The 144,179-nt window shown below is 43.0% G+C and overlaps 1 protein-coding gene across 1 annotated transcript; it reads right to left on the reverse strand.

The window, feature by feature from the left end:
* Positions 1-38,546: 38,546 nt before the first annotated feature.
* Positions 38,547-111,500, reverse strand: LOC148481224 (erythropoietin-like). The gene is made up of 5 exons (XM_088453800.1): positions 111,456-111,500; positions 50,023-50,141; positions 43,504-43,578; positions 41,870-42,034; positions 38,547-38,831 (listed from the first exon to the last, which is right to left on the reverse strand). Exons 1-5 carry the CDS (start codon positions 111,466-111,468, stop codon positions 38,688-38,690), a joined length of 516 nt encoding a protein of 171 aa, XP_088309926.1. The 5' UTR covers positions 111,469-111,500; the 3' UTR covers positions 38,547-38,687.
* Between the last annotated feature and the right edge of the window lie 32,679 nt (positions 111,501-144,179).

The raw sequence follows: 144,179 nt of genomic DNA on the forward strand, positions 1-144,179 counted from the left end.
GAATTATGACACACAATACACTATGTATGACATATATAATGGGTTACTATGATCGCTGGTCCTGTATATGCTGGAATTATGACACACAATACACTATGTATGACACATCTAATGGGTTACTGTGATCACTGGTCCGGTATATGCTGGAATTATGACACACAATACACTATGTATGACACATATAATGGGTTACTGTGATCACTGGTCCTGTATATGCTGGAATTATGACACACAATACACTATGTATGACACATATAATGGGTTACTGTGATCGCTGGTCCTGTATATGCTGGAATTATGACACACAATACACTATGTATGACACATATAATGGGTTATTGTGATCGCTGGTCCTGTATATGCTGGAATTATGACAGACAATACACTATGCATGACGCATATAATGGGTTACTGTGATCGCTGGTCCTGTATATGCTGGAATTATGACACACAATACACTATATATGACACATATAATGGGTTACTGTGATCGCTGGTCCTGTATATGCTGGAATTATGACACACAATACACTATGTATGACATATATAATATATTACTGTGATCGCTGGTCCTGTATATACTGGAATTATTACACACAATACACTTTGTATGACACATATATTGGGTTACTGTGATCTCTGGTCCTGTATATGCTGGAATTATGACACACAATACACTTTGTATGATACATATGATGGGTTACTGTGATTTCTGGTCCTGTATATGCTGGAATTATGACACATAATACACTATGTATGACACATATAATGGGTTACTGTGATCACTGGTCCTGTATATGCTGGGATTATGACACACAATACACTATGTATGACACATATAATGGGTTACTGTGATCACTGATCCTGTATATGCTGGAATTATGACACACAATACACTATGTATGACACATATAATTGGTTACTGTGATCACTGTTCCTGTATATGCTGGAATTATTACACACAATACACTTTGTATGACACATATAATGGGTTACTGTGATCACTGGTTCTGTATATGATGGAATTATGACACACAATACACTATGTATGACACATATAATGGGTTACTGTGATCACTGATCCTGTATATACTGGAATTATGACACACAATACACTATGTATGACACATATAATGGGTTACTGTGATCACTGGTCCTGTATATGCTGGAATTATGACACAATACACTATGTATGACACATATAATGGGTTACTGTGATCGCTGGTCCTGTATATGCTGGAATTATGACACACAATACACTATGTATGACACATATAATGGGTTACTGTGATCACTGGTCCTGTATATGCTGGAATTATGACACAATACACTATGTATGACACATATAATGGGTTACTGTGATCGCTGGTCCTGTATATGCTGGAATTATGACACACAGTACACTATGTATGACACATATAATGGGTTACTGTGATCACTGGTCCTGTATATGCTGGAATTATGACACACAATACACTATTTATGACACATATAATGGGTTACTGTGATCACTGGTCCTGTATATGCTGGAATTATGACACACAATACACTATGTTTGACACATATAATGGGTTACTGTGATCACTGGTCCTGTATATGCTGGAATTATGACACACAATACACTATGTATGACATATATACTGGGTTACTGAGATCACTGGTCCTGTATATGCTGGAATTATGACACACAATACACTATGTATGACATATATAATGGGTTACTGTGATCGCTGGTCCTGTATATGCTGGAATTATGACACACAATACACTATATATGACACATATAATGGGTTACTGTGATCACTGGTCCTGTATGTGCTGGAATTATGACACAATACACTATGTATGACACATATAATGGGTTACTGTGATCGCTGGTCCTGTATATGCTGGAATTATGACACACAATACACTATGTATGACAAATCTAATGGGTTACTGTGATCACTGGTCCGGTATATGCTGGAATTATGACACACAATACACTATGTATGACACATATAATGGGTTACTGTGATCACTGGTCCTGTATATACTGGAATTGTGACACACAATACACTATGTATGTCACATATAATGTGTTACTGTGATCGCTGGTCCTGTATATGCAGGAATTATGACACAATACACTATGTATGACACATATAATGGGTTACTGTGATCGCTGGTCCAGTATATGCTGGAATTATTACACACAATACACTATTTATGACACATTTAATGGATACTGTGATCGTTGGTCCTGTATATGCTGGAATTATGACACAATACACTATGTATGACACATATAATGGGTTACTGTGATCGCTGGTCCTGTATATGCTGGAATTATGACACAATACTCTATGTATGACACATCTAATGGGTTACTGAGATCTCTGGTCCTGTATATGCTGGAATTACGACACATAATACACTATGTATGACACATATAATGGGTTACTGTGATCGTTGGTCCTGTATATGCTGGAATTATGACACAATACACTATGTATGACACATATAATGGGTTACTGTGATCAATGGTCCTGTATATGCTGGAATTATGACACAATACACTATGTATGACACATATAATGGGTTACTGTGATCTCTGGTCCTGTATATGCTGGAATTATGACACACAATACACTATGTATGACACATATAATGGGTTACTGTGATCGCTGGTCCTGTATATGCTGGAATTATTACACACAATACACTATGTATGACACATATAATGTGTTACTGTGATCGCTGGTCCTGTATATGCAGGAATTATGACACAATACACTATGTATGACACATATAATGGGTTACTGTGATCGCTGTTCCAGTATATGCTGGAATTATTACACACAATACACTATTTATGACACATTTAATGGATACTGTGATCGTTGGTCCTGTATATGCTGGAATTATGACACAATACACTATGTATGACACATATAATGGGTTACTGTGATCACTGGTCCTGTATATGCTGGAATTATGACACAATACACTATGTATGACACATATAATGGGTTACTGTGATCGCTGGTGCTGTATATGATGGAATTACGACACATAATACACTATGTATGACACATATAATGGGTTACTGTGATCGTTGGTCCTGTATATGCTGGATTTATGGCACACAATACACTATGTATGACATATCTAATGGGTTACTGTGATCGCTGGTCCTGTATATGCTGGAATTACGACACATAATACACTATGTATGACACATATGATAGTTTACTGTGATCACTGGTCCTGTATATGCTGGAATTATGACAGACAATACACTATGTATGACACATATAATGGGTTACTGTGATCGCTGGTCCTGTATATGCTGGAATTACGACACATAATACACTATGTATGACACATATGATGGGTTACTGTGATCACTGGTCCTGTATATTCTGGAATTATGACTCACAATACACTATGTATGACACATATAATGGGTTACTGTGTTCGCTGGTCCTGTATATGCTGGATATATGACACAATACACTATGTATGACACATATGATGGGTTACTGTGATCACTGGTCATGTATATGCTGGAATTATGACACACAATACACTATGTATGACACATATAATGGGTTACTGTGTTCGCTGGTCCTGTATATGCTGGATATGTGACACAATACACTATGTATGACACATATAATGGGTTACTGTGATCGCTGGTACTGTATATGCTGGAATTATGACACACAATACACTATGTATGACACATATAATGGGTAACTGTGATCACTGGTCCTGTATATGCTGGAATTATGACACACAATACACTATGTATGACACATATAATGGGTTACTGTGATCATTGGTCCTGTATATGCTGGAATTATGACACACAATACACTATGTATGACATATATAATGTATTACTGTGATCACTGGTCCTGTATATGCTGGAATTATGACACAATACACTATGTATGACACATATAATGGGTTACTGTGATCGCTGGTCCTGTTTATGCTGGAATAATCACACACAATACACTATGTATGACACATATAATGGTTACTGTGATCGCTGGTACTGTATATGCTGGAATTATGACACATAATACACTATGTATGACACATATAATGGGTAACTGTGATCACTGGTCCAGTATATGCTGGAATTATGACACACAATGCACTATGTATGACACATATAATGGGTTACTGTGATCACTGGTCCTGTATATGCTGGAATTATGACACACAATACACTATGTATGACACTTATAATGGGTTACTGTGATCATTGATCCTGTATATACTGGAATTATGACACACAATACACTATGTATGACACATATAATGGGTTACTGTGATCGCTGGTCCTGTATATGCTGGAATTATGACAGACAATATACGATGTATGACACATATAATGAGTTACTGTGATCTCTGGTCCTGTATATGCTGGAATTATGACACACAACACACTATGTATGACACATATAATGGGTTACTGTGATCACTGGTCCTGTATATTCTGGAATTATGACACACAATACACTATGTATGACACATATAATGGGTTACTGTGATCGCTGGTCCTGTATATGCTGGAATTATGACACACAATACACTATGTATGACACATATAATGGGTTACTGTGATCACTGGTCCTGTATATGCTGGAATTATGACACACAATACACTATGTATGACACATATAATGGGTTACTGTGATCACTGGTCCTGTATATGCTGGAATTATGACACACAATACACTATGTTTGACACATATAATGGGTTACTGTGATCACTGGTCCTGTATATGCTGGAATTATGACACACAATACACTATGTATGACATATATAATGGGTTACTATGATCGCTGGTCCTGTATATGCTGGAATTATGACAAACAATACACTATGTATGACACATCTAATGGGTTACTGTGATCACTGGTCCGGTATATGCTGGAATTATGACACACAATACACTATGTATGACACATATAATGGGTTACTGTGATCACTGGTCCTGTATATGCTGGAATTGTGACACACAATACACTATGTATGACACATATAATGTGTTACTGTGATCGCTGGTCCTGTATATGCTGGAATTATGACACAATACACTATGTATGACACATATAATGGGTTACTGTGATCGCTAGTCCAGTATATGCTGGAATTATTACACACAATACACTATTTATGACACATATAATGGATACTGTGATCGCTGGTCCTGTATATGCTGGAATTATTACACACAATACACTATGTATGACACATATTATGGGTTACTGTGATCACTGGTCCTGTATATGCTGGAATTATGACACAATACACTATGTATGACACATCTAATGGGTTACTGTGATCGCTGGTGCTGTATATGCTGGAATTACGACACATAATACTCTATGTATGACACATATAATGGGTTACTGTGATCACTGGTCCTGTATATGCTGGAATTATGACACACAATACACTATGTATGACACATATAATGGGTTACTGTGATCGTTGGTCCTGTATATGCTGGAATTATGACACAATACACTATGTATGACACATATAATGGGTTACTGTGATCACTGTTCCTGTATATGCTGGAATTATGACAGACAATACACTATGTATGACACATATAATGGGTTACTGTGATCGCTGGTCCTGTATATGCTGGAATTACGACACATAATACACTATGTATGACACATATGATGGGTTACTGTGATCACTGGTCCTGTATATGCTGGAATTATGACACACAATACACAATGTATGACACATATAATGGGTTACTGTGTTCGCTGGTCCTGTATATGCTGGATATATGACACAATACACTATGTATGACACAAATGATGGGTTACTGTGATCACTGGTCCTGTATATGCTGGAATTATGACACACAATACACTATGTATGACACATATAATGGGTTACTGTGTTCGCTGGTCCTGTATATGCTGGATATATGACACAATACACTATGTATGACACATATAATGGGTTACTGTGATCGCTGGTACTGTATATGCTGGAATTATGACACACAATACACTATGTATGACACATTTAATGGGTAGCTGTGATCACTGGTCCTGTATATGATGGAATTATGACACACAATACACTATGTATGACACATATAATGGGTAACTGTGATCACTGGTCCTGTATATACTGGAATTATGACACAATACACTATGTATGACACATATAATGGGTAACTGTGATCACTGGTCTTGTATATGCTGGAATTATGACACAATACACTATGTATTACACATATAATGGGTTACTGTGATCGCTGGTCCTGTATATGCTGGAATTATCACACACAATACACTATGTATGACACATATAATGGTTACTGTGATCGCTGGTACTGTATATGCTGGAATTATGACACATAATACACTATGTATGACACATATAATGGGTTACTGTGATCACTGGTCCTGTATATGCTGGAATTATGACACACAATACACTATGTATGACACATATAATGGGTTACTGTTATCACTGGTCCAGTATATGCTGGAATTATGACACACAATACACTATGTATGACACATATAATGGGTTACTGTGATCACTGGTCCTGTATATGCTGGAATTATGACACACAATACACTATGTATGACACATATAATGGGTTACTGTGATCGCAGGTCCTGTATATGCTGGAATTATGACACACAATACACTATGTATGACATATATAATGTATTACTGTGATCGCTGGTCCTGTATATACTGGAATTATGACACACAATACACTATGTATGACATATAATGGGTTACTGTGATCACTGGTCCTGTATATGCTGGAATTATGACACACAATACACTATGTATGACACATATAATGGGTTACTGTGATCACTAGTCCTGTATATGCTGGAATTATGACACACAATACACTATGCATGACGCATATAATAGGTTACTGTGATCGCTGGTCCTGTATATGCTGGAATTATGACACACAATACACTATGTATGACACATATAATGGGTTACTGTGATCACTGGTCCTGTATATGCTGGAATTATGACACACAATACACTATGTATGACACATATGATGGGTAACTGTGATCGCTGGTCCTGTATATGCTGGAATTATGACACACAATACACTTTGTATGACACATATGATGGGTTACTGTGATCTCTGGTCCTGTATATGCTGGAATTATTACACACAATACACTTTGTATGACACATATAATGGGTTACTGTGATCGCTGGTCCTGTATATGCTGGAATTATGACACATAATACACTATGTATGACACATATAATGGGTTACTGTGATCACTGGTCCTGTATATGCTGGAATTATGACACACAATACACTATATATGACACATATAATGGGTTACTGTGATCGCTGGTCCTGTATATGCTGGAATTATGACACACAATACACTATGTATGACACATATAATGGGTTACTGTGATCACTGCTCCTGTATATGCTGGAATTATGACATACAATACACTATGTATGACACATACAATGGTTACTGTGATCACTGGTCCTGTATATACTGGAATTATGACACACAATGCACTATGTATGACACATATAATGGGTTACTGTGATCACTGGTCCTGTATATGCTGGAATTATGACACACAATACACTATGTATGACACATATAATGGTTACTGTGATCACTGGTCCTGTATATGCTGGAATTATGACACAATACACTATGTATGACGCATATAATGGGTTACTGTGATCGCTGGTCCTGTATATGCTGGAATTATGACACACAATACACTATGTATGACATAAATAATGTATTACTGTGATCGCTGGTCCTGTATATAGTGGAATTATGACACACAATACACTATGTATGACAAATAATGGGTTACTGTGATCACTGGTCCTGTATATGCTGGAATTATGACACACAATACACTATATATGACACATATAATGGGTTACTGTGATCACTGGTCCTGTATGTGCTGGAATTATGACACAATACACTATGTATGACACATATAATGGGTTACTGTGATCGCTGGCCCTGTATAAGGTGGAATTATGACACACAATACACTATGTATGACACATATAATGGGTTACTGTGATCGCTGGTCCTGTATATGCTGGAATTATGACACACAATACACTATGTATGACACATCTAATGGGTTACTGTGATCACTGGTCCGGTATATGCTGGAATTATGACACACAATACACTATGTATGACACATATAATGGGTTACTGTGATCACTGGTCCTGTATATGCTGGAATTGTGACACACAATACACTATGTATGACACATATAATGGGTTACTGTGATCACTGGTCCTGTATATGCTGGAATCATTACACACAATACACTATGTATGACACATATAATGGGTTACTGTGATCACTGGTCCTGTATATGCTGGAATTATGACACAATACACTATGTATGACACATCTAATGGGTTACTGTGATCGCTGGTCCTGTATATGCTGGAATTACGACACATAATACACTATGTATGACACATATAATGGGTTACTGTGATCTTTGGTCCTGTATATGCTGGAATTATGACACAATACACTATGTATGACACATATAATGGGTTACTGTGATCGCAGGTCCTGTATATGCTGGAATTATTACACACAATACACTATTTATGACACATATAATGGGTTACTGTGATCACTGGTCCTGTATATGCTGGAATTATGACACAATACACTATGTATGACACATCTAATGGGTTACTGTGATCGCTGGTCCTGTATATGCTGGAATTACGACACATAATACACTATGTATGACACATATAATGGGTTACTGTGATCTTTGGTCCTGTATATGCTGGAATTATGACACAATACACTATGTATGACACATATGATGGGTTACTGTGATCACTGGTCCTGTATATGCTGGAATTATGACACACAATACACTATGTATGACACATTTAATGGGTTACTGTGATCGCTGGTCCTGTATATGCTGGAATTACGACACATAATACACTATGTATGACACATATAATGGGTTACTGTGATCACTGGTCTTGTATATGCTGGAATTATTACACACAATACACTATGTATGACACATATAATTGGTTACTGTGTTCGCTGGTCCTGTTTATGCTGGATATATGACACAATACACTATGTATGACACATATAATGGGTTACTGTGATCGCTGGTCCTGTATATGCTGGAATTATGACACACAATACACTATGCATGACACATATAATGGGTAACTGTGATCACTGGTCCTGTATATGCTGGAATTATGACACACACAATACACTATGTATGACACATATAATGGTTACTGTGATCGCTGGTCCTGTATATGCTGGAATTATGACACACAATACACTATGTATGACATATAATGGGTTACTGTGATCACTGGTCCTGTATATGCTGGAATTATGACACACAAAACACTATGTATGACACATATGATGGGTAACTGTGATCGCTGGTCCTGTATATGCTGGAATTATGACACACAATACACTATGTATGACACATATAATGGGTTACTGTGATCACTGGTCCTGTATATGCTGGAATCATTACACACAATACACTATGTATGACACATTTAATGGTTACTGTGATCACTGGTCCTGTATATGCTGGAATTATGACACAATACACTATGTATGACACATATAATGGGTTACTGTGATCATTGGTCCTGTATATGCTGGAATTATGACACACAATACACTATGTATGACACATATAATGGTTAACTGTGATCACTGGTCTTGTATATGCTGGAATTATGACACAATACACTATGTATGACACATATAATGGGTTGCTGTGATCGCTGGTCCTGTATATGCTGGAATTATCACACACAACACACTATGTATGACACATATAATGGTTACTGTGATCGCTGGTACTGTATATGCTGGAATTATGACACATAATACACTATGTATGACACATATAATGGGTTACTGTGATCACTGGTCCTGTATATGCTGGAATTATGACACACAATACACTATGTATGACACATATAATGGGTTACTGTTATCACTGGTCCAGTATATGCTGGAATTATGACACACAATACACTATGTATGACACATATAATGGGTTACTGTGATCACTGGTCCTGTATATGCTGGAATTATGACACACAATACCCTATGTATGACACATATAATGGGTTACTGTGATCGCTGGTCCTGTATATGCTGGAATTATGACACACAATACACTATGTATGACATATATAATGTATTACTGTGATCGCTGGTCCTGTATATACTGGAATTATGACACACAATACACTATGTATGACATATAATGGTTTACTGTGATCACTGGTCCTGTATATGCTGGAATTATGACACACAATACACTATGTATGACACATATAATGGGTTACTGTGATCACTAGTCCTGTATATGCTGGAATTATGACACACAATACACTATGCATGACGCATATAATAGGTTACTGTGATCGCTGGTCCTGTATATGCTGGAATTATGACACACAATACACTATGTATGACACATATAATGGTTACTGTGATCGCTGGTCCTGTATATGCTGGAATTATGACACACAATACACTATGTATGACACATATAATGGGTTACTGTGTTCGCTGGTCCTGTATATGCTGGATATGTGACACAATACACTATGTATGACACATATAATGGGTTACTGTGATCGCTGGTACTGTATATGCTGGAATTATGACACACAATACACTATGTATGACACATATAATGGGTAACTGTGATCACTGGTCCTGTATATGCTGGAATTATGACACACAATACACTATGTATGACACATATAATGGGTAACTGTGTTCACTGGTCCTGTATATGCTGGAATTATGACACAATACACTATGTATGACACATATAATGGGTTACTGTGATCATTGGTCCTGTATATGCTGGAATTATGACACACAATACACTATGTATGACACATATAATGGGTAACTGTGATCACTGGTCCTGTATATGCTGGAATTATGACACACAATACACTATGTATGACATATATAATGTATTACTGTGATCACTGGTCCTGTATATGCTGGAATTATGACACAATACACTATGTATGACACATATAATGGGTTACTGTGATCGCTGGTCCTGTTTATGCTGGAATTATCACACACAATACACTATGTATGACACATATAATGGTTACTGTGATCGCTGGTACTGTATATGCTGGAATTATGACACATAATACACTATGTATGACACATATAATGGGTAACTGTGATCACTGGTCCAGTATATGCTGGAATTATGACACACAATGCACTATGTATGACACATATAATGGGTTACTGTGATCACTGGTCCTGTATATGCTGGAATTATGACACACAATACACTATGTATGACACTTATAATGGGTTACTGTGATCATTGATCCTGTATATACTGGAATTATGACACACAATACACTATGTATGACACATATAATGGGTTACTGTTATCGCTGGTCCTGTATATGCTGGAATTATGACAGACAATATACGATGTATGACACATATAATGAGTTACTGTGATCTCTGGTCCTGTATATGCTGGAATTATGACACACAATACACTATGTATGACACATATAATGGGTTACTGTGATCGCTGGTCCTGTATATGCTGGAATTATGACAGACAATATACGATGTATGACACATATAATGAGTTACTGTGATCTCTGGTCCTGTATATGCTGGAATTATGACACACAATACACTATGTATGACACATATAATGGGTTACTGTGATCACTGGTCCTGTATATGCTGGAATTATGACACACAATACACTATGTATGACACATATAATGGGTTACTGTGATCGCTGGTCCTGTATATGCTGGAATTATGACACACAATACACTATGTATGACACATATAATGGGTTACTGTGATCACTGGTCCTGTATATGCTGGAATTATGACACACAATACACTATGTATGACACATATAATGGGTTACTGTGATCACTGGTCCTGTATATGCTGGAATTGTGACACACAATACACTATGTATGACACATATAATGTGTTACTGTGATCGCTGGTCCTGTATATGCTGGAATTATGACACAATACACTATGTATGACACATATAATGGGTTACTGTGATCGCTGGTCAAGTATATGCTGGAATTATTACACACAATACACTATTTATGACACATATAATGGATACGGTGATCGCTGGTCCTGTATATGCTGGAATTATTACACACAATACACTATGTATGACACATATTATGGGTTACTGTGATCACTGGTCCTGTATATGCTGGAATTATGACACAATACACTATGTATGACACATCTAATGGGTTACTGTGATCGCTGGTGCTGTATATGCTGGAATTACGACACATAATACTCTATGTATGACACATATAATGGGTTACTGTGATCACTGGTCCTGTATATGCTGGAATTATGACACACAATACACTATGTATGACACATATAATGGGTTACTGTGATCGTTGGTCCTGTATATGCTGGAATTATGACACAATACACTATGTATGACACATATGATGGGTTACTGTGATCACTGGTCCTGTATATGCTGGAATTATGACACACAATACACTATGTATGACATATCTAATGGGTTACTGTGATCGCTGGTCCTGTATATGCTGGATATATGACACAATACACTATGTATGACACATATGATGGGTTACTGTGATCACTGGTCCTGTATATGCTGGAATTATGACACACAATACACTATGTATGACACATATAATGGGTTACTGTGTTCGCTGGTCCTGTATATGCTGGATATATGACACAATACACTATGTATGACACATTTAATGGGTAGCTGTGATCACTGGTCCTGTATATGATGGAATTATGACACACAATACACTATGTATGACACATATAATGGGTAACTGTGATCACTGGTCCTGTATATGCTGGAATTATGACACAATACACTATGTATGACACATATAATGGGTTACTGTGATCAGTGGTCCTGTATATGCTGGAATTATGACACACAATACACTATGTATGACACATATAATGGGTAACTGTGATCACTGGTCTTGTATATGCTGGAATTATGACACAATACACTATGTATTACACATATAATGGGTTACTGTGATCGCTGGTCCTGTATATGCTGGAATTATCACACACAATACACTATGTATGACACATATAATGGTTACTGTGATCGCTGGTACTGTATATGCTGGAATTATGACACATAATACACTATGTATGACACATATAATGGGTTACTGTGATCACTGGTCCTGTATATGCTGGAATTATGACACACAATACACTATGTATGACACATATAATGGGTTACTGTTATCACTGGTCCAGTATATGCTGGAATTATGACACACAATACACTATGTATGACACATATAATGGGTTACTGTGATCACTGGTCCTGTATATGCTGGAATTATGACACACAATACACTATGTATGACACATATAATGGGTTACTGTGATCGCTGGTCCTGTAAATGCTGGAATTATGACACACAATACACTATGTATGACATATATAATGTATTACTGTGATCGCTGGTCCTGTATATACTGGAATTATGACACACAATACACTATGTATGACACATATAATGGGTTACTGTTATCACTGGTCCAGTATATGCTGGAATTATGACACACAATACACTATGTATGACACATATAATGGGTTACTGTGATCACTGGTCCTGTATATGCTGGAATTATGACACACAATACACTATGTATGACACATATAATGGGTTACTTTGATCACTAGTCCTGTATATGCTGGAATTATGACACACAATACACTATGCATGACGCATATAATAGGTTACTGTGATCGCTGGTCCTGTATATGCTGGAATTATGACACACAATACACTATGTATGACATATATAATGTATTACTGTGATCGCTGGTCCTGTATATACTGGAATTATGACACACAATACACTATGTATGACACATATAATGGGTTACTGTGATCTCTGGTCCTGTATATGCTGGAATTATTACACACAATACACTTTGTATGACACATATAATGGGTTACTGTGATCGCTGGTCCTGTATATGCTGGAATTATGACACATAATACACTATGTATGACACATATAATGGGTTACTGTGATCACTGGTCCTGTATATGCTGGAATTATGACACACAATACACTATATATGACACATATAATGGGTAACTGTGATCGCTGGTCCTGTATATGCTGGAATTATGACACACAATACACTATGTATGACACATATAATGGGTTACTGTGATCACTGGTCCTGTATATGCTGGAATCATTACACACAATACACTATGTATGACACATATAATGGTTACTGTGATCACTGGTCCTGTATATGCTGGAATTATGACACAATACACTATGTATGACACATATAATGGGTTACTGTGATCATTGGTCCTGTATATGCTGGAATTATGACACACAATACACTATGTATGACACATATAATGGTTAACTGTGATCACTGGTCTTGTATATGCTGGAATTATGACACAATACACTATGTATGACACATATAATGGGTTACTGTGATCGCTGGTCCTGTATATGCTGGAATTATCACACACAATACACTATGTATGACACATATAATGGTTACTGTGATCGCTGGTACTGTATATGCTGGAATTATGACACATAATACACTATGTATGACACATATAATGGGTTACTGTGATCACTGGTCCTGTATATGCTGGAATTATGACACACAATACACTATGTATGACACATATAATGGGTTACTGTTATCACTGGTCCAGTATATGCTGGAATTATGACACACAATACACTATGTATGACACATATAATGGGTTACTGTGATCACTGGTCCTGTATATGCTGGAATTATGACACACAATACCCTATGTATGACACATATAATGGGTTACTGTGATCGCTGGTCCTGTATATGCTGGAATTATGACACACAATACACTATGTATGACATATATAATGTATTACTGTGATCGCTGGTCCTGTATATACTGGAATTATGACACACAATACACTATGTATGACATATAATGGTTTACTGTGATCACTGGTCCTGTATATGCTGGAATTATGACACACAATACACTATGTATGACACATATAATGGGTTACTGTGATCACTAGTCCTGTATATGCTGGAATTATGTCACACAATACACTATGCATGAAGCATATAATAGGTTACTGTGATCGCTGGTCCTGTATATGCTGGAATTATGACACACAATACACTATGTATGACACATATAATGGTTACTGTGATCGCTGGTCCTGTATCTGCTGGAATTATGACACACAATACACTATGTATGACACATATAATGGGTTACTGTGATCACTGGTCCTGTATATGCTGGAATTATGACACACAATACACTATGTATGACACATATGATGGGTAACTGTGATCGCTGGTCCTGTATATGCTGGAATTATGACACACAATACACTTTGTATGACACATATGATGGGTTACTGTGATCTCTGGTCCTGTATATGCTGGAATTAATACACACAATACACTTTGTATGACACATATAATGGGTTACTGTGATCGCTGGTCCTGTATATGCTGGAATTATGACACATAATACACTATGTATGACACATATAATGGGTTACTGTGATCACTGGTCCTGTATATGCTGGAATTATGACACACAATACACTATATATGACACATTTAATGGGTTACTGTGATCGCTGGTCCTGTATATGCTGGTATTATCACACACAATACACTATGTATGACACACATAATGGGTTACTGTGATCACTGGCCCTGTATATGCTGGAATTATGACACACAATACACTATGTATGACACATATAATGGGTTACTGTGATCACTGGTCCTGTATATGCTGGAATTATGACACACAATACACTATGTATGACACATATAATGGGTTACTGTGATCACCGCTCCTGTATATGCTGGAATTATGACATACAATACACTATGTATGACACATACAATGGTTACTGTGATCACTGGTCCTGTATATACTGGAATTATGACACACAATGCACTATGTATGACACATATAATGGGTTACTGTGATCACTGGTCCTGTATATGCTGGAATTATGACACACAATACACTATGTATGACACATATAATGGTTACTGTGATCACTGGTCCTGTATATGCTGGAATTATGACACAATACACTATGTATGACGCATATAATGGGTTACTGTGATCGCTGGTCCTGTATATGCTGGAATTATGACACACAATACACTATGTATGACATAAATAATGTATTACTGTGATCGCTGGTCCTGTATATAGTGGAATTATGACAAACAATACACTATTTATGACAAATAATGGGTTACTGTGATCACTGGTCCTGTATATGCTGGAATTATGACACACAATACACTATATATGACACATATAATGGGTTACTGTGATCACTGGTCCTGTATGTGCTGGAATTATGACACAATACACTATGTATGACACATATAATGGGTTACTGTGATCGCTGGTCCTGTATATGCTGGAATTATGACACACAATACACTATGTATGACACATCTAATGGGTTACTGTGATCACTGGTCCGGTATATGCTGGAATTATGACACACAATACACTATGTATGACACATATAATGGGTTACTGTGATCACTGGTCCTGTATATGCTGGAATTGTGACACACAATACACTATGTATGACACATATAATGGGTTACTGTGATCACTGGTCCTGTATATGCTGGAATCATTACACACAATACACTATGTATGACACATATAATGGGTTACTGTGATCGCTGGTCCTGTATATGCTGGAATTACGACACATAATACACTATGTATGACACATATAATGGGTTACTGTGATCTTTGGTCCTGTATATGCTGGAATTATGACACAATACACTATGTATGACACATATAATGGGTTACTGTGATCGCTGGTCCTGTATATGCTGGAATTACGACACATAATACACTATGTATGACACATATAATGGGTTACTGTGATCTTTGGTCCTGTATATGCTGGAATTATGACACAATACACTATGTATGACACATATAATGGGTTACTGTGATCGCAGGTCCTGTATATGCTGGAATTATTACACACAATACACTATTTATGACACATATAATGGGTTACTGTGATCGCTGGTCCTGTATATGCTGGAATTACGACACATAATACACTATGTATGACACATATAATGGGTTACTGTGATCTTTGGTCCTGTATATGCTGGAATTATGACACAATACACTATGTATGACACATATGATGGGTTACTGTGATCACTGGTCCTGTATATGCTGGAATTATGACACACAATACACTATGTATGACACATCTAATGGGTTACTGTGATCGCTGGTCCTGTATATGCTGGAATTACGACACATAATACACTATGTATGACACATATAATGGGTTACTGTGATCACTGGTCTTGTATATGCTGGAATTATTACACACAATACACTATGTATGACACATATAATTGGTTACTGTGTTCGCTGGTCCTGTTTATGCTGGATATATGACACAATACACTATGTATGACACATATAATGGGTTACTGTGATCGCTGGTACTGTATATGCTGGAATTATGACACACACAATACACTATGTATGACACATATAATGGTTACTGTGATCGCTGGTCCTGTATATGCTGGAATTATGACACACAATACACTATGTATGACATATAATGGGTTACTGTGATCACTGGTCCTGTATATGCTGGAATTATGACACACAAAACACTATGTATGACACATATGATGGGTAACTGTGATCGCTGGTCCTGTATATGCTGGAATTATGACACACAATACACTATGTATGACACATATAATGGGTTACTGTGATCACTGGTCCTGTATATGCTGGAATCATTACACACAATACACTATGTATGACACATATAATGGTTACTGTGATCACTGGTCCTGCATATGCTGGAATTATGACACACAATACACTATGTATGACACATATAATGGGTTACTGTAATCGCTGGTCCTGTATATGCTGGAATTATTACACACAATATACTATGTATGACACATATGATGGGTAACTGTGATCACTGGTCCTGTATATGCTGGAATTATGACACACACAATACACTATGTATGACACATATAATGGTTACTGTGATCGTTGGTCCTGTATATGCTGGAATTATTACACACAATATACTATGTATGACACATATGATGGGTTACTGTGATCACTGGTCCTGTATATGCTGGAATTATGACACACAATACACTATGTATGACACATATAATGGTTACTGTGATCGTTGGTCCTGTATATGCTGGAATTATGACACACAATACACTATGTATGACACATATAATGGGTTACTGTGATCACTGGTCCTGTATATGCTGGAATTATTACACACAATACACTATGTAGGACACAAATAATGGTTACTGTGATCACTGGTCCTGTATATGCTGGAATTATGACACACAATACACTACGTATGACACATATAATGGGTTACTGTGATCACTGGTCCTGTATATGCTGGATATATGACACACAATACACTATGTATGACACATATAATGGGTTACTGTGATCGCTGGTCCTGTATATGCTGGAATTATGACACACAATACACTATGTATGACATATATAATGTATTACTGTGATCGCTGGTCCTGTATACACTGGAATTATGACACACAATACACTATGTATGACATATAATGGGTTACTGTGATCACTGGTCCTGTATATGCTGGAATTATGACACATAATACACTATGTATGACACATATGATGGGTAACTGTGATCACTGGTCCTGTATATGCTGGAATTATGACACACACAATACACTATGTATGACACATATAATGGTTACTGTGATCGTTGGTCCTGTATATGCTGGAATTATTACACACAATATACTATGTATGACACATATGATGGGTTACTGTGATCACTGGTCCTGTATATGCTGGAATTATGACACACAATACACTATGTATGACACATATAATGGTTACTGTGATCGTTGGTCCTGTATATGCTGGAATTATGACACACAATACACTATGTATGACACATATAATGGGTTACTGTGATCACTGGTCCTGTATATGCTGGAATTATGACACACAATACACTATGTATGACACATATGATGGGTTACTGTGATCACTGGTCCTGTATATGCTGGAATTATGACACACAATACACTATGTATGACATATATAATGTATTACTGTGATCGCTGGTCCTGTATACACTGGAATTATGACACACAATACACTATGTATGACATATAATGGGTTACTGTGATCACTGGTCCTGTATATGCTGTAATTATGACACACAATACACTATGTATGACACATATAATGGGTTACTGTGATCACTGTTCCTGTATATGCTGGAATTATGACACACAATACACTATGCATGACGCATATAATGGGTTACTGTGATAGCTGGTCCTGTATATGCTGGAATTGTGACACACAATACACTATATATAACACATATAATGGGTTACTGTGATCACTGGTCCTGTATGTGCTGGAATTATGACACAATACACTATGTATGACACATATAATGGGTTACTGTGATCGCTGGTCCTGTATATGCTGGAATTATGACACACAATACACTATGTATGACACATCTAATGGGTTACTGTGATCACTGGTCCTGTATATGCTGGAATTATGACACAATACACTATGTATGACACATCTAATGGGTTACTGTGATCGCTGGTCCTGTATATGCTGGAATTACGACACATAATACACTATGTATGACACATATAATGGGTTACTGTGATCACTGGTCTTGTATATGCTGGAATTATTACACACAATACACTATGTATGACACATATAATTGGTTACTGTGATCGCTGGTCCTGTATATGCTGGAATTACGACACATAATACACTATGTATGACACATATGATGGGTTACTGTGATCACTGGTCCTGTATATGCTGGAATTATGACACACAATACACTATGTATGACACATATAATGGGTTACTGTGTTCGCTGGTCAGGTATATGCTGGATATATGACACAATACACTATGTATCACACATATAATGGGTAACTGTGATCACTGGTCCTGTATATGCTGGAATTATGACACACAATACACTATGTATGACACATATAATGGGTAACTGTGATCACTGGTCCTGTATATGCTGGAATTATGACACACACAATACACTATGTATGACATATATAATGGTTACTGTGATCGCTGGTCCTGTATATGCTGGAATTATGACACACAATACACTATGTATGACATATAATGGGTTACTGTGATCACTAGTCCTGTATAAGCTGGAATTATGACACACAAAACACTATGTATGACACATATGATGGGTAACTGTGATCGCTGGTCCTGTATATGCTGGAATTATGACACACAATACACTATGTATGACACATATAATGGGTTACTGTGATCACTGGTCCTGTATATGCTGGAATCATTACACACAATACACTATGTATGACACATATAATGGTTACTGTGATCACTGGTCCTGTATATGCTGGAATTATGACACACAATACACTATGTATGACACATATAATGGGTTACTGTAATCGCTGGTCCTGTATATGCTGGAATTATTACACACAATACACTATGTATGACACATATAATGGGTTACTGTGATCACTGGTCCTGTATATGCTGGAATTATGACACACAATACACTATGTATGACACATATAATGGTTACTGTGATCACTGGTCCTGTATATGCTGGAATTATGACACAATACACTATGTATGTCACATATAATGGGTTACTGTTATCGCTGGTCCTATATATGCTGGAATTATTACACACAATACACTATGTAGGACACAAATAATGGGTTACTGTGATCACTGGTACTGTATATGCTGGAATTATGACACACAATACACTATGTATGACATATATAATGTATTACTGTGATCGCTGGTCCTGTATATACTGGAATTATGACACACAATACACTATGTATGACATAAAAAAGGTTACTGTGATCACTGGTCCTGTATATGCTGTAATTATGACACACAATACACTATGTATGACACATATAATGGGTTACTGTGATCACTGGTCCTGTATATGCTGTAATTATGACACACAATACACTATGTATGACGCATATAATGGGTTACTGTGATCGCTGGTCCTGTATATGCTGGAATTGTGACACACAATACACTATGTATGACATATATAATGTATTACTGTGATCGCTGGTCCTGTATATGCTGGAATTATGACACTCAATACACTATGTAGGACACATATAATGTATTACTGTGATCGCTGGTCCTGTATATACTGGAATTATGACACTCAATACACTATGTATGACACATATAATGGGTTACTGTGATCACTGGTCCTGTATATGCTGGAATTATGACACACAATACACTATGTATGACACATATAATGGGTTACTGTGATCGCTGGTCCTGTATATAGTGGAATTATGACACACAATACACTATGTATGACACATATGATGGGTAACTGTGATCGCTGGTCCTGTATATGCTGGAATTATGACACACAATACACTATGTATGACACATATAATGGGTTACTGTGATCACTGGTCCTGTATATGCTGGAATCATTACACATGACACAATACACTATGTGTGACACATATAATGGGTTACTGTGATCGCTGGTCCTGTATATGCTGGAATTATGACACACAATACACTATGTATGACATATATAATGGGTTACTGTGATCACTGGTCCTGTATATGCTGCAATTATGACACACAATACACTATGCATGACGCATATAATGGGTTACTGTGATCACTGGTCCTGTATATGCTGGAATTATGACACACAATACACTATGTATGACACATATAATGGGTTACTGTGATCTCTGGTCCTGTATATGCTGGAATTATGACACACAATACACTATGCATGACGCATATAATGGCTTACTGTGATCGCTGGTCCTGTATATGCTGGAATTATGACACACAATACACTATTTATGACATATATAATGTATTACTGTGATCGCTGGTCCTGTATATACTGGAATTATGACACACAATACACTATGTATGACACATATAATGGTTACTGTGATCACTGGTCCTGTATATACTGGAATTATGACACACAATACACTATGTATGACACATATAATGGGTTACTGTGATCGCTGGTCCTGTATATGCTGGAATTACGACACATAATACACTATGTATGACACATATAATGGGTTACTGTGATCACTGGTCTTGTATATGCTGGAATTATTACACACAATACACTATGTATGACACATATAATTGGTTACTGTGTTCGCTGGTCCTGTTTATGCTGGATATATGACACAATACACTATGTATGACACATATAATGGGTTACTGTGATCGCTGGTACTGTATATGCTGGAATTATGACACACACAATACACTATGTATGACACATATAATGGTTACTGTGATCGCTGGTCCTGTATATGCTGGAATTATGACACACAATACACTATGTATGACATATAATGGGTTACTGTGATCACTGGTCCTGTATATGCTGGAATTATGACACACAAAACACTATGTATGACACATATGATGGGTAACTGTGATCGCTGGTCCTGTATATGCTGGAATTATGACACACAATACACTATGTATGACACATATAATGGGTTACTGTGATCACTGGTCCTGTATATGCTGGAATCATTACACACAATACACTATGTATGACACATATAATGGTTACTGTGATCACTGGTCCTGTATATGCTGGAATTATGACACACAATACACTATGTATGACACATATAATGGGTTACTGTAATCGCTGGTCCTGTATATGCTGGAATTATTACACACAATATACTATGTATGACACATATGATGGGTAACTGTGATCACTGGTCCTGTATATGCTGGAATTATGACACACACAATACACTATGTATGACACATATAATGGTTACTGTGATCGTTGGTCCTGTATATGCTGGAATTATTACACACAATATACTATGTATGACACATATGATGGGTTACTGTGATCACTGGTCCTGTATATGCTGGAATTATGACACACAATACACTATGTATGACACATATAATGGTTACTGTGATCGTTGGTCCTGTATATGCTGGAATTATGACACACAATACACTATGTATGACACATATAATGGGTTACTGTGATCACTGGTCCTGTATATGCTGGAATTATTACACACAATACACTATGTAGGACACAAATAATGGTTACTGTGATCACTGGTCCTGTATATGCTGGAATTATGACACACAATACACTACGTATGACACATATAATGGGTTACTGTGATCACTGGTCCTGTATATGCTGGATATATGACACACAATACACTATGTATGACACATATAATGGGTTACTGTGATCGCTGGTCCTGTATATGCTGGAATTATGACACACAATACACTATGTATGACATATATAATGTATTACTGTGATCGCTGGTCCTGTATACACTGGAATTATGACACACAATACACTATGTATGACATATAATGGGTTACTGTGATCACTGGTCCTGTATATGCTGGAATTATGACACACAATACACTATGTATGACACATATAATGGGTTACTGTAATCGCTGGTCCTGTATATGCTGGAATTATTACACACAATATACTATGTATGACACATATGATGGGTAACTGTGATCACTGGTCCTGTATATGCTGGAATTATGACACACACAATACACTATGTATGACACATATAATGGTTACTGTGATCGTTGGTCCTGTATATGCTGGAATTATTACACACAATATACTATGTATGACACATATGATGGGTTACTGTGATCACTGGTCCTGTATATGCTGGAATTATGACACACAATACACTATGTATGACACATATAATGGTTACTGTGATCGTTGGTCCTGTATATGCTGGAATTATGACACACAATACACTATGTATGACACATATAATGGGTTACTGTGATCACTGGTCCTGTATATGCTGGAATTATTACACACAATACACTATGTAGGACACAAATAATGGTTACTGTGATCACTGGTCCTGTATATGCTGGAATTATGACACACAATACACTACGTATGACACATATAATGGGTTACTGTGATCACTGGTCCTGTATATGCTGGAATTATTACACACAATACACTATGTATGACACATATAATGGGTTACTGTGATCGCTGGTCCTGTATATGCTGGAATTATGACACACAATACACTATGTATGACATATATAATGTATTACTGTGATCGCTGGTCCTGTATACACTGGAATTATGACACACAATACACTATGTATGACATATAATGGGTTACTGTGATCACTGGTCCTGTATATGCTGTAATTATGACACACAATACACTATGTATGACACATATAATGGGTTACTGTGATCACTGTTCCTGTATATGCTGGAATTATGAAACACAATACACTATGCATGACGCATATAATGGGTTACTGTGATAGCTGGTCCTGTATATGCTGGAATTGTGACACACAATACACTATATATAACACATATAATGGGTTACTGTGATCACTGGTCCTGTATGTGCTGGAATTATGACACAATACACTATGTATGACACATATAATGGGTTACTGTGATCGCTGGTCCTGTATATGCTGGAATTATGACACACAATACACTATGTATGACACATCTAATGGGTTACTGTGATCACTGGTCCGGTATATGCTGGAATTATGACACACAATACACTATGTATGACACATATAATGGGTTACTGTGATCACTGGTCCTGTATATGCTGGAATTATGACACACAGTACACTATGTATGACACATATAATGGGTTACTGTGATCACTGGTCCTGTATATGCTGGAATCATTACACACAATACACTATGTATGACACATATAATGGGTTACTGTGATCACTGGTCCTGTATATGCTGGAATTATGACACAATACACTATGTATGACACATCTAATGGGTTACTGTGATCGCTGGTCCTGTATATGCTGGAATTACGACACATAATACACTATGTATGACACATATAATGGGTTACTGTGATCTTTGGTCCTGTATATGCTGGAATTATGACACAATACACTATGTATGACACATATAATGGGTTACTGTGATCGCAGGTCCTGTATACGCTGGAATTATTACACACAATACACTATATATGACACATATAATGGGTTACTGTGATCACTGGTCCTGTATATGCTGGAATTATGACACAATACACTATGTATGACACATCTAATGGGTTACTGTGATCGCTGGTCCTGTATATGCTGGAATTACGACACATAATACACTATGTATGACACATATAATGGGTTACTGTGATCACTGGTCTTGTATATGCTGGAATTATTACACACAATACACTATGTATGACACATATAATTGGTTACTGTGATCGCTGGTCCTGTATATGCTGGAATTACGACACATAATACACTATGTATGACACATATGATGGGTTACTGTGATCACTGGTCCTGTATATGCTGGAATTATGACACACAATACACTATGTATGACACATATAATGGGTTACTGTGTTCGCTGGTCAGGTATATGCTGGATATATGACACAATACACTATGTATCACACATATAATGGGTAACTGTGATCACTGGTCCTGTATATGCTGGAATTATGACACACAATACACTATGTATGACACATATAATGGGTAACTGTGATCACTGGTCCTGTATATGCTGGAATTATGACACACACAATACACTATGTATGACATATATAATGGTTACTGTGATCGCTGGTCCTGTATATGCTGGAATTATGACACACAATACACTATGTATGACATATAATGGGTTACTGTGATCACTAGTCCTGTATAAGCTGGAATTATGACACACAAAACACTATGTATGACACATATGATGGGTAACTGTGATCGCTGGTCCTGTATATGCTGGAATTATGACACACAATACACTATGTATGACACATATAATGGGTTACTGTGATCACTGGTCCTGTATATGCTGGAATCATTACACACAATACACTATGTATGACACATATAATGGTTACTGTGATCACTGGTCCTGTATATGCTGGAATTATGACACACAATACACTATGTATGACACATATAATGGGTTACTGTAATCGCTGGTCCTGTATATGCTGGAATTATTACACACAATACACTATGTATGACACATATAATGGTTACTGTGATCGTTGGTCCTGTATATGCTGGAATTATGACACACAATACACTATGTATGACACATATAATGGGTTACTGTGATCACTGGTCCTGTATATGCTGGAATTATGACACACAATACACTATGTATGACACATATAATGGTTACTGTGATCACTGGTCCTGTATATGCTGGAATTATGACACAATACACTATGTATGTCACATATAATGGGTTACTGTTATCGCTGGTCCTATATATGCTGGAATTATTACACACAATACACTATGTAGGACACAAATAATGGGTTACTGTGATCACTGGTACTGTATATGCTGGAATTATGACACACAATACACTATGTATGACATATATAATGTATTACTGTGATCGCTGGTCCTGTATATACTGGAATTATGACACACAATACACTATGTATGACATATAAAGGGTTACTGTGATCACTGGTCCTGTATATGCTGTAATTATGACACACAATACACTATGTATGACACATATAATGGGTTACTGTGATCACTGGTCCTGTATATGCTGTAATTATGACACACAATACACTATGTATGACGCATATAATGGGTTACTGTGATCGCTGGTCCTGTATATGCTGGAATTGTGACACACAATACACTATGTATGACATATATAATGTATTACTGTGATCGCTGGTCCTGTATATGCTAGAATTATGACACACAATACACTATGTATGACATATATAATGTATTACTGTGATCGCTGGTCCTGTATATACTGGAATTATGACACTCAATACACTATGTATGACACATATAATGGGTTACTGTGATCACTGGTCCTGTATATGCTGGAATTATGACACACAATACACTATGTATGACACATATAATGGGTTACTGTGATCACTGGTCCTGTATATGCTGGAATTATGACACACAATACACTATGTATGACACATATGATGGGTAACTGTGATCGCTGGTCCTGTATATGCTGGAATTATGACACACAATACACTATGTATGACACATATAATGGGTTACTGTGATCACTGGTCCTGTATATGCTGGAATCATTACACATGACACAATACACTATGTGTGACACATATAATGGGTTACTGTGATCGCTGGTCCTGTATATGCTGGAATTATGACACACAATACACTATGTATGACATATATAATGGGTTACTGTGATCACTGGTCCTGTATATGCTGCAATTATGACACACAATACACTATGCATGACGCATATAATGGGTTACTGTGATCACTGGTCCTGTATATGCTGGAATTATGACACACAATACACTATGTATGACACATATAATGGGTTACTGTGATCTCTGGTCCTGTATATGCTGGAATTATGACACACAATACACTATGCATGACGCATATAATGGCTTACTGTGATCGCTGGTCCTGTATATGCTGGAATTATGACACACAATACACTATTTATGACATATATAATGTATTACTGTGATCGCTGGTCCTGTATATACTGGAATTATGACACACAATACACTATGTATGACACATATAATGGTTACTGTGATCACTGGTCCTGTATATACTGGAATTATGACACACAATACACTATGTATGACACATATAATGGGTTACTGTGATCACTGGTCCTGTATATGCTGGATTTATGACACACAATACACTATGTATGACACATATAATGGGTTACTGTGATCACTGGTCCTGTATATGCTGGAATTATGACACACAATACACTATGTATGATACATATGATGGGTTACTGTGATCACTGGTCCTGTATATGCTGGAATTATGACACACAATACACTATGTATGACACATATAATGGGTTACTGTGATCGCTGGTCCTGTATATGCTGGAATTATGACACACAATACACTATGTATGACACATATAATGGGTTACTGTGATCGCTGGTCCTGTATATGCTGGAATTTTGACACACAATACACTATGTATGACATATATAATGGGTTACTGTGATCACTGGTCCTGTATATGCTGGAATTATGACACACAATACACTATGTATGACACATATAATGGGTTACTGTGATCGCTGGTCCTGTATATGCTGGAATTATGACACACAATACACTATGTATGACACATATAATGGGTTACTGTGATCACTGGTCCTGTATATGCTGGAATCATTACACACAATACACTATGTATGACACATATAATGGGTTACTGTGATCGCTTGTCCTGTATATGCTGGAATTATGACACACAATACACTATGTATGACACATATAATGGGTTACTGTGATCGCTTGTCCTGTATATGCTGGAATTATTACACACAATACACTATGTATGACATATATAATGTATTACTGTGATCGCTGGTCCTGTATATACTGGAATTATGACACACAATACACTATGTATGACATATAATGGGTTACTGTGATCACTGGTCCTGTATATGCTGGAATTATTACACACAATACACTATGTATGACATATATAATGTATTACTGTGTTCGCTGGTCCTGTATATACTAGAATTATGACACACAATACACTATGTATGACACATATAATGGTTACTGTGATCGTTGGTCCTGTATATGCTGGAATTATGACACAATACACTATGTATGACACATATAATGGGTTACTGTGATCGCTGGTCCTGTATATGCTGGAATTATTACACACAATACACTATGTATGACACATATAATGGGTTACTGTGATCACTGGTGCTGTATATGCTGGAATTATGACACAATACACTATGTATGACACATATAATGGGTTACTGTGATCACTGGTCCTGTATATGCTGGAATTATGACACACAATACACTATGTATGACACATATAATGTATTACTGTGATCGCTGGTCCTGAATATACTGGAATTATGACACACAATACACTATGTATGACACATATAATGGTTACTGTGATCACTGGTCCTGTATATACTGGAATTATGACACACAATACACTATGTATGACACATATAATGTATTACTGTGATCACTGGTCCTGTATATACTGGAATTATGACACACAATACACTATGTATGACACATATAATGGGTTACTGTGATCACTGGTCCTGTATATGCTGGAATTATGACACACAATACACTATGTATGACACATATAATGGGTTACTGTGATCGCTGGTCCTGTATATGCTGGAATTATGACACACAATACACTTTGTATGACACATATGAAGGGTTACTGTGATCTCTGGTCCTGTATATGCTGGAATTATTACACACAATACACTTTGTATGACACATATAATGGGTTACTGTGATCGCTGGTCCTGTATATGCTGGAATTATGACACATAATACACTATGTATGACACATATAATGGGTTACTGTGATCACTGGTCCTGTATATGCTGGAATTATGACACACAATACACTATGTATGACACATATAATGGGTTACTGTGATCGCTGGTCCTGTATATGCTGGAATTATGACACACAATACACTATGTATGACACATACAATGGTTACTGTGATCACTGGTCCTGTATATACTGGAATTATGACACACAATGCACTATGTATGACACATATAATGGGTTACTGTGATCACTGGTCCCGTATATGCTGGAATTATGACACACAATACACTATGTATGACACATATAATGGTTACTGTGATCACTGGTCCTGTATATGCTGGAATTATGACACAATACACTATGTATGACGCATATAATGGGTTACTGTGATCGCTGGTCCTGTATATGCTGGAATTATGACACACAATACACTATGTATGACATAAATAATGTATTACTGTGATCGCTGGTCCTGTATATAGTGGAATTATGACACACAATACACTATATATGACACATATAATGGGTTACTGTGATCACTGGTCCTGTATATGCTGGAATTATGACACAATACACTATGTATGACACATATAATGGGTTACTGTGATCACTGGTCCTGTATGTGCTGGAATTATGACACAATACACTATGTATGACACATATAATGGGTTACTGTGATCACTGGTCCGGTATATGCTGGAATTATGACACACAATACACTATGTATGACACATATAATGGGTTACTGTGATCACTGGTCCTGTATATGCTGGAATTGTGACACACAATACACTATGTATGACACATATAATGGGTTACTGTGATCACTGATCCTGTATATGCTGGAATCATTACACACAATACACTATGTATGACACATATAATGGGTTACTGTGATCACTGGTCCTGTATATGCTGGAATTATGACACAATACACTATGTATGACACATCTAATGGGTTACTGTGATCGCTGGTCCTGTATATGCTGGAATTACGACACATAATACACTATGTATGACACATATAATGGGTTACTGTGATCTTTGGTCCTGTATATGCTGGAATTATGACACAATACACTATGTATGACACATATAATGGGTTACTGTGATCACTGGTCCTGTATATGTTGGAATTATTACACACAATACACTATTTATGACACATATAATGGGTTACTGTGATCACTGGTCCTGTATATGCTGGAATTATGACACAATACACTATGTATGACACATCTAATGGGTTACTGTGATCGCTGGTCCTGTATATGCTGGAATTACGACACATAATACACTATGTATGACACATATAATGGGTTACTGTGATCTTTGGTCCTGTATATGCTGGAATTATGACACAATACACTATGTATGACACATATAATTGGTTACTGTGATCGCTGGTCCTGTATATGCTGGAATTACGACACATAATACACTATGTATGACACATATGATGGGTTACTGTGATCACTGGTCCTGTATATGCTGGAATTATGACACACAATACACTATGTATGACACATATAATGGGTTACTGTGTTCGCTGGTCCTGTATATGCTGGATATATGACACAATACACTATGTATGACACATATGATGGGTTACTGTGATCACTGGTCCTGTATATGCTGGAATTATGACACACAATACACTATGTATGACACATATAATGGGTTACTGTGTTCGCTGGTCCTGTTTATGCTGGATATATGACACAATACACTATGTATGACACATATAATGGGTTACTGTGATCGCTGGTACTGTATATGCTGGAATTATGACACACAATACACTATGTATGACACATTTAATGGGTAACTGTGATCACTGGTCCTGTATATGCTGGAATTATGACACACAATACACTATGTATGACACATATAATGGGTAACTGTGATCACTGGTCCTGTATATGCTGGAATTATGACACACACAATACACTATGTATGACACATATAATGGTTACTGTGATCGCTGGTCCTGTATATGCTGGAATTATGACACACAATACATTATGTATGACATATAATGGGTTACTGTGATCACTGGTCCTGTATATGCTGGAATTATGACACACAAAACACTATGTATGACACATATGATGGGTAACTGTGATCGCTGGTCCTGTATATGCTGGAATTATGACACACAATACACTATGTATGACACATATAATGGGTTACTGTGATCACTGGTCCTGTATATGCTGGAATCATTACACACAATACACTATGTATGACACATATAATGGTTACTGTGATCACTGGTCCTGTATATGCTGGAATTATGACACAATACACTATGTATGACACATATAATGGGTTACTGTGATCGCTGGTCCTGTATATGCTGTAATTATGACACACAATACACTATGTATGACACATATAATGGGTTACTGTGATCGCTGGTCCTGTATATGCTGGAATTATGACACACAATACACTATGTATGTCATATATAATGGGTTACTGTGATCGCTGGTCCTGTATATGCTGGAATTATGACACACAATACACTATGTAGGACACAAATAATGGTTACTGTGATCACTGGTCCTGTATATGCTGGAATTATGACACACAATACACTATGTATGACACATATAATGGGTTACTGTGATCGCTGGTCCTGTATATGCTGGAATTATGACACACAATACACTATGTATGACATATATAATGTATTACTGTGATCGCTGGTCCTGTATATACTGGAATTATGACACACAATACACTATGTATGACACATATAATGGGTTACTGTGATCACTGTTCCTGTATATGCTGGAATTATGACACACAATACACTATGCATGACGCATATAATGGGTTACTGTGATCGCTGGTCCTGTATATGCTGGAATTGTGACACACAATACACTATGTATGACATATATAATGTATTACTGTGATCGCTGGTCCTGTATATGCTAGAATTATGACACACAATACACTATGTATGACATATATAATGTATTACTGTGATCGCTGGTCCTGTAAATACTGGAATTATGACACTCAATACACTATGTATGACACATATAATGGGTTACTGTGATCACTGGTCCTGTATATGCTGCAATTATGACACACAATACACTATGCATGACGCATATAATGGGTTACTGTGATCACTGGTCCTGTATATGCTGGAATTATGACACACAATACACTATGTACGACACATATAATGGGTTACTGTGATCACTGGTCCTGTACATGCTGGAATTATGACACACAATACACTATGTATGACACATATAATGGGTTACTGTGATCTCTGGTCCTGTATATGCTGGAATTATGACACACAATACACTATGTATGACACATATAATGGGTTACTGTGATCACTGGTCCTGTATATGCTGGAATTATGACACACAATACACTATGTATGACACATATAATGGGTTACTGTGATCTCTGGTCCTGTATATGCTGGAATTATGACACACAATACACTATGCATGACGCATATAATGGGTTACTGTGATCGCTGGTCCTGTATATGCTGGAATTATGACACACAATACACTATGTATGACATATATAATGTATTACTGTGATCGCTGGTCCTGTATATACTGGAATTATGACACACAATACACTATGTATGACACATATAATGGGTTACTGTGATCGCTGGTCCTGTATATGCTGGAATTATGACACACAATACACTATGTATGACACATATAATGGTTACTGTGATCACTGGTCCTGTATATACTGGAATTATGACACACAATACACTATGTATGACACATATGATGGGTAACTGTGATCGCTGGTCCTGTATATGCTGGAATTATGACACACAATACACTATGTATGACACATATAATGGGTTACTGTGATCACTGGTCCTGTGTATGCTGGAATCATTACACACAATACACTATGTATGACACATATAATGGGTTACTGTGATCGCTTGTCCTGTATATGCTGGAATTATTACACACAATACACTATGTATGACATATATAATGTATTACTGTGATCGCTGGTCCTGTATATACTGGAATTATGACACACAATACACTATGTATGACATATAATGGGTTACTGTGATCACTGGTCCTGTATATGCTGGAATTATTACACACAATACACTATGTATGACATATATAATGTATTACTGTGATCGCTGGACCTGTATATGCTGGAATTATGACACACAATACACTATGTATGACACATATAATGGTTACTGTGATCGTTGGTCCTGTATATGCTGGAATTATGACACAATACACTATGTATGACACATATAATGGTTACTGTGATCGCTGGACCTGTATATGCTGGAATTATGACACACAATACACTATGTATGACACATATAATGGTTACTGTGATCGCTGGTCCTGTATATACTGGAATTATGACACACAATACACTATGTATGACATATATAATGGGTTACTGTGATCACTGGTCCTGTATATGCTGGAATTATGACACACAATACACTATGTATGACATATATAATGGGTTACTGTGATCACTGGTCCTGTATATGCTGGAATTATGACACACAATACACTATGTATGACATATATAATGTATTACTGTGATCGCTGGTCCTGTATATGCTGGAATTATGACACACAATACACTATGTATGACACATATAATGGGTTACTGTGATCACTGGTCCTGTATATGCTGGAATTATGACACACAATACACTATGTATGACACATATAATGGGTTACTGTGATCACTGGTCCTGTATATGCTGGAATCATTTCACACAATACACTATGTATGACACATATAATGGGTTACTGTGATCGCTGGTCCTGTATATGCTGGAATTATGACACACAATACACTATGTATGACATATATAATGGGTTACTGTGATCACTGGTCCTGTATATGCTGGAATTATGACACACAATACACTATGTATGACATATATAATGTATTACTGTGATCGCTGGTCCTGTATATACTGGAATTATGACACACAATACACTATGTATGACATATAATGGGTTACTGTGATCACTGGTCCTGTATATGCTGGAATTATGACACACAATACACTATGTATGACACATATAATGGGTTACTGTGATCACTGTTCCTGTATATGCTGGAATTATGACACAATACACTATGTATGACACATCTAATGGGTTACTGTGATCGCTGGTCCTGTATATGCTGGAATTATGACACACAATACACTATGTATGACACATATAATGGGTTACTGTGATCACTGGTCCTGTATATGCTGGAATTATGACACACAATACACTATGTATGACACATATAATGGGTTACTGTAATCGCTGGTCCTGTATATGCTGGAATTATTACACACAATACACTATGTATGACACATATAATGGTTACTTTGATCATTGGTCCTGTATATGCTGGAATTATGACACAATACACTATGTATGACACATATAATGGGTTACTGTGATCGCTGGTCCTGTATATGCTGGAATTATTACACACAATACACTATGTATGACACATATAATGGTTACTGTGATCACTGGTCCTGTATATGCTGGAATTATGACACACAATACACTATGTATGACATATATAATGGGTTACTGTGATCACTGGTCCTGTATATGCTGGAATTATGACACACAATACACTATGTATGACATATATAATGTATTACTGTGATCGCTGGTCCTGTATATACTGGAATTATGACACACAATACACTATGTATGACATATAATGGGTTACTGTGATCACTGGTCCTGTATATGCTGGAATTATGACACACAATACACTATGTATGACATATATAATGTATTACTGTGATCGCTGGTCCTGTATATACTGGAATTATGACACACAATACACTATGTATGACATATAATGGGTTACTGTGATCACTGGTCCTGTATATGCTGGAATTATGACACACAATACACTATGCATGACGCATATAATGGGTTACTGTGATCGCTGGTCCTGTATATGCTGGAATTATGACACACAATACACTATGTATGACACATATAATGGGTTACTGTGATCATTGGTCCTGTATATACTGGAATTATGACACACAATACACTATGTATGACACATATAATGGGTTACTGTGATCACTGGTCCTGTATATGCTGGAATTATGACACACAATACACTATGTATGACACATATGATGGGTAACTGTGATCGCTGGTCCTGTATATGCTGGAATTATGACACACAATACACTATGTATGACACATATAATGGGTTACTGTGATCACTGGTCCTGTATATGCTGGAATTATGACACACAATACACTATGTATGACACATATAATGGGTTACTGTGATCACTGGTCCTGTATATGCTGGAATCATTACACACAATACACTATGTATGACACATATAATGGGTTACTGTGATCGCTTGTCCTGTATATGCTGGAATTATGACACACAATACACTATGTATGACACATATAATGGGTTACTGTGATCGCTGGTCCTGTATATGCTGGAATTATTACACACAATACACTATGTATGACACATATAATGGGTTACTGTGATCGGTTTTCCTGTATATGCTGGAATTATGACACACAATACACTATGTATGACACATATAATGGGTTACTGTGATCGTTGGTCCTGTATATGCTGGAATTATGACACAATACACTATGTATGACACATATAATGGGTTACTGTGATCGCTGGTCCTGTATATGCTGGAATTATTACACACAATACACTATGTATGACACATAATACACTATGTATGACACATATAATGGGTTACTGTGATCGCTGGTCCTGTATATGCTGGATATATGACACAATACACTATGTATGACACATATAATGAGTTAATGTGATCGCTGGTCCTGTATATGCTGGAATTATGACACACAATACACTATGTATGACATATATAATGTATTACTGTGATCGCTGGTCCTGTATATGCTGGAATTATGACACACAATACACTATGTATGACACATATAATGGCTTACTGTGATCGCTGGTCCTGTATATGCTGGAATTATGACACACAATACACTATGTATGACATATATAATGGGTTACTGTGATCACTGGTCCTGTATATGCTGGAATTATGACACACAATACACTATGTATGACATATATAATGTATTACTGTGATCACTGGTCCTGTATATGCTGGAATTATGACACACAATACACTATGTATGATACATATAATGGGTTACTGTGATCGCTGGTCCTGTATATGCTGGAATTATGACACACAATACACTATGTATGACATATATAATGTATTACTGTGATCGCTGGTCCTGTATATGCTGGAATTATGACACACAATACACTATGTATGACATATATAATGTATTACTGTGATCGCTGGTCCTGTATATGCTGGAATTATGACACACAATACACTATGTATGATACATATAATGGGTTACTGTGATCGCTGGTCCTGTATATGCTGGAATTATGACACACAATACACTATGTATGACATATATAATGTATTACTGTGATCGCTGGTCCTGTATATGCTGGAATTATGACACACAATACACTATGTATGACGCATATAATGGGTTACTGTGATCGCTGGTCCTGTATATGCTGGAATTATGACACACAATACACTATGTATGATACATATAATGGGTTACTGTGATCGCTGGTCCTGTATATGCTGGAATTATGACACACAATACACTATGTATGACATATATATTGTATTACTGTGATCGCTGGTCCTGTATATGCTGGAATTATGACACACAATACACTATGTATGACGCATATAATGGGTTACTGTGATCGCTGGTCCTGTATATGCTGGAATTATGACACACAATACACTATGTATGATACATATAATGGGTTACTGTGATCGCTGGTCCTGTATATGCTGGAATTATGACACACAATACACTATGTATGACACATATAATGGGTTACTGTGATCGCTGGTCCTGTATATGCTGGATATATGACACAATACAATATGTATTACACTTATTAAAGCTGGATAAGTGCTAATTCTGCCTTCTTCATGGACTGGCCACACTCACTCTAAAATGAAGCATTTGGAAACCCTCCTCTGGAAATCCTGAGTTTGCCACTGATAACGGCCGTATGTTCCCCTATACATCAGCCCTATGCTGCCTAGTCATATCCTGTAATAGTTACATAGGGGAACATACGGCTGTTATGTAGAATGTATCAGCCCCATAGTGCCTTGTCATATCCTGTAATAGTTACTATCCATCACTAATTGCTCCCCTGACTGGTGTCAGGCCTGGTCAGGTGTAGGGGGAGGGGAAGGACCATATAAAGATAGGGATAATTGCACTGTGTATTGTGGATATATCTTGCGGTCCTGTAGCCAGTTTGTCTGCCGGCTGGTCCAGGGCTCAGATCGCTGCCTCTGATAGGATTGTTTCTGTCTGTTTACTGGGAAGTGGTGTAATATCGATAGGAGACATCTCATCAGCAGGAAGACAGTGACTGGCCGACCGGCTGGGAATTCTCTCCCAAGACGTCATATTGTCCTTTCCCCGGCTTTTCCTTTCATGCTAAACTGACACCGTTGTAAACAAGACAAATGACCAAGCACATAGCAGCAGCTCCATCCCGGCAGGTTGTCTCTGCGCTTATTCCAGCCCGTGCGCTGTACAGGTGCGAAACGCCATATCCTGCCCACGCTATCCCCCCCCCCCCCAGGATCCAAAAACACTGCCAAACACCAGAAAATATATTTATTTGACCTAAAAAGATAAATACATAGAAATCTTTACATTTTTTTAACTTAATATCAAATATAAACTATCTTGATAGCGTTTTGACCTCTTTTTTTTTTGACCATTAATGAGACACAAGCATGGAAAAGAGCAGAATTGTCCATGGGATGAGACAGGTGCAGCTAAATCTCAGTCTCTGCTGCGTGGAGTGGCGTAACGGTAACATTGACTGGGCCGCGGTCGCATCATCTGCGCTGGGCCCTCTTACATCCGGACATCAGAATAGTTCTGTATTTCCCTTGTAAAAAGTTCCTGTAAACAGTGTAGAGTTGTTGGGAAGTGTGCACAGCGAGCGTCCGGGCTTCTGTCTGTGATATGTGTGCTCCATCCTAGAGGAGGAGGGGAAGGAAGAGACGTTACACACAGTGCGGCGGTATATATAGAATCCCATGCGGAAACACGACCCTTCAAACACAGATCATATTGTAGTTGTGCACTATAAATAGGATGTACGGGGGTGAAGCTGTGTCCTCTATAATGTTCCTCTGCTACACATGGGAAGGAGGCTTCATGCATTGGGTCTCAGAGTCGGAACATACAGTATAACATTCACATATGCAGTATAACATATACATTGCGTGTATTCGGCCTCATTGAATATTATGTTTTATGTCGGCACCCACAGTCGCCCATTTGCTACCTATGGTTCTCCTGTAGCCAGTAAAGGTCCCAGTATATCCTCCTGTCATACATGTTTATCATGTTATTCCCCAAAGCTTATTACGCTTCCCTTCCCCACTGATGCCCGGTCCCTGGAACTGCGCATGTTACCTGCAAGATTATTACTGAGTGTCTCTGACTTCTACAAGGGTTTACAGGTGCCCCCATTGCCCCCCGCTGGGGAATACAGGTGCCTCTGTTGCTTCCATAAGGATATACAGATACCCCCGTTGCCCCTACAAAGGTATACATGTGCCCACAAGGAAATACATTGAAACTACAGGTTCCAGTCAATAGATCTACATTACAAGGTCGACAGTGTCTAAGTAGACACCAACTGGTAGACAGACAACAGGTTGACAGGTACAAAAAGTCGACACACAAAAGGTCAACATGGATCAAGATCGACAGGTACATAATGACAACACGGTCAAAAGGTCGACATTAGAATGGTCGACACAAAAATGGGCAAAACATTTTAAAGGTTATATTTTTAGGGTTAGGCACTTACCCTGATGGTTAGGTTTAGGCACCAGGTGGGATGGTTAGGGTTAGGCACTTACCGGAGAGTTAGGGTTAGGCACTAGGAGGGACAATTAGGGTTAGGCCCTTACCGGAGGGTTAGGGTTAGGCACCAGGAGGGACAGTTAGGGACTTACTGGAGGGATAGGGTTAGGCACTAGGTGGGCTGATTAGGGTAAGGCGCCAGAAGGAATGGTTAGGCACCAGGAGGGATGGTTAGGGTTAGGCACCTACCGGAGGGTTAGGGTTAGGCACCAGGAGGGACGGGTAGGGTTAGGCACCAGGAGGGTTAGGCACTTACTGGAGGTTAAGGGTTAGGCAGTTACCGGATGGTTAGGGTCATGTACTAGGAGGGATGGTTAGTGTTAGGCACTTAACCCGATGGATAGGGTTAGGTACCAGTAGGGCTTAGGCACCAAGGGGATGGTTAGGGTGAAGATTTGGGTTAGAAAAAAAATCACGTAAACCATTTTTGTGTCAACAATTCCAACGTTGACCTTTTGACCATGTCAACTTTTTGTACCTTTTGATCTTCATCCATATCGACATTTTGTGTGTCGACCTTTTGTACCTGTCAACCTATTGCCTGCCTGTCTATCTAATTACTGTAGATCTTTAAATCCTCACCCGAACCTACAAGGGTATACGGGTGGCCCCATCACCCCCACAATGTATCATCCATGATGGATAGTCAGTTGAAAGACCTGGCAGAGGTGGAGGCTCAGATTGGTTTCTATCTTACTATCCTATTCATTACTAAAGACACGCCACTGGGAAGAGCCAACCTCTCCAGTAGTACTTGCTCCATTTTTGCTGCTCTACCTTCTGTATAGAAAGCCAGTGCCACGTGTTTCTGTACCACATGCAGAGAGGGTTTATAGATAAAGTAATGATCTAATGAACCAATATATCTATTTTTCTAAAAGCACCTATAGAACCAGCAATCCTAATGAAAACACAAATAAAATATTTCTTTGTATATCGGTACCAGTGCTTAGGGCAGTGTTCGCCAACGTTAATTGAGGTGTGAGCTACTTTAGTAAAATGAAACCTCCTGAGCTACTAAAATTGTAGAAAAAAAATCTGGGTAATAACCGAACAATTGACGGTAATTTAATGAGAAGGAAAAAAAAATGTTTCATAGAAAATAACAATGCATTTAATCATTACGGTGATATTGTTGTAGTCTGTAAATAAAACATAAGCACAGGCTCATTTCACTGTTAATTACTGGCTCCAAAGAGGTACGTGCAGTAGAGGAGCAAACGATATAGGCAGGGCTGCTGTGTGATGTTCTGTCAGGGCTGGACGGGAGTCACCTGCTCCGTCGTAGCGTAGACGCCATGGGTGGAACCACAGGGAAGCAGGTCAGGTGATTCATGTAGAGGCTGCGGAAATCACCTGACGTGCTTCCCTTTGGCTCCTACCATGACGTCGATGCCACGGGGAGCACACGTCAGAGGTCACTTCCTCCTAGTTGACGCGACAGTACTGCAGCTGGGCGAGCTACCAAAATTAAGACTGCTAGCTACCAACAGGTTGGAGACCACTGGCTTAGGGTATTCGATTTCCCCTTCCCCTTGCCTTAAGTTGGGTACACACCTGATAGATATACCTGCAGACTGTGCACAACATATGTTCTGTATACAGTCTGCACGGTCCATCGTGGCTGACGTCACCACTGGGTGGACATTTACATGCGCCCATCCAGTTGAGCTGTCAATCACCGCCGTCCCATGCAGCAAGTGTACGGTTGGTCGGCTGACCGTCCGTACACACAGCACGATGCCCCTTTACATTTGCAAATATATTGGGCATCGGCTGTGCAGCACTTCCGACACGATATGTCTGTGAGCGACGTACTTCACGGACCTATCGCTGGTACACAATGGCCGACGCACAGACGATATATCGGCCGTTCAATTGAATGGGCGATATGTCGGCCAGTGTGTACCCAGCATATCAGTACCCACACCCACTTTCCCCGCCAGCAGCTAGAAATGCTCATTCCGCTACCACATGTATCAAGTGTTGCCCACATCCCTTAGATTGCAAGCTCATTGGGGCAGGACCATCTTGCTTCGTGTCACTTATTTGTACCATGTTCTCCCCGGTGTACAGCACGGACAACGGATAATAAAATATTTCTGCACATCATTGTATGCGCCAGCGAGCGCCAACTCACCCTTGTTTTGAACCTCTCCAGGAAGTTTTTCAGTGTCCGCATGGTGCTGGAGAACTTGTCTGACGCCCATTCCAGTCTGCACTGTGAGAGTAACTTCGCTACCTTGGGCCCAGATGCGAGGAGCAGGGCGAGTCCTTGCTGAACCTCATCTTCCTGCTGAGACGTCTGCGGGGGAATGAGACGTGGTTCCTTTTAGTTCAGTCCCATTATTTGTATGTAACTTTATGTGCAGTATAGAGATTCCCTTTGTAGCAGTGCTGAGAGTCCGGCAGATTAGATGAGCAATGTGAGATGTCAGTACAAAGAGATTATAAAAGAACAGAGTTCTGCCCCTTAGGTGCAATATTAAACATTATTTTTATCCTTATTATTTATTAACCATAGAAATGAGACAACAATTTGCAGAGAATAGATGATTATCACTCAGCGGAGCCTACAGATGTCTGGGTAGAGAGCGAGGCATTGTTACGTAACTCCTTGTTTTTACTAAGATTCCTATAGAAAGCTGCTGGTGCCTGTCTGCTGGTCTTTGATGTGGTGACGTCCAATGCCTTCCTGTCCCCATGTCACTGTCATCAGGGGAAGTGACGCCATCGTGGTAATTAGCCCCATCCGATCGCCACCTCCAGCTGCTTTTCTTACGTAAAGGTCTCTATTCATGCCAAACAGCCTTACCCGCTATCCTGGCCCTTATTATGGGGAGGGCACTTACAGCCGGTTTTTCCCCTCACTGTGTCTTTAACCTGAAGAGTCCTCGATCTTATCATTTCTATGTCACAAAAGGATCACTATTATGCAAAAGCTATCGCCGCTAAAGATTATCCAGTAACAGAGTATATACAGTATGTGTATACAGATGCCTTATACCCAGCATTTATACATCATACTGCTAGATGGCGGCAATTGGCCAATGGTTTGGTGCACATGACACTGATGTTATCTGTAGGTCATGGTCTTCTCTGTAACCACATCTGAACAAAATGGAGCATCTATGGACTAGTTTGGGGCGACCCCACTATCTCCTAGGTGCCAGTGGAGGGATTTCCTCCTGGAAGTTCTGTATCCCTCCTGCACAGTTTTAGACCATACAGCCTGCGCTGACTCCATGGGGCACCTCAGGGGCATGCGGTCAGGATGCCGATGGTCTAATTCCGGCAAGGGTCTAATGACAGGCACTGAAATCCAGACGCCTGTCATTTTACCTATGCCGGGAGCCTGGCGCCCAGCATCCCAATTGAAGGTAAGCCGGGCGCGGACAGCCACGGAGGGGAGGGTCAGGTTAGCGGCTCCCTGGGGGGACTTAGGGTTAGGCAGCCTCCTGGGAGGGTTAGGGTTAGGCTAGGGGGAGGGGGGGTTAGGGTTAGGTACCCCCGGGTGGGAGGTTAGGGTTAGGTTGCGGGGAAGGGGGGATTAGGTATGGGCACTTAGAGGGGGGTTAGGGTTAGGCACCGCTAAGGGAGGGTTAGGGGGGGGAGAAAGGTTAGCGATACTTACCTTAATTAACGATTGGGATTCCAACTGTATGTGCCTCCGACCACAATATGTCTTACGGTCATGTCCCCATTGCACAATCATCTCTAGTTAAGCGTTCTAAAATGGTTACAGAGCGTTGGTTATATAACGGCGTCTCATACCTGTAGCTTGCGCCATTCCGCGTTCATACTCGGCTCCGGTACAGTTACGTCTTCGTCGAAGTCACACGGAACGTTCTATATAGGAGAATAAGGATGAGCCTATAACAATGAATTGAAAGCGGCGTAATATGATATCTATTCTGTATATCTACTGAATGTACCTATCTCTATAGGTGCATACACACGTAACGATTATTTGAACGATTTAACTATAACGACGTCGTTATCGTTCAATCGTTCAAATAATCATTACTTGTGAAAAAATCATTCAGTTTCTGAGTTATAACGATGAACAATTATCGTTCATGCGCGTTCACGTTTGTAGTTCATTCTGCCTGACCAACTGAACGATTTTCATTAAGGGAAGTTACAAAGATCGTTTGTAGTTCAAAAAATCGTTCATTACACTTTAAAAAAACCTGACAGATAATAAAATCGTTCATAAAATTGTTGGTAACAAAATCGTTGTGTGTGTATGCATCTTATAGGATCACTCTTATAATGAATGGGTGTTAGTACTTGTGCTGTGGGGGTTATTGCAGAAATAAACAGCTTGGGCTGGGTCTATAGGATTAGTCCTATAATGAATGGGTATTAGTACTTGTGCTGTGGGGGTTATTGCAGAAATAATCAGCTTGGATTGGGTCTATGGGATCACTCTTATAATGAATGGGTATTAGTATGGGGGTTACTGCAGAAATAATCAACTTGAACTGGGTCTATAGGATTAGTCCTATAATGAATGGGTATTAATACTTGTGCTGTGGGGGTTATTGCAGAAATAAACAGCTTGGGCTGGGTCTATAGGATTAGTCCTATAATGAATGGGTATTAGTACTTGTGCTGTGGGGGTTATTGCAGAAATAATCAGCTTGGATTGGGTCTATGGGATCACTCTTATAATGAATGGGTATTAGTACTTGTGCTGTGGGGGTTATTGCAGAAATAAACAGCTTGGGCTGGGTCTATAGGATTAGTCCTATAATGAATGGGTATTAATACTTGTGCTGTGGGGGTTATTGCAGAAATAAACAGCTTGGGCTGGGTCTATAGGATTAGTCCTATAATGAATGGGTATTAGTACTTGTGCTGTGGGGGTTATTGCAGAAATAATCAGCTTGGATTGGGTCTATGGGATCACTCTTATAATGAATGGGTATTAGTACTTGTGCTATGGGGGTTACTGCAGAAATAATCAACTTGAACTGGGTCTATAGGATCACTCTTATAATGAATGGGTATTAGTACTTGTGCTGTGGGGGTTATTGCAGAAATAAACAGCTTTGACTGGATCTATAGGATCAGTCTTATAATGAATGGGTATTAGTACTTGTGCTGCAGAGGGTATTGCAGAAATAAACAGCTTGGACTGGGTCTATAAGATTCCCTCTTATAATGAATGGGTATTAGTACTTGTGCTGTGGGGTTACTACAGTAATAAACAGCTTGGACTATGTCTATAAGATTCCCTCTTATAATGAATGGGTATTAGTACTTGTGCTGTGGGGGTTATTGCAGAAATAAACAGCTTGGACTGGATCTATAGGATCACTCTTATAATGAATGGGTATTAGTACTTGTGCTGTGGGAGATACTGCAGAAATAAACAGCTTGGACTGGATCTATAGGATCAGTCTTATAATGAATGGGTATTAGTACTTGTGCTGTGGGGGTTATTGCAGAAATAAACAGCTTGGACTGGGTCTATAAGATTCCCTCTTATAATGAATGGGTATTAGTACTTGTGCTGTGGGGTTACTACAGTAATAAACTGCTTGGACTATGTCTATAAGCTTCCCTCTTATAATGAATGGGTATTAGTACTTGTGCTGTGGGGTTACTGCAGTAATAAACAGCTTGGACTGGTTATTGGTCTCAGGATGCGTTACTGTTGGCATGACACAGGATGAAGACTTTTGGAGGATGGCCTGGTGTCAAGTAGGGCAGCACAGAAGCCACTTCTCTCCAGGAAAAACTTCACGGACAGACTGATATTCTGCAAAAGGTACAGGGATTGGACTGCTGAGGACTGGGGTAAAGCTATTTTCTCTGATGAATCCCCTTTCAGATTGTTTGGGGCATCTGGAAGGTATACAATCGGGAAGCCGGCTGCTGGAATCCCGGCAGCCGGCTGCCCGACTGCTTTATCCCTCCGTGGGAAAAATGGCCGGCGTCTATATCTAGACTCCACTCATTACCCCGATGCCAGGAGACAGGCGCCCGGCATCCCGATCGAGCGGATGCCAGGCGCCGCGAGCGAACAGACGCGGGGGGGGAGAGGGTTAGGTTTAGGGTTACCCCGCCTGGGAGGGTTAGGGTTAGGCTAGGGGGAGGGAGGGAGGGAGGGTTAGGCACCCCCGGGGGACTTAGGTTTAGGCAGCGGGGAAGGGGGAGGTTAGGGTTAGGCACTTAGAGGGGGGATTAGGTTAGGCACAGGGCGGAGGTTAGGGTTAGGCACCCCTAAGGAGTGTTAGGGTTAGGGGGGTTGGGTTAGATTAGGTCATACTTACCTCACCACAATCGGGATTTCCAGCGCTGTCGGGCTTCTGCTACCGGGCTCTGCTGTTTAGTCGGGCTGCCGCTGCCGGGACTCGAACTCCCGGCCATGCGGCAGCCGGCATATCATACCGATTCCGTCTGGAAAACCGCTTGTCCGGAGAAGGAAAGACGAACGCTGCCATCCGTCCTGTGTCACGCCAACAGTAAAGCATCCTGAGACCATTCATGTGTTGGGTTACTTCTCAGCCAAGGGAGTGGGATCACTCATAATTTTGCCAAAGAACACAGCCATGAATAAAGAATGGTACCAAAACCTCCTCCAAGAGCAACTTCTCCCAACCATCCAAGAACAGTTTGGTGATGAACAATGACTTTTCCAGCATGATGGAGCACCTTGCCATAAGGCAAAAGTGATAACTAAGTGGCTCGGGGAACAAAACAATGAAATTTAGGGTCCATGGCCAGGAAACACCCCTGACCTTAATCCCATTGAGACCTTGTGGTCAGTCCTGAAGAGGCAGGTGCACAAACAAAACCCCACAAATTCTGGCAAACTCCAAGCATTGATTAGGCAAGAATGGGCGGCCATCAGTCAGTATGTGGCCCAGAAGGTGAGTGACCACATACCAGGGCAAATTGCAGAGGTCTTGAAAAAGAAGGGTCAACACTGCAAATATTCACTCTCTGGATAAACTTAATGTAATTGTCAATAAAAGCCTCTGACACTTATGTAATCCTGTAATATTACCTCAGTATACCATAGTAACATCTGACACTTATGTAATGCTGTAATGTTACCTCAGTATACCATGGTAACATCTGACACTTATGTAATGCTGTATTGTTACCTCAGTATACCATAGTAACATCTGACACTTATGTAATGCTGTAATGTTACCTCAGTATACCATAGTAACATCTGACACTTATGTAATGCTGTAATGTTACCTCAGTATACCATAGTAACATCTGACACTTATGTAATGCTGTAATTTTACCTCAGTATACCATAGTAACATCTGACACTTATGTCATGCTGTAATATTACCTCAGTATACCATAGTAACATCTGACACTTATGTAATGCTGTAATGTTACATCAGTATACCATAGTAACATCTGACACATATGTAATGCTGTAAAGTTACCTCAGTATACCATAGTAACATCTGACACTTATGTAATGCTGTAATGTTACCTCAGCATACCATAGTAACAACTGACACTTATGTAATGCTGTAATGTTACCTTAGTATACCATAGTAACATCTGACACATATGTAATGTTACCTCAGTATACCATAGTAACATCTGACACTTATGTCATGCTGTAATGTTACCTCAGTATACCATAGTAACATCTGACACTTATGTCATGCTGTAACGTTGCCTCAGTATACCATAGTAACATCTGACACTTATGTAATGCTGTAATGTTACCTCAGTATACCATAGTAACATCTGACACTTATGTAATGCTGTAATATTACCTCAGTATACCATAGTAACATCTGACACTTATGTAATGCTGTAATGTTACCTCAGTATACCATAGTAACATCTGACACTTATGTCATGCTGTAATGTTACCTCAGTATACCATAGTAACATCTGACACTTATGTCATGCTGTAATGTTACCTCAGTATACCATAGTAACATCTGACACTTATGTCATGCTGTAATGTTACCTCAGTATACCATAGTAACATCTGACACTTATGTCATGCTGTAATGTTACCTCAGTATACCATAGTAACATCTGACACTTATGTCATGCTGTAATGTTACCTCAGTATACCATAGTAACATCTGACACTTATGTCATGCTGTAATGTTACCTCAGTATACCATAGTAACATCTGACACTTATGTCATGCTGTAATGTTACCTCAGTATACCATAGTAACATCTGACACTTATGTCATGCTGTAATGTTACCTCAGTATACCATAGTAACATCTGACACTTATGTCATGCTGTAATGTTACCTCAGTATACCATAGTAACATCTGACACTTATGTAATGCTGTAATGTTACCTCAGTATACCATAGTAACATCTGACACTTATGTCATGCTGTAATGTTACCTCAGTATACCATAGCAACATCGAGTGATCTGCAGATGATGGTCATTCATACACACTGAACGACCATCATCTGCATGCTGCAGCAGGTCGGGCTGAACTGGGGGTGGGTAGGGGGCATGGCCTAATCGCGGAAGGCATGACCACGCCCAATTCGGGGGGGAAACTATATGCGACGCGGCGCTGGGGAGTGGGGCGCTGTGTACCCCTCAGCCCGGCACACAGCCAAAGGGGGGCGTGATCAGCGTGATCGCTCCCCCCTTTGTATAGGAGACTGCTCGGGCTCTGCTTTAGCAGCCTCGGACAGTCTCCCAGTGCAGCCCAGTACACAGCAGCATGTGCTGGGCTGCTGTGGATGGGGAGCTGTGCCCGACCCGGGTAAGTAGTTCCCGTTCGCGGCTCCCCCCCTCTCTGCACCCCTGTGTACAGGCGATTGGCTGATCGCCCGGACACACTTGCCGATGGACAGATATATCTGCAGTCACACGGCGAATGCGTCCCATTGGTCACCGCAGGGAAACACAGGACGAATTTGCATGCAAGAGCTGTGGATTTTCGTGGGCGTTCCCAGGAGGTAACGGGGGAGTGGTTAGCCAGATGCGGGTGTGTCGCAGGCGTGTCGCTGACACCGGCTGCATCTAAAGGCACAGTAGTGCTACCACAGGATGGCACCGAGGCGGATTAGCGCTGCTGCAAGTGGGCGTCTCAGTATGATCGGAATTGGCTGACACGCAGTTAGCTTTCATGCTGCGTAGGAAGACACAGTGGGTAATTTATACACACGTTTAAATGGTCACACACGCCTGTGTTTTACTTACCCACCCCACCCCCCCCAAACGCTGACCACAGTACATGTCACTCACTCTGCAAGTGGCTCCTCTGAATGAAAGCAATCGTATTGCCGAGATCGCACATGCGCAATAGCAAACAATCGCCCGTTCTGTGAAAATATCGCCTTGGCACCTGTCTCTAAATGATACCCTGCGTATTCTGTAACATCAGGTCGTGTTTTCTGCTATGGAAAACGCACCCATGATATCTCCGCCTGCTCTGTAGTTACAGGGAAATCCTATGCCCCATTATCTGTAAGTGCGGCCTGGCCTCCCGCAGAGGAGATGCTTCCCTAAGATGTCCTCCACACAGCAGATTAAAATTCCGTCGTATTCGATCTATGACATCTGATATCACTGTGGGTGCAATGAGCCAAAGAGCTTTCACTAATGGGGTTGCGCTAGATTGTAATACTGGAGCAACTATGGCCGACTTCTGTGCAATACTGCATCAGCCACATTGAGTCGCACGCAGCAGCGTCTGTTAGCGGTCGCCCATCTCCGAATGTAAATGGACTGAGACGCCCACTTTTAGCGCCCATGCATGTTGCATAACCGATCGGTGCGTCTATATACACCACCATCAGTCGCACCACTTGCACAAGCCCTATCGCAGCCCTTTTTTGCGCAATTGTAATAAATCCCTCATCTACGCGAACATCAGCGTTGTGTGCGGGTTGTGTGCGGATTGTGTGCGGATTGTGTGTGCCGGTTGTGTACGGATTGTGTGCCGGTTGTGTGCGGGTCTGAATGAAGCCCAGCGGGTGGGCACCTATTGTTATAAAATGTATACTTTATAATCCTCCCTGTACCTGAGCACAGACTGTATCTGACAGTGAGAATAATGCTGACGGCTTGTTTTGGCCGTGTCTGAGGGCGGCCTGGCGTCCCGGGTGTGTGCGCTATACACAGCCTCCTGCAATGCAAACATTTCCAGCACAAGGACTTTGAAGATGTGACCTACATACAATATTTATACAACCTCTGACATAGCCCTACGTTATAGCAGCTGGCGTTCCTCCATATAGTGCCCTGTAACGCCCTGTAACGCCTCTCTATAGTTACTCCTATACAGTATGAACATCACTATTTCCAGCACTCACCATCAGTTTATCCTGTTCGATGGTAACTCGGATTAGAGGGTCCACAAAACTGCAGGTTGTCGGGGCAGAAGTAAGAAGCTTCACATTAACAAGCAACATTTGTAGCAGGATAAGTAAACCTGTAACATATAACACAGAGAAACAACGTTACTTCTAATCATGTGTGACATGTCATCATACATGTAAAGGACTGTCCATAAATGTCAGCGATAATCATAGGCGTGCGCAGGCACCTTCAGCACGTCCCCCTCCGCCGGGTCATGGACAACCCCGCTAATTTAATGCATTCTTTTATACTCTGAAGACGATGCATTAAATTAGCATCGAAACGTTGGCATCAAACCTGCATCTGACATTTTTGTATATACCTTAGTTACGTCGCATATTGTTACTTAATATATATACACACACATTGGTCTCCTTTTGCACTGAATAGTGTATTAACATTATAGATGGTCTATAATAGTGCACCCCTAACAGTGCATGTTTCCCGATCTCCTAGTTGGTGTACAAGTGTAGTCATTACTGGTGGTGGTTATTATTTCATTTGTGAGTCTGAGATCTTTAAAACATGCAGCTGTAGTAAAATATTATTATATACTGTAATTGTGGTCATTGGCCCTGATTCAGAGCCGGACGCTCTGACCAGAGCGCTCGCTCTGAATCAGGGCCCACCTCCATAAATATGGAGCGTCCTCCTGGACGCTCGTATAGCTGTGGGTCACCACCCACAGCCTATACGAGCGTGCAGGATGATGGTCGCGATGGTCTTGACCATCGCGACCATCGCCACTGCGAGCAGAAGCCTGCGGTTGAGTTTCTCAACCGCAAGGCCAGGAGTGATTTTCCTATACGAGCGTGCAGGATGATGGTCGCGATGGTCAAGACCATCGCGACCATCGCCACTGCGAGCAGAAGCCTGCGGTTGAGTTTCTCAACCGCAAGGCCAGGAGTGATTTTGGCTCTATCAGAGCCAAAATCACTCCCACTGACATCACTAGTGATGTCAGTGGGGCTGGCTTCTGATGGTAGGCGTTCCCTTGGGAACGCCTCCGTCTGGCAGGCACGCCCCCGGCACGCCCACCAAAGGGGGCATGCTGTCAATCAACATCGACAGCACGCCCCCTTTGATCAGACACAACGAGCGAAGGAAAGTCCTTTGCTCGTCGTGTCTCGCGCATGCGCACGACGGAGCTCCCTCCGTCGTGCGCATGCGCAGTGCACACCATCGACCCACTTGCGAGCGGACAGCCGCTCGCGAGTGGGTCTGAATCAGGCCCATTGTGTGGGCTGGGGAGGGGGGTTTACAGGCAACCGGAAACCCCCCTATGTTAGCCTATGGCTACTAGACAAGTGGATGTGAATGAGTACAGGGATTAAAGTTGAGTGTGCGTGTGAGTGTGAGTGTGAATGTATGTTAATAAAATGATACTTTCAAGGTGTGTGTTCTGTGTTTATTTTAATATTTGCTTTGCAGGTGATCTAGAGGTACCAGTGGGCCCTTAATGACTCGCATGCTGGTACCTGTGGTTCTTCAACTATCAGCATGTGAGGGAGGATGGCTGGGACCTCTAGTTCCCCCAGTAAAACACAATATAAATCCTATTTTGTTTTTACACAATTAATTACTGCCAATGGGTGCCGGGGATAGCTTCGGGCTATCAGTGTAGGCCTGAGGTGCCCTGGAGATAGGGAACCCCTTTATTTGGGGTCCCCACCTCCCCAGGGATTTCCTGGTGAAAGGGTGCCCCGGCTGTGGCATTACACCCCCGCTAGAAAGAGTCTGGTGCTGGTTATGGAAAATACAGCGGACCCCTGCTCATTTTGTACCCGGTATTTCCAGAACCAGGACTGGTTCACTAAGCCCAGTGCTGGTTGATGAAAATACAGGGGAACCGTATGGTGTTTTTTTTTTTTTCCATGGTGTTTTCACAACCAGGACAGGTTCTACAGAGCCTGGTACTGGTTCTTAAAATACAGGGTAACCCTACGCATTTTTTCCCCTGTATTTTAAGAACCAGGACAGGCTCTACAGAGCCCAGGGCTGGTTATGCTTGTGGGACGCAGGGGGGAGGCCACATGTTGTTGTTTTTTTTATTTAACCATTTATTTGCTTTTACAAAGACAAAAGCCTTAACGGATCATACTGGTTTCTGCCTAACAGGCACCTGCTCAGGCTAGGCTCGCTAGGCTGAAACAGGTCTATTATTTCCCGTGTTTTGCCGCACACATCTTGTGCGTCTTTACAACTCCGACCCTTTTACATAGGGCGAGTTATACGATCACAATGGCAAAATATCTGTACGCATGTATTGCCATTGCGAGTTGTGGAAATGCCAGAAACATGTACTCACATTCCATTACATTGTCCGAGTTCTAGAAATGTGAGAGTTTACTACTAAACTTAGAAATTTTTAGAACTTGGACCCTATTACATTGCGTCCTTGGTATTTGGTTGGTTCTATTAGCTCCAAATGTATTCTGCAGTAGGACAATGACACCAAACATACAGCCAATGTCATTATGAACTATCTTCAGCGTAAAGAAGAACAAGGAGTCCTGGAAGTGATGATATGGCCCCACAGAGCCCTGATCTCACCATCACCGAGTCTGTCTGGGATTACATGAAGAGACAGAAGGATGTGAGCCAGCTACATCCACAGATCTGGGGTTAGTTCTCCAAGATGTTTGGAACAACCTCCCTGCCAAGTTCCTCAAGAAACTGTGTGCAAGTGTACCTAGAAAAATTGATGCTGTTTTGAAGGCAAAGGGTGGTCACACCAAACATTGATTGGTTTTAGATTTCTCTTCTGTTCATTCACTTTACATTTTGTTAATTGATAATAATAAACTATTAACACTTCTGTATATGAAAGCATTCTTATACACACAGTCAGATTTTCCTTCAGATTTGTACAATAACGATTTTAAAAATCGTTCATATCTAAAAGAAAACCTGACATATATCCCTGCAACGATGAACGACGCGCGTTCCCGTTTGTCAGATAACGATATCTGACATCTGATGTGTTTGCAGTCAGATTTGGTCGATTTTCATTCATTTTAGTACTGTCTGAAATCGTTCATAGGCCCTCATTCAGAGCCGTACGCTCTGAGCAGAGCGCACGCTCTGAATGAGGGCCGCCCTCCATAAACATGGAGCGTCCTCCTGGACGCTCGTATAGCTGTGGGTCACCACCCACAGCCTATACGAGCGTGCAGTTTGATGACCGCGATGGTCATGACCATCGCAACCATCGAAACTGCGAGCCGGAGCCTGCGGTTGAGGTTTTCAACCGCAAGCCCCGGAGTGATTTTGGCTCTATCAGAGCCAAAATCACTCCCACTGATATCACTAGTGATGTCAGTGGGCCGGCTTCTGACGGGAGGCGTTCCCATGGGAACGCCCCCGTCAGGGAGGCACGCCCCCGGCACGCCCACCAAAGGGGGCGTGCTGTCAATCAACATCGACAGCACGCCCCCTTTGATCAGACACAACGAGCGAAGGACTTTCCTTCGCTCGTCGCGTCTGGCGCATGCGCACGACGGAGCTCCCTCCGTCGTGCACATGCTCAGTGCAGACCATCGACCCACTTGCGAGCGGACAGCCGCTTGCGAGTGGATCTGAATCAGGGCCATAGTTCATAGTTCATGAAATCGTTGGTAAAATCGTTCAAATCATTCGTCGTCTATCGTTTGTAGTTCATCGTTCGGCTGACAGATCTGACCGTGTGTATGCACCATTACTTTGCGACATTGTTGTTTACATGCCTGCCTAAAACCTTTGCGCAGTCCTGTACATCTCCTGCATAACGCCGCTGTAAGAATGTCACGTACGTGATGCCGTGTGTCTGTGATCATTGCCATGACCGCTCCAGCATTTGGCCATGGTTTGTTTAACCCTTAATATCAGTAACCTGCAGTTGAATCACGTTTCTGCCTAGAAATCTGAGAGTTCAGAGTTTCCTGGATGGAAATAAGACAACAAAACCTTATGACCTCTGCATCTCCATAGAGGCGCAAACCTGTGCCAAATGGTAGAGAGGGCCGGGGGCGTAAGTACAGGAGACAATGTAAGACACACTGAACTCCTCCATCGCTCCAAGTCCTGCTTTATACTGTATGCCCCAGAGCAGGAATAAGCAGGGACTGCGCAGACCCATCGCAGAATGAATGATGGGAAGTGCCGTTGGTGGGTCGTGACGGGGAGGTGGTCGGGCAAACGCGGGCGTGCCAGTGCGTTCGGACGCCGTTGCAGGGGCGTGCATAAATTATTCACTGCAATGCCCTCCACAGTCCGAGTACACATAGCGTGCGTGGTTGTTAGCAATTTCTGAGTAAGATCAGTGTAAGGTAAGTGCACGTGTGCGTGAGGCTGCGATGGTACTCGATTGTACCGATGGTTTTGCAGTCTTGCTAAACATTAAGGATGTGTGTAAGGTAAAGTGGGTGTCCTTGTGTTATGCTGTGAGGCATTGTGATCGCAATGGATTAGTATACTATCGCATTTGAACTGTGTACATAATCGCTATTGGATATGCAGTTGCGTACGGTAATTAATTAGCCCCACTATCCTACCTGTGTATATAACACTATATTACATTATTATATTGTGTACACATGGGGTAATGTGACTATTACTAACACTGTCCAGACACTCTCCTCTCTGTGTATATAACACTTCATTACATTATTATATTGTGTACACATGGGGTAATGTGACTACTACTAACACTGTCCAGACACTGGGCCTCATTCAGACACACTCGCAAGCGGCTGTGCGCTCGCAAGTGGGTCGATGGTGTGCACTGCGCATGCGCACGACGGAGGGAGCTCCGTCGTGCGCATGCGCAAGACGCGACGAGCGAAGGACTTTCCTTCGCTTGTTGTGTCTGATCAAAGGGGGCGTGCTGTCGATGTTGATTGACAGCACGCCCCGTTTGGTGGGCGTGCCGGGGGCGTGCCTCCCAGACGGAGGCGTTCCCAAGGGAACGCCTACCGTCTGAAGCCGGCCCCACTGACTAGTGATGTCAGTGGGAGTGATTTTGGCTCGTTCGCTCCGAGCGATGTTTGCCCAACTGCGCATGCGTACGGATCGTTATACGCATGCGCGAACCAGTCAGTGCGGTCGAAATTCATGTGCTCGCAAAATAGCGAATGCCCGATAATTTGAGTGACAGAAAGAGGCGCATGTGGGTGGTAACAGGGGAAGGTGCTTGAAAACGGGGAGTGGAGATCCGAACGCAGGCGTGCTTAAAGGTCAAAACGGGCATTTTATGGGTGTGCATAATTAAAGCAGCAGCGTCATTGACCACGTCACTGGGTTATTTTAGTCAGAACTGCTCGCAAAATTGTGGTAGGAAAAACCAACCCCAAGAATAGCGAGCAGTTCATACCCTGGTCAATGTACTCGATTAATCTAATAAATAGCCGACATGACGTAGGATGCGAGCGGCCAGGGGGTGTATTTTTTAAAAAAACGACCGCAAGTTTGGTTCGCTCATTCAGACCTAGAGGCGTGAACAGACCGCAAAGAGCGAACGGTTGATTTGAATAGCCACCCCTATTTTCTGGACGAGCGAGCTCTAATTGCGTCCCAGCTCTGAATCAGGCCCACTATCCTCTCTGTGTATATAACACTTCATTACATTATTATATTGTGTACACATGGGGTAATGTGACTACTACTAACACTGTCCAGACACTATCCTCTCCGTGTATATAACACATCATTATATTATTATATTGTGTACACATGGGGTAATGTGACTACTACTAACACTGTCCAGACACTATCCTCTCTGTGTATATAACATTTCATTACATTATTATATTGTGTACACATGGGGTAATGTGACTACTACTAACACTGTCCAGACACTATCCTCTCTGTGTATATAACACTTCATTACATTATTATATTGTGTACACATGGGGTAATGTGACTACTACTAACACTGTCCAGACACTATCCTCTCTGTGTATATAACACATCATTACATTATTATATTGTGTACACATGGGGTAATGTGACTATTACTAACACTGTCCAGACACTATCGTCTCTGTGTATATAACACTTCATTACATTATTATATTGTGTACACTTGGGGTAATGTGACTACTACTAACACTGTCCAGACACTATCCTCTCTGTGTATATAACACCATTACATTATTATATTGTGTACACATGGAGTAATGTGCCTACTACTAACACTGTCCAGACACAATCCACTCTGTGAATATAACACATCATTACATTATTATATTGTGTACACATGGGGTAATGTGACTACTACTAACACTGTCCAGACACTATCCTCTCTGTGTATATAATACTTCATTACATTATTATATTGTATACACATGGGGTAATGTGACTACTACTAACACTGTCCAGACACTATCCTCTCCGTGTATATAACACATCATTATATTATTATATTGTGTACACATGGGGTAATGTGACTACTACTAACACTGTCCAGACACTATCCTCTCTGTGTATATAACATTTCATTATATTATTATATTGTGTACACAAGGGGTAATGTGACTACTACTAACACTGTCCAGACACTATCCTCTCTGTGTATATAACATTTCATTACATTATTATATTGTGTACACATGGGGTAATGTGACTACTACTAACACTGTCCAGACACTATCCTCTCTGTGTATATAACACTTCATTACATTATTATATTGTGTACACATGGGGTAATGTGACTACTACTAACACTGTCCAGACACTATCCTCTCTGTGTATATAACACATCATTACATTATTATATTGTGTACACATGGGGTAATGTGACTATTACTAACACTGTCCAGACACTATCCTCTCTGTGTATATAACACATCATTACATTATTATATTGTGTACACTTTGGGTAATGTGACTACTACTAACACCTTCCAGACACTATCCTATCTGTGTATATAACACTTCTTTACATTATTATATTGTGTACACATGGGGTAATGTGACTATTACTAACACTGTCCAGACACTATCCTCTCTGTGTATATAACACATCATTACATTATTATATTGTGTACACATGGGGTAATGTGACTATTACTAACACTGTCCAGACACTATCGTCTCTGTGTATATAACACTTCATTACATTATTATATTGTGTACACTTGGGGTAATGTGACTACTACTAACACTGTCCAGACACTATCCTCTCTGTGTATATAACACCATTACATTATTATATTGTGTACACATGGAGTAATGTGCCTACTACTAACACTGTCCAGACACAATCCACTCTGTGAATATAACACATCATTACATTATTATATTGTGTACACATGGGGTAATGTGACTACTACTAACACTGTCCAGACACTATCCTCTCTGTGTATATAACACTTCATTACATTATTATATTGTGTACACTTGGGGTAATGTGACTACTACTAACACTGTCCAGACACTATCCTCTCTGTGTATATAACACCATAACATTATTATATTGTGTACACATGTAGTAATGTGCCTACTACTAACACTGTCCAGACACAATCCACTCTGTGAATATAACACATCATTACATTATTATATTGTGTACACATGGGGTAATGTGACTACTACTAACACTGTCCAGACACTATCCTCTCTGTGTATATAATACTTCATTACATTATTATATTGTATACACATGGGGTAATGTGACTACTACTAACACTGTCCAGACACTATCCTCTCCGTGTATATAACACATCATTATATTATTATATTGTGTACACATGGGGTAATGTGACTACTACTAACACTGTCCAGACACTATCCTCTCTGTGTATATAACATTTCATTACATTATTATATTGTGTACACATGGGGTAATGTGACTACTACTAACACTGTCCAGACACTATCCTCTCCGTGTATATAACACATCATTACATTATTATATTGTGTACACATGGGGTAATGTGACTACTACTAACACTGTCCAGACACTATCCTCTCCGTGTATATAACACATCATTATATTATTATATTGTGTACACATGGGGTAATGTGACTACTACTAACACTGTCCAGACACTATCCTCTCTGTGTATATAACATTTCATTACATTATTATATTGTGTACACATGGGGTAATGTGACTACTACTAACACTGTCCAGACACTATCCTCTCTGTGTATATAACACTTCATTACATTATTATATTGTGTACACATGGGGTAATGTGACTACTACTAACACTGTCCAGACACTATCCTCTCTGTGTATATAACACATCATTATATTATTATATTGTGTACACATGGGGTAATGTGACTACTACTAACACTGTCCAGACACTATCCTCTCTGTGTATATAACATTTCATTACATTATTATATTGTGTACACATGGGGTAATGTGACTACTACTAACACTGTCCAGACACTATCCTCTCCGTGTATATAACACATCATTACATTATTATATTGTGTACACATGGGGTAATGTGACTACTACTAACACTGTCCAGACACTATCCTCTCCGTGTATATAACACATCATTATATTATTATATTGTGTACACATGGGGTAATGTGACTACTACTAACACTGTCCAGACACTATCCTCTCTGTGTATATAACATTTCATTACATTATTATATTGTATACACATGGGGTAATGTGACTACTACTAACACTGTCCAGACACTATCCTCTCTGTGTATATAACACTTCATTACATTATTATATTGTGTACACATGGGGTAATGTGACTACTACTAACACTGTCCAGACACTATCCTCTCTGTGTATATAACACTTCATTACATTATTATATTGTGTACACATGGGGTAATGTGACTACTACTAACACCTTCCAGACACTATCCTCTCTGTGTATATAACACTTCTTTACATTATTATATTGTGTACACATGGGGTAATGTGACATTACTGCTAACACTGTAGAGTCACATATCTATGCTATTGCGGAGTGCAGATGTAGTAATATACATTATACACACATGTATGCCTGCCCTACATCTGGTATAAATGCTACTGTGTTACTGCTGGGCAAAACTTGAGATGAATCTGACTGAACATTTGCATGTAAATGGGTTTTTCTTCCATGTGCCTTTTTCTTTCAATATTCAGAGAGTGAATGTGAATATGTCCAACCGTCTGAGCCCCACTAAGCATACATGCAGCACGTGCAAACAAAGTATTACCAACCAATCAGAAAATAGCCTTTATCTGTCTTCAGCAAGTTACAAATGAAAGCAAGTATAGGATTGGCTGCTGTGGTTTTACTGCAGATCTGAACCTTTGAGTACCGTTAGTGCATAACCCTCAATGTGTTGTGTTCTAATGAATCCACTTTGAGCAGGAAGGTGGGAATCTCTGTGTATGAAGGACACCCATTTGTCCCATTTAGTATTGATGTGTATAATATTTTGAATCATATTGTATAGTCATCAGTTGGACGGAGGCCAGATGGCGTCAGCCCAAGGGCACTTAATAAACGCAGTTCATAAATAGCCAGACTGCTATTTATAATCTTCAAGGACTTTACATCCTCTGGCGCGGTGCCTCCGGACTGGCGTAGACCTGATGTGCTGCCACTGTTTGAGCAGAGAACACAATCTATGTACGTTTGGCAGGAACGCAATATAAGGAATGACAGAAGTGACACATGAAGCATAATGGATAAATCTGCCACAAACCTCACAATGAGGATCTTAACACAAAGGTTTTGTTCAACTCTATACAGATCCACTAACTTAGGAGGGTTCTATACAATTGTGTAACCAGAAAAGTTTTGTCCGACTGTGGAAACGCAATTTGTGTGTTACTGCGTGAATGCTGCCAATTCCGTATAACCTGCGGGGACTTTATACATAAACACTGCATTCTATTTGGTGATACAGAACGTGCACATGTCAATGTTTGCTTCATTTAGTTACAGAACGAGGTTCTGATTTCCCAATGTCCGTACAGCCTCCTGTCTCCCTGATAAAGGGCCTGATTCAGAGCCGTTCGCTATTTGTGGTCGTTCGTTCAAAAACAAGGGGTGGCTATTCAAATGATCCGTTCGCAAATTGCAGTCTGTTCACACCTCTAAGTCTGAACGAGCGAGCAAAACATACGCTCGTTTATTTGATAAAAACGCCCCCTGGCCGCACGCACCATACGTCATGTCCGCTATTTATTAGATTAATCGAGTACATCGTACAGCGTATGAACTGCTCGCTATTCTTGTGGTTGGTGTTTTCAACCGCTATTTTGCGAGCAGTTCTGAGTTAAAAAAAACCAAGTGACGTGGTCAATGACGCTGCTGTATTAATTATGCACTCCCTTAAAACGCCCGTTTTGACCTTTAAGCACGCCTGCGTTCGGATCTCCACTCCCCGTTTTCAAGCACCTTCCCCTGTTACCACCCACATACGCCTCAATCTGTCACTCAAAATAGCAGGCCCTCGCTATATTGCGTACCAACGATTTTCGGCCGCACTGACTGGTTCGCGCATGCGTACTAAAAACCGTATGCATGCGCACATGTGCGAACATCACTCGGAACGAGCGTACTGCCGCTAGCGAGTGGCTCTGAATGAGGGCCAAAGTCTGTGCTGTTTCCACACATAAAGGGGATTTAGGGGCCTATTTATCAAGCCGGTTTTCCATAAAATTCTGCAGAAACTGCAGTTTCTGCATAATATTATGTACCTGGGCTATGTAGCAACAGCCTAATGCAGGAGATTTCACAGACATCTCCTGCAAATGACTAAATGTGGGATGTACTAAGCATCACATCCGCGATGAGGTACATCCCCCTATCTTCGGGTTTAAACTGCTGTTCATTACCGCGATATCTACCAAGATTATCGCAAAGGACAGCTCTCCCGATAACACCCAGAAGTCCCTCTGGCATCCTTTTGCTCATGCGCAGAAGGGCCCAGGCCGCAAGGGGTGATCAGATCCCTCCCAGCCTGGAGCATCCCGATTAGAAGCCCATAGGCTTCTATTGGGTTACGCCACCTGAAGGTTGCGTTACCCATCGGGACGAAGGTTCTGTGGGTTTTACAGCAGTTTTCCCGTTAGTACATCCCGGCCTAACTACTATGGGATTGCATCACTTTTCAGAGTTTGGTCCCTTCGGTATATGCCATCCTCAGATGGCAGAACCGCCATCTTCCTCTCCCATAGCCGCCATCCCGCTCCCAAATCGGACACTGTATGCAGTGCAGGCAGCCGGTACCAGTGGAAATATTACAAGCACTGTAGTAAGGGCCGGCAGGTAAGCACCGTGGTGAGGGCCGGCAGCTAAGCACCGTGGTGAGGGCCGGCAGCTAAGCACCGTGGTGAGGGCCGGCAGCTAAGCACCTTGGTGAGGGCCGGCAGCTAAGCTCCGTGGTGAGGGTAGGCAGCTAAGCACCGTGGTGAGGGCCGGCAGCTAAGCACCGTGGTGAGGGCCGGCAGCTAAGCACCATGGTGAGGGCAGGCAGCTAAGCACCATGGTGAGGGCCGACAGCTAAGCACCGTGGTGAGGGCCGGCAGCCAAGCACCGTGGTGAGGGCAGGCAACTAAGCACCGTGGTGACGGCAGGCAGCTAAGCACCGTGGTGAGGGTAGGCAGCTAAGCACCGTGGTGAGGGCAGGCAGCTAAGCATCGTGGTGAGGGCTGGCAGCTAAGCACCGTGGTGAGGGCAGGCAGCTAAGCACTGTGGTGATGGCCGGCAGCTAAGCACCGTGGTAAGGGCAGGCAGCTAAACACCATGGTCCATGGTGAGAGCAGGCAGCTGATATAAGGAAGAAAAAGAAGTACCTCGGAGCTAAATGGGTTAAATTTCACACCCTGAAACAACTGATAGGGATAGTCAGTCCCAATAACAAAGAAATAATCTGAATGAAAAAGCAGCCAGTGGGGGTCATCAGGGGGTGAATACAAATGTTATATGACCAAGGTTCGTATTCTAAAATAAGGATTTATTCAATCAAAAATTAAAATCAGCATTTGTCCCTTGAAAGCAATCCGATCATTAGGATAAACAATGAAACCAATTTGTGTTTATTTGCCAGTGTCCTGAATGAATATCTGCAGACCCTCTAGCTGGTACAATAAAATTGTCCAATGTCTGTTGAAAAAAGAGATTGATCACTTGCCACCAAATTTAAAGTGGAAAATAACAGTAGATGTCCTCCCTGAATGGCGGAAGGTGTGCGCAGTATCAGCCAGAATAGCCTTTGATATAGTGAGCAGTCTATGTCACGGTGTCACGATGAAAAGCTCTCACCTGTATGAAGGGAGCTTGGATCTCCGCGTGACGGCTCTTTCAGCGGCAGTTTAGTATCTTTTGCTGTAGTGGCGACTGCGACTTTATGCATAAAGTCGCAGGTGAGAGCTTTTCATTGTCCCGGCCGCAGTGACTGGTTCGCGCATGGGTACTTTGACACATACGCACGCGCAGATGTGCGATAATCGCCCCTAGCGAGCGTTCGCAGCTTAGCGACCGGGTCTGAATCAGGCCCAAAGTGTATTAAATTCAGGAGCCAATGTCTATTACACACACTTGCCGAGCGCCTACCAGAACGCTGGCATCAATCATTTTAGGTCGGGTTCAGGCTCCTGCCACATATGGAATGTCCCAGGAGACATAGGGCCTGATTCAGACCCACTCGCGAGCGGCTGTCCGCTCGCAAGTGGGTCGATGTTATGGACTGAGCATGCGCACGACGGAGGGAGCTCCGTCGTGCGCATGCACCAGACGCGACGAGCGAAGGAAAGTCCTTCGCTCGTTGTGTCCGATCAAAGGGGGCGTGCTGTCAATGTTGATTAACAGCACGCCCCCTTTGGTGGGCGTGCCGGGGACGTGCCTCCCTGACGGGGGCGTTCCCACGGGAACGCCTCCCGTCAGAAGCCGGCCCACTGACATCACTAGTGATGTCAGTGGGAGTGATTTTGGCTCTGATAGAGCCAAAATCACTCCGGAGCTTGCGGTTGAAAACCTCAACCGCAGGCTCCGGCTCGCAATTTCGATGGTCGCGATGGTCTCGACCATCGCGGCCATCACAAAGCACGCTCGCATAGCCTGTGGGTGGTGACCCACAGCTATACGAGCGTCCAGGAGGACGCTCCATGAAAATGGAGCCCGGCCCTCATTCAGAGCGTGCGGCTCTGAATGAGGGCCATAGTAACATAGTAATTATCACTCCCTAGGTGCATAATCACACATTTACCTACATTACAGTGTGCCATGTTTATTATATCTCCAGCCGGTTATTATCATGCTGTGTGATAATAACCTACACACTGTAGCTTAGTGTTATCAGCAGATATGGACGCCGTAGTTTCTCGGCCATCTAGGACATTTATCATGTCTCTGCTCTCTATGCATATACGTTATGTTCCCCTAGGCTCAGTGTTACTATTATCCTTTATAAGGTGACACAAGGGATCCGCATTGCCGATAAAAAGTACAGGACAAGCATAACAGGACAAGCTATAGACCTGATGGCCAATTACTACACAATAATATACAGAAGTATAAAACCAGCGCTGGCTGAACCTGTGTCTGAGTCCATGGACGCAGCAGACACCAGTGCCGCAGCAGTGCTTTGTGTCACCATGTTGGCTCCGCCCCTGAACATGCGAGATCATGACATCGCCTAGAGGGCGCGGAGCTGCCAGCACCAGGAAGCAGAACGACAGCTCAGCAGTAGGGATGGCCATCGTTGGTGTCACCACTGATGGCAAAATAGCAAGTAGCCATCGATGGCTACAAACTATTCAATGGATGACCATCGATGGTTTCACCAACGGATGGTCATCCCTGTTTTGTGACTGACAGCCCTGTGGACCAATCAGAACCTGGTGGCGGGGCTATGCTCCGAGTCCCAGGACCTTGTAAAAACAAAAAACATTCGGTTATGCTTAAACATCGATGGAGGGAAACCATCTGGTTCTCCCCATCGATGGTAAAAGCATTCAACATTTGCCATAAACCATCGATGATTATAAATTATCGATGGCCAATGACCATCACTACTCAGCAGCAGCACCATAGACTGCAGGGTGACCATCTATGTGTCAACAAAAATTAAGTATAATAACGTTTCCACATTAATATACTTAATATCAGTGGCCTCTTTGGGAATCATCGTAACTGGAGATTTTGGGCCTTATTCAGCCTGGATCGCATGGCTACGTTTGCACGCAGCCGATTGATGTTTGTTCTCTGCGCATGCATATGGATCGCAGCACGCTTGCACGAACCGGCCACATTGCGATTGGCAAGCGTTCGCAGTGTGCACGCAGTCCAACAGCATAATGATTGACATGAAGTGACCGTTTAGGGGTGCAGAGGAGAGGGTGGCCGGCGAAACGCAGGCATGTCTGTGCATTTGAACGCCGTTACAGGGGTGTACATAATTAAGCCCCTCCGGTAGCATACACTGGCAGAGGTCTAGATGGCGACAGGAAGTTTAGCAGTTTGTGCGGTAGGGTCATGTCACCCACAACTGTGCGAATGGTTCCGATGTTACTCGATGTTACCGATGTTTTCACTGACTTGCGGATGCATGTCATGCGAAGTGGGCGGCTTTATACAGTGATGGGCATCTTGGTATAGTGCTGCATTCATTAGCAGATTTTTTGCAGCTAGCGGGTACGTGCGATCCAGGCTGAATCAGGCCCTTAATTCCAATAAAAACTGTATTTCCTGTGCACAGAAGGAGAGAGGCAGCGGGATTTTCTCAGGCATGTCTGGTGCTGGAGCAGAAAGTACATACACCAAGGTTCTGGGGTTTTGTGGTTGCTGATAGCAGTGGCCCTGGATGTTACTGTGCAGAGGCAGGGGAAGCGTTGTGTGTACAGTATATGGCAGCAATCAGCTGCTATCTGGGAGAGGGTGACGGGGTCAGGAACAGGAAATGGAATGAACACAAGCTTAGAACAATTACTCAGCAATAAGGAAAGTCCTACACGTGCCGTCCGTCACCGTGTGATCTCACTGCATTCTCATCTGCAGCACTAGGGGGCGCCATCTGGGCCTGTATCCAGCACGTAGAATGGCCAGGTATGGAGCTGATAGAGAAGGAGGATGAGCAATGGTCTCAGGGACAGAGAGAGAGAGATGTCTGAGCGAGGCGAGTGAGTATTCATGTGGGTGACACTTAGGGGCATATCCAATTAGCCGCGGGAAAAATTGACAGGCAAAAGTCCCGCGACGTAGGGTTTAGCTATTCAATTAAATAGCTATTTCCCCGCGTCATTAGACCGGGACTCCCGCGGGAGAACACACTGATTCCGCGAGAACTGCGAAATCAGTGTGTAATACCCTCTCGCACGAGGCCGAATAGGGCGGCCTCACGCTGATTTTACCTCGCACCTACATGAGGTGCGAGGTAAAGTCAAACAGCAGGGACTCGCGCGCGGGGTCTCAGGGACACCCACGCGTGGAATCCCCGCGAGGCCTCAGAAATGTGTTAAAAATATAGCGGCGGTTTCTTGGAGGTGATAGGGAGGTGGCTTAGTTCATGCATGCAGATGGTTCGTCGTAAGGGTGTGTTATGGGAGTGTTGCAGCCACGTCAGGGAAAGTGATTGTGTTCTCAGACGCTGGATCACTCAAATAGAAGGCCATACACGGACGGAGAAACAGCGCCCGCCATAGAGCTGCAGCAAGTATCGTGATGCAACTGATGGCGACGCACTATAAATAACATTTAACCCCATATGTAACTCTTGTGAAAGGGCTGCTGTAGGAACAGACGCGATTCCAGTGATTTCGACCAGAAACCTGGTTTTGCCGTTTTACATCTACGGGATAAATTGGTAGAATCGTGTAACTCTCAAAATGATGTAAAGGTGGCAACACGGCACCAAATACAGCGACTACTAAACAGAGGGATGTGATGCCAGCAACAGATCATATTATTCATTACCAATACAGGACAAAAGCTCAAATTACTTTATAAATCACAATATGGTATTGCTAGTAGAGGAGAGGGACAGTAACAGAGAATGAGAGGAGGGGGCAGTGACAGTGGGACAGTAGAGGATAGGGAAAGTAACAGAGAATGAGAGGAGGGGGCAGTGACAGAGGGGGAAGGAGAGTGGGGGGCAGTGACAGGGGGACAGTAGAGGAGAGGGACAGTGATAGAGAATGAGAGGAGGGGGCAGTGACAGAGGGGGAAGGAGAGTGGGGGGCAGTGACAGGGGGACAGTAGAGGAGAGGGACAGTAACAGAGAATGAGAGGAGGGGGCAGTGACAGGGGGAAGGAGAGAGGGGGGCAGTGACTGTAGGACAGTAAAGGAGAGGGACAGAGACAGAGAATGAGAGGAGGGGGCAGTGACAGGGGGAAGGAGAGTAATGGCAGTGACTGTAGGACATTAGAGGAGAAGGACAATAACAGAGAATGAGAGGAGGGGGCAATGATAGGGGAGAAGGAGAGTGGGGGCAATGACTGTAGGACAGTAGAGAAGAGGGACAGTGACAGAGAATGAGAGGAGGGGGCAGTGACAGGGGGAAGGAGAGTGAGAGCAGTGACTGTACAAGAGTAGAGGAGAGGGACAGTGACAGAGAATGAGAAGAGGGGGCAGTGACAGAGAATGAGAGGAGGGGGCAGTGACAGGGGGAAGGAGAGTAATGGCAGTGACTGTAGGACATTAGAGGAGAAGGACAATAACAGAGAATGAGAGGAGGGGGCAATGATAGGGGAGAAGGAGAGTGGGGGCAATGACTGTAGGACAGTAGAGAAGAGGGACAGTGACAGAGAATGAGAGGAGGGGGCAGTGACAGGGGGAAGGAGAGTAAGAGCAGTGACTGTACAAGAGTAGAGGAGAGGGACAGTGACAGAGAATGAGAAGAGGGGGCAGTGACAGAGAATGAGAGGAGGGGGCAGTGATAGAGGGGGAAGGAGAGTGGGGGGCAGTGACTGTAGAACAGAAGAGGAGAGGGACAGTGACAGAGAATGAGAGGAGGGGGCAGTGACAGGGGGAAGGAGAGCGGGGGGCAGTGACTGTAGGACAGTAGAGGAGAGGGACAGTAAAAGATAATGAGAGGAGGGGCAGTGACAGAGGGGGAGGAGAGTGGGGGGCAGTGACTGTAGGACAGTAGAGGAGAGGGACAGTGACAGAATGAGAGGAGAGGGACAGTGACAGAGAATGAGAGGAGGGGGCAGTGACAGAGGGGGATGGAGAGTAAGGGCAGTGACTGTAGGACAGTAGAGGAGAGGGACAGTGACAGAGAATGAGAGGAGGGGGCAGTGACAGGGGGGAAGGAGAGTGGGGGCAGTGACTGTAGGACAGTAGAGGAGAGGGACAGTAACAGAGAATGAGAGGAGGGGGCAGTGACAGAGGAGGAAGGAGAGTGGGGGCAGTGACTGTAGGACAGTAGAGGAGAGGGACAGTAACAGAGAATGAGAGGAGGGGTCAGTGACAGAGGTGGAAGGAGAGTGGGGGGCAGTGACTGTAGGACAGTAGAGGAGAGGGACAGTGACAGAGAATGAGAGGAGGGGGCAGTGATGGGTGACACTTAGGGGCATATCCAATTAGCCGCGGGAAAAATTGACAGGCAAAAGTCCCGCGACGTAGGGTTCAGCTATTCAATTAAATAGCTATTTCCCCGCGTCATTAGACCGGGACTCCCGCGGGAGAACACACTGATTCCGCGAGAACTGCGAAATCAGTGTGTAATACCCTCTCGCGCGAGGCCGAATAGGGCGGCCTCACGCTGATTTTACCTCGCACCTACATGAGGTGCGAGGTAAAGTCAAACAGCAGGGACTCGCGCGCGGGGTCTCAGGGACACCCACGCGTGGAATCCCCGCGAGGCCTCAGAAATGTGTTAAAAATATAGCGGCGGTTTCTTGGAGGTGATAGGGAGGTGGCTTAGTTCATGCATGCAGATGGTTCGTCGTAAGGGTGTGTTATGGGAGTGTTGCAGCCACGTCAGGGAAAGTGATTGTGTTCTCAGACGCTGGATCACTCAAATAGAAGGCCATACACGGACGGAGAAACAGCGCCCGCCATAGAGCTGCAGCAAGTATCGTGATGCAACTGATGGCGACACACTATAAATAACATTTAACCCCATATGTAACTCTTGTGAAAGGGCTGCTGTAGGAACAGACGCGATTCCAGTGATTTCGACCAGAAACCTGGTTTTGCCGTTTTACATCTACGGGATAAATTGGTAGAATCATGTAACTCTCAAAATGATGTAAAGGTGGCAACACGGCACCAAATACAGCGACTACTAAACAGAGGGATGTGATGCCAGCAACAGATCATATTATTCATTACCAATACAGGAACAATACAGGACAAAAGCTCAAATTACTTTATAAATCACAATATGGTATTGCTAGTAGAGGAGAGGGACAGTAACAGAGAATGAGAGGAGGGGGCAGTGACAGTGGGACAGTAGAGGATAGGGAAAGTAACAGAGAATGAGAGGAGGGGGCAGTGACAGAGGGGGAAGGAGAGTGGGGGGCAGTGACAGGGGGACAGTAGAGGAGAGGGACAGTGATAGAGAATGAGAGGAGGGGGCAGTGACAGAGGGGGAAGGAGAGTGGGGGGCAGTGACAGGGGGACAGTAGAGGAGAAGGACAATAACAGAGAATGAGAGGAGGGGGCAATGATAGGGGAGAAGGAGAGTGGGGGCAATGACTGTAGGACAGTAGAGAAGAGGGACAGTGACAGAGAATGAGAGGAGGGGGCAGTGACAGGGGGAAGGAGAGTAAGAGCAGTGACTGTAGAACAGAAGAGGAGAGGGACAGTGACAGAGAATGAGAGGAGGGGGCAGTGACAGGGGGAAGGAGAGCGGGGGGCAGTGACAGAGAATGAGAGGAGGGGGCAGTGATAGAGGGGGAAGGAGAGTGGGGGGCAGTGACTGTAGAACAGAAGAGGAGAGGGACAGTGACAGAGAATGAGAGGAGGGGGCAGTGACAGGGGGAAGGAGAGCGGGGGGCAGTGACTGTAGGACAGTAGAGGAGAGGGACAGTAAAAGATAATGAGAGGAGGGGCAGTGACAGAGGGGGAGGAGAGTGGGGGGCAGTGACTGTAGGACAGTAGAGGAGAGGGACAGTGACAGAATGAGAGGAGAGGGACAGTGACAGAGAATGAGAGGAGGGGGCAGTGACAGAGGGGGATGGAGAGTAAGGGCAGTGACTGTAGGACAGTAGAGGAGAGGGACAGTGACAGAGAATGAGAGGAGGGGGCAGTGACAGGGGGGAAGGAGAGTGGGGGCAGTGACTGTAGGACAGTAGAGGAGAGGGACAGTAACAGAGAATGAGAGGAGGGGGCAGTGACAGAGGAGGAAGGAGAGTGGGGGCAGTGACTGTAGGACAGTAGAGGAGAGGGACAGTAACAGAGAATGAGAGGAGGGGTCAGTGACAGAGGTGGAAGGAGAGTGGGGGGCAGTGACTGTAGGACAGTAGAGGAGAGGGACAGTGACAGAGAATGAGAGGAGGGGGCATTGACAGGGGGAAGGAGAGTGGGGGGCAGTGACTGTAGGACAGTAGAGGAGAGGGACAGTGACAGAGAATGAGAGGAGGGGGCAGTGACAGAGGGGGAAGGAGAGTGGGATCAGTGACTGTAGGACAGTAGAGGAGAGGGACAGTGACAGTGAATGAGAGGAGGGGGCAGTGACAGAGGGGGAAGGAGAGTGGGGGGCAGTGACTGTAGGAGAGTAGAGGAGAGGGCCAGTAACAGAGAATGAGAAGAGGGGGCAGTGACAGTGGGACAGTAGAGGATAGGGAAAGTAACAGAGAATGAGAGGAGGGGGCAGTGACAGAGGGGGAAGGAGAGTGGAGGGCAGTGACAGGGGGACAGTAGAGGAGAGGGACAGTGACAGAGAATGAGAGGAGGGGGCAGTGACAGGGGGAAGGAGAGTGGGGGGCAGTGACAGGGGGACAGTAGAGGAGAGGGACAGAGAATGAGAATGAGAGGAGGGGGCAGTGACAGAGGGGGAAGGAGAGTGGGGGGCAGTGACTGTAGGACATTAGAGGAGAAGGACAATAACAGAGAATGAGAGGAAAGGGCAATGATAGGGGAGAAGGAGAGTGGGGGCAATGACTGTAGGACAGTGGAGAAGAGGGACAGTGACAGAGAATGAGAGGAGGGGGCAGTGACAGAAGGGGAAGGAGAGAGGGGGCAGTGACTGTACAAGAGTAGAGGAGAGGGACAGTGACAGAGAATGAGAAGAGGGGACATTGACAGAGAATGAGAGGAGGGGGCAGTGACAGAGGGGGAAGGAGAGTGGGATCAGTTACTGTAGGACAGTACAGGAGAGGGACGGTGACAGTGAATGAGAGGAGGGGGCAGTGACAGAGGGGGATGGAGAGTGGGGGCAGTGACTGTAGGAGAGTAGAGGGGAGGGACAGTGACAGAGAATGAGATGAGGGGCAGTGACAGAGAATGAGAGGAGGGGGCAGTGAAAGAGGGGGAAGGAGAGTGGGGGGCAATGACTGTAGGACAGTATAGGAGAGGGACAGTAAAAGAGAATGAGAGGAGGGGCAGTGACAGAGGGGGAAGGAGAGTGGGGGCAGTGACTGTAGGACAGTAGAGGAGAGGGACAGTGACAGAATGAGAGGAGAGGGACAGTGACAGAGAAAGAGAGGAGGGGGCAGTGACAGAGGGGGAAGGAGAGTGGGGGGCAGTGACTGTAGGACAGTAGAGGAGAGGGACAGTGACAGAGAATGAGAGGAGGGGGCAGTGACAGAGGGGGAAGGAGAGTGGGGGCAGTGACTGTAGGACAGTAGAGGAGAGGGACAGTGACAGAGAATGAGAGGAGGGGGCAGTGACAGGAGGATGGAGAGTGGGGGCAGTGACTGTAGGACAGTAGAGAAGAGGGACTGTGTCAGAGAATGAGAGGAGGGGCAAGTGACAGGGGATGGAGAGTGGGGGGCAGTGACTGTAGGACAGTAGAGGAGAGGGACAGTGACAGAGAATGAGAGGAGGGGGCAGTGACCGGGGGGGAAGGAGAGTGGGGGGCAGTGATTGTAGGACAGTAGAGGAGAGGGACAGTGACAAAATGAGAGGAGGGGGCAGTGACAGAGGTGGAAGGAGAGTGGGGGGCAGTGACTGTAGGACAGTAGAGGAGAGGGACAGCGACAGAGAATGAGAGGAGGGGGCAGTGACAGAGGGTGATGGAGAGTAAGGGCAGTGACTGTAGGACAGTAGAGGAGAGGGACAGTGACAGAGAATGAGAGGAGGGGGCAGTGACAGGGGGGAATGAGATTGGGGCAGTGACTGTAAGGACAGTAGAGGAGAGGGACAGTAACAGAGAATGAGAGGAGGGGGCAGTGACAGAGGTGGAAGGAGAGTGGGGGCAGTGACTGTAGGACAGTAGAGGAGAGGGACAGTAACAGAGAATGAGAGGAGGGGGCAGTGACAGAGGTGGAAGGAGAGTGGGGGGCAGTGACTGTAGGACAGTAGAGGAGAGGGACAGTGACAGAGAATGAGAGGAGGGGGCAGTGACAGGGGGAAGGAGAGTGGGGGGCAGTGACTGTAGGACAGTAGAGGAGAGGGACAGTGACAGAGAATGAGAGGAGGGGGCAGTGACAGAGGGGGAAGGAGAATGGGGGGCAGTGACTGTAGGACAGTAGAGGAGAGGGACAGTGACAGAGAATGAGAGGAGGGGGCAGTGACAGGAGGATGGAGAGTGGGGGCAGTGACTGTAGGACAGTAGAGGAGAGGGACTGTGACAGAGAATAAGAGGAGGGGGCAGTGACCGGGGGGGAAGGAGAGTGGGGGGCAGTGATTGTAGGACAGTAGAGGAGAGGGACAGTGACAAAATGAGAGGAGGGGGCAGTGACAGAGGTGGAAGGAGAGTGGGGGGCAGTGACTGTAGGACAGTAGAGGAGAGGGACAGCGACAGAGAATGAGAGGAGGGGGCAGTGACAGAGGGTGATGGAGAGTAATGGCAGTGACTGTAGGACAGTAGAGGAGAGGGACAGTGACAGAGAATGAGAGGAGGGGGCAGTGACAGGGGGTAATGAGATTGGGGCAGTGACTGTAAGGACAGTAGAGGAGAGGGACAGTAACAGAGAATGAGAGGAAAGGGCAATGATAGGGGAGAAGGAGAGTGGGGGCAATGACTGTAGGACAGTGGAGAAGAGGGACAGTAACAGAGAATGAGAGGAGGGGGCAGTGACAGAAGGGGAAGGAGAGAGGGGGCAGTGACTGTACAAGAGTAGAGGAGAGGGAGAGTGACAGAGAATGAGAAGAGGGGACATTGACAGAGAATGAGAGGAGGGGGCAGTGACAGAGGTGGAAGGAGAGTGGGGGCAGTGACTGTAGGACAGTAGAGGAGAGGGACAGTAACAGAGAATGAGAGGAGGGGGCAGTGACAGAGGTGGAAGGAGAGTGGGGGGCAGTGACTGTAGGACAGTAGAGGAGAGGGACAGTGACAGAGAATGAGAGGAGGGGGCAGTGACAGGGGGAAGGAGAGTGGGGGGCAGTGACTGTAGGACAGTAGAGGAGAGGGACAGTGACAGAGAATGAGAGGAGGGGGCAGTGACAGAGGGGGAAGGAGAGTGGGGGGCAATGACTGTAGGACAGTAGAGGAGAGGGACAGTGACAGAGAATGAGAGGAGGGGGCAGTGACAGGAGGATGGAGAGTGGGGGCAGTGACTGTAGGACAGTAGAGGAGAGGGACTGTGACAGAGAATAAGAGGAGGGAGCAGTGACAGGGGATGGAGAGTGGGGGGCAGTGACTGTAGGACAGTAGAGGACAGGGACAGTGACAGAGAATGAGAGGAGGGGGCAGTGACAGGGGGGGAAGGAGAGTGGGGGGCAGTGATTGTAGGACAGTAGAGGAGAGGGACAGTGACAGAATGAGAGGAGAGGGACAGTGACAGAGAATGAGAGGAGGGGGCACAGACAGAGGGGGATGGAGAGTAAGGGCAGTGACTGTAGGACAGTAGAGGAGAGGGACAGTGACAGAGAATGAGAGGAGGGGGCAGTGACAGGGGGGAATGAGATTGTGGGCAGTGACTGTAGTACAGTAGAGGAGAGGGACAGTAACAGAGAATGAGAGGAGGGGGCAGTGACAGAGGTGGAAGCAGAGTGGGGGCAGTGACAGTAGGACAGTAGAGGAGAGGGACAGTGACAGAGAATGAGAGGAGGGGGCAGTGACAGAGGTGGAAGGAGAGTGGGGGGCAGTGACTGTAGGACAGTAGAGGAGAGGGACAGTGACAGAGAATGAGAGGAGGGGGCAGTGACAGGGGGAAGGAGAGTGGGGGGCAGTGACTGTAGGACAGTAGAGGAGAGGGACAGTGACAGAGAATGAGAGGAGGGGGCAGTGACAGAGGGGGAAGGAGAGTGGGGGGCAGTGACTGTAGGACAGTAGAGGAGAGGGACAGTGACAGAGAATGAGAGGAGGGGGCAGTGACAGAGGGGGAAGGAGAGTGGGGGGCAGTGACTGTAGGACAGTAGAGGAGAGGGACAGTGACAGAGAATGAGAGGAGGGGGCAGTGACAGGAGGATGGAGAGTGGGGGCAGTGACTGTAGGACAGTAGAGGAGAGGGACAGTGACAGAGAATGAGAGGAGGGGGCAGTGACAGGGTGAAGGAGAGTTAGGGCAGTGACTGTAGGACAGTAGAGGAGAGGGACAGTGACAGAGAATGAGAGGAGGGGGCAGTGACAGGGGGAAAGAGAGAGGGGGGCAGTGACTGTAGGACAGTAGAGGAGAGGGACAGTGACAGAATGAGAGGAGAGGGACAGTGACAGAGAATGAGAGGAGGGGGCAGTGACAGAGGGGGATGGAGAGTAAGGGCAGTGACTGTAGGACAGTAGAGGAGAGGGACAGTGACAGAGAATGAGAGGAGGGGGCAGTGACAGGGGGGAAGGAGAGTGGGGGCAGTGACTGTAGGACAGTAGAGGAGAGGGACAGTAACAGAGAATGAGAGGAGGGGGCAGTGACAGAGGTGGAAGGAGAGTGGGGGCAGTGACTGTAGGACAGTAGAGGAGAGGGACAGTAACAGAGAATGAGAGGAGGGGGCAGTGACAGAGGTGGAAGGAGAGTGGGGGGCAGTGACTGTAGGACAGTAGAGGAGAGGGACAGTGACAGAGAATGAGAGGAGGGGGCAGTGACAGGGGGAAGGAGAGTAAGGGCAGTGACTGTAGGACAGTAGAGGAGAGGGATAGTAACAGAGAATGAGAGGAGGGGGCAGTGACAGAGGGGGAAGGAGAGTGGGGGCAATGACTGTAGGACAGTACAGGAGAGGGATATTGACAGAGAATGAGAGGAGGGTGCAGTGACAGGGGGGTAAGGAGATTGGGGGGCAGTGATTGTAGGACAGTAGAGGAGAGGGACAATGACAGAGAATGAGAGGAGGGGGAAGTGACAGAGGGGGAAGGAGATTGGGGTGCAGTGACTGTAGGACAGTAGAGGAGAGGGACAGAGACAGAGAATGAGAGGTGGGGGCAGTGACGGGGGGGAAGAAGAGTGGGGGTCAGTGACTGTAGGACAGTAGAGGAGAGGGACAGTGACAGAGAATGAGAGGAGGAGGCAGTGACAGGGAATGGAGAGTGGGGGGCAATGACTGTAGGACAGTAGAGGAGAGGGACAGTGACAGAGAATGAGAGGAGGGGGCAGTGACATGGGGGGAAGGACAGTGGGGGGCAGAGATTGTAGGACAGTAGAGGAGAGGAGCAGTGACAGAGAATGAGAGGAGAAGGAGAGTGGCAGAGAATGAGAGGAGGGGGCAGTGACTGGGGGGAAGGCGAGAGGGGGGCAGTGAATGTAGGAGAGTAGAGGAGAGGGACAGTGACAGAGAATGAGAGGATGGGGCAGTTACAGAGGCGGTAGGAGAGTGGGGGCAGTGACTGTAGGACAGTACAGGAGAGGGATAGTGACAGAGAATGAGAGGAGGGGGCAGTGACAGGGGGGGAAGGAGATTGGGGGCAGTGACTGTAGGACAGTAGAGGAGAGGGACAGTGACAGAGAATGAGAGGAGGGGCAGTGACAGAGGGGGTAGGAGAGAGGGGGGCAGTGACTGTAGGACAGTAGAGGAGAGGGACAGTGACAGAGAATGAGAGGAGGGGGCAGTGACAGGGTGGAAGGAGAGAGGGGGCAGCGACTGTAGAAAAGTAGATGAGAGGGACAGTGACAAAGAATGAGAGGAGGGGGCAGTGACAGGGGGGAAGGAGAGTGGGGGTCAGAGACTGTAGGACAGTAGAGGAGAGGGACAGTTAGAGAGAATGAGAGGAGGGGGCAGTGACAGAGAATGAGAGGAGGGGCAGTGACTGGGGGGAAGGAGAGTGGGGGGCAGTGATTGTAGGACAGTAGAGGAGAGGTACAGTCACAGAGAATGAGAGGAGAGGGACAGTGACAGAGAATGAGAGGAGAGGGGCAGTGACAGAGGGGGAAGGAGAGTGGGGGTCAGTGTCTGTAGGACAGTAGAGGAGAGGGACAGTGACAGAGAATGAGAGGAGGGGGCAGTGACAGGGGGGGAAGGAGAGTGGGGGGCTGTGATTGTAGGACAGTAGAGGAGAGGGACAGTGACAGAGAATGAGAGGAGGGGGCAGTGACTGGGGGGAAGGAGAGAGGGGGGCAGTGACTGTAGGAGAGTAGAGGATAGGGACAGTGACAGAGAATGAGAGGAGGGGGCAGTGACAGGGGGGGAAGGAGAGTGGGGGGCAGTGATTGTAGAACAGTAGAGGAGAGGGACAGTGACAGAGAATGAGAGGAGGGGGCAGTGACAGAGGGGGTAGGAGAGAGGGGGGCAGTGACTGTAGGACAGTAGAGGAGAGGGACAGTGACAGGGAATGAGAGGAGGGGGCAGTGACAGGGGAAGGAGAGTGGGGGGCAGTGACTGAAGGACAGTAGAGGAGAGGGACAGTGACAGAGAATGAGAGGAGGGGGCAGTGACAGAGGGGGTAGGAGAGTGGGGGCAGTGACTGTAGGACAGTAATGGAGAGAGACAGTAACAGAGAATGAGAGGAGGGGGCAGTGACAGGGGGAGGGAGAGTGGGGGCAATGACTGTAGGACAGTAATGGAGAGGGACAGTGACAGAGAATGAGAGGAGGGGGCAGTGACAGGGGATGGAGAGTGGGGGGCAGTGACTGTAGGACAGTAGAGGAGAGGGACAGTGACAGAGAATGAGGGGAGGGGGCAGTGACAGAGGGGGTAGGAGAGTGGGGGCAGTGACTGTAGGACAGTAGAGGAGAGGGACAGTGACAGAGAATGAGAGGAGGGGGCAGTGACAGTGGGGGATGGAGAGTGGGGGGCAGTGACTGTAGGACAGTAGAGGAGAGGGACAGTGACAGAGAATGAGAGGAGGGGGTATTGACAGGGGGGAAGGAGATTGGGGGCAGTGACTGTAGGACAGTAGAGGAGAGGGACAGAGACAGAGAATGAGAGGAGGGGGCAGTGACAGAGGGGGTAGGAGAGTGGGGGCAGTGACTGTAGGAGAGTAGTGGAGAGGGACAGTGACAGAGAATGAGAGGTGGGGGCAGTGACAGGGGAAGGAGAGTGGGGGGCAGTGACTGTAGGACAGTAGAGGAGAGGGACAGTGACAGAGAATGAGGGGAGGGGGCAGTGACAGAGGTGGAAGGAGAGTGGGGGCAGCGACTGTAGGACAGTAGAGGAGAGAGACAGTAACAGAGACTGAGAGGAGGGGGCAGTGACAGAGAATGAGAGGAAGGGGCAGTGACTTTAGGACAGTAGAGGAGAGGGACAGTGACAGAGAATGAGAGGAGGGGGCAGTGACAGAGGGGGAAGGAGAGTGGGGTCAATGACTGTAGGAGAGTAGAGGAGAGGGACATTGACAGAGAATGAGAGGAGGGGGCAGTGACAGGGGGGGATGGAGAGTGGGGGGCAGTGACTGTAGGACAGTAGAGGAGAGGGACAGTGACAGAGAATGAGAGGAGGGGGCAGTGACAGAGGGGGTAGGAGAGTGGGGGCAGTGACTGTAGGAGTGTAGAGGAGAGGGACAGTGACAGAGAATGAGAGGAGGGGGCAGTGACAGAGGGGGTAGGAGAGTGGGGGCAGCGACTGTAGGACAGTAGAGGAGAGAGACAATAACAGAGACTGAGAGGAGGGGGCAGTGACAGAGAATGAGAGGAGGGGGCAGTGACAGGGGAAGGAGAGTGGGGTCAATGACTGTAGGAGGGTAGAGGAGAGGGACAGTGACAGAGAATGTGAGGAGGGGCAGTGACAGAGGGGGTAGAAGAGTGGGGGCAGTGACTGTAGGACAGTAGAGGAGAGGGACAGTATCAGAGAATGAGAGGTGGGGGCAGTGACAGGGGATGGAGAGTGGGGGGCAGTGATTGTAGGACAGTAGAGGAGAGGGACAGTAACAGAAAGTGAGAGGTGGGGGCAGTGACAGGGGATGGAGAGTGGGGGGCAGTGACTGTAGGACAGTAGAGGAGAGGGACAGTAACAGAGAATGAGAGGTGGAGGCAGTGACAGGGGATGGAGAGTGGGGGGCAGTGACTGTAGTACAGTAGAGGAGAGGGACAGTAACAGAGAATGAGAGGTGGGGGCAGTGACAGGGGATGGAGAGTGGGGGGCAGTGACTGTAGGACAGTAGAGGAGAGGAACAGTGACAGAGAATGAGAGGAGGGGGTAGTGACAGGGGGGAATGAGCATGGGGGTAGTGACTGTAGAAGAGTAGATGAGAGGAATAGTGACAGAGAATGAGAGGAGGGGGCAGAGACAGGGGGAAGGAGAGTGGGGGGCAGTGACTGCAGTACAGTAGAGGAGAGAGACAGTGACAGAGAATGAGAGGAGAGGGACAGTGACAGAGAATGAGAGGAAGGGGCAGTGACAGGGGGTAGTAGAGTGGGGGGCAGTGACTGTAGTACAGTAGAGGAGAGAGACAGAATCAGAGAATGAGAGGAGGGACAGTGACTGGGGGGAAGGAGAGTGGGGGTCAGTGACTGTAGGACAGTAGAGGAGAGGGACAGTGACAGAGAATGAGAGGAGGGGGCAGTGACAGGGGGGAAGGAGAGTGGGGGCAGTGACTGTAGGACAGTAGAGGAGAGGGACAATAACAGAGAATGAGAGGAGGGGGCAGTGACAGAGGTGGAAGGAGAGTGGGGGCAGTGACTGTAGGACAGTAGAGGAGAGGGACAGTAACAGAGAATGAGAGGAGGGGGCAGTGACAGAGGTGGAAGGAGAGTGGGGGGCAGTGACTGTAGGACAGTAGAGGAGAGGGACAGTGACAGAGAATGAGAGGAGGGGGCAGTGACAGGGGGAAGGAGAGTAAGGGCACTGACTGTAGGACAGTAGAGGAGAGGGATAGTAACAGAGAATGAGAGGAGGGGGCAGTGACAGAGGGGGAAGGAGAGTGGGGGCAATGACTGTAGGACAGTACAGGAGAGGGATATTGACAGAGAATGAGAGGAGGGTGCAGTGACAGGGGGGTAAGGAGATTGGGGGGCAGTGATTGTAGGACAGTAGAGGAGAGGGACAGTGACAGAGAATGAGAGGAGGGGGAAGTGACAGAGGGGGAAGGAGATTGGGGTGCAGTGACTGTAGGACAGTAGAGGAGAGGGACAGAGACAGAGAATGAGAGGTGGGGGCAGTGATGGGGGGGAAGAAGAGTGGGGGTCAGTGACTGTAGGACAGTAGAGGAGAGGGACAGTGACAGAGAATGAGGGGGAGGAGGCAGTGACAGGGAATGGAGAGTGAGGGGCAGTGACTGTAGGACAGTAGAGGAGAGGGACAGTGACAGAGAATGAGAGGAGGGGGCAGTGACATGGGGGGAAGGACAGTGGGGGGCAGTGATTGTAGGACAGTAGAGGAGAGGAGCAGTGACAGAGAATGAGAGGAGAGGGACAGTGGCAGAGAATGAGAGGAGGGGGCAGTGACTGGGGGGAAGGCGAGAGGGGGGCAGTGAATGTAGGAGAGTAGATGAGAGGGACAGTGACAAAGAATGAGAGGAGGGGGCAGTGACAGGGGGGAAGGAGAGTGGGGGTCAGAGACTGTAGGACAGTAGAGGAGAGGGACAGTTAGAGAGAATGAGAGGAGGGGGCAGTGACAGAGAATGAGAGGAGGGGCAGTGACTGGGGGGAAGGAGAGTGGGGGGCAGTGATTGTAGGACAGTAGAGGAGAGGTACAGTCACAGAGAATGAGAGGAGAGGGACAGTGACAGAGAATGAGAGGAGAGGGGCAGTGACAGAGGGGGAAGGAGAGTGGGGGTCAGTGACTGTAGGACAGTAGAGGAGAGGGACAGTGACAGAGAATGAGAGGAGGGGGCAGTGACAGTGGGGGAAGGAGAGTGGGGGGCTGTGATTGTAGGACAGTAGAGGAGAGGGACAGTGACAGAGAATGAGAGGAGGGGGCAGTGACTGGGGGGAAGGAGAGAGGGGGGCAGTGACTGTAGGAGAGTAGAGGATAGGGACAGTGACAGAGAATGAGAGGAGGGGGCAGTGACAGGGGGGGAAGGAGAGTGGGGGGCAGTGATTGTAGGACAGTAGGGGAGAGGGACAGTGACAGAGAATGAGAGGAGGGGGCAGTGACAGAGGGGGTAGGAGAGAGGGGGGCAGTGACTGTAGGACAGTAGAGGAGAGGGACAGTGACAGAGAATGAGAGGAGGGGGCAGTGACAGGGGAAGGAGAGTGGGGGGCAGTGACTGAAGGACAGTAGAGGAGAGGGACAGTGACAGAGAATGAGAGGAGGGGGCAGTGACAGAGGGGGTAGGAGAGTGGGGGAGTGACTGTAGGACAGTAATGGAGAGAGACAGTAACAGAGAATGAGAGGAGGGGGCAGTGACAGGGGGAGGGAGAGTGGGGGCAATGACTGTAGGACAGTAATGGAGAGAGACAATAACAGAGAATGAGAGGAGCGGGCAGTGACAGGGGGGAGGGAGAGTGGGGGAAATGACTGTAGTACAGTAGAGGAGAGGGACAGTGACAGAGAATGAGAGGAGGGGGCAGTGACAGGGGATGGAGAGTGGGGGGCAGTGACTGTAGGACAGTAGAGGAGAGGGACAGTGACAGAGAATGAGGGGAGGGGGCAGTGACAGAGGGGGTAGGAGAGTGGGGGCAGTGACTGTAGGACAGTAGAGGAGAGGGACAGTGACAGAGAATGAGAGGAGGGGGCAGTGACAGTGGGGGATGGAGAGTGGGGGGCAGTGACTGTAGGACAGTAGAGGAGAGGGACAGTGACAGAGAATGAGAGGAGGGGGTATTGACAGGGGGGAAGGAGATTGGGGGCAGTGACTGTAGGACAGTAGAGGAGAGGGACAGAGACAGAGAATGAGAGGAGGGGGCAGTGACAGAGGGGGTAGGAGAGTGGGGGCAGTGACTGTAGGAGAGTAGAGGAGAGGGACAGTGACAGAGAATGAGAGGTGGGGGCAGTGACAGGGGAAGGAGAGTGGGGGGCAGTGACTGTAGGACAGTAGAGGAGAGGGACAGTGACAGAGAATGAGGGGAGGGGGCAGTGACAGAGGGGGTAGGAGAGTGGGGGCAGCGACTGTAGGACAGTAGAGGAGAGAGACAGTAATAGAGACTGAGAGGAGGGGGCAGTGACAGAGAATGAGAGGAAGGGGCAGTGACTTTAGGACAGTAGAGGAGAGGGACAGTGACAGAGAATGAGAGGAGGGGGCAGTGACAGAGGGGGAAGGAGAGTGGGGTCAATGACTGTAGGAGAGTAGAGGAGAGGGACATTGACAGAGAATGAGAGGAGGGGGCAGTGACAGGGGGGGATGGAGAGTGGGGGGCAGTGACTGTAGGACAGTAGAGGAGAGGGACAGTGACAGAGAATGAGAGGAGGGGCAGTGACAGAGGGGGTAGGAGAGTGGGGGCTGTGACTGTAGGAGTGTAGAGGAGAGGGACAGTGACAGAGAATGAGAGGAGGGGGCAGTGACAGAGGGGGTAGGAGAGTGGGGGCAGCGACTGTAGGACAGTAGAGGAGAGAGACAATAACAGAGACTGAGAGGAGGGGGCAGTGACAGAGAATGAGAGGAGGGGGCAGTGACAGGGGAAGGAGAGTGGGGTCAATGACTGTAGGAGGGTAGAGGAGAGGGACAGTGACAGAGAATGTGAGGAGGGGCAGTGACAGAGGGGGTAGGAGAGTGGGGGCAGTGACTGTAGGACAGTAGAGGAGAGGGACAGTATCAGAGAATGAGAGGTGGGGGCAGTGACAGGGGATGGAGAGTGGGGGCAGTGATTGTAGGACAGTAGAGGAGAGGGACAGTAACAGAGAGTGAGAGGTGGGGGCAGTGACAGGGGATGGAGAGTGGGGGGCAGTGACTGTAGGACAGTAGAGGAGAGTGACAGTAACAGAGAATGAGAGGTGGAGGCAGTGACAGGGGATGGAGAGTGGGGGGCAGTGACTGTAGTACAGTAGAGGAGAGGGACAGTAACAGAGAATGAGAGGAGGGGGTAGTGACAGGGGGGAATGAGCATGGGGGTAGTGACTGTAGAAGAGTAGATGAGAGGAACAGTGACAGAGAATGAGAGGAGGGGGCAGAGACAGGGGGAAGGAGAGTGGGGGGCAGTGACTGCAGTACAGTAGAGGAGAGAGACAGTGACAGAGAATGAGAGGAGAGGGACAGTGACAGAGAATGAGAGGAAGGGGCAGTGACAGGGGGTAGTAGAGTGGGGGGCAGTGACTGTAGTACAGTAGAGGAGAGAGACAGAATCAGAGAATGAGAGGAGGGACATGTACTGGGGGGAAGGAGAGTGGGGGTCAGTGACTGTAGGACAGTAGAGGAGAGGGACAGTGACAGAGAATGAGAGGAGGGGGCAGTGACAGGGGGAAGGAGAGAGGGGGGCAGTGACTGTAGGAGAGTAGAGGAGAGGGACAGTGACAGAGAATGAGAGGAGGGGGCAGTGACAGAGGGGGATGGAGAGTAAGGGCAGTGACTGTAGGACAGTAATGGAGAGAGACAGTGACAGAGAATGAGAGGAGGGGGCAGTGACAGGGAGAAGGAGAGTAACGGCAGTGACTGTAGGACAGTAGAGGAGAGGGACAGTGACAGGGAATGAGAGGAGGGGCCATGGACAGGGGGAAGGAGAGTGGGGGGCAGTGACTGTAGGACAGTAGAGGAGAGGGACAGTGACAGAGAATGAGAGGAGGGGGCAGTGACAGAGGGGGAAGGAGAGTGTGGGCAATGACTGTAGGACAGTAGAGGAGAGGGACAGTAAAAGAGAATGAGAGGAGGGGGCAGTGACAGAGGGGGAAGGAGAGTGGGGGCAGCGACTGTAGAAGTGTAGAGGAAAGGCACAGTGACAGAGGGGGAGGGAGAGTAGGGGACAGTGTCAGAGGGGGATGGAGAGTGGGGGCAGTGACAGAGGGGGATGGAGAGTAGGGGGCAGTGACAGAGGGGGATGGAGAGTAGGGGGCAGTGACAGAGGGGGATGGAGAGTAGGGGACAGTCCCAGTGGGGGATGGAGAGTAGGGGGCAGTGACAGAGGGGGATGGAGCGTGGAGGGCAGTGACAGAGGGGGATGGAGAGTAGGGAGCAGTGACAGAGGGTGAGGGAGAGTAGGGGGCAGTGACAGAGGGGGATGGAGAGTAGGGGGCAGTGACAGAGGGGAAGGGAGAGTAAGGGACAGTGACAGAGGGGGATGGAGAGTGGGGGGCAGTGACAGAGGGGGATGGAGAGTGGGGGGCAGTGACAGAGGGGGATGGAGAGTAGGGAGCAGTGACAGAGGGGGATGGAGAGTAGGGGGCAGTGACAGAGGGGGATGGAGAGTAGGGGGCAGTGACAGAGGGGAATGGAGAGTAGGGGGCAGTGACAGAGGGGGAGGGAGAGTAGGGGACAATGACAGAGGGGGATGGAGAGTGGAGGGCAGTGACAGAGGGGGATGGAGAGTAGGGGGCAGTGACAGAGGGGGAGGGAGAGTAGGGGACAGTGACAGAGGGGGATGGAGAGTGGGGGGCAGTGACAGAGGGGGATGGAGAGTAGGGGGCAGTGACAGAGGGGGATGGAGAGTAGGGGGCAGTGACAGAGGGTGATAGAGAGTTGGGGGCAGTGACAGAGGGGGATGGAAAATAGGGGGCAGTGACAGAGTGGGATGGAGAGAAGAGGGCAGTGACAGAGGGGGATGGAGAGTAGGGGGCAGTGACAGAGGGGGATGGAGAGTGGGGGCAGTGACAGAGGGGGATGAAGCGTGGAGGGCAGTGACAGAGGGGGATGGAGAGTAAGGGGCAGTGACAGAGGGGGAGGGAGAGTAGGGGGCAGTGACAGAGGGGGTTGGAGAGTAGGGGGCAGTGACAGAGGGGGAGGGAGAGTAGGGGACAGTGACAGAGGGGGATGGAGAGTGGGGGCAGTGACAGAGGGGGATGGGGAGTACGGGGCAGTGACAGAGGGGGAGGGAGAGTAGGGGACAGTGACAGAGGGGGATGGAGAGTGGGGGGCAGTGACAGAGGGGCATGGAGAGTAGGGGGCAGTGACAGAGGGGGAGGGAGAGTAGGGGGCAGTGACAGAGGGGGATGGAGAGTGGTTGGCAGTGACAGAGGCGGATGGAGAGTAGGGGGCAGTGACAGAGTGGGATGGAGAGAAGAGGGCAGAGACAGAGGGGGATGGAGTGTGGGGGGCAGTGACAGAGGGGGAAGGAGAGTAGGGGGCAGTGACAGAGGGGGAAGGAGAGTAGGGGACAGTGACAGAGGGGGATGGAGAGTGGGGGGCAGTGACAGAGGGGGGAGGAGATTAGGGGGCAGTGACAGAGGGGGATGGAGAGTAGGGGGCAGTGACAGAGGGGGATGGAGAGTAGGGGACAGTCCCAGAGGGGGATGGAGAGTAGGGGGCAGTGACAGAGGGGGATGGAGCGTGGAGGGCAGTGCCAGAGGGGGATGTAGAGTAGGGGGCAGTGACAGAGGGGGATGGAGAGTAGGGGGCAGTGACAGAGGGGGATGGAGAGTAGGGGGCAGTGACAGAGGGGGATGGAGAGTATAGGGCAGTGACAGAGGGGGATGGAGAGTGGAGGGCAGTGACAGAGGGGGATGGAGAGTAGGGGGCAGTGATAGAGGGGGATGGAAAGTAGGGGGCAGTGATAGATGGGGATGGAGAGTAGGGGGCAGTGACAGAGGGGGATGGAGAGTAGGGGGCAGTGACAGAGAGGGATGAAGAGTGGGGGGCAGTGACAGAGGGGGTTGGAGAGTAGGGGGCAGTGACAGATGGGGATGGAGAGTGGGGGGCAGTGACAGAGGGGGATGGAGAGCAGGGGACAGTGACAGAGGGGGATGGAGAGTAGGGGGCAGTGACAGAGGGGGATGGAGAGTAGGGGGCAGTGACAGAAGGGGATGGAGAGTGGGGGGCAGTGACAGAGGTGGATGGAGAGCAGGGGGCAATGACAGAGGGGGATGGAGAGTAGGGGGCAGTGACAGAAGGGGATGGAGAGTGGGGGGCAGTGACAGAGGGGGATGGAGAGTAGGGGGCAGTGACAGAGGGGGATGGAGTGTAGGTGGCAGTGACAGAGGGGAATGGAGAGTAGGGGGCAGTGACAGAGGGGAATGGAGAGTAGGGGGCAGTGACAGAGGGGGATGGAGAGTGGGGGCAGTGACAGAGGGGGATGGAGAGTAGGGGGCAGTGACAGAAGGAGATGGAGAGTAGGGGGCAGTGACAGAGGGGGATGGAGAGTGGGGGGCAGTGATCTGTTATTTGCATCTTAGCAGTGATTGGCTAGTTAGAAATAGGAGCTGCCTTGCAGGATGTGGTTGGTGTAGTGCACTATACTGGACATAAGCCCGCGGATGTAATACCGTCGCTGGAAGGCAGAATAGTGAAGATTCCAACAGTGTAAGTATTTTAACTATCCCTACCCCCCCCCAACCCCAACCTTACCCCAGGGGTGCCTAAACCTAACCCCCCCCTCCCCACACCCTATACCTAACCCTCTCCCCCCCCAACCGTAACCTTACCCCAGGGGTGCCTAAACCTGACCCCCCACTCCCCGCCCCCTATACCTACCCCTCCCATGGGGGCTGCCTAACCCTAACCCCCCTTCCCCTAGCCTAAACCTAACCCTCCTCCCCGTGGCTGTCGCTCCCAATGCTCGGCTTACCCTCTTTCGGTATGCCGGGCATCAGTAGTTCAGCGGGTGGATAGTGATAGGCGTCGGGATTTTGACACCTCTCTTATTCGCATGCCAGGATTTCACAGTCTGGAAGCCGGCGGTCGGCATTTCAACCGCCGGCTTCCTAACAGCATACCATGGTGCATACAGGTCACTAATTACAGGGGGGGCCACACTGCTCAACCTGCACCCTTCTAAATTACACTCACCTCCTCAGAATGCTGGTCGGCGTTGCAGCAGAGATTTGTGAATGCGCATAGAGAAGTGACCGGGAACATGGCATGGACACCATGTTACCAGAGACCTGTGCATGTGTAGTAGACTCTGGCACATTGCCACAGAGAGGAAAGGGCACACAGGGGGTTTGCTTACAAGCCCCCTACTCTCTTAAACTGCCCCTGCACCATCACATACAGGATCTGAAGTAGTGGCTGCTATTGGCTATTACAAAACTTTTTCTTCCTTTGATAGTTGAAGATTGATGACAAAAGAGTGGATTTCAGGACATTGTGCTGTATATAATGTTCCTCCAAGCTTCTATCTCTTCATATATACAGTACATGTCTTTCTTACCGTGTAATCTCTCCTAGGAGTCAATTTTCTATTAATTGGTGGCTTTCATGGGCTTTTGTAACAACCGTCAATGTCCATCTGTTTTAGAGCGAGGTCTATTTTCCTGACCAGAATGCCACAAAAAGCTGCTGCACCTATCTGACCGATCAGAAGGAGAGGTAACACAATCCGCTTATATAGAGGGCAATCATTATGTATCAAATAAGGAGGCAGATAAAACTGATAACTCTCTTATGGGGGGAGCATAGACAAAACTAAGGAGTGGTCCGGGGTGGCATTAACTCACTCCTGACCGGGAGGACCTTCTTGATCCCCATATCCATCTCCCCCCTGCATTGGCAAAAATCGGATCATGCTGGTGCACAAGTGCGTGGTGACATTATGACGCTGGACGAGCGCGCTCACATTCTTCTGAGGAGCGGACTGCAGTGCGGAGGCTGGGGTGAGCTGGGCCAGGGAGACAGAGTGCAATCTGACCCCCCCTGGGCCAGTACAATGGTAATTATCAATGGCCATGTGCCACTTGCTCCCCGGCAGTTCTGTGCTGTAACCTGATTGCTGTAGGTGCTCACAAAAAATGGCTGCCCGCACAGAAGGCTACTGAAAGATGGCAGCCGTTGACCAGTGTGGAATCGGGGTTTCTTTTGCCAGGAACCCAAGGGGCTGGAGTGCGGAAAAAGGGGGTGGGGCTTACCAGAGGGTAGAGGTAGGGATGACCATTGTTGGTGTTACCATCGATGGTTACCATCGAAGGCAAAATAGCAAGTAGCCATCGATGGCTACAAGCTAATCAATGGATAACCATCAATGGTTTCATCAACCAATGGGCATCCCTGTCTTGTGATTGACTGGCCCGTGGGCCAATCAGTACCTGGGGTGGGGCTTCACGAGTGCCGGGATGATGCTAAGCTCTTGTTTTGTGACTGACTGCACTGTGGGCCAATCAGAACCTGGGGGCGGGACTATGATCCGAGTCCCAGCACCTTGTAATAAAAGAAAAAAACATTCGGTAATGCTTAGACATCTATGGAGGGAACCATCTGGTTCTCCACCATTGATGGAAAGAGCATTCAACATTGACCATAAACCATCGATGATTATGAATCATCGATGTTGATAGCCATTCCTAGAAAGAGGATGAGTAGGGAAGTGGATATATCCCCTTCAGTATCTGTACTCTGACATCATCAATTATTGTCCAACATCATTCCTTACTATCCACAAGGACATAGAGGAGGAATATAAACCTGTGGTGAGCATATCTAGCCCGCAAGGTGACACATTTCTTTCTTTGATGGCCTGTGTGGACATAGAACCACACTTCCGCCCTCACTCCATGTCACTTCCAGGTACAGATACTGAAGGGGATCTATACCTTTCCAGGTGAGTAGGTGAGTTAGGAGCTATACTGTGTGGCATAATGTGAATAAGGGGCATTACTGTTCATAATGTGGTTGAGGCACTACTGTGTGACAAAGTGAATAAGGGGCATTACTGTGTGGCATAAAGTGAATAAGGGACATTACTGTGTGGCATAATGTGAAAAGGGGCATTACTGTGTGACAAAGTGAATAAGGGGAACTAATGTGTGGCATAATAATAATAAAGGGCCCCACTGTGTGGCATAATGTGAATAAGAGGCATTACTATGTGGCATAATGTGAATAAGTGGCCCTACTGTGTGGCATAATGTGAATAAGAGGCATTACTATGTGGCATAATGAGAATAAGGGGCATTACTGTATGGCATAATGTGAATAAGGGGCATTACTGTGGCATAATGTGAATAAGCACCATTACTGTGTGGCATAATGTGAATAAGGGGCATTATTGTGTGGCATAATGTAAATAAGGGGCATTACTATGTGGCATAATGTGAATCAGGGGCATTACTGTGTGGCATAATGTGAATAAGGGGCCCTACTGTGTGGCATAATGTTAATAAGGGGCATTACTGTGTGGCATAATATGAATTGTGGGCACTACTGCAGTGTTTTTCAACCGATGTGTGCCACGGGCAGTTAAGTGTTCTGTGGCACAGTCAGAGGTGGTGGCCAGAGCCGCTGGTCTGAATACAGTACTCCGGACCGGCCATGATGACACGCCCCTATTTCAAGTGACCTCGTGACATGTGGTCACACGGCCATGCATACACTGTCTCTGGAATAATTTTTACATTTGTTACAGTGAAGGTAGCATAAGTTCTGGTAAGGGGTTGAAACTGGGACCACCCATTATCAAATGTCTAGTTTCGCCTATGGAGGGGAGTGTAATATTTTATAAATATATTAAGGGGTAAATTATTTGTTTAATTTTATTATTAAGAGAGCAAATATAGATGGAGATGTATGAAGAGGGGGTAAGCGCCGATTGCGCTATAAGCAGCGCTATTTGACACTTGCATTGAACTTCGGCTTGTATGAAAGCAGATAACATACAGAAAACTCAATTTTTTCTACGTTATCTGCAAACATCTAAAGATATCGCCATCGCCATTATATGGAGACAGAAAATTATTCAGGTGTTACTAAAAAAAAAAACGATAACGGCACTCTAGTGCTTTATCGTTTTTTTCATATATCGGCAGGATTGCAGTGAGGCCAGTCAGGTGGTAAGCACTAGGCTGATGCATTGTGGGTCTTACATGGATTGCCGGAGGGAGCCAGCAGGAAGAGCTATAGCGCCACAATATTTGCTATAGTACATCTCCCCCATAAGTTACTAATTATATTAAAGGGTCAATATTAATGAATTGCTAATGGGTGTTTAAAAGTGTTTTTATGATGGGGCAACATTTAGGGGTCTATTTACTAAGCAGTGTTAGGAGACAGAGTGAAAAGTGATAAGGTACCAGCCAATCAGCTCCCAACTGTCATCTCACAGGCTGTGTTTGAAAAATGACAGTTGTGAGCTGATTGGCTTTGAACCGGCGGCTCTATTTCAGTCCCATTCCGTATAGTGATTCCTTTCTTCTGATTGGTCAGACGGAGGCTCTTTCAGCAATCTCACCTGTCACAGCCACCCAATTTTTTTCGGCAGGTTTGTGGCAGATTTTAAACCTGCCACTTAGCAAATATACCCCAGGGCTGTAACTAGGAGTGTGGGAGCGCAGCTGCAGCTCAGAGCACAGGGCACTGTGGGCAGCACCATTGCTACCCCATGGCCCTTGTTTCTGGCTAGCACTCTGCATCCCTTGGACGCTCAAGACAGGCTCCCTGCACGCGGAACAGCTGATTGGAGCCCCCTCAGGATGCACAGGTCAGTGCTGCACTTACCGGTGCTGGTGGCAGGGCCGGCACAGGGTGCAGTTGAGCCCTGTTACAGCACTGATATACTCCCAGGGTCAGGAGCAGAACAGACGCCCTCAGCTGGGACCAGGAAATCTGCAGACCCTGGCCCATACTTGCCGACGTTTATCAGCTGCTCAAAGGGGCGACTTTAGAGAGGAGGGGGCACGTGTGCATTCCTCGTCCGGGGCCCCCTCCTCTCTTCCCGGTGGCCGGCAGCTGACTGACGCGGCTGGCCGGCCACCGGAGCATTAGCAGACTCGGGCACTAGAGTGTGCCCGGAGTCTACTGCGCAAAACACCCGAAAAAAGTCAGCAGCAGCCGTTTTTCTGGCTTTTTATACAGCGCTGACACCCGGCGTAGCACCTCTGAGAGGTAAGTTTTAAATAATATAGGTGCAAGGTGTGCGGTGCACTGCACACCCTGCACCCATTGTAGATATGCCTCTGGCTGCTCCCTGAGAGATGCCTGGAGGCCACTTTGGGGGTTTCTATGAGGTGTACGCTAACCACCAGGTGTCCGTAAAACTCCTAATCAGGCCCATTATTACTATCCGGAATGACAATAAGACACACAGACCAGCCATAAGCACAAACAGACACCGGGCGCTTAGTTATGTGTCCGGTCAGCAGATAACAACAATGCAAGTATCCATGTATCACACATAGAGAATTGTAACACAAACTGTGTGGATAAGAAACTGCTACAGATAAATCTGCACCATGTAACCACAGTAAGACAATCGCACGCTGCTAAGTCATTAGGTAACAGGTCTCAGAGCAGATCCGACTTTTTCAATTATCACATCGGTTTCTTTAGGGACCATATACAGATGGTGGAAATACGGACCCAAAAGGTTCCTCCAGGAGGACAGTAATGTCCCAATTAGGCAGAAGGAGCTGAACGGGGCAGAGGGATCCGTAAGAGCAGCGGTAGCAAACGCCATCTGAAGATAGCGACTGTTACCGCAATCAAGATCCGAAAAAATTATATTTTCGGAGATTGATGAATTCTGTCTCCATACTAGTGTATGGGGACAGAGTTCCATTCCGGGAGAGGAAGATAAGTAGGAGATATCTGTGATACTAGTGTATGGGGACAGAGTTCCATTCCGGGAGAGGAAGATAAGTAGGAGATATCTGTGATACTAGTGTATGGGGACAGCAGGCCATTCTGGGAGAGGAAGGTAAGCAGGAGATATCTGTGATACTAGTGTATGGGGACAGCGGGCCATTCCGGGAGAGGAAGGTAAGCAGGAGATATCTGTGATACTAGTGTATGGGGACAGCGGGCCATTCTGGGAGAGGAAGGTAAGCAGGAGATATCTGTGATACTAGTGTATGGGGACAGCGGACCATTCCGGGAGAGGAAGGTAAGCAGGAGATATCTGTGATACTAGTGTATGGGGACAGCGGGCCATTCCGGGAGAGGAAGATAAGCAGGAGATATCTGTGATACTAGTGTATGAGGACAGCGAGCCATTACGGGAGAGAAAAGTAAGCAGGAGATATATGTGATACTAGTGTATGGGGACAGAGGGCCATTCCGGGAGAGGAAGGTAAGCAGGAGATATCTGTGATACTAGTGTATGGGGACAGAGGGCCATTCCAGGAGAGGAAGGGTAAGCAGGAGATATCTGTGATACTAGTGTATGAGGACAGCGGCCATTCCGGGAGAGGAAGGGTAAGCAGGAGATATCTGTGATACTAGTGTATGAGGACAGCGGGACATTCCGGGAGAGGAAGGTAAGCAGGAGATATCTGTGATACTAGTGTATGAGGACAGCGGCCATTCCGGGAGAGGAAGGGTAAGCAGGAGATATCTGTGATACTAGTGTATGGGGACAGCGGGCCATTCCAGGAGAGGAAGGGTAAGCAGGAGATATCTGTGATACTAGTGTATGGGGACAGCGGGCCATTCCGGGAGAGGAAGGTAAGCGGGAGATATCTGTGACACTAGTGGTTGGGGACAGCGGCCATTCCGGGAGTGGCAGTAAAGCAGGAGATATCTGTGATACTAGTGTATAGGGACAGCGGCCATTCCGGGAGAGGAAGGTAAGCAGGAGATATCTGTGATACTAGTGTATGGGGACAGCGGCCATTCCGGCAGAGGAAGGTAAGCAGGATATATCTGTGATACTAGTGTATGGGGACAGCGGGCCATTCCGGGAGAGGAAGGTAAGTGGGAGATGTCTGTGACACTAATGTATGGGGACAGCGGCCATTCCAGCAGAGGAAGGTAAGCAGGAGTTATCTGTGATACTAGTGTATGAGGACAGTGGGCCATTCCGGGAGAGGAAGGTAAGCAGGAGATATCTGTGATACTAGTGTATGGGGACAGTGGGCCATTCTGGGAGAGGAAGGTAAGTAGGAGATATCTGTGATACTAGTGTATGGGGACAGCGGGCCATTCCGGGAGAAAAACGTAAGCAGGAGATATCTGTGATACTAGTATATGGGGACAGCGTTCCATTCCGGGAGAGGAAGGTAAGCAGGAGATATCTATGATACTATTGTATGGGGACAGCAGGCCATTCCGGGAGAGGAAAGTAAGCAGGAGATATCTGTTATACTAGTGTATGGGGACAGCGGGCCATTCCGGGAGAGAAAGGTAAGCAGGAGTTATCTGTGATACTAGTGTATAGGGACAGCGGCCATTCTGAGAGAGCAAGGCAAGCAGGAGATATCTGTGATACTAATGTATGGGGACAGCGTTCCATTCCGGGAGAGGAAGGTAAGCAGGAGATATCTGTGATACTAGTGTATGGGGACAGCGGGCCATTCCAGGAGAGAAAGGTAAAGCAGGAGATATCTGTGAAACTAGTGTATGGGGACAGCGGCCATTCCGGGAAAGAAAGGTAAGCAGGAGATATCTATGATACTATTGTATGGGGACAGCAGGCCATTCCGGGAGAGGAAAGTAAGCAGGAGATATCTGTTATACTAGTGTATGGGGACAGCGGGCCATTCCGGGAGAGAAAGGTAAGCAGGAGTTATCTGTGATACTAGTGTATAGGGACAGCGGCCATTCTGAGAGAGCAAGGCAAGCAGGAGATATCTGTGATACTAATGTATGGGGACAGCGTTCCATTCCGGGAGAGGAAGGTAAGCAGGAGATATCTGTGATACTAGTGTATGGGGACAGCGGGCCATTCCAGGAGAGAAAGGTAAAGCAGGAGATATCTGTGAAACTAGTGTATGGGGACAGCGGCCATTCCGGGAAAGAAAGGTAAGCAGGAGATATCTATGATACTATTGTATGGGGACAGCAGGCCATTCCGGGAGAGGAAAGTAAGCAGGAGATATCTGTTATACTAGTGTATGGGGACAGCGGGCCATTCCGGTAGAGAAAGGTAAGCAGGAGATATCTGTGATACTAGTGTATAGGGACAGCGGCCATTCTGAGAGAGCAAGGCAAGCAGGAGATATCTGTGATACTAGTGTATGGGGACAGCGTTCCATTCCGGGAGAGGAAGGTAAGCAGGAGATATATGTGATATTACTGTATGGGGACAGCGTTCCATTACGGAAGAGGAAGGTAAGCAGGAGACATCTGTGATACTAGTGTATGGGGACAGCGGGCCATTCCGGGAGAGGAAGGTAAGCAGGAGATATCTGTGATACTAGTCTATGGGGACAGCGGGCCATTCCGGGAGAGGAAGGCAAGTAGGAGATATCTGTGATACTAGTGTATGGGGACAGCGGGCCATTCCGGGAGAGGAAGGTAAGTAGGAGATATCTGTGATACTAGTGTATGGGGATAGCGGGCCATTCCAGGAGAGAAAGGTAAGTAGGAGATATCTGTGATACTAGTGTATGGGGACAGCGGGCCATTCTGGGAGAGAAAGATAAGTAGGAGATATCTGTGATACTAGTGTATGGGGATAGCGGGCCATACTGGGAACGAAAGGTAAGCAGGAGATATCTGTGATACTAGTGTATGGGGACAGCGGCCATTCCGGCAGAGGAAGGTAAGCAGGATATATCTGTGATACTAGTGTATGGGGACAGCGGGCCATTCCGGGAGAGGAAGGTAAGCGGGAGATGTCTGTGACACTAATGTATGGGGACAGCGGCCATTCCAGCAGAGGAAGGTAAGCAGGAGTTATCTGTGATACTAGTGTATGAGGACAGCGGGCCATTCCGGGAGAGGAAGGTAAGCAGGAGATATCTGTGATACTAGTGTATAGGGACAGCGGCCATTCTGAGAGAGCAAGGCAAGCAGGAGATATCTGTGATACTAATGTATGGGGACAGCGTTCCATTCCGGGAGAGGAAGGTAAGCAGGAGATATCTGTGATACTAGTGTATGGGGACAGCGGGCCATTCCAGGAGAGAAAGGTAAAGCAGGAGATATCTGTGAAACTAGTGTATGGGGACAGCGGCCATTCCGGGAAAGAAAGGTAAGCAGGAGATATCTATGATACTATTGTATGGGGACAGCAGGCCATTCCGGGAGAGGAAAGTAAGCAGGAGATATCTGTTATACTAGTGTATGGGGACAGCGGGCCATTCCGGGAGAGAAAGGTAAGCAGGAGTTATCTGTGATACTAGTGTATAGGGACAGCGGCCATTCTGAGAGAGCAAGGCAAGCAGGAGATATCTGTGATACTAATGTATGGGGACAGCGTTCCATTCCGGGAGAGGAAGGTAAGCAGGAGATATCTGTGATACTAGTGTATGGGGACAGCGGGCCATTCCAGGAGAGAAAGGTAATGCAGGAGATATCTGTGAAACTAGTGTATGGGGACAGCGGCCATTCCGGGAAAGAAAGGTAAGCAGGAGATATCTATGATACTATTGTATGGGGACAGCAGGCCATTCCGGGAGAGGAAAGTAAGCAGGAGATATCTGTTATACTAGTGTATGGGGACAGCGGGCCATTCCGGTAGAGAAAGGTAAGCAGGAGATATCTGTGATACTAGTGTATAGGGACAGCGGCCATTCTGAGAGAGCAAGGCAAGCAGGAGATATCTGTGATACTAGTGTATGGGGACAGCGTTCCATTCCGGGAGAGGAAGGTAAGCAGGAGATATCTGTGATACTACTGTATGGGGACAGCGTTCCATTACGGAAGAGGAAGGTAAGCAGGAGACATCTGTGATACTAGTGTATGGGGACAGCGGGCCATTCCGGGAGAGGAAGGTAAGCAGGAGATATCTGTGATACTAGTCTATGGGGACAGCGGGCCATTCCGGGAGAGGAAGGCAAGTAGGAGATATCTGTGATACTAGTGTATGGGGACAGCGGGCCATTCCGGGAGAGGAAGGTAAGTAGGAGATATCTGTGATACTAGTGTATGGGGATAGCGGGCCATTCCAGGAGAGAAAGGTAAGTAGGAGATATCTGTGATACTAGTGTATGGGGACAGCGGGCCATTCTGGGAGAGAAAGATAAGTAGGAGATATCTGTGATACTAGTGTATGGGGATAGCGGGCCATACTGGGAACGAAAGGTAAGCAGGAGATATCTGTGATACTAGTGTATGGGGACAGCGGCCATTCCGGCAGATGAAGGTAAGCAGGATATATCTGTGATACTAGTGTATGGGGACAGCGGGCCATTCCGGGAGAGGAAGGTAAGCGGGAGATGTCTGTGACACTAATGTATGGGGACAGCGGCCATTCCAGCAGAGGAAGGTAAGCAGGAGTTATCTGTGATACTAGTGTATGAGGACAGCGGGCCATTCCGGGAGAGGAAGGTAAGCAGGAGATATCTGTGATACTAGTGTATGGGGACAGCGGGCCATTCCAGGAGAGAAAGGTAATGCAGGAGATATCTGTGAAACTAGTGTATGGGGACAGCGGCCATTCCGGGAAAGAAAGGTAAGCAGGAGATATCTATGATACTATTGTATGGGGACAGCAGGCCATTCCGGGAGAGGAAAGTAAGCAGGAGATATCTGTTATACTAGTGTATGGGGACAGCGGGCCATTCCGGTAGAGAAAGGTAAGCAGGAGATATCTGTGATACTAGTGTATAGGGACAGCGGCCATTCTGAGAGAGCAAGGCAAGCAGGAGATATCTGTGATACTAGTGTATGGGGACAGCGTTCCATTCCGGGAGAGGAAGGTAAGCAGGAGATATCTGTGATACTACTGTATGGGGACAGCGTTCCATTACGGAAGAGGAAGGTAAGCAGGAGATGTCTGTGACACTAATGTATGGGGACAGCGGCCATTCCAGCAGAGGAAGGTAAGCAGGAGTTATCTGTGATACTAGTGTATGAGGACAGCGGGCCATTCCGGGAGAGGAAGGTAAGCAGGAGATATCTGTGATACTAGTGTATGGGGACAGCGGGCCATTCCAGGAGAGAAAGGTAATGCAGGAGATATCTGTGAAACTAGTGTATGGGGACAGCGGCCATTCCGGGAAAGAAAGGTAAGCAGGAGATATCTATGATACTATTGTATGGGGACAGTGGGCCATTCTGGGAGAGGAAGGTAGGTAGGAGATATCTGTGATACTAGTGTATGGGGACAGCGGGCCATTCCGGGAGAAAAACGTAAGCAGGAGATATCTGTGATACTAGTATATGGGGACAGCGTTCCATTCCGGGAGAGGAAGGTAAGCAGGAGATATCTGTGATACTATTGTATGGGGACAGCAGGCCATTCCGGGAGAGGAAAGTAAGCAGGAGATATCTGTTATACTAGTGTATGGGGACAGCGGGCCATTCCGGGAGAGAAAGGTAAGCAGGAGATATCTGTGATACTAGTGTATAGGGACAGCGGCCATTCTGAGAGAGCAAGGCAAGCAGGAGATATCTGTGATACTAATGTATGGGGACAGCGTTCCATTCCGGGAGAGGAAGGTAAGCAGGAGATATCTGTGATACTAGTGTATGGGGACAGCGGGCCATTCCAGGAGAGAAAGGTAAAGCAGGAGATATCTGTGAAACTAGTGTATGGGGACAGCGGCCATTCCGTGAAAGAAAGGTAAGCAGGAGATATCTATGATACTATTGTATGGGGACAGCAGGCCATTCCGGGAGAGGAAAGTAAGCAGGAGATATCTGTCATACTAGTGTATGGGGACAGCTGGCCATTCCGGGAGAGAAAGGTAAGCAGGAGATATCTGTGATACTAGTGTATAGGGACAGCGGCCATTCTGAGAGAGCAAGGCAAGCAGGAGATATCTGTGATACTAATGTATGGGGACAGCGTTCCTTTACGGGAGAGGAAGGTAAGCAGGAGATATCTGTGATACTAGTGTATGGGGACAGCGGGCCATTCCAGGAGAGAAAGGTAAAGCAGGAGATATCTGTGAAACTAGTGTATGGGGACAGCGGCCATTCCGGGAATGAAAGGTAAGCAGGAGATATCTATGATACTATTTTATGGGGACAGCAGGCCATTCCGGGAGAGGAAAGTAAGCAGGAGATATCTGTTATACTAATGTATGGGGACAGCGGGCCATTCCGGTAGAGAAAGGTAAGCAGGAGATATCTGTGATACTAGTGTATAGGGACAGCGGCCATTCTGAGAGAGCAAGGCAAGCAGGAGATATCTGTGATACTAGTGTATGGGGACAGCGTTCCATTCCGGGAGAGGAAGGTAAGCAGGAGATATCTGTGATACTACTGTATGGGGACAGCGTTCCATTACGGAAGAGGAAGGTAAGCAGGAGACATCTGTGATACTAGTGTATGGGGACAGCGGGCCATTCCGGGAGAGGAAGGTAAGCAGGAGATATCTGTGATACTAGTCTATGGGGACAGCGGGCCATTCCGGGAGAGGAAGGCAAGTAGGAGATATCTGTGATACTAGTGTATGGGGACAGCGGGCCATTCTGGGAGAGGAAGGTAAGTAGGAGATATCTGTGATACTAGTGTATGGGGATAGCGGGCCATTCCAGGAGAGAAAGGTAAGTAGGAGATATCTGTGATACTAGTGTATGGGGACAGCGGGCCATTCTGGGAGAGAAAGATAAGTAGGAGATATCTGTGATACTAGTGTATGGGGTTAGCGGGCCATACTGGGAACGAAAGGTAAGCAGGAGATATATGTGATACTAGTGTATGGGGACAGCGGCCATTCCGGGAGAGAAAGGTAAGCAGGAGATATCTGTGATAATAGTGTATGGGGGCAGCAGGCCATACCGGGAGAGAAAGGTAAGCAGGAGATATCTTTGATACTAGTGTATGGGGACAGCGGCCATTCCGGGAGAGAAAGGTAAGCAGGACATATCTGTGATACTAGTGTATGGGGACAGCGGGCCATTCCGGGAGAGGAAGTTAAGCAGGAGATATCTGTGATGCTAGTGTATGGGGACAGCGGCCATTTCGGGAGAGAAAGGTAAGCAGGAGATATCTTTGATACTAGTGTATGAGGACAGCGGGACATTCCAGGAGAGGAAGGTAAGCAGGAGATATCTGTGATACTAGTGTATGGGGATAGCAGGCCATTCCGGGAGAGGAAGGTAAGCAGGAGATATCTGTGATACTAGTGTATGGGGACAGCGGCCATTTTGGGAGAGAAAGGTAAGCAGGAGATATCTTTGATACTAGTGTATGTGGACAGTGGGACATTCCAGGAGAGGAAGGTAAGCAGGAGATATCTGTGATACTAGTGTATGGGGACAGCAGGACATTCCGGGAGAGGAAGGTAAGCAGGAGATATCTGTGATACTAGTGTATGGGGACAGCAGGCCATTCCAGGAGAGGAAGGTAAGCAGGAGATATCTGTGATGCTAGTGTATGGGGACAGCGTTCCATTCCGGGAGAGAAAGGTAAGCAGGAGATATCTGTGATACTAGTGTATTAGGATAGCGGGCCATACTGGGAGAGGAAGGTAAGCAGGAGCTATCTGTGATACTAGTATATGGGGACAGCAGGCCATTCCGGAAGAGAAAGGTAAGCAGGAGATATCTGTGATACTAGTGTATGGGGACAGCAGGCCATTCCGGGAGAGGAAGGTAAGTAGGAGATATCTGTGATAGTAGTGTATGGGGACAGTGATCCATTCCGGGAGAGGAAGGTATGTAGGAGATATCTGTGATACTAGTGTATGGGGATATCTGTGATATCTTCTGCTTTACCTTCTTGATGAATGGCCCGAACACTAAATTTTTACAAAAGCAGGTGAAAATGAATAGGCTTCCATGTCGGGATGAGCAGGTTCGGATTTCTGAAATCTGAACCCCCCCTCCCGAGGCCCCCGATCCGAGTCGTATCCGAGTCAGGATCGACTTTTCCCGCCTGACTCGGATCTGAAATCGAGGCAAAACGGCATCATCCCGCCTCCGGATCTCGCGTGTTTTGGATTCTATAAAAGGTCCCCGCGTCAGTGCCATTTCTCACTCTGGCTGTGGACAGCGAAGAGGGAGGGTGGGAGCTAGGGCTGGCTGGGCTGTGTTGTTCTGCTGTTGTCCATAGGGGCTGTGACTACTCAGTCCATAGGGGCTGACTGGGCTGTGTTGTGCTGCTGTTGTCCATAGGGGCTGGCTGGGCTGTGTTGTGCTGCTGTCATAGGGGCTGTGTCCACTCCAAAGTCCATAGGGGCTGGCTGGACTGTGTTGTGCAGTGTCCCATAAAGGCTGTAGTCCTAGAGTGGTGCTGTAGTGTTGTCCAGGGGGTGATCTGTGCATCAGGGGTGCTCCCCAAAAGTGGTAGTAGCCGCACGTGCATCAACAAAGTAGCGCCAAGCATGCGTCTGTGTCATAAATCAAGGGCTGGCTGGCTTGTCCGTTAAAGGGTGCTGTAACCCCCAAAGTGCACTCCTAACAAAATAAAAATTATTTTCAGTGTTTGTGAATTGTGTGCACTGTGGCTCCACGTGCATCAACAAAGTAGCACCAAGTGTGCGCCTGTATCATAAGTAAAGGGCCGGCTGGCTCGTCTGTTAAAGGGTGGAGTAACCCCCAAAGTGCACTCCAAACAAAATAAAAAATTATTTTCTATGTTTGTGAATTGTGTGTACTGTGGCTGCACGTGCATCAACAAAGGAGCAGCGCCAAGCGTGTCATAAGTAAAGGGCCAGCTGGCTCATCTCTTAAAGGGTGCTGTAACCCCCAAAGTGCACTCCAACAAAAATAAAAAATAATTTTCTGTGTTTGTGAATTGTGGGCCTGATTCAGAGCCGGACGCTCTGACCAGAGCGCTCGCTCTGAATCAGGAGCGGACTGCATAAAATTGGACCCACCACAGCTTATGCGAGCGGCCAAAAAGATGGTCGCGATGGTCAAGACCATCGGGACCATCGGGCTTGCGACGAGACCGTTGTGGTAAGGTCTCGCCTGCCGCAAGTCCGGAGTGCTTTTGGCTCTATCAAAGCCAAAAACACTCCCACTGACATCACTAGTGATGTCAGTGGGGCCGGACCCAGACGGTAGGTGTTCCCATGGGAACGCCTCCATCTGGGCAGCCACGCCTCCAGCACACCCACCAAAGGGGGCGTGCTGTCACTAATCATCGACAGCACGCCCCCTTTGGTGCGAGACCCATAACGATGGCTACCCCGTCGTTAGTCGGGTCTTGCGCATGCGCACGACGGAGGCGCCTCCGTTGTGCGCATGCGCATTTGGGTAACATCGACCCGCTTGCGAGCGTACAGCGCTCACGAGCGGGTCTGAATGAGACCCTGTGTGCGCTGTAGCCGCACGTCCATCAACAAAGGAGCAGCACCAAGCGTGCGCCTGTGTAATTAGTAAAGGGCCGGTTGGTTCCTCCGTTAAAGGGTGGTGTAACCCCCAAAGTGCACTCCAATAAAAATAAAAAAAACATTTTCTTCTGTGTTTGTGAATTGTCTGCACTGTGCGTGCATCCTCAAAGAAGCAGCGCCAAGCGTGCGTATGTCTGTTAAAGGGTGGTGTAACCCCCAAAGTGCACTCCAACAAAAATAAAACATTTTCCTCTGTGTGTGTGAATTGTCTGCACTGTACGTGCATCCTCAACGCAGCAGCTCCAAGCGTGCATCTGTCTGTTAAAGGGTGGTGTAACCCTCAAAGTGCGCTCAACAAAAAATAAAAAATTCTTTTTTTTTCTGTCTTTGTGAGTTGTGTGCACTGTAGCCACACGTGCATCAACAAAGGAGCAGCGCTAAGTGTGTGCCTGTGTCCCATAAGTAAAGAGCCATCTGGCTCATTTCTTAAAGGGTGGTGTAACCCACAAGGTGCACTAGTCTCCACTTGCTGATATGAAATTGAAGATGTCACTGTTGAAGTGCAACAGGATGAGGATACTGGTGTAGCTGGCGCTGAGGAGGAAGTTGGCGAGGAGGATTCTGATGGTGATGTGGTTTGTTTAAATCAGGCTCCGGGGGAGACAGTTGTTGTCCGTGGGATGAAAAAGCCCATCACGGTCATGCCTGGGCAGAAGACCAAACAACTGTCTTGCCATATGTACCATATGTAAAGGTGAAATAAGTAGGGGTAGGGACGTTAACCACCTAGGAACATCCTCCCTTATACGGCACCTGCAGCGCGTTCATAAAAAGTTACTGTAAAGTTCAGAAACTTTGGCTAAGACCGTAAGCAGTCCAGGGACACCTAAATCCCGTTGTCCTGTTGTATCCAAGCACCTGCAAACCACACCATCAACTCCCTCCTCGTCAATTTCCTCCTTAGTCAGGATCGGAAGTAGTCCTGCAGGCCATGTCACTGGAATGACTGACTCTCCTATCTGGGATTCCTCCGGAGGATCCTGCATTGCTACGCATACTGCTGCCGCTGCTGCTGTTGCTGCTGGGAGTCGTTCATCATCCCAGAGAGGAAGTAGGAATACCATTACTTTTACTAAACAATTGACCCTCCAACAGTCCTTAGTGAAGAGGATGAAGTACGATAGCAGTCATCCTGATCAAAACATATAACTGAGGCCTTGAGAGCTATGTTGGTGTTAGACGTGCATCCGGTATCCGCCATTAGTGCAGTGGGATTAGACAATTGATGGAGGTAGTGTGTCCCCGGTTCCAAATCCCGTCTAGATTCCACTTCACCAGGCAGGCGATACCGAGACTGTACAGAAACGTCAGAAAAAGTGTCCTGAAAAATGCTGTTGTACCCAATGTCCACTTAACCACGGACATGTGGACAAGTGGAACAGGGCAGACTAAGGACTATATGACTGTGACAGCCAACTGGGTAGATGTATCACCTTATGCAGCAACAACAGCAGCGTCACCAGTAGCAGCATCTCAGAAACACCAGCTCGTTCCAAGGCAGGCTACAATGTGTATCACCGGTTTCAGTAAGAGGCACACCGCCGACGACCTCTTAGAGAAACTGAGGGAAATCATCGCCCAGTGGCTTACCCCACTTAGACTCTCCTGGGGATTTGTGATATCTGACACCAATATTGTGCGGGCATTACATCTGGGCAAATTCCAGCATGTCCCATGTTTTGCTCACACAATAAATTTGGTGGTGCAGAATTTTCTGAAAAGCGACAGGGGCGTGCAGGAGACGCTTTGGGTGGCCCAAAAAATTTCTGGCCACTTTCGCCATTCAGCGAATGCGTGCCGAAGACTGGAGCACCAGCAAACACTCTTGAACCTGCCCGTCATCACCTGACGCAAGAGGTTGTGAAGCGGTGGAACTCAACCCTCTATATGCTTCAGAGGATTGAGGAGCAGCAAAAGGCCATTCAAGCCTATACATCCACCTATGACATAGGCAAAGGAGGGGGTATGCACTTGACTCAAGCACAGTGGAGAATGATTTCCATGTTGTGCAAGGTTCTCCAGCCCTTCGAACTTGCCACACGTGAAGTCAGTTTAGACACTGCCAGCTTGAGTCAGGTCATTCCCCTCATCAGGCTTTTGCAGAAGCAGCTGGAGAAAGTGAAGAAGGAGCTAAGACGGAGCGATTCCGCTCGGCATGTGGGACTTGTGGATGAAGCCCTTCAATCGCTTTGCCAGGATTCCAGGGTGGTCAATCTGTTGAAATCAGACTACTACATTTTGGCCACCATGCTCAATCCTAGGTTTAAAGCCTATGTGGTGTCTCTCTTTCCGGCCGACACAAGCCTGCAGAGGTGCAAACACCTGCTGGTGAAAACACTGTCAACTGAAGCGGAACGTGACACGTCAACAGCTCCTTCTTCATTTTCTCACGCAACTGGGGCTGCCAGGAAAAAACTTAGCTGATGCAGGGCAGGCAGGACCAAGTTTGAACATCTGGTCCGGACAGAAGGACCTGGCAACAATTTCTGACATGTCTACTGTCACTGCATATGATACTGTCACCATTGACAGAATGGTGGAGGATTACATCGGTGACAGCATCCAAGTAGGCATGTCAGACAGTCCGTACTTGTACTGGCAGGAAAATGAGGCAATTTGGAGGCCCCTGTATAAACTTGATCTATTTTAACTGAGTTGCCCCCCCTCCAGTGTGTACTCCGAAAGAGTGTTTAGTGCAGCCACAAAATGTGGAGAAGATGATGTTCATAAAAATGAATTATCAACTCTTCCAGGGAGACCAGCCTCCAGAACGTACAGAGGGACCTGTGGTTGTGGATTCCAGCGGGGACGAATTAATACTCTGTGAGGATGAGGATGTACAGAACACTGAGGAGGGTGAGGAATCAGTGGATGAGGAGGATGAGGACGACATCTTGCCTCCATAGAGCCAGTTTGTGCAGCGACAGATTAATTGCCAGCTTGTTTTGTGGGGACCCAAACGAACCAATCATTTCAGCCACAGTCGTGTGGCTGACCCTGGTGCTGAAATTATATGTTTGTTAAAGTGTGCATGTCCTGTTTATACAACATAAAGATGGGTGGGAGGGCCCAAGGACAATTCCATCTGGCACCTCTTTTTTTTCTTTGCATTATGTAGTGTTTGGGGCCTAGTTTTTCAAACTGCCATCCTGTCTGCCACTGCAGTATCACTCCAAGATGGGTCACGTGTTTGTGCCGCCCACTCGTATCTCTTAGCATAGTCATCCAGCTACCTCGGTGCAAACTTTTGGACATAAAAAACTATTGTGAGGTGTGAGGTGTTCAGAATAGACTGGAAATGAGTCATTGTATAATAATGCTGAGCATACTCTGATAATGGTCACACCGTACTGTATAATAATACTGAGTATACACTGATAATGGTCACACCGCTCTGTATAATAATACTGAGTATACACTGATAATGGTCACACCGCTCTGTATAATAATACTGAGTATACACTGATAATGGTCACACCGCTCTGTATAATAATACTGAGTATACACCGATAATGGTCACACTGCTCTGTATAATAATACTGAGTATACACTGATAATGGTCACACTGCACTGTATAATAATACTGAGTATTTACTGATAATGGTCACACTGCCCTGTATAATAATACTGAGTATATACTGATAATGGTCACACCGCTCTGTATAATAATACTGACTATACACTGATAATGGTCACACCCTCTGTATAATAATACTGAGTATACACTGATAATGGTCACACTGCACTGTATAATAATACTGAGTATTTACTGATAATGGTCACACTGCCCTGTATAATAATACTGAGTATACACTGATAATGGTCATACCGCTCTGTATAATAATACTGAGTATACACTGCTAATGGTCACACCGCTCTGTATAATAATACTGAGTATACACTGATAATGATCACACCGCTCTGTATAATAATACTGACTATACACTGATAATGATCACACCGCTCTGTATAATAATACTGAGTATACACTGATAATGGTCACACTGCTCTGTATAATAATACTGAGTATACACTGATAATGGTCACACCGCTCTGTATAATAATACTGAGTATACACTGATAATGATCACACCGCTCTGTATAATAATACTGAGTATACACTGATAATGGTCACACCGCTCTGTATAATAATACTGATGTACACTGATAATGGTCACACCGCTCTCTATAATAATACTGAGTATACACTGATAATGGTCACACCGCTCTGTATAATAATACTGAGTATACACTGATTATGGTCACACCGCTCTGTATAATAATACTGAGTATACACTGATAATTATCACACCGCTCTGTATAATAATACTAAGTATACACTGATAATGGTCACACCGCTCTGTATAATAATACTGAGTATACGCTGATAATGGTCACACCGCTCTGTATAATAATACTGAGTATTCACTGATAATGGTCACACCGCTCTCTATAATAATACTGAGTATACGCTGATAATGGTCACACCGCTCTGTATAATAATACTGAGTATACACTGATTATGGTCACACTGCTCTGTATAATAATACTGAGTATACACTGATAATGATCACACCGCTCTGTATAATAATACTGAGTATACACTGATAATGGTCACACTGCACTGTATAATAATACTGAGTATACACTGATAATGGTCACACTGCACTGTATAATAATACTGAGTATACGCTGATAATGGTCACACTGCACTGTATAATAATACTGAGTATACACTGATAATGGTCACACTGCTCTGTATAATAATACTGAGTATACACTGATAATGGTCACACCGCTCTGTATAATAATACTGAGTATACACAGATAATGGTCACACTGCTCTGTATAATAATACTGAGTATACACTGATAATGGTCACACTGCTCTGTATAATAATACTGAGTATACACTGATAATGATCACACCGCTCTGTATAATAATACTGAGTATACACTGATAATGGTCACACCGCTCTGTATAATAATACTGACTATATACTGATAATGGTCACACCGCTCTGTATAATAATACTGAGTATACACTGATAATGGTCACACCGCTCTGTATAATAATACTAAGTATACACTGATAATGGTCACACTGCTCTGTATAATAATACTGAGTATACACTGATAATGATCACACCGCTCTGTATAATAATACTGAGTATACACTGATAATGATCACACTGCACTGTATAATAATACTGAGTATACACTGATAATGGTCACACCGCTCTGTATAATAATACTGAGTATACACTGATAATGGTCACACCGCTCTGTATAATAATACTGAGTATACACTGATAATGGTCACACCGCTCTGTATAATAATACTGAGTATACACTGATAATGGTCATACCGCTCTGTATAATAATACTGAGTATACACTGATAATGGTCACACCGCTCTGTATAATAATACTGAGTATACACTGATAATGGTCACACCACTCTGTATAATAATACTGAGTATACACTGATAATGGTCACACAGCTCTGTATAATAATACTGAGTATACACTGATAATGGTCACACTGCTCTGTATAATAATACTGAGTATACACTGATAATGGTCAAACCGCTTTGTATAATAATGCTGAGTATACACTGATAATGGTCACACCGCTCTGTATAATAATACTGAGTATACACTGATAATGATCACACTGCACTGTATAATAATACTGAGTATACGCTGATAATGGTCACACTGCTCTGTATAATAATACTAAGTATATGCTGATAATTGTCACACTGCTCTGTATAATAATACTGAGTATACACTGATAATGGTCACACTGCTCTGTATAATAATACTGAGTATACACTGATAATGGTCACACCGCTCTGTATAATAATACTGAGTATATATACTGATAATGGTCACACCGCTCTGTATAATACTGAGTATATACTGATAATGGTCACATCGCTCTGTATAATAATACTGAGTATACACTGATAATGGTCACACCGCTCTGTATAATAATACTGAGTATACTCTGATAATGGTCACACCGCTCTGTATAATAATACTGAGTATACACTGATAATGGTCACACCGCTCTGTATAATAATACTGAGTAAACACTGATAATTGTCACGCCGCTCTCTATAATAATACTGATATACACTGATAATGGTCACACAGCTCTGTATAATAATACTGATGTACACTGATAATGGTCACACCGCTCTGTATAATAATACTGAGTATACACTGATAATGATCACACCGCTCTGTATAATAATACTGAGTATACACTGATAATGGTCACACCGCTCTCTATAATAATACTGAGTATACACTGATAATGGTCACACCGCTCTGTATAATAATACTGAGTATACTCTGATAATGGTCACACTGCACTGTATAATAATACTGAGTATACACTGATAATGATCACACTGCTCTGTATAATAATACTGAGTATACACTGATAATGGTCACACTGCTCTGTATAATAATACTGAGTATACACTGATAATGGTCACACTGCTCTGTATAATAATACTGAGTATACACTGATAATGGTCACACTGCTCTGTATAATAATACTGAGTATACACTGATAATGGTCACACCGCACTGTATAATAATACTAAGTATACACTGATAATGATCACACTGCTCTGTATAATAATACTGAGTATACTCTGATAATGGTCACACTGCTCTATATAATAATACTGAGTATACGCTGATAATGGTCACACTGCTCTGTATAAGAATACTGAGTATACGCTGATAATGGTCACACCGCTCTGTATAATAATACTGAGTATACACTGATAATGGTCACATCGCTCTGTATAATAATACTGAGTATACACTGATAATGGTCACACCGCACTGTATAAGAATACTGATTATACACTGATAATGGTCACACCGCACTGTATAATAATACTGAGTATACGCTGATAATGGTCACACCGCTCTGTATAATAATACTGAGTATACACTGATAATGGTCACACCGCTCTGTATAATAATACTGAGAATACACTGATAATGGTCACACTGCTATTTATAATAATACTGAATATACACTGATAATGGTCACACCGCTCTGTATAATAATACTGAGTATACGCTGATAATGGTCACACCGCTCTGTATAATAATACTGAGTATACACTGATAATGGTCACACCGCTCTGTATAATAATACTGAGTATACACTGATAATGGTCACACCGCTCTGTATAATAATACTGAGTATACACTGATAATGGTCACACCGCTCTGTATAATAATACTGAGTATACGCTGATAATGGTCACACCGCTCTGTATAATAATACCGAGTATACACTGATAATGGTCACACTGCTCTGTATAATAATACTGAGTATACACTGATAATGATCACAGTGCACTATATAATAATACTGAGTATACACTGATAATGGTCACACAGCTCTGTATAATAATACTGAGTATAGACTATAGACTGATAATGATCACACCGCTCTCTATAATAATACTAAGTATACACTGATAATTATCATAGAGCATCTATTATAATACTGAATATACTCTGATAATGGTCACACTGCTCTGTATAATAATACTGAGTATACACTGATAATGGTCACACCGCTCTGTATAATAATACTGAGTATACACTGATAATGATCACACCGCTCTGTATAATAATACTGAGTATACACTGATAATGGTCACACCGCTCTGTATAATAACACTGAGTATACACTGATAATGATCACACCGCTCTGTATAATAATACTGAGTATACACTGATAATGGTCACACCGCTCTGTATAATAATACTGACTATACGCTGATAATGATCACACTGCTCTGTATAATAATACTGAGTATACACTGATAATGGTCACACTGCTCTGTATAATAATACTGAGTATACACTGATAATGATCACACTGCACTGTATAATAATACTAAGTATACACTGATAATGGTCACACCGCTCTGTATAATAATACTGAGTATACACTGATAATGGTCACACTGCTCTGTATAATAATACTGAGTATACACTGATAATGATCACACTGCACTGTATAATAATACTGACTATACACTGATAATGGTCACACCGCTCTGTATAATAATACTGATATACACTGATAATGGTCACACCGCTCTGTACAATAATACTGAGTATACGCTGATAATGGTCACACAGCTCTGTATAATAATACTGAGTATACACTGATAATGGTCACACCGCTCTGTATAATAATACTGAGTATACACTGATAATGGTCACACAGCTCTGTATAATAATACTGAGTATACACTGATAATGGTCACACCGCTCTGTATAATAATACTGAGTATACACTGATAATGGTCACGCCGCTCTCTATAATAATACTGATGTACACTGATAATGGTCACACCGCTCTCTATAATAATACTGAGTATACGCTGATAATGGTCACACCGCTCTGTATTATAATAATGAGTATACACTGATAATGGTCACAACGCTCTGTATAATAATACTGAGTATACACTGATAATGGTCACGCCGCTCTCTATAATAATACTGATGTACACTGATAATGGTCACACCGCTCTCTATAATAATACTGAGTATACGCTGATAATGGTCACACCGCTCTGTATTATAATAATGAGTATACACTGATAATGGTCACACCGCTCTGTATAATAATACTGAGTATACACTGATAATGGTCACACCGCTCTCTATAATAATACTGAGTATACACTGATAATGATCACACTGCTCTGTATAATAATACTAAGTATACACTGATAATGATCACACAGCTCTGTATAATAATACTGAGTATACACTGATAATGGTCACACTGCTCTGTATAATAATACTGAGTATACACTGATAATGGTCACACCGCTCTGTATAATAATACTGAGTATATATACTGATAATGGTCACACCGCTCTGTATAATAATACTGAGTATACACTGATAATGATCACACTGCTCTGTATAATAATACTGAGTATACACTGATAATGGTCACACCGCTCTGTATAATAATACTGAGTATACACTGATAATGGTCACACCGCTCTGTATAATAATACTGAGTATACGCTGATAATGGTCACACTGCTCTGTATAATAATACTGAGTATACGCTGATAATGATCACACTGCACTGTTTAATAATACTGAGTATACACTGATAATGATCACACTGCACTGTATAATAATACTGAGTATACACTGATAATGGTCACACCGCTCTGTATAATAACACTGAGTATACACTGATAATGGTCACACCGCTCTGTATAATAATACTGAGTATACACTGATAATGGTCACACCGCTCTGTATAATAATACTGAGTATACACTGATAATGATCACACTGCTCTGTATAATAATACTGAGTATACACTGATAATGGTCACACCGCTCTGTATAATAATACTGAGTATACACTGATAATGGTCACACCGCTCTGTATAATAATACTGAGTATACACTGATAATGGTCACACCGCTCTGTATAATAATACTGAGTATACACTGATAATGGTCACACCGCTCTGTATAATAATACTGAGTATACACTGATAATGGTCACACCGCTCTGTATAATAATACTGAGTATACACTGATAATGGTCACACCGCTCTGTATAATAATACTGAGTATACACTGATAATGGTCACACTGCTCTGTATAATAATACTGAGTATATGCTGATAATGGTCACACCGCTCTGTATAATAATTCTGAGTATACGCTGATAATGGTCACACTGCTCTGTATAATAATACTGAGTATACGCTGATAATGGTCACACCGCTCTGTATAATAATACTGAGTATACGCTGATAATGGTCACACCGCTCTGTATAATAACACTGAGTATACACTGATAATGGTCACACCGCTCTGTATAATAACACTGAGTATACACTGATAATGGTCACACCGCTCTGTATAATAATACTGAGTATACACTGATATTGGTCACACCGCTCTGTATAATAATACTGAGTATACACTGATAATGGTCACACCGCTCTGTATAATAATACTGAGTATACACTGATAATGGTCACACTGCTCTGTATAATAATACTGAGTATATACTGATAATGGTCACACCGCTCTGTATAATAATTCTGAGTATACGCTGATAATGGTCACACTGCTCTGTATAATAATACTGAGTATACACTGATAATGGTCACACCGCTCTGTATAATAATACTGAGTATACGCTGATAATGGTCACACCGCTCTGTATAATAATACCGAGTATACACTGATAATGGTCACACTGCTCTGTATAATAATACTGAGTATACACTGATAATGATCACAGTGCACTATATAATAATACTGAGTATACACTGATAATGATCACACCGCTCTCTATAATAATACTTAGTATACACTGATAATGATCACACTTCACTGTATAATAACACTGAGTATACGCTGATAATGGTCACACTGCTCTGTATAATAATACTGAGTATACACTGATAATGGTCACACCGCTCTGTATAATAATACTGAGTATACACTGATAATGGTCATACCGCTCTGTATAATAATACTGAGTATACGCTGATAATGGTCACACCCCTCTGTATAATAATACTGAGTATACGCTGATAATGGTCACACCACTCTATATAATAAAACTAAGTATACGCTGATAATGGTCACACCGCTCTGTATCATAATTCTGAGTATACACTGATAATGGTCACACCACTCTGTATAATAACACTGAGTATACGCTGATAATGGTCACACCTTTCTGTATAATAACACTGATATACACTGATAATGGTCACACTGCTCTGTATAATAATACCGAGTATACACTGATAATGGTCACACCGCTCTGTATAATAATACTGAGTATACACTGATAATGGTCACACCGCTCTGTATAATAATACTGAGTATACACTGATAATGGTCACACTGCTCTGTATAATAATTCTGAGTATACACTGATAATGGTCACACCGCTCTGTATAATAATACTGAGTATACACTGATAATGGTCACACCGCTCTGTATAATAATACTGAGTATACACTGATAATGGTCACACTGCTCTGTATAATAATACTGAGTATACACTGATAATGATCACACCGCTCTGTATAATAATACTGAGTATACACTGATAATGGTCACACCGCTCTGTTTAATAACACTGAGTATACGCTGATAATGGTCACACCTTTCTGTATAATAATACTGAGTATACAGTGATAATGGTCACACCGCTCTGTATAATAATACCGAGTATACACTGATAATGGTCACACCGCTCTGTATAATAATACTGAGTATACACTGATAATGGTCACACTGCTCTGTATAATAATACTGAGTATACACTGATAATGGTCACACCGCTCTGTATAATAATACTGAGTATACACTGATAATGGTCACACTGCTCTGTATAATAATACTGAGTATACACTGATAATGGTCACACCGCTCTGTATAATAATACTGAGTATACACTGATAATGGTCACACCGCTCTGTATAATAATACTGAGTATACACTGATAATGGTCACACTGCACTGTATAATAATACTGAGTATACACTGATAATGGTCACACCGCTCTGTATAATAATACTGAGTATACACTGATAATGGTCACACCGCTCTGTATTATAATTCTGAGTATACACTGATAATGGTCACACTGCTCTGTATAATAATACTGAGTATACACTGATAATGATCACACTGCTCTATATAACAGTAATGTGTATAAACTATAGTTACACATGCACTCATTACTGCCGTCAGTATAAGGGTATAGTGTTGTGTGAGCCAGTGATATATATTTAGATGGAGGTGACACTTGCTGTCCGTCATCTGATCCAGTGTTTGGATAAATAATGCAACTGGTATATATATCTCCCCAGATGCAAAGCTGTAATAATTACCTACCAGTCACACCCATATCCAAGTCTTCATATGTAGGGGCCCCGCATTTTCCATCTCATCAGATGGAGGTTTACTTTCATAAGAGAAAATCCAAGTTATCTCCTGGTGATTTATATCCAGTTTCAGCAAATATCCAGAAAGTTAAAAAGGACAAAAACTCTTTAGAATGACTTATTGGATTCCAGTGATGGGGGATAATATTGCAGAAGGGCTTTATTGAAGGTGCAGGAAACTGTCTTCCATGGGGATTGTGGCGTGCGGGACAGACAGTCGCGGTTAATATTTCACCAGCAGCTGGAACTGGGAGAAAGGTGCTGGGGGACGGTGATTCCCTGTCCAATTCACAGATGTGTCTGTACGGGAGGATTTCCTGAGGAAAGAAAATTGAGCCATCCTGGAGGAAGTAGGCAATGCAGAAGTCTTCACGTCAGCACCCTCGGAGGCTCAGGGACCTATATAAACATATCCAAGCGTAGGATAATCCTTACTGCCGCCTTGCTAGAGATATAGGAGCAGTTATTAATAATACAGACTGGTAGTATATAGTCAGTGCAGAGTGTTACCTGCAGAGCTGTCATTTATTACCCATGCATTATAAATACAAATTATGCAGAACTTTTTGCTGTCTCTGGTCACCCTGAAATAATATAACGTAACGCCAGCAGCAAACAGGTCCTGGATATCGCTGACCAGCTCGCTTGATGCTTCCAGACAGACATGCATGCTTAATGCAGAGGCCACTGGTACTGTGTCACTGATGTGCATCTCACTTATAGGCACCTTGTTGTGTCACTGATGGGGTAACAGGTCATTTATGCTCGCACAGATCAGCTTGGTGCGTTCTAGCGAGCAGTCATCAATGCATGCGCTTTGCAGTATCTTTATACATGTCCTGTTTTGTGTGCTGGGCTCAGCCTGGTACAGGAGTGTCTGGGGCACCCGCTGCTTTTGATGAGACCAGCTTTGTGCTGGCGTCACTGGGCCTGATTCAGGGACCGACGCTAATGCGATTTTATCGCAGATCGAGCGATTGTTTGCCATTGCGTAGGCACCACACTGCGCGTGGCTGCCATCAAATTGACATCACGCACACACACGGAGGAATCCATTGGTAAGTGAGTGACAGATTATCAGCGTTTGGGGGTGGTATTGGGGAGTGGTCACAAAAACGCAGGTGTGCCTGTCCGGTTACACGCCGTTACATGGGCGTGCATGAATTAGCCACTGCGATTGCATACACAGCTCTGCGTGTCAGAAAAGCACGCAAGGCTGCGGCAAGTCAGACATGCCGCAAGGGTAAGATGGCCGCCGATGTGCTTTGATGTTACCTATGTTTACGTAGGAATACGCAGGTGAGAAGGCAGCATTGGGCGTCTCTATGCTCGGGTGAACTTTGCTGATTTGCATATTTTCACAACTGCGCTGCGAATGAAAACACAGTTGCGATCGCATTAGCGGGCGTCTCTGAATGAGGCCCTCAGTACACATGAGTTCATGCTATCTTTTACGCTTGAATGTATGGAGACTGATCAGTTCCGTGCGATCTCATGTTCACTGGCCAGAAACCGCCCAATAATGCCAGTTTCACGTATTGTGTGGTCCTTCTAAGGACGGATCAATCCATACGCACTAAGGAACTCCATCCATGTGCTCAAGTCTGATTTGGCACATGAGCGATAGCCGATATCCTTCTTTGGTGCGTGTGCACGAGAATCGTCCGCCTTGTCACTTACATTGGGACTCAGAACCACCTGCACTATGTGGCATCTGGCGTGATCCGTAACATACTGACCAATCATTGAGGACCTCGGGCCTGCTGGCATTGTCATCAATCTGCTGGGGATCCTTGGCATATGGGGTGGAGAGGCTGGAAGACTGTAGGAGAAGGTGTCCTGACTGGCTCATTTCTGCCTCCTTAGGTATAGTGGTTAGCATTTGCTGCCTCTCAGCTTCGAGGTCATGACTTCAATCCCTGGTCATGGCCTTTCTGTGTGGAGATTGCATGTTTTCCCCATTTTTTTGTGGACTCTAGCTGCTCCTGTTTCCCCCCACACTCCAATAACAAACTGATAGGTTAATGGTTGTTTGTCAAAAACTACTAATGTGTGTATGTATGTACATTTGTATGTTAAGGACTTTCGACTGTAAGCTCCAAAGGGAAAAGGACTGAAATGAACAACATACTGTATATTTCATCCACAGCTCTGCATAAATTAATGGCACTATACACGGCTATTTTTCTGTGAAAATAGGTTTGGGAACTGTGTATGGAGCTACTGGGGCTGGAGCTATAGAAAATAAATATTATATATATATATATATATATATATATATATATATATATATAAATAAATAAATATATATTGTATATACTTATATATATATTATATATATATAGAACAGAAGGCACTCAAATGTGCATATATTATTTTACAATGCTTACCTGAAGCCTTGATCTCACATTATAAGGGGGTGGACATAGTAAATTAGTCACACAAAATAAAAATTGTTTCTATATAGTGGCAAGGCAAGATCAGGGCAAGAATGCCATCTCCTAGGGTAAACTGTTGCACTTTTCACACAACAACGAAGTAGTAGTGCACCAGTTCATGGCTGTGGTACAAGTAACTGCAGCTAGTTTTATTAGCAGCGCAAAAATAAACAAAATGTAAAAGTATTTCCTAGGCTGTCCGGCTCTAACTAAACAAAATAATTCCCTCTCTCAGAGTGGAAGAATCTAACGTCCCTCTCACAAAATAGAAGTTTTTAGCACAGCACTCACATTCACTAATCACAGTGTCTCTTAACAGGCCTCTGACCTGTTCCCCAGGTAGTGAGAGACTGACTACAGAGACTGGCTCACCCTTTATCAGCCTCTTACTGGTGGTCTGGCAATCAAGGCTAGTGATCAGTTTCTGTCTACCAGACAGAAGCTAAAAACCTGGGGCATATATATCTCCCCTTGAAAACCTTTCCAGTGTTTTTGTCACTATATACACTGTATGTAGAGAATTGAAAATTATGTCATCATGTTGGCATGTATTCACAGGTGGTAGAACTCTGACCCCTTCCCACAGCACTTAACTTCAGTAATCACAGTGTCTCTCATCAGACCTGTTTCCCAGGCAGTGAGAGACTGTCTACAGAGAAAGACACACAATATATCAGCCTCTCACAGGTGATCTGACAATGAAGGTTCCTAATCAGCTTCTATCTAACTGCTATAACAGGGTCCTGTGCATGGGGTGCATGCCTGAGCACCCAGGGTGCCTGTGTAGAAGATCATGCAGAACGCATGTTGCAGGACGGACCTGCTCTGAGAGTTGCAGCCAGTCCCTGTGCACACCGGCTCTGTGATAATGCAGAGTGCTGCTGCTTCTCTCTTTTTAATACGCCCTTTGTTACACCACCTACCCATTACCTCCCCCATTCCGCCTATCCCAGAGTAAGGAAGCGTACGTGTCGGATCTGCATACGGATGTTTGTGCCCACCGTGGGGAATGCGCTGTGCACATTTGCATATTTTCATGATACACAAAAGCACAGATGTTGAACCCAGCATCAGCCCCGAAGATGGAACCATCTCCCAACTGCAGTGGCGAGGGCCTCTGTATAAAGCCGCATAACCCAACATAAAGCTATTGCCAAATCCCCATCCCTCACCCCAAAGAACTAGGCCCTGAAATAGGGAGCTGTGAAATGTCATACTCTGCAATTCCCGCCCCTCTCCAGACAGTGGTGGCGTCTGTGTCCCAAGGTTTGTTTTCAGCTCCAAATACTTCTCCTTTGAATAATGTTTTTCCTGCCGGAAGTAATAACAATTAGTGAATGAGTGCTTGATACTGGCAGAAGCCTCTGAGGATCTGATCCAAGCTGCTGGAGGCAGACAGGCCGGGACTACCGGAGAGGTAAGAGAAAGGAGAATGGCTCTATTCTACGTGACCCTCTTATTACTATGGAATTTTTCTGGACGTTCTGTGTAGATTAATGAGAAATCTCACAGGAGCACAATTGTGGGTCAAGTGGGGGACAAGTACAATACAGGTCAGCGGCTGATCTGAGAGCGTGTGTCCGTGGCACCTGGACACGTAAACACTAGCGGGTAAATGGGCCGTTATTATATCTGCTTCTATAATGTGTCACCCTAGTATAATAAATATCAATCTGTGCCCCTTTTGCACAGTATAATAAATGTCAACCTGTGCCCCTTTTCTACAGTATAATAAACATTGATTGCACCCCCTTAGTATAATAAATATCAACCTGTGCCCCTTTTGTACAGTATAATAAACATTGATTGCGCCCCATTAGTATAATAAATATCAACCTGTGCCCCTTTTGTACAGTATAATAAACATTGATTGCGCCCCCTTAGTATAATAAATATCAACCTGTGCCCCTTTTGTACAGTATAATAAACATTGATTGCGCCCCATTAGTATAATAAATATCAACCTGTGCCCCTTTTGTACAGTATAATAAACATTGATTGCGCCCCCTTAGTATAATAAATATTAACCTGTGCCCCTTTTGTACAGTATAATAAATATTGATCTATGCCCCCTTAGTATAATAAATATTGATCTGTGCCCCTATTGTATAGTATAATAAATATTGATCTGTGCCCCCTTAGTATAATAAATATTGATCTGTGCGCCTATTGTACAGTATAATAAACATTGATTGCGCCCCCTTAGTATAATAAATATCAACCTGTGCCCCTTTTGTACAGTATAATAAATATTGATCTGTGTCCCCTTAGTATAATAAATATTGATCTGTGCCCCTATTGTACAGTATAATAAAAATTGATCTATGCCCCCTTAGTATAATAAATATTGATCTGTGCCTCTATTGTACAGTATAATAAATATTGATCTGTGCCCCCTTAGTATAATAAATATTGATCTATGCCCCCTTAGTTTAATAAATATTGATCTGTGCCTCTATTGTACAGTATAATAAATATTGATCTGTGCCCCCTTAGGATAATAAATATTGATCTGTGCCCCTTTTGCACAGTATAATACATATTGATCTGTGCCCCTATTGTACAGTATAATAAATATTGATCTGTGCCCCCTTAGTATAATAAATATTGATCTGTGCCCCTATTGTACAGTACACTAAACATTGATTGTGCCCCCTTAGTATAATAAATATCAACCTGTGCCCCTTATGTACAGTTTAATAAATATTGATCTGTGCCCCTATTGTACAGTATAATAAATATTGATCTATGCCCCCTTAGTATAATAAATATTGATCTGTGCGCCTATTGTACAGTATAATAAATATTGATCTGTTCCCCTATTGTACAGTATAATAAATATTGATCTATGTCCCCTTAGTATAATAAATATTGATCTGTGCCCCTTTTCTACAGTATAATAAATATTGATCTATGCCCCCTTAGTATAATAAATATTGATCTGTGCCCCTTTTGTACAGTATAATAAATATTGATCTGTGCCCCTTTTGTACAGTATAATAAATATTGATCTGTGTCCCCTTAGTATAATAAATATTGATCTGTGCCCCTATTGCACAGTATAATAAATATTGATATATGCCCCCTTAGTATAATAAATATTGATCTGTGCCCCTATTGTACAGTATAATAAATATTAATCTATGCCCCCTTAGTATAATAAATATTGATCTGTGCCCCTATTGTACAATATAATAAATATTGATATGTGCCCCCTTAGTATAATAAATATTGATCTGTGCCCCTCTGTACAGTATAATAAATATTGATCTGTGCCCCCTTAATATAATAAATATTGATATGCGCCCCTTTTGCACAGTATAATAAATATTGATCTGTGCCCCCTTAGTATAATAAATATTGATCTGTGCCCCTATTGTACGTATAATAATATTGATCTATGTCAGCTTAGTATAATAAATATTGCTCTGTGCCCTCTTAGTATAATAAATATTGATCTGTGCCACTTTTGTACAGCATAATAAATATTGATCTATGCCCCCTTAGTATAATAAATATTGATCTGTGCCCCTTTTCTACAGTATAATAAATATTGATCTGTGCCCCCTTAGTATAATAAATATTGATCTGTGACCCTCTGTACAGTATAATAAATATTGATCTGTGCCCCCTTAGTATAATAAATATCAACCTGTGCCCCTTTTGTACAGTATAAAAAATATTGATCTGTGCCCCTATTGTACAGTATTATAAATAATGACCTGTGCCCCCTTAGTATAATAAATATTGATCTGTGCCCCTATTGTACAGTATAATAAATATTGATCTGTGCCCCTATTGTACAGTATAATAAATATTGATCTGTGCACCCTTAGTATAATAAATATTGATCTGTGCCCCTTTTGCACAGTATAATAAATATTGATCTGTGCCCCTATTTTACAGTATAATAAATATTGATCTGTGCCCCCTTAGTACAATAAATATTGATCTGTGCCCCTATTGTACAGTATAATAAACATTGATTGCGCCCCCTTAGTATAATAAATATCAACCTGTGCCCCTTTTGTACAGTATAATAAATATTGATCTGTGCCCCTATTGTACAGTATAATAAATATTGATCTATGCCCCCTTAGTATAATAAATATTGATCTGTGCCTCTATTGTACAGTATAATAAATATTGATCTGTGCCCCTATTGTACAGTATAATAAATATTGATCTATGTCCCCTTAGTATAATAAATATTGATCTATGCCCCCTTAGTATAATAAATATTGATCTGTGCCCCTTTTGTACAGTATAATAAATATTGATCTGTGCCCCTTTTGTACAGTATAATAAATATTGATCTGTGTCCCCTTAGTATAATAAATATTGATCTGTACCCCTATTGTACAGTATAATAAATATTGATCTATGCCCCCTTAGTATAATAAATATTGATCTGTGCCCCTATTGTACAGTATAATAAATATTGTTCTATGCCCCCTTAGTAAAATAAATATTGATCTGTGTCCCTATTGTACAGTATAATAAATATTCATCTATACACCCTTAGTATAATAAATATTGATCTGTGCCCCTTTTGTACAGTATAATAAATATTGATCTGTGCCCCTATTGTACAGTATAATAAATATTGATCTATGTCCCCTTAGTATAATAAATATTGATCTATGCCCCCTTTTGTACAGTATAATAAATATTGATCTATGCCCCCTTAGTATAATAAATATTGATCTATGCCCCTATTGTACAGTATTATAAATATTGATCTATGCCCCATTAGTATAATAAATATTGATCTGTGCCGCTATTGTACAGTATAATAAATATTGATCTATGCCCCCTTAGTATAATAAATATTGATCTGTGCCCCTATTGTACAGTATAATAATATTGATCTATGTCCCCTTAGTATAATAAATATTAATCTGTGTCCCCTTAGTATAATAAATATTGATCTGTGCCACTTTTGTACAGTATAATATTGATCTATTCCCCCTTAGTATAATAAATATTAATAAATATTGATCTTTGCCCCTATTGTATAGTATAATAAATATTGATCTATGCCCCCTTAGTATAATAAATATTGATCTGTGCCCACTTAGTATAATAAATATTGATCTGTGCCCCTATTGTTCAGTATAATAAATATTGATCTGTGCCCCCTTAGTATAATAAATATTGATCTGTGCCCCTCTATACAGTATAATAAATATTGATCTGTGCCCCCTTAGCATAATAAATATTGATCTGTGCCCCTCTGTACAGTATAATAAACATTGATCTGTGCCCCCTTAGTATAATAAATATTGATCTATGTCCCCTCAGTATAATAAATATTGATCTGTGCCCCTATTGTACAGTATAATAAATATTGATCTATGCCCCCTTAGTATAATAAATATTGATCTGTGCCCCCTTAGTATAATAAATATTGATCTGTGCCCCTATTGTACAGTATAATAAATATTGATCTGTGCCCCCTTAGTATAATAAATATTGATCTGTGCCCCTTTTGCACAGTATAATACATATTGATCTGTGCCCCTATTCTACAGTATAATAAATATTGATCTGTGCCCCCTTAGTATAATAAATATTGATCTGTGCCCCTATTGTACAGTATAATAAACATTTATTGTGCCCCCTTAGTATAATAAATATCAACCTGTGCCCCTTTTGTACAGTATAATAAATATTGATCTGTGACCCTATTGTACAGTATAATAAATATTGAACTATGCCACCTTAGTATAATAAATATTGATCTGTGCCCCTATTGTACAGTATAATAAATATTAATCTGTGCCCCAATAGTAGAGTATAATAAATATTGATCTATGTCCCCTTAGTATAATAAATATTGATCTGTGCCCCTTTTCTACAGTATAATAAATATTGATCTATGCCCCCTTAGTATAATAAATATTGATCTGTGCCCCTTTTCTACAGTATAATAAATATTGATCTGTCCCCCTTTTGTACAGTATAATAAATATTGATCTGTGTCCCATTAGTATAATAAATATTGATCTGTGCCCCTATTGTACAGTATAATAAATATTGATCTATGCCCCCTTAGTATAATAAATATTGATCTGTGCCCCTATTGTACAGTATAATAAATATTGATATATGCCCCCTTAGTATAATAAATATTGATCTGTTCCCCTTTTGTACAGTATATATTAAATATTGATCTGTGCCCCTTTTGTACAGTATAATAAATATTGATCTGTGTCCCCTTAGTATAATAAATATTGATGTGTGCCCCTATTGTACAGTATAATAAATATTGATCTATGCCCCCTTAGTATAATAAATATTGATCTGTGCCCCTATTGTTCAGTATAATAAATATTGATCTGTGCCCCCTTAGTATAATAAATATTGATCTGTGGCCCTCTGTACAGTATAATAAATATTGATCTGTGCCCCTTAGTATAATAAATTTTGATCTGTGCCCCTTTTGTACAGTATAATAATATTGATCTATGTTCCCTTAGTATAATAAATATTGATCTGTGTCCCCTTAGTACAATAAATATTGATCTGTGCCACTTTTGTACAGTATAATATTGATCTATGCCCCCTTAGTATAATAAATATTGATCTGTGCCCCAATTGTACAGTATAATAAAGTTTGATCTATGCCCCCTTATTATAATAAATATTGATCTGTGCCCACTTAGTATAATAAATATTGATATGTGCCCCTATTGTACAGAATAATAAATATTGATCTGTGCCCCCTTAGTATAATAAATATTGATCTATGCACCCTTAGTATAATAAATATTGATCTGTGCCCCTCTGTACAGTATAATAAATATTGATCTGTGCCCCCTTAGTATAATAAATATTGATCTGTGCCCCTATTGTACAGTATAATAAATATTGATCTGTGCCCCCTTAGTATAATAAATATTGATCTGTGCCCCTTTTGCACAGTATAATACATATTGAACTGTGCCCCTATTGTACAGTATAATAAATATTGATCTGTGCCCCCTTAGTATAATAAATATTGATCTGTGCCCCTATTGTACAGTATAATAAACATCTATTGTGCCCCCTTAGTATAATAAATATCAACCTGTGCCCCTTTTGTACAGTATAATAAATATTGTTCTGTGCCCCTATTGTACAGTATAATAAATATTGATCTATGCCACCTTAGTATAATAAATATTGATCTGTGCCCCTATTGTACAGTATAATAAATATTAATCTGTGCCCCAATAGTAGAGTATAATAAATATTGATCTATGTCCCCTTAGTATAATAAATATTGATCTGTGCCCCTTTTCTACAGTATAATAAATATTGATCTATGCCCCCTTAGTATAATAAATATTGATCTGTGCCCCTTTTCTACAGTATAATAAATATTGATCTGTCCCCCTTTTGTACAGTATAATAAATATTGATCTGTGTCCCCTTAGTATAATAAATATTGATCTGTGCCCCTATTGTACAGTATAATAAATATTGATCTATGCCCCCTTAGTATAATAAATATTGATCTGTGTCCCTATTGTACAGTATAATAAATATTGATCTATTCCCTCTTAGTATAATAAATATTGATCTGTGCCCCTCTGTACAGTATAATAAATAAGGATCTGTGCCCCCTTAGTATAATAAATATTGATCTGTGCCCATTTTGCACAGTATAATAAATATTGATCTGTGCCCCCTTAGTATAATAAATATTGATCTGTGCCCCTATTTTCCAGTATAATAATATTGATCTATGTCCCCTTAGTATAATAAATATTGCTCTGTGCCCCCTTAGTATAATAAAAATTGATCTGTGCCACTTTTGTACAGCATAATAAATATTGATCTATGCCCCCTTAGTATAATAAATATTGATCTGTGCCCCTATTGTACAGTATAATAAATATTGATCTGTGCCCCCTTAGTGTAATAAATATTGATCTGTGCCCCTCTGTACAGTATAATAAATATTGATCTGTGCCCCCTTAGTATAATAAATATCAACCTGTGCCCCAATTGTTCAGTATAATAAATATTGATCTATGCCCACTTAGTATAATAAATATTGATCTGTGCCCCTATTGTACAGTATAATAAATATTAATCTGTGCCCCCTTAGTATAATAAATATTGATCTGTGCCCCTCTGTACAGTATAATAAATATTGATCTGTGCCCCCTTAGTATAATAAATAATGATCTGTGCCCCTTTTGCACAGTATAATAAATATCAACCTGTGCCCCTATTGTACAGTATAATAAATATTTATCTGTGCCCCTATTGTACAGTATAATAAATATTGATCTGTGCCCCCTTAGTATAATAAATATTGATCTGTGCCTCTATTGTACAGAATAATAAACATTGACTGCGCCTCCTTAGTATAACAAATATCAACCTGTGCCCCTTTTGTACAGTATAATAAATATTGATCTGTGCCCCTATTGTACAGTATAATAATTATTGATCTATGCCCTCTTAGTATAATAATTATTGATCTGTGCCCCTATTGTACAGTATAATAAATATTGATCTGTGCCCCTTTTCTACAGTATAATAAATATTGATCTGTCCCCCTTTTGTACAGTATAATAAATATTGATCTGTGTCCCATTAGTATAATAAATATTGATCTGTGCCCCTATTGTCCAGTATAATAAATATTGATCTATGCCCCCTTAGTATAATAAATATTGATCTGTGTCACTATTGTACAGTATAATAAATATTGATCTATTCCCCCTTAGTATAATTAATATTGATCTGTGCCCCTCTGTACAGTATAATAAATAAGGATCTGTGCCCCCTTAGTATAATAAATATTGATCTGTGCCCATTTTGCACAGTATAATAAATATTGATCTGTGCCCCCTTAGTATAATAAATATTGATCTGTGCCCCTGTTGTCCAGTATAATAATATTGATCTATGTCCCCTTAGAATAATAAATATTGCTCTGTGCCCCCTTAGTATAATAAATATTGATCTGTGCCACTTTTGTACAGCATAATAAATATTGATCTATGCCCCCTTAGTATAATAAATATTGATCTGTGCCCCTATTGTACAGTATAATAAATATTGATCTGTGCCCCTATTGTACAGTATAATAAATATTGATCTATGCCCCCTTAGTATAATAAATATTGATCTGTGCCCCTATTGTACAGTATAATAAATATTGATCTGTGCCCCCTTAGTATAATAAATATTGATCTGTGCCCCTATTGTACAGTATAATAAACATTGATTGCACCCCCTTAGTATAACAAATATCAACCTGTGCCCCTTTTGTACAGTATAATAAATATTCATCTGTGCCCCTATTGTACAGTATAATAAATATTGATCTATGCCCCCTTAGTATAATAAATATTGATCTGTGCCCCTATTGTACAGTATAATAAATATTGATCTGTGCCCCTATTGTACAGTATAATAAATATTGATCTATGTCCCCTTAGTATAATAAATATTGATCTATGCCCCCTTAGTATAATAAATATTGATCTGTTCCCCTTTTGTACAGTATATATTAAATATTGATCTGTGCCCCTTTTGTACAGTATAATAAATATTGATCTGTGTCCCCTTAGTATAATAAATATTGATGTGTGCCCCTATTGTACAGTATAATAAATATTGATCTATGCCCCCTTAGTATAATAAATATTGATCTGTGCCCCTATTGTTCAGTATAATAAATATTGATCTGTGCCCCCTTAGTATAATAAATATTGATCTGTGGCCCTCTGTACAGTATAATAAATATTGATCTGTGCCCCTTAGTATAATAAATTTTGATCTGTGCCCCTTTTGTACAGTATAATAATATTGATCTATGTTCCCTTAGTATAATAAATATTGATCTGTGTCCCCTTAGTACAATAAATATTGATCTGTGCCACTTTTGTACAGTATAATATTGATCTATGCCCCCTTAGTATAATAAATATTGATCTGTGCCCCAATTGTACAGAATAATAAAGATTGATCTATGCCCCCTTATTATAATAAATATTGATCTGTGCCCTCTTAGTATAATAAATATTGATATGTGCCCCTATTGTACAGAATAATAAATATTGATCTGTGCCCCCTTAGTATAATAAATATTGATCTATGCACCCTTAGTATAATAAATATTGATCTGTGCCCCTCTGTACAGTATAATAAATATTGATCTGTGCCCCCTTAGTATAATAAATATTGATCTGTGCCCCCTTAGTATAATAAATATTGATCTGTGCCCCTATTGTACAGTATAATAAATATTGATCTGTGCCCCCTTAGTATAATAAATATTGATCTGTGCCCCTTTTGAACAGTATAATACATATTGAACTGTGCCCCTATTGTACAGTATAATAAATATTGATCTGTGCCCCCTTAGTATAATAAATATTGATCTGTGCCCCTATTGTACAGTATAATAAACATCTATTGTGCCCCCTTAGTATAATAAATATCAACCTGTGCCCCTTTTGTACAGTATAATAAATATTGTTCTGTGCCCCTATTGTACAGTATAATAAATATTGATCTATGCCACCTTAGTATAATAAATATTGATCTGTGCCCCTATTGTACAGTATAATAAATATTGATCTATGCCCCCTTAGTATAATAAATATTGATCTGTGTCCCTATTGTACAGTATAATAAATATTGATCTATTCCCCCTTAGTATAATAAATATTGATCTGTGCCCCTCTGTACAGTATAATAAATAAGGATCTGTGCCCCCTTAGTATAATAAATATTGATCTGTGCCCATTTTGCACAGTATAATAAATATTGATCTGTGCCCCCTTAGTATAATAAATATTGATCTGTGCCCCTATTGTCCAGTATAATAATATTGATCTATGTCCCCTTAGTATAATAAATATTGCTCTGTGCCCCCTTAGTATAATAAATATTGATCTGTGCCACTTTTGTACAGCATAATAAATATTGATCTGTGCCCCTTTAGTATAATAAATATTGATCTGTGCCCCTATTGTACAGTATAATAAATATTGATCTGTGCCCCCTTAGTGTAATAAATATTGATCTGTGCCCCTCTGTACAGTATAATAAATATTGATCTGTGCCCCCTTAGTATAATAAATATCAACCTGTGCCCCAATTGTTCAGTATAATAAATATTGATCTATGCCCACTTAGTATAATAAATATTGATCTGTGCCCCTATTGTACAGTATAATAAATATTAATCTGTGCCCCCTTAGTATAATAAATATTGATCTGTGCCCCTCTGTACTGTATAATAAATATTGATCTGTGCCCCCTTAGTATAATAAATAATGATCTGTGCCCCTTTTGCACAGTATAATAAATATCAACCTGTGCCCCTATTGTACAGTATAATAAATATTGATCTGTGCCCCTATTGTACAGTATAATAAATATTGATCTATGCCCCCTTAGTATAATAAATATTGATCTGTGCCCCTATTGTACAGTATAATAAATATTGATCTGTGCCCCCTTAGTATAATAAATATTGATCTGTGCCTCTATTGTACAGTATAATAAACATTGATTGCGCCTCCTTAGTATAACAAATATCAACCTGTGCCCCTTTTGTACAGTATAATAAATATTGATCTGTGCCCCTATTGTACAGTATAATAATTATTGATCTATGCCCCCTTAGTATAATAATTATTGATCTGTGCCCCTATTGTACAGTATAATAAATACTGATCTGTGCCCCTATTGTACAGTATAATAAATATTGATCTATGTCCCCTTAGTATAATAAATATTGATCTATGCCCCCTTAGTATAATAAATATTGATCTGTTCCCCTTTTGTACAGTATAATAAATATTGATCTGTGCCCCTTTTGTACAGTATAATAAATATTGATCTGTGTCCCCTTAGTATAATAAATATTGATGTGTGCCCCTATTGTACAGTATAATAAATATTGATCTATGCCCCCTTAGTATAATAAATATTGATCTGTGCCCCTATTGTTCAGTATAATAAATATTGATCTGTGCCCCCTTAGTATAATAAATATTGATCTGTGGCCCTCTGTACAGTATAATAAATATTGATCTGTGCCCCTTAGTATAATACATTTTGATCTGTGCCCCTTTTGTACAGTATAATAATATTGATCTATGTTCCCTTAGTATAATAAATATTGATCTGTGTCCCCTTAGTATAATAAATATTGATCTGTGCCACTTTTGTACAGTATAATATTGATCTATGCCCCCTTAGTATAATAAATATTGATCTGTGCCCCTATTGTACAGTATAATAAAGATTGATCTATGCCCCCTTATTATAATAAATATTGATCTGTGCCCACTTAGTATAATAAATATTGATCTGTGCCCCTATTGTACAGTATAATAAATATTGATCTGTGCCCCCTTTGTATAATAAATATTGATCTATGCTCCCTTAGTATAATAAATATTGATCTGTGCCCCTCAGTACAGTATAATAAATATTGATCTGTGCCCCCTTAGTATAATAAATATTGATCTGTGCCCCTCTGTACAGTATAATAAACATTGATCTGTGCCCCCTTAGTATAATAAATATTGATCTATGTCCCCTTAGTATAATAAATATTGATCTGTGCCCCTATTGTACAGTATAATAAATATTGATCTATGCCCCCTTAGTATAATAAATATTGATCTGTGCCCCCTTAGTATAATAAATATTGATCTGTGCCCCTATTGTACAGTATAATAAATATTGATCTGTGCTCCCTTAGTATAATAAATATTGATCTGTGCCCCTATTGTACAGTATAATAAATATTGATCTATGCACCCTTAGTATAATAAATATTGATCTGTGCCCCTCTGTACAGTATAATAAATATAGATCTGTACCCCCTTAGTATAATAAATATTGATCTGTGCCCCTATTGTACAGTATAATAAATATTGATCTATGCCCCCTTAGTATAATAAATATTGATCTGTGCCCCTCTGTACAGTATAATAAATATTGATCTGTGCCCCTATTGTACAGTATAATAAATATTGATCTATGCCCACTTAGTATAATAAATATTGATCTGTGCCCCTTAGTATAATAAATATTGATCTGTGCCCCTATTGTACAGTATAATAAATATTGATCTGTGCCCCCTTAGTATTATAAATATTGATCTATGCCCCCTTAGTATAATAAATATTGATCTGTGCCCCCCTTAGTATAATAAATATTGATCTGTGCCCCTATTGTACGGCATAATAAATATTGATCTATGCCCTCTTAGTATAATAAATATTGATCTATGTCCCCTTAGTATAATAAATATTGATCTGTGCCCCTTTTGTATAATAAATATTGATCTGTGCCCCTATTGTACAGTATAATAAATATAGATCTATGCCCCCTTAGTATAATAAATATTGATCTATGTCCCCTTAGTATAATAAATATTGATCTATGTCCCCTTAGTATAATAAATATTGATCTGTGCCCCGTTAGTATAATAAATATTGATCTATGTCCCCTTAGTATAATAAATATTGATCTGTGCCCCCTTAATATAATAAATATTGATCTGTGCCCTCTTAGTATAATAAATATTGATCTATGTCCCCTTAGTATAATAAATATTGATCTGTGCCCCCTTAGTATAATAAATATTGATCTGTGCCCCTATTGTACAGTATAATAAATATTGATCTATGCCCACTTAGTATAATAAATATTGATCTGTGCCCCCTTAGTATAATAAATATTGATCTGTGCCCCTATTGTACAGAATAATAAATATTGATCTGTGCCCCCTTAGTATTATAAATATTGATCTATGCCCCCTTAGTATAATAAATATTGATCTGTGCCCCCTTAGTATAATAAATATTGATCTGTGCCCCTATTGTACAGTATAATAAATATTGATCTATGCCCTCTTAGTATAATAAATATTGATCTATGTCCCCTTAGTATAATAAATATTGATCTGTGCCCCTTTTGTATAATAAATATTGATCTGTGCCCCTATTGTACAGTATAATAAATATTGATCTATGCCCTCTTAGTATAATAAATATTGATCTATGTCCCCTTAGTATAATAAATATTGATCTGTGTCCCTTTTGTATAATAAATATTGATCTGTGCCCCTATTGTACAGTATAATAAATATTGATCTGTGCCCCCTTAGTATAATAAATATTGATCTATGTCCCCTTAGTATAATAAATATTGATCTATGTCCCCTTAGTATAATAAATATTGATCTGTGCCCCGTTAGTATAATAAATATTGATCTATGTCCCTTTAGTATAATAAATATTGATCTGTGCCCCCTTAATATAATAAATATTGATCTGTGCCCCCTTAGTATAATAAATATTGATCTATGTCCCCTTAGTATAATAAATATTGATCTGTGCCCCCTTAGTATAATAAATATTGATCTGTGCCCCTATTGTACAGTATAATAAATATTGATCTATGCCCACTTAGTATAATAAATATTGATCTGTGCCCCCTTAGTATAATAAATATTGATCTGTGCCCCTATTGTACAGAATAATAAATATTGATCTGTGCCCCCTTAGTATTATAAATATTGATCTATGCCCCCTTAGTATAATAAATATTGATCTGTGCCCCCCTTAGTATAATAAATATTGATCTGTGCCCCTATTGTACAGTATAATAAATATTGATCTATGCCCTCTTAGTATAATAAATATTGATCTATGTCCCCTTAGTATAATAAATATTGATCTATGTCCCCTTAGTATAATAAATATTGATCTGTGCCCGTTAGTATAATAAATATTGATCTATGTCCCCTTAGTATAATAAATATTGATCTGTGCCCCCTTAATATAATAAATATTGATCTGTGCCCCCTTAGTATAATAAATATTGATCTATGTCCCCTTAGTATAATAAATATTGATCTGTGCCCCCTTAGTATAATAAATATTGATCTGTGCCCCTATTGTACAGTATAATAAATATTGATCTGTGCCCCTTAGTATAATAAATATTGATCTGTGCCCCCTTAGTATAATAAATATTGATCTGTGCCACTTTTGTACAGTATAATAAATATTGATCTCTGCCCCTTTGTACAGTATAATAAATATTGATCTGTGCCCCCTTAGTATAATAAATATTGATCTATGCCCCCTTAGTATAATAAATATTGATCTGTGCCCCTGTATTATTATAATTAAATAATAATGTTGTCCAGGTGACTATTTATGTTATAGTGCCCATATTATTTTCTGCAGTAAAATGTACCATTTGTTCAGGTCAGTGCGCGTCACATCCCCTCGCCAATATTACTAATCTCCTTGTGCAGAGCCACCCGCACTAACCATACCTGGCATTATTTCAGAAGACTTTGCACTCTCAGAACACAGGAACTGATTCACTACCGTTCTCAACTGCGATTACGCACGCAATCGGCTGATTGTTGCCTTTCTGCGCACGCATATGCATCACAGTGTACGAACCAGCCACTGCGATCAGGACTGCGATTCCAGTGACCACGCAGACCCATCGCAGAGCGATTGACAGGAAGTGTCGTTTGTGGGTGGTGACGGGGGGGTGGTCAGCCGAACGCAGACGTGCCAGTGCATTTGGACGCTGTTGCATGGGCGTGCATAAATGATCCACTGCAATTCCCTACGCAGCCTGAGTACTCATAGCGTGTGATGAGGTTAGTAATTCCTGAGTAAGGTCAGAGCTTGTGTAAGTGTGCGTGAGGCTGTGATTGTGCTTGATGTTACCGATGGTATCGCAGTCTTACCAAACATTACGGATGCGTGTAAGGAAAAGTGGGCGTCCTTGTGTAGCGCTGCGGTGGCATAGCGATAACAGTGGATTAGCATACCTTCGCAGTTGAACTGCGTTAGTAATCGCTATTGCAATTGCAGTTGCGATTCGTAGTGAATCAGTCCTAATAGTGTCTGTGTTTTGTGTCTCAATCTAATAAATCAAACATTTTTTTTTACCAAAGTAGCCGATAATGACATTTCAATAAAGTGAGCTAGAAGCAAAATGTTTTTTTCTTCTTTTTGGATGAACACCAGAAAGAATAACCTTGTGGTTTTATAATCCTTTCCAAAATTGTGATGCCAAATTATTTAAATGCAGGAATGCCCGCCTCCTTAATAGTAAGGCAGTCAATCAGGAGCAGTCTACTTTCTCTCAGCCATGTGTTTGAAGTCCAGATGAGTCTCGTCATAGGGAGCAGTGATCCCTTGGTGTGGAGAAACCACAGAATGCAGAATAAGTAAATATAGAAAGGTTAATAGTGTGCTGGGGGGAGATGGTGACCTACCCAACCTTCCCTTCATTCCTACAACCTGGAAAGCAGAGGTTACTGATGTAATATTCTACAGCAAATAAATCTTATCTGGAATTTATCTCAAGAACCTGGACGAACGACCCCAGCTGCTGCCTGACATGATGTAACCAGTGCTCTGAAAAATATACCAGGAAAATACATATATTCTGTATGTAACCTCCTATGTATTTGTCAATACCAGGATAGTAACAGAAATCTCCTTACACCAGATTTCTAAATGCCAGGTACTGCTCTACCCGCTTACACTGCAGGCATAGGAGGCTGACACTTGCAGATTATAGCAAATACAATGGAGGTAAATTCCAAACTGAAATGCACACACTGAGCAGCGATAATGCGGCTCTGGACTCGCTCCGCACCTTGGTTTGGGCAAGGCCATCTACACTACTACATGAAGCAAGACGGCTGCATTAGTGGAGGATCAGCAGCAGAAATGGGTCTAGACTCTTTTAGGAGGGCGATTCAGCAGAGACCCATCACCTGCTGCACTCTAATTGGTGCATAGTTCCAGCCATTCACTAATCTGAATGTCGCTGACTCCCACTACTCTGACAGCTGATTGGTCTGTGCCATCCACCAATCAGTGTGGTACTGGTTATGACACTGTCACAACATTAACTGTATGGCTGCACAATGACACATCTTTAGATTTTTATTTATGTTTAAAATTGTATTAAATATACAAACTGACCCTCCGTCATCATCATCATCCCATCTCATCATCACCATCATCATCATCAAACCATCTCATCATCATCATCATCCTCATCATCATACCATCTCATCATCATCAAACCATCATCATCATCATCATCATCATACCATCTTATCATCATCATCATCACCATCTTAAAATCTTATCATCATCATACCATCATCATAACTCTCCTCATTATAACCATCATCCTCATCATATCATCATCCTCATCATAACATCAAATCATCATCATCATCATACAACTTATCATCATCACCATCATCCTCATCATACCATCTCATCATCATCATCATCATCATCATCATCATTATCATATCATCTCATCATCATACCATTTCATCATCACGCCATCTCATCATCATACCATCTCAAAATACCATCTCATCATCATCATTACTATCATCATTACCATATCATCTCCATACCATCTCATAACTCATCATACCAGCTCATCATCATCATATCTCATAATCATACCATCTCATCATCATACCATCATATCATCATCATACCATCTCATCATCATTATCATCTAATCATCATCACCATCATCATACATCTCATCATCATACCATCTCATCATCATACCATCTCATCATTATCATATCATCTCATCATCATCATCATACCATCTCATCATCATCATATCACATCATCACAATCATCATCATACAATCTAATCATCATCACTATCATTATCATACCATCTCATCATCATCATCATACCATATTATTATTATCACCATCATCATATCATCATCATTATCATCATCATCTCATCATATTAATCATATCATCATCATTATCATCACTATCATCATACCATCATCATCATCATCATCATACCATCATCATCAGCATCATACCATCTCATTATCAACATAATACCAACTCAGCATCATTATCACCATCTACATCATCATATCATCTCATCATAACATCTCATCATCATTGTCATATGATCACCACCTACATCATCTCATCATACAATCTCATCATCATCACCATCATGATCATCCTCATACCATGTCAACACCATCATCATCCATCTCCATTATCATATGTAATCAGTGGGTTAAATAGTTAATTTATACATAGGCATATAACTTACAAACACATATATACCCCTAGCTAGGCCTCTTGAGGTTTTAAATGAGATTATCTTATTACAGTTGCTGTTTTTCCATAGAATGGTCAAATTAGCCATAATTTGAGGGGCCTACTCTACCTGTCATTTCTACTACTAGAAGTATAATGAGCCATTCATAGCTTCTATGTTCTTATCAGTTAGCTACATTCCATTGGAATGACCATCATAAGCTGTGTAGAGATGCTAAGCATTATGAGTAATTAACAGTGATGTCCAGACTCTACACACAAAGGAGCTTTGAAAGAGGTTCATCTCCATACTAGAATACGTCATTCCTGTATTCTCTTTGTCTGAACATCTTAGTGCTTACGGAGCATGTGCAAGAGAGATAAGTTTGGTCAATGCTATGCTGGACCAATGAGTGCTTGATACCTAGCACTGTATGTAATTAATATGGGCTTAATATCCGGAAAGCCAACACCCCATACTAAGGTATATAAACCAGAGGTACACAAAGGACCCATTAGTTCATGTATGGACCTAAGACTCTGCAGTAGAGGTGCATGCAATGTAAATTTAATTATCTGGGCATTGGAAAACGATGGGCTCCCCATCGGAGAAGATAAGATGAAGTACATCTTATGCTGAAGATGATGATTTACCGGTGTCATCTGAATACATAGACAAAAATTGAGTATACTGTATACTTTGTATGTTGTTTGTTGTTTGTTTGTTTGTTTGTTACTTGTAAATAAAGTGTGTTCATTTGTACTCACTCATATTGGTCACATGGGTACTATTTCATTTCGATCAGAACGAAACCCACCGTTATGCATCATACAATCTCATCACCATCATCATACCATCTTCACCATCATTCAAATAATCATCATCACCATCATACTATCTCATTATTATCATCACCATCATCATATCATCATCACTATCAAAATACCATCATTACCATACCATCACCACCATCATCATACACTCACCATCATCAACACCATCATCATCATCACCATAATCATCATCATACCATATAATAATCATACTATCATCATCATCATCACCATCATATATTCATCATCATCATACCATGATCATCCTCATCAACTCATCATCATTATCATCATCATCCTCTTCATCATACCATCTCATCATAATCATCATCATCACCATCATTATCATACCATCTCATTATCATCACCATCATCATCATACCATCATTATACCATCATCACCATCATAATACCATCATCACCATCATACCATCCTCATCATCATCATACCATCATCATCATACCATTGTTATCATCATCATCACCATCATACCACCATAATCATCATCATACCATTATCATCATCATCATAATACATCTCATCATCATCATCATACCATCATCTTCATCATACCATTTCATTATACCATCTCATCATCATCATCACCATCATCCTCATCATATTATCATCATCCTCATCATAACATTGAAACATCATCATCACCATCATCATACATCTTATCATCATCACCATCATCCTCATCATGCAATCTCATCATCATAATCATCATCATCATACCATCTCATCATCATCATATCATATCATCATCATTATCTTACCATTTCTTCATCATCACTTTCATCATTACCATATCATCTCCATACCATCTCATCATCATACATCTCATCATTATCATATTATCTCATCATCATACCATCTCATCATCATCTCCATACCATCTCATCATCATCATACATCTCATCATTATTATATTATCTCATCATCATACCATCTCATCATCATCATCATACCAACTCATCATCATCATACATCTCATCATTATCATATTATCTCATCATCATACCATCTCATCATCATCATACCAACTCATCATTATCATATCATCATACCATCTCATCATCACACCATCTCATCATATCATCATCATACCATCTCATTGTCATTTTCATATCATCTAATCATCATCACCATCATCATACCATCTCATCATCATCATCACTATCATCATCATTATCATATCATCTCTTTACCATCTAATCATCATCATACCATCTCATCATCATCATCACTATCATCATCATTATCATATCATCTCTATACCATCTAATCATCATCATACCATCTCATCATCATCATCATTATCATATCATCATTCCATCTCATCATCATCATATCATCTCATCATCACACCATCTCATCATCATATCATCATCATACAATCTCATCATCATTAACATATATTCCAATCTTCACCATCATCATACATCTCATCATCAGCATCACTATCATCATTACCATATCATCTCCATACCATATCATCATCATACCAGCTCATCATTATTATATTGTCTCATCATCATATAATGTCATCATCATACCATCTCATCATCATCATACCATCTCATCATTATCATATCATCTCATTATCATACCATCTCATCATTATCATATCATCTCATTATCATACCATCTCATCATCATACCATCTCATCATTATCATCTCATCATCATACCATCTCATCATTATCATACCATCTCATCATTATCATACCATCTCATCATCATACCATCTCATCATTATCATATCATCTCATAATCATACCATCTCATCATCATACCATCTCATCATTATCATACCATCTCATCATCATACCATCTCATCATTATCATATCATCTCATAATCATACCATCTCATCATCATACCATCTCATCATTATCATATCATCTCATTATCATACCATCTCATCATCATACCATCTCATCATTATCATATCATCTCATTATCATACCATCTCATCATACCATCTCATCATACCATCTCATAATCATACCATCTCATTATCATACCATCTCATCATCATACCATCTCATCATTATCATATCATCTCATAATCATACCATCTCATCATCACTATACCATCACACCACCATCATCATACATCTCATCATCATCATCATTACTATCATCATTACCATATCATCTCCATACCATCTCATCATCATCAGACCAACTCATCATCATCACCATCATACCATTTCATCACCATCATACCATCTCATAATCATACCATCTCATCAAAATCACCATTATAATCATCACACCACCATCATCATACCATCTCATCATCATCACCTTCTCATCATCATCACCATCTCATCATCATCACCATCTCATCAAAATCACCATTATCATAATCACACCACCATCATCAAACATCTCATCATCATCATCATCATTACTAACATCATTACCATATCATCTCCATACCATCTCATCATCATCATCAGCCCAACTCATCATCATTATACCAACTCATCATCATCACCATCATACCGTCTCATCACCATCACCATCATACCATCTCATAATCATGCCATCTCATCATCATACCATCTCATCAAAATCACCATTATCGTCATCACACCACCATCATCATACCATCTCATCATTATCATCGTCACTATCATTACCATATCATCTTCATACCATGTCATAATCATACCATCTCATCATCACCATCATACCATCTCATCACCATCACCATCATAGCATCTCATCACCATCACCATCACCACCATACCATCTCATCACCATCACCATCATACCATCTCATAATCATACCATCTCATCATCATACCATCTCATCAAAATCACCATTATCATCATCACACCACCATCATCATACATCTCATCATCATCACTATCATCTCCATACCATCTCATCATCATCATACCAACTCATCATCATCACCATCTTCTACACTCATCACCATCACCATTATCTTCAAGTAACTTGAGGCGCTGTAACTGTATCTCTGAATGTGGATGCATTCAATTTACTACTTTGAATTGAGCATATCTTTAGCAACTCAAAGATGCGCCATTTTGTAAATGTGGGCAACTCCTGCTGTCCCCGTCAGCCTCTCTCGCTGACCTTTGCTTATTGGGGCAGACATACTGTAACACGGGAGCTCAGAGCCTGGCTTTCATTATAATGCTTAGGAAGACTGCTAAAGCTGCTGTCTCATTGGGGCTGCAGCACATAAATGTTCTTTGGCCCTCATTCAGAGCCGCTCGTTAGCGGCAGTACGCTCATTCCGAGCGATGTTCGCACATCTGCGCATGCGTACGGTTTTTAGTACGCATGCGTGAACCAGTCAGTGCAGCCGAAAATCGTTTGTACGCTATATAGCGAGTGCCTGCTATTTTGAGTGACAGAATGAGGCGTATGTGGGTGGTAACAGGGGAAGGTGCTTGAAAACGGGGGAGTGGAATTCGAACGCAGGCGTGCTTAAAGGTCAAAACGGGCGTTTTAAGGGTGTGCATAATTAATCCAGCAGCGTCATTGACCACGTCACTTGGTTTTTTTAAACTCAGAACTGCTCACAAAATAGCGGTTGAAAAAACCAACCACAAGAATAGCGAGCAGTTCATACGCTGTACGATGTAGTCGATTAATCTAATAAATAGTGGACATGACGTATGGTGCGAGCGGCCAGGGGATCGCTTTTATCAAATAAACGAGCGTATGTTTTGCTCGCTCGTTCAGACTTAGAGGTGTGAACAGACTGCAATGTGCGAACGGATCATTTGAATAGCCACCCCTTGTTTTTGAACGAACGACCGCAAATAGCGAACGGCTCTGAATGAGGGCCTTTGTCCTATAATATTAAACAAACCTTTTATCTCTGACAATTCCTTTTCTTGTTATTTCCTACAGCCCTGTGTGAGCATTGCATTCTGGGTCACCTTCCTGGGAAATTCTATGCTGCATACTGACTGTTGGTTCAAAATGAAATAAATAAAATGAGAAAGAAATGTTCTGGAAATAATGATGTCTTTCTCTTTGTGCCTAATATCCTTCATTAATACATGGTTGTCCCTCTATGTGTATGTGTCAGCTGTATACTAGCTAGCTGTATACAGCAGACTGTGCTGCTATTAATGTCCGCATCCTGAGCGGCCACATGGGGATTCCACACAACGTAACTGCAAATAATACTCATCTCTCCTACGTGACTATTCCAGCTTGTATTTAGGCTTTTTATGCCAAGTATTTTATGCTCCTTCACAGAGTAAATAAGAAAAAACCTGCAGAATAACCATGAACGTGACAAATGTCAGACTGAGGTGACAGGAGGGTCAGGTCCAACTACTTCATCATCCATCTCTCTCTATCTCTCTCTCTCTCTCTCTCTCTCTCTCCCTCTCTCCATCTCTCTCTCTCTCTCCCTCTCTCCCTCTCTCTCTCTCCCTCTCTCTCTCTCTCTCCCTCTCTCCCTCTCTCTCTCCCTGCTCTCTCTATCTCTCTCCCTCTCTCTCCCTCTCTCTCCCTCTCTCTCTCTCTCTCCCTCTCTCCCTCTCTCTCTCTCTCTCTCCCTCTCTCTCTCTCTCTCTCTCTCTCCCTCTCTCCCTGCTCTCTCTATCTCTCCCTCTCTCTCCCTCTCTCTCTCTCCCTCTCTCTCTCTCTCTCTCCCTCTCTCTCTCTCTCTCTCCCTCTCTCTCTCTCTCTTTCTCTCTCTCTCTCCCTCTCTCTCTCCATCTCTCTCTCGCCCTCTCTCTCTCTACCTCTCTCTCTCTCTCTCCCTCTCTCTCTCCCTCTCTCCCTATATCTCTCCCTCTCTCTCCCTCTCTCCCTATCTCTCTCCCTCTCTCTCTCCCTCTCTCCCTCTCTCTCTCTCTCTCTCTCTCTCCCTCTCTCTCTCTCTCCCTCTCTCCCTCTCTCTCTCTCTATCTCTCTCTCTCATTCACTCACTCACTCTCCCTCTATCTACCTCTCATTTTCCCTATATATCTACCTACATATCATTTATCTATCTATCTATCTATCTATCATCTATCTATCTACATATCATCTATCTATGTATCTCTCTATCTCATATCTATCTATATCATCTATCTCATATCTATCATCTATCTATCTATCTCATATCTATCTCATATCTATCTATTTATATATCTATCTATCTATCTATCTATCTATCCATCTATCATCTATCTTTCTATATATTATCTATCTATGTTTCTATCTATCTATCTACTATATGTCATCTATATATTTAAATATCATCTATCTATCAACTATATATCTAGCTCATATCTATCTATCTATCTATCTATCTATCTATCTATCTCATATCTATTTCATATCTATCTATCTATCTATCTATCTATCTATGTTTGCCAAATTTCTGGTTATAAACATAGGAAATGAAGATTTGGGAGTAATCTAAAGCTCCAACTGTTAGTTTTTTCTGACATTCTCAATTAGGACCACTTTTCTGCTGTTTTTTGGGAAGGCATAACTCGGAGTAGGGGTTATGCCTTCCCATTTAGACTTGGGGTTTGTTTTATTAGGTAGCTTTTGTGCCAGGGTACGTGCTTTTGGGGTTCAGGTAAAGTTACCATTTTTAAACTATTACCTCAAGTATGGAGTAGGAAATTTTAACTTGTTGTGCAGCCTCAGTAGGAGCCTCCGGCAGGTGTATTCACAGTGGCTTCACTTGGGTGTACAAAGATGGCCATCGCTTGCGGGCTTTAGCGGTGGTGGGCTCAGGGGATGTAAGCTTGCATTAGCTACAGCGGGATCTGGGGGAAAGGTGCTGGGGGGGTAGTGGGCATTAGCTGCAACCAGGACCCGAGGACGGTAATGAGCCTTAGCGGCGGCGGTGTAGGCGGCAGTGTGGTCGGCGGTGGGGCAGGCGTTAGGACCCTGGGGAGGTAGCAGCACACAGATGCAGGCTTGGATCTGGAAGATCCGTGATACCCGCTTCTGTGTTTAAAATAAAAAAATGGCATGGCCCCGCCCCCCAAAAAACAACCAGCACCAAGCTTCGGGGACCCAATACTGGTTGTGCTAAATACAGGGGATAAATTACGTAGGGGTCCCCCGTATTCAGCACAACCAGAACTGGGCTCTGAGCTGACCCTGGTTCTTGAAATACAGGGGGAAAAATGCATAGGGTCCCCTTGTATTTACCAGAACCAGCACTGGACTCTTTCTAGCAGGGGGTGATGCCACAGCCAGGGGAACCCTTTCACCGGGCCCCCCAGCCGAAGCATCACTCCTGACCGCTAGTCAGCTCAGGCCAGGGATCCCTGGGGAGCTGGGTTCCCCCCCAATAAAGGGGTCCCCTCTCCAGGGCCCAGGCTGATAGCCCAGGGCTATCCCCAGCGCCCCTGGAGTGGTGGGTGCCAGGTTGATTCTGTAAAGTGTGGTGCAAGTAAAGAGTTAAAATAATGGCTTTGGCTATGGAACAACAGTTCCCAGCAAGCCTCCCCCGTGTGCTGGTACTTGGAGAACCATAAGTATCAGCATGTGGGGCATTATGGGCCTGCTGGTACCTGTAGTTCCACAGCAAAAGCAATATTAAAAAAACAGAACACACACACCGTAGAAAAGTAAAATTTTATTAACCATACATGCACACACACATGTACTCACACAAACACAAACTATCTCACATACTCACCTAGTATTCCTGTAGCCAATCTGTCCTCTTCTTCAGTAGATAATCCTATGGATTACCTGTAATAAAAAATTCATACTCACCTCCTCCTATGCGTGGATCTGTCTTCTTCAGGCAATCCAGGGTCTTGGCAACAAAAAAATGGAAATACACGGACCCTCGTACATTAGTAGTGTTCTTAGAGAACACTATTACTACCCAAATGAAAGCTCCAGACAGGATTTCGGTTCAGTGCTCATTAGCTGAGAGAGGCGAGCCTTCCGCCTCTCAGCCAATGAGCTGTTCTCACCATTGACTTCTATAGTGTGAACTAAGCGTGCCCTTTTCAAATATGGTGCCTCAGCACCCTTTTTGAAATTAAAAGATGGCCACCACGAGCCAATCACAGCTCTCGACATTATCGCCCCGCCCCCTCAGCTGGCTTATATACAGCCAGCGCGAGGCACCGTCCACTCAGTACGTCGGCTGGGGAGTTGGAGAGAAGACCAGCTGAAGCAAGAAGATGCCGGGAAGTCCTAGATGGGCACCACACAATCAACCTAGCACCCACCTATCAGCCTGAGCCTGGGGTGCCCTGGAGAGGGGGACCTCTTTATTGGGGGGGTCCCCAGCTCCCCAGGGATCCCTGGCCTGAGCTGACTAGCGGTCAGGAGTGATGCTTCGGCTGGGGGGCCGTCTCGCACTGTGAACCTCCCAAACCAACCTCCTGTGTGCTGTCCCCTCTTCCACCTGCGCTAGTGTTCCATTTTGTTGCCCTTCTCCCCTGCAGGTGGCCCGGTTTGCTCATCCAAACCCTGATAGTTAATACATTTTAAAAAAAGCAATGAAATTCCATAGACAAAAAAACTTCATGGTTTTACATGTCCCATTAAGGCTGCTTAGACATGATCTGAAAATTCACAAAACTTATTAAATTTCTGCCACTCAAACTCCAAAAAGCAATGACATTACAACCCTTTGATGGACGAGTTCCTTGTGTAATACAGATATGGTGTGCCATGACACCATGTGGTTAACTGCAGATTCAGCACTCTCACAGAGTGAGATTGCTGTCACTCACAAAATGGTGGAGCTGCTAATTCACAGAATTGTGTGCTCATTGTACACACATGCAGTCTATGCAACTGAGGTCTGAGCAGTTATGTGGCTCCCACATCCCACTCAGTGCCCACAATCTTCCCATTCAGTCACCACAACAATCCCACTGGGTGCCAACATCCTTCTCACTCCATACATCTATCTCATTTATTATATACATTGAGCTCCCTAATTGCTAAAACTATCATACTCTGTCTATACATGTACACTAATTTCACCTCCATGCTGCTATAACTTCCCCAATCCCTACAGCTGTGTGTTCTCCCAACTGTGCTAGTCTGCATGCCCTCATCCGCACCAATATGTCTGTCCCCATGTGCACCACCCTGTCTTCCTGTATCCATGCCACTGTGTTTCCTTCCATCTGCACCCAGCCACATCACTCTGTCTTCCCCTCATCTCTGCCACTCTTTCTTCCTCCATCTGCACCACTCTGTCCCTCCCAATCATACCATTCTGTCTTTCCCCTCCCACCTGCACCACTCTGTCTTCCCCAATCCCTATTGTTGTATGTTCTCCTATTGTACTAGTCTGTATTCCTCTTCTACACCAATCTGTCTTTACCCATCTGCGCTGCTCTGTCTTCCCGCATCCATGCTACTCTGTATTCCCCATTCATGTTGCTCTGTTCCCCCAAAACCGTGCAACTCTGTCTCCCCCCCATGTGCACCACTGTTTTCCACCCATCTGCTTCACTCTAGCTCGCCCCATTCTGTACTGTTTAATCTTCCCCTCTGCACGCCTTTCTGCCTGCCCCATCCACAATGCCCTGTCTTCTACCCTCATCCACCCTACTCTTATCTCATCTGTGCAGCTCTATGTTCTACTCAGACCTCAGTTGCATACACTGCATGTGTGTATTCCAATGAGCACACAATTCTCTGCATTAGCAGCTCCACCATTTTGTGAGTGACAGCAATCTCATTCTGAGAGAGTGATGAATCTGCAGTTAACCACAGGGTGTGATGACATACCATATCTGTATTACGTAAGGAACACGTCCATTAAGGCGTCAGCCTTAATGATCATAATTTCATTGCTTTTTGGAGTTTGAGTGTCAGAAATTCAATAGGTTTTGTGAATTTTCAGATCATTCTAAGCAGCCCTAATGGGACATGTAAAACTGCAAGGTTTCTTGTCTATGGAATAGAAATATATACATATATATATATATATATATATCAGTGCTGTTTCTTTATCTTCCCTGCTTGACTCGCTTCTCTCCCCTATTCTCTCTCTCTCCTGCCCTGAACAAGCTGCTTCCCTATACAATGCCTCCCTTACTTCTGCTCTGGTCTCTGTTGCACCGGCAATCACTACTCACCCTCGCAGATCCACACTACAACCCTGGCATTCCAAATGCACCAGATATCTGCAAAGGTGTTCAAGAACCGCCGAGCGACACAGGAGAGGATCACACTCTAAGGCAGATTTTCTCCACTTCAAATTTATGCTCTCATCCTACAGTGTGGCCCTTTCCCTATCTAAACAGTCCTATTTTAAGAACCTAATTTCCTCCCAGTCCTCATATCCCCAGCATCTCTTCACCACCTTCAACTCCCTCCTCTGTCCACCCCCTCCCCGCCTCCCCTCCTCACTCACTGTCATTGACTTTGCTACCTACTTTACATCCAAAATCGATTCCCTGATCACCCATCTCCATCCATTTCACCGACTCTGACAGCCTTCTCCCCTGTATCGGGAGAGAAAGTCATGGCTCTCATCCAGTCCTCCCCCTTTCTACCTCCCCCCTTGACCCTATCCCTTCACGTCTCCTCCGCTACCTCTCTCCTTGTGCCTGTTCCTATCTTGCCCACCTCCTCAATCTCTCCCTCTCATCTGGCACTGTCCCTTCTGCATTCAAAACATGCGATAGTCTCCCCCATTCTTAAAAAACCTACCCTTGAGCCCAACACTCTTTCCAACTACCGTCCCATCTCTCTCCTCCCTTTTGCCTCCAAGCTCCTTGAGCGTGTTGTTTACAAACACCTTACCACCTTTCTTTCCTCCCACTCCCTCCTTGATCCTTTTCAGTCTGGCTTCCGTTCTCCACTCCACTGAATCTGCCCTCACAAAAGTCAGCAATGACCTCCTTGCTGCCAAATCCAAGGACCACTACTCTCTGCTTAATCTCCTTGACCTCTCTGCTGCATTTGACACTGTTGACCACCCTCTCTTGCTGCAAATCCTTCACTCCCTTGGTTTACGTGACACTGCTCTCTCTTGGCTGTCATCCTACCTCTCAGACCAGTCCTTCTCTGTCTCTTCTCATGACTCCTCTTCCCCACCACAGCCTCTTGCAATAGGTGTTCCCCAAGGACCTCTACTATTCTCCCTCTATACATCCTCTCTAGATGAACTCATCAGCTCTTTTGACCTCCATTATCACCTCTATGCTAATGATACTCAGATCTACCTTTCCTCCCCTGACCTCTCCCCCTCTCTCCTCACTCGTATCTCCAACTGTCTCTCTGCTATTTCTTCCTGGATGTCCCAGCAATTTCTTAAACTTAATATGTCTAAGACTGAGCTGATAATTTTTCCACCCTCCAACACAACCTCACTTCCCACTATTTCTTTAACAATTGATGGCACAACTATCTCTTCTAGCCCCAAAGTGCGCTGTCTTGGAGTTATTCTGGACTCCTCCCTCTCATACAAACCACATATCCAGAGCCTCTCACAGTCCTGTAACTTCCATCTCAAAAATATTTCCAAGATTAGATCCTTTCTCACCCAGGATGCCACCAAAACCCTCATACACTCACTGGTCATATCCAGATTGGACTACTGTAACCTTCTCCTATCTCGCCTCCCCAACTCCCATCTCTCTCCTCTCCAGTCTGTCCTCAATGCTGCTCGACTCATCTTCCTCTCCAAACGCTCTACATCTGCTTCCCCTCTCCTACAAACCCTCCACTGGCTCCCCTTCCCCTTCAGAACCCAATTCAAGGTTCTCACACTTGCTTACAAAGCCCTCACCCATTCCTCTCCCATTTACATCTCTGACCTCATCTCCCTCCACTCTCCTGGCTGCCCACTTCGCTCAACCAATGCACGCCGCCTCTCATGCCAACTGATTACTTCCTCCCACTCCCGCCTCCAAGATTTTGCCCTTGCTGCTCCCGACCTTTGAAACTCTCTCCCTCTCTCTATCAGACTCTCCTCCTCTTTACAATCCTTCCAATCCTTCAAACGGGCCCTCAAGACCCCACTACTTCATCAAAGCCTTCCAGCTATCATTCTAACTCCCTGCTACTTTCTCCTTCCTCCCCATCTACCCCATCTGTGTCACACCTGTTTGTCTGCCCCTCCCTTTAGAATGTAAGCTCGTACGAGCAGGGCCTCTTCCCTCTTGTGCTTCTCGTTACTTTACTTTCACCTACTTCTTACCCCCCACCAGGGCACCTAACACTTGGTTGCTTACGCTCTGTTGCGTATCTAAGTGTTATGGTCACTTATGTATCAATGTATATTATCCATGTCCTTGTCCTATTTTTTACTGTAAGTCCGTCAAATTATTTGT

This window comes from Taudactylus pleione, unplaced genomic scaffold (genome assembly GCF_031769625.1).
Source record: "Taudactylus pleione unplaced genomic scaffold, aTauple2 ptg000589l, whole genome shotgun sequence".
Classification (NCBI taxonomy): Eukaryota; Metazoa; Chordata; class Amphibia; order Anura; family Myobatrachidae; genus Taudactylus; species Taudactylus pleione.

What these genes read in the sequence shown, in the direction of transcription:
- LOC148481224 (XM_088453800.1), bottom strand. An exon ending in CGGAATGGCGCAAGCTACAG is followed by an intron (nt 42,035 to 43,503) that starts GTATGAGACGCC and finishes ATTCCCCCGCAG; the next exon opens with ACGTCTCAGCAGGAAGATGA. An exon ending in TGGAGAGGTTCAAAACAAGG is followed by an intron (nt 38,832 to 41,869) that starts GTGAGTTGGCGC and finishes CTCCTCCTCTAG; the next exon opens with GATGGAGCACACATATCACA.